We start from the raw sequence: 144,179 nt of genomic DNA, 5'->3' as shown, positions 1-144,179 counted from the left end.
AAATTTGGAATTTTCAAGGATGACTTCATTTTAAATTGAATTCAAATTCACAACATTAATATTCACAACACGAGATGCATCCAAATGCATCTATTGCTTAAATTACACTGACAGAAAAAATTATTTTTATTGAGATGTTTCTTTCTTGGAACAAGTATTATATACTTGAATCAATTTCAAATAAATAAGAGCTTACGGTGAATATCAATTATTTCTTCTTGAGATACATTTACTTGAATCAAGTATATAAAACAGTCCTAGATGTCAAGTCACATGGATTCACCACAAAAATGGAAAAGTTCTATTTTTTTTAACCTAATATAATCTCCAGTCGAGAAATTTTCTACTTTCATAAATTGATTCAAAGTCATACCTAGGGAATTATTGCATTGAGGAATGAATTGAATGTTGTTTTCTCGAATGAAGCCGATGTTTAAATTGACCTTTTCGTACATCACATTGAACGAAATTTGTGATATCCAAGTTTGTGTAGAATTGCCGTAATCTGTGATTCTGTTATTGTAAACTAATGCGTTTTTTTTAATTCAAGAAATATAAACTTTTTTCAACTCAACGACGTCTTACTACAATCTCAAAGCTTTTTCCGCGTAACAATATTCATCCCGATTCGACACACGAAATGCGCACTTCAATTATAATTTACTTGGAGCAACGTAGGATCGTGTTGATTGAGATAACGACGTATTTAGTCATGAGAATAATTTTGATTTTTGAGTAAACCAACGAATTTCTGGAGTTGACAAACTTTTGGCTAGAAAGAAATCAAATACTCTCATTATCGCGACGAATAAAAGGAACTTCAGTTCTAGAGAAGTTCGATTTCTCCCAATCAAATGTACCTCAACAAGAGATAACTGGTATTCCCTATAAAATAATGTGTATTTGAAAATTACCAACCAAATGATAGTTGGTTCAAATAAAATTCTCTTGATAAAATTAATTTTTTCTGTCAGTGTACAAACAATTTCCAATATTGTAGAAATTTTCTTCAACCGCATGAATTCAAGTCAAAGCGTCATTAAGACTTTTTTCTCGTGACGAAATTCCCAACAAAGAAGTTCCCTCGGAATTTTCTCCTGAAATCACTCATCATCGAGACAATTCCATAACTAGAGAATCACAATGGGGTATTAGTTACACCACATGCGGATGGGAGACCCGCAGGAGCCACGAAAAGTGGAATCATCCTCTACAATGAACCGAAGAAAGAGAGGGAAACGAATAATATACCTTCGTGCCAAGACCCCTCGCTCGTCTCCCTTTATTTCCTCTCCCCCTTCATATTTTCGTGTTTCGTCTTTTCCACGGAGTCACGCCTGGTACTTGACTTAATGCGGTGCGTCGTCACGCAGCAAAAATCTAGCGGTAAAAAGATTTAGTGGCCGAAATGTATACGTACGTGTAACGGTGGTAAGAGAATAAAGAAAAATACCCACGCGATTGGTCATCGAGATAACGGTAAAGCATTGCCGGACAAAAGGACTCGATATTTCTTTCGTTGATTATCAAATTGTCATTAATTACCCCTTTCGTTCATGCTGAGAGAAAAATTTTGTTCTGCCGAAAAATTATATTCCACTAAAGAGATGTTTTGCCGTGTTGAATCAATTTACTTGTGGATAAAACAGAAAGTTCCCACCAAAATGGTAATTTTCGGAGTTGTAATTGTTCTCGTGAAACATTTATACGTCTTTAGGGCAAATACATTCGTTCTACAGAGAATTATATGATGTCCCGGCTTTATCAAGTGGATGTTATTGATTAGTGAATATCTTTGTCGAATAAACATTTACAATTTCCGTGGAACAAGTGATAATTTCATGAGGAAATTACAATTTTCTTGCCGACAACTGTGTTGTTAGGAAAACTAAACTGGGACAGCCATATTCATAAATGCGGTCGTTTAGTTGACATCACTCTTAAATTTTTTATTTATTATTCTAGTAATCATCAATTTAAATATACAAATTCTGATCTATTTTATTAATCAATAATTTGGGTAGGAAGATTGGCGATTATTTGGTCAATTGGTAATCCCTTTTAAGAAATTAGAATTATTTACTTAATGAAAATTGACAGTCCCATATTACCAAATTTAATTCATCATCAATCGGAAATTTAAATTATTCATATCATACTATTTTTATATTTTAATGAGAATATTTGGACCTTCATCAGCGCAAGTTGCAAATTGCTTAAATAATTCCCTAAAAAATTGGAACTCAAGGGAAAAAAGTCAATGAAACTTCAAGATTCTCTGAAAATTGAAGTAAAATCCAGATTTTTTGCGGTAGGAAGACAGAAATTCCACAATTTACGCGAATTTTCAATTGAAAATGAATACTCAGTCCCAAATTCCCCTGAATTTTCGATGAATTCCTTTCAAATTAATGGATTTCCAGGAATTTTTGATGAAATTCCCCGAAAATTCAGAGGAATCTGAAATTCAAGGAGAGATTTTTCTGACTTTTCCTGATTTTTCGTCAATTATTCCGGAATAATTAAACTGAATTTTACAGTTCCCACGGATTTTTCGTTGAAATTATAAATTTTTAATGACAGAATTCCTTGAAATTTCAGATTTGACGAAACAATGCCTTCATTCCTAAGCAAAACGAGTTAAAAGCGCCTACTTTGCCCCACCCTCCCCTGCCATGCCACCTAGAACCCCGAGTTTATTAAATTCATTACCATAACTCATCCAGAAACAAGACCCTTTTTTCTCCCTGATTATATGGATGAATTAATCACTCAGATATACGGAAAACGATGACGACATGCGTGCCTTGTGGCTGGGAGTCGCGTGTCACCGGCATTAAATGTTCTACGGGACAGAGCGAAAAGGTGAAACGTTGACATTTGCGCGTGTTCCTCCAACGTCGGCTGGAGACAATGGGGGGTTTTGAATGTGTGAGCAGTTTGGCTCCATACGGGGGATGATCACTCGTTGTCGCACCCGCCACCCATCCCGAATGGCAGCTCAATGGGTGAGGCCGTGCCTGGAACCATATACCGAAGCTGCGCCCTAAATCCGTCGGGAGGATTGCAAACACGGGAGTTGGAAGTGGAGGAAGTATTTTTGTTAGACGAAGTGGAAAATGTAGTAAGAACTACCACGACGCGGATGGTAAACGCCTTCGCTGTTGGAAATTGAAGAAAATTGAAGACAGACATTGAAAAAAAAAATTCAGTATCGAAGTGGTAAAACGGTTTAAGTCGACTCATCTCCGAGTTGAGTTTCCGAGAAATATTTCCGAATCTAAGGGAGATAGCGAAATTTTCGTAATTATATTTATTGTGGGTCTCACTCGGCTCTACAAAAAAGGTTATAACAAAAATTTTGCTATCTCTCTTAGATTTTGAGATATTCATTGAAAACTGGCCAATAGTCAAAATTGACTTAAACCGCTTTGCCACTTTGCTAATGAATTGAAATTTCATAGAAAATTTAGTGGTGATTTTTGGAAAGTGACTTTTGGGCAAAACACGAGATGGGGCTAACGAATAAATGCAATGTTAAAATTTTTTAATGAAATTTCCGGTACATTTTCCTCCCGGCGACAACCGATATCATCCGAAAGTCACCTATCGCTCGCAGAGACACACGTTACAAGGAGCGGATCAAAATAACCCCCAAAAATCCCTCAACTTCTCTGAATCACAGCTTACGAAACTTCAAAAAAATAAACCCACAGCCCTCCCAACGCGCTTCGTCCCGCATAATCCTCCTCTCTCCTCCTAATCCACCACTTCATTCTATTTCCGTGAATAAGAGAATAAACAGAGACAACAAAAAAATAATTAGGACAAATCGGCGTCTGCTTATTTTATCTTTTCCTGAGGACAACCAGCCTTCCCCGAGTTCCAGAGGGAATGACTCTACTCTAGGGGTGTTTTTTTTTCAGTGTCAATCATTGTCAAACGGGAATACTTTAATCCTTTCCCTTAATTTCAAAAATATTTCCGTTGGCAAGCGATAAACACATTCATTCTAACAAAAATGGTGTGATAATACGAAACAACTAAATCATTTTGATAAATTCTACATTAGAATTACATAAATTATTCATTTGAACCAAATAAAGAGATGACTTCACTCAAAGAATCAGTCGAGATGAAATTCGAATGAAATTGGAGATGATTCTTCAAAAGATAAACTAAAGAAGTTTAAAGAAGTTTAAATATACAATCATTCCTTTAATTTAAATAAAATTTACATAATTCAAATAAACCCAGGGTTTTTTTTGTGGCAATTATTTTCAAACCGAAATATTTTACCCCTTTCTATTTATTTCAAAAATATTTCCCTTGAAAATTTATAAACTCATATATTTATGCCAACAACAGCGTTGTCACAATACGAAACAAGTGATTCATTCTAATAAATCCTATATTAGAAACACATAAATTATTCATTTGATCCAAACAACGGGATGACTTTACTCAGCGAATAAGTTGAGATGAGAAAGATTCGTTAAAAAATCAATTATTAAATGGCTCTGCAATTTTATTGGAATGACGATGTCCTTTTCAGATATTCGAATTAAAAATTCGATTCAAAAACTTCGTTTAAACGATAAACTTATTTCTTTCATTCAAATAAAGTTTATATGATTCATATAACCCAGGGGTGTTTTTTTCAGTGTTAATCATTTATAAACGAAATAAAATAAAATAAACAATAAAAAATAAAATACAAAAAATAGAAATATTTTGCCCCTTGCTGTTCATTTCAAAAATGTTTGCGTTGGAAATTGATAAACTCATATATTTATTGTAACAAAAACCGTGTGACAATACAAAACAAATAATTCATTCTAATAAATCCTATATTAGCATCACATAAATTATTCATTTGATCCAAACAAAGGGATGTCTTTACTCAGCGAATAAGTTCAGATGAGAAAGATTCGTTAAAAAATCAATTATTAAATAGCTCTTCAATTATATGGAAATAATAATTTTCAAATATTCGATAAATATTCGGACTCGGGAAATCATTCTATCGTTTAAAGGATAAACCCATTCCTTTAATTGAAATAAAATCTATATGATTCAAACAAACCCAGGGGCGTTTTTTTGTCTCAATTATTACCAAACGGAAATATTTTGCCTCTTTCTGTTCATTTCAAAAATATTTTGCCTCTTTCTGTTCATTTCAAAAATATTTGCGTTGGAAATAGATAAACTCGTATATATTTATTGTAACAAAAACCGTGTGACAATACAAAACAAATAATTCATTCTAATAAATCCTATATTAGCATCACATAAATTATTCATTTGATCCAAACAAAGGGATGTCTTTACTCAGCGAATAAGTTCAGATGAGAAAGATTCGTTAAAAAATCAATTATTAAATAGCTCTTCAATTATATTGACATAATTTTCAAATATTCGATAAACATTCGGACTCGGGAAATCATTCTATCGTTTAAAGGATAAACCCATTCCTTTAATTTAAATAAAATCTATATGATTCAAACAAACCCAGGGGCGTTTTTTTGTCTCAATTATTACCAAACGGAAATATTTTTCCACTTTCTGTTCATTTAAAAACCATTTCTGCTGGAAATTGATAAACTCATATATTTATTCCAACAAAAAAGTCATGATAATACGAACCAAATAATTCGTTCTAATAAATCCTACATTAGAATCCTATGAATTATTCATTTGATCCAAGCAAAGCGATGACTCAGGGAATAAGTTAAGATGAGAAAGATTCGTTCAAAAATCAATTATTACATAGATTGACAATTTTATTAGAATAATAATTTCCCTCCCAATTATCCGATTAAAAAAAAAAACTATTATTCCCGAAAATTCCTCGGAAAATCATTTTATCGTTTAAACGACAAACCACTCCTATCGCTCAAATAAGCCGTTCACATGCTCAAATAACCCATTTCTCCGAATACAATCGCCGGTCGATTGACCCTTATCACTTTTCGTTTAATTCTCAAAATATTCTTCGCCATCCCGAGTGCCCGGGTTAAGCCACATCTTCCTCTGCTCCATAAATGCCAGAGTTGAGAGTAACTCGTGTGAGTGAGCGAGTGATAAAGGGAGTGTTTGTATGGGAGGCCGCGCCTATATATAGACCGAGAAAATGCATCGCTAGGCCGTTCTGTTTCTTCCTGATTGCCTCTCTCTCTCCCATGATTCTCTCGCGCGCCCGTCTTGCCCCCCCCCTCCNCCCGTCTTTCCCCCCCCCTCCGTTATTCTGTTCTTCTGTTCAGTTGTGTCGCTCGCCGGCATCTCTCTCTCTTCCCCTTTCCCTCTTTCTCTCCGGTCGATCACCCTTCGTTTCTTCTGTCCTCTTGCGCCTCGTTCTATACTTGCCCCCTCCCTTTTCCAGTGTTTCTACTGCCTTCCTCTTCGCACTTTGGGGGCTTGAGACAGATCTCTCTGTTCTCGCGGCTTCAGCTGGCCTGACGTCACGTGGTCTCCCTTTACCATTGGATTCGGACGACGGACTGTAGCGGTGCCCGCAACTCCATGACGTAGTTGGACCCCTCCTCTAACGTTTCTTATTCCCGGTGACGTCATCGGGCCGTTGCTTCCGCGTTCCCGTGACGCGCATGCGCGAGGGGTATATGTGGATGCGAATGTTTTGGTTGCAGGGGAAATGAGGCTGATCGGGAATATTTTTTATCCACTAGTTGATGCCCTTTCATTGGGCCCTTTCTCCTGTCAGATTTAATAGCGCTTTTTTCAATCAATTGTTTATAGGGGCGGGTGGGGTAAAATGGTCACTTTTTACATTTTTAAAAATCCTATTTATTAAAGATGAACGAAACGAAGTTGTTTTATATCGAAATATCTCGAAACTGCCTGACCGCTAATCCTTAATTCTCATTGGTCAATATGTGACATGAAGTTATCCTATTTACTAAAGATGAACGAAACGTGAAGTTGTTTTATATCGAAATATCTCGAAACTGCCTGACCGCTAATCCTTAATTCTCATTGGTCAATATGTGACATGAAGTTATCCTATTTACTAAAGATGAATGAAACGTGAAGTTGTTTTATATCGAAATATCTCGAAACTGCCTGACCGCTAATCCTTAATTCTGATTGGTCAATATGTGACATGAAGTTATTCACAAAAAAAACACGCGGCATTTTCAAATTCTTCAGTGACATAATTTCAAATTCTTCAGAAGTCAATTTTTTTTTCACGTCATATATATATAATATATATATTTAACATGTGTATATATTATCGGTGAAATTAATAAATTCTGTCCTGTTATGGAGACCGATTATTTTAAAAAATTGAAGATAATTCATTGAAAATGAAAAATTCTTTATAGATTCTTTTACTCTACTTCGCTATTCACTTCAATCATTAGTCGAATTCTCTTTGATTCATTATCAATATTTATAAGGTATTCATGAGAAAATGAAATTCAATGAATTCCATTTCTTCATTTCAACAAATGAATAGATCAGCGCGCGCGAGAGCGCGCGCATAGATCTTGTATTCATAAGTCAGAAACAGATTTGTCAATTGAGCTCAGTCTGGGATTATCACAAGGGAAGAATTGTGCTTTCGACTGAAAAATAAAATTATTCCATTTCGTGAACAATTGAACACGTCATGAGCATTTCAGAAAAAGTCAAAAGTGTCCATTTTACCCCACCCTGTCCTAATCATTCCCATTGTAACAAATGATTTGCTTGTGTTGTGATCCCTATGCTCACTGAATAAGATTTCAATCGTTTTCAGGGATCCCCATCAATATTAAATTTCTGTAATATTACAAGGATTTGACCCTTACATTATTGAAGGTTTAAAATATGTTGCTTCAATTTTTCAAATAATATAATATTAATAATCTGATTTTTTACGAATCATGATATGTTTAAAATTTGTTAATATGGAATTGTAAATTTACTACTAAGTGAATAATTCAAATTTATTGAAAGGGGATTTTCGATTACACAAGTAATCGTCAATCTTCCTACCTCAAATTATTGATTGATAAAATAGTTGAAAATTTGAATATTTGAATTGGTGATTCTTAAAGTACCTCTACCCTTACGGTAAATTCAAAGAGTATTGAAAACTGCAAAACAATTGCAGAAAACTCGATTAGATTCGGAATTACAATTTTTTTCTCAATTTAATTATCGTTTTGATTTTTCAAAGAAGAAATGTTTAAAAATCAGGATTTAACCCAGTGTCTTATGTGAAAATCAACATTTCCATTGTAATCAAAGATTAAAATCTGAATGTTTTTTCGTTAGATGTGAAAAAATTGAGAATTTTTTTGACACCCCATAAAAAATAATCCACCGCTTTGCAAACAAGTTTTATTATTTATTTATAAGAGGGAAATGTTTGAAAAAATATCAATATTTTGTGAAATTTAATTTGGATAATACTGACGGGGTATGAATTTTATCAATTTTTTTCCATGCAATTTAGTCGAAAAATTAAAATATCCAAAAGTACAGCGTAGCCCGGCCGAAGGGTAGAGCTACTTTAAGTACTCAAAAAATTTCAAGAGTGATTTTATCTAGTTAAGGGCCACAATATTAACCACAATAAAATATTACGAATTTGGCTATCCCTGATCGTAATTACAAGTCAATTGTAGAAACCATTTTAGAGTGAATTTCCGGAATTAAATGATTGTTGATACTCAGGGAAAAATGCGCAACCGCACTGTTATCAATTATTTTAATCACTTTAATCTTTCATTTATTTTAATCGGATGCTGAATGGGGAGCATCAACGAAACCCATTGAGATGATCCAATTTTTTACTGCAATTTACCAACTTGAAAAATACACTTCTTGATTATATATTTATATATCTCAATGAATATATTTCAATGAATTATTTCTAATGCATTGAAAGTCATGAACGACGAAAAAAATTCTCAATCACTCAATGATTGCCAATAATGAAGGGATTGAAAGACAAATGGTTTTAATTCTCCAGAATCATTCAATTCATGCGCTGAAATTAACTTCAAAATTCAAAAATCCGCAGTACTTTCGACAATATCGTCCTGATTGTGGTCCCAGCGACTTCCAAAGGGTCGCTGATTGCGAGTGTTTGCAGACACTCGAATGTGCTTTTTAACCGCGAGTATCCACTTGAAGTTAATGTCTCGAGGGCACGCGACTTGTCAATTCCACTCTTCAACTTAATCTATGAATTAGCCGAAGTGAAGGGGAATCACCTGCAGAAGAATTCCACAATAAAATTCAAAAGTTATAGAAACTCTCATTTATTACGGATATCCAAGTACTTTGGCTATTTTTTCTTTAGTCAAATGCTTTTCAACTTTTGAACTCGAGTATCAGAGCTTTCATTTGACCTCCATTTGAGCCTGAATTTCCGGACATTTTACAATGATTTTATTATTTATACTTCGCAGGTCTGAATTTGAATCTCGATGTTGAACCGTTAGAAAACATTTTAACAATCTGAAATAAAAATTCGCAAGTTTATTTTTGAAGGAAGATCCATAAAATAGTTGAAAAATTGCAAGTTTTGAAAATTACGAGCATTTTCTGTAAATAATTTTTATGTCACACCGTACTATAAGTCAAGTATAAAACTCCACTATCGCACGATGTAACATAAAATAGTATAGACCACTCGGGCATAAATTTCGTTTTCAACGAATGTGAGTACAGACCTCGCCTTCGGATCGGCATGTAAACTTCACATTCGTCGAAACCGACATTCATGCCCTTGTGGTCTAATATACTAATAAACAATCAAGTCTCCACCATAAAAATCATTTGTTAGAAATCGTAACAAATGTATTAATATTCAGAATTTTACCAGAAATCGATTTCATGTCCAAAAAATGAGGTTTTCAAAAGTTTAAACAATTTCAATTATTGATTTATTTATAAACAATGAATGATTGAAAAAATAATAATTTTCTGGTAAATGTAGTTTGAATGGAGCCGATTTTTTCAAATTTTTCTCACGCAATTTAATTGACAAATTTGATGGTCGAAAATGGTTGAATCTATAGTGTGGTCTATCCCAAACTGTAAAAGATACTTGAATATTCTATTTCCCCTTCGAATTGTTCAGTTTGTCCGTACGGAACTGAGTACAACCGGAGTAACAATAATTCTCGCCCAAAGTAGCACATCAACTCCGCACGTTTATATGCACCATTGATTTTTCATGTCTCGCCTGCGGGCGCCTCTGTCACTCTAACAGTGACGTTGCACCCCAAAATCTTGTTTTCATTTCTGACGTTTTGTTTTCCAGCCGATCGATTCCACCCCACCACCGATAATTTTACTGTTTGTATTCCTCCGCCCACATTGAGCCTCGCTGGATAAAATCGAGTCCAGTAAATTGGGAAGTAATAGATTTTAAATGGTGAGGGGCATTATCGATGCTTGATTGTTTTCGTCTCATTAGAGGGCTTTGTTCGGAGTCTGTTCCTTCATCAATTTTCTTTACCGCTTTCAACCCCCCCACCGCCGGCACTCCAAGACTTTTGTTTCGACTAATTGCAGCTTCCTCATTCCTTAGTTATTGACCTTCCCTTAAGGATGAGTCTTTCTGAGTTTTTAGTGCCTTTGGGCTGTTACAACTGTGAAGTGGAGAGACTTTAATTGAGAGGAATCTGGTGTGAAGTGGCGGAACGAGATAAATCGACTCAGTTTTTTATGTATAACTTTGAATCTGAGGGAGATGGGAATTTTCATGGGGATTTTATTTTTTTATGAGAATCATTGATTCTTCTTATTGAAAGTGCGTAGACAAATAAAAAAAATCAGGCTTGGACAGCGTTTGAATTACATTTTTTAAGTATTTTAAGTAATTAATTTTTATGCATACTATTAAATCTGGGGGAGAGGGAAATTTTCATGGGGATTTTATTTTTTTTATGAGAATCGTCGATTCTTTTTATTAAAAGTGCGTGGGCAAATAAAAAAAATCAGGCCTGGACAGCGTTTGAATTACATTTTTTAAGTATTTTAAGTAAATAATTTTTATACATACTATTAAATCTGGGGGAGATGGGAATTTTCATGGGGACTTTATTTTTTTTATGAGAATCGTCGATTCTTTTTATTAAAAGTGCGTGGGCAAATAAAAAAAATCAGGCCTGGACAGTATTTGAATTACATTTTTTAAGTATTTTAAGTAAATAATTTTTATGCATACTATTAAATCTGGGGGAGATGGGAATTTTCATGGGGACTTTATTTTTTTTATGAGAATCGTCGATTCTTTTTATTAAAAGTGCGTGGGCAAATAAAAAAAAACAGGCCTGGACAGCGTTTGAATTGCATTTTTTAAGTATTTTAAGTAATTAATTTTTATGTATAATATTAAATCTGGCGGAGAGAGGAATTTTCATGGAGATTTTATTTTTTTTATGAGAATCATCGATTCTTCTTATTGAAAGTGCGTAGACAAATAAAAAAAATCAGGCTTGGACAGCGTTTGAATTAGATTTTTTAAGTATTTTAAATAATTAATTTTTATGCATACTATTAAATCTGGGGGAGAGGGGAATTTCCATGGGGATTTTATTTTTTTTATGAGAATCATCGATTCTTCTTATTGAAAGTGCGTGGGCAAATAAAAAAAATCAGGCATGGACAGCGTTTGAATTGCATTTTTTAAGTATTTTAAGTAATTAATTTTTATGTATAATATTAAATCTGGCGGAGAGGGGAATTTTCATGGAGATTTTATTTTTTTTATGAGAATCATCGATTCTTCTTATTGAAAGTGCGTGGGCAAATAAAAAAAATCAGGCATGGACAGCGTTTGAATTACATTTTTTAAGTATTTTAAGTAAATAATTTTTATGCATACTATTAAATCTGGGGGAGATGGGAATTTTCATGGGGATTTTATTTTTTTTATGAGAATCATCGATTCTTTTTATTGAAAGTACGTGGGAGAAATTAAAAAAAAATTAGACAGAGACATCATCTGAGTTACATTTTTAACGTATTAGTTGTTTCCACACATTTCTTATTTATTAACAAATAATGAAAATTGCTTGAACTTCCGAAAACTTGATTGCTTTGCCAGCAAACCGATTCCTGGGAGCAATTTGAATATGAATAAATCACTAACGAGCTTGGAAAAATGATTTCTACAGTAGGAAATTTATTATTTAATAATTGCTATGGGAAGCTCCAAGTTTCCAACAACAGCAGCTCTCAATTACTTTATGAATCTACCTGAAACAATGGATTTCTTAATTTTATCTCTCTAATAGTTTCAAAAAGGAAATCAAATATTCATTGCGACATTTTCCGTAAGTGCGAAGTTGGATTTGAGAGAAAAATTGGTGTTCGACTACAATTTTTAAAAAGAGTTTTAGCAAGAGACAAAAATAGAGCTAGAAAATTTTTTTTGGGCCGTGTGACGAACGATATTTGTCCGAATTCGAAAGAGATAGACTGACATTCAGATTCATTTTTCATTACAGTTGAATATTTTTTAATTGACATATGAAGAAATTTCATACACTGTTGAAAAATTTTATCTGAAATTTCCGGCACACTTTTGGAAATTTCAAGGAATTTTGTCATTAAAAATTCAGAATTTCGTGAAAAAATTCAAGAGAACTATAAATTTCAGTTCCATTTTTCTCTGAAAATAAATAGAAAACTAGAAAATTCCGGTAAATATATTTTTAAATGTTCCGGACAGTGACACTGAATACGATTTGGGGGAAAAAAATCATGAAATGTCAGATTTCGCTGGAAATTCAATGAAATTTGGCACTGCATCCTCATATTAGATTACAAATTCAAATAAACTAAGGAATTCTCATCTTTATGCTGCTTAAAATGCTGGAATTTAACTGAATTTTCAGTGAAACCTGAAATTTCATGATTTTTCCCCCTAAAATGGATTCAGTGTCACTGTCCTGAAAATTAGTAGTCAACTGTCCATAAAATTTCATATTTTTTTCTAACACTGTAATTACCTGTTTTGTGGGGTAGAAGGAAATCCATAAAAAAGATTCTGATGAAAATTCTTATCCCCTTTAGATTTACGAGACGAGAAAATAAGGAGAAAGTCAGTTGTGAAGAAAATTGAGTTATCTTGTTTCACCACTTCACTGCGGAAATCATCTCAACTGATAAGAATTGTCAAGAGGAAAATTGTGTTTTTCTTCTCGCCGTTTTACGATTCAAGTCGTTGATTTATGATCACAAATTGGTGATAAATAACAGTAGTTCATTCGGATAATAAATAAAACATTCGTTTGTTTGCGAAAGAACCACTGCAATTGCGTGCGGTATATTCTCCAATGTCTTTGAAAGTTGTGAGTTTGGAGGAATTTATTAAGAGGATCATCAAATTATCTACAACAATAGACTTTTGGAATTTTTTCGATCTGGACCTTCGGCTTAAGCCTTTTATACAATAATTTATGAGAGAATGGGGGATTAATTACCCGAATTTTTTAATGTTTCAGCCGTTAAATTCGGTCGCATGTCGAAAAAGCAGCGTGAGAAAGTGGAGGACGAAGTGAGATTCCACAGGGCGCAAATGAGAGCGCAATCTGAGACAGCGCCAGACAGCAGTGTATTTGAGCATCAGACTCCGAGCAGTTCGGATCAGCATCACTCCTACAACGGCGGGTCAGTCTCCCCAAAAAAATCTATAATTAACAAATTCCTGACATCCATGAGAGCCGTCAGAAGCATGAAATTAAAAAAAAAACAAAAAAAATTTGCAAAGTGTATGCAAATAATTTAATTCGATAAAACTAGACGAGTCAACTCAACTTGGAGATCAGTTTTTGAATTTAATTTAATTCATTAATTCAGAATTTAATTCAATTAATTAATTCAGAATTTAATTAAATTAATGAGTTCAGAATTTAATTCAATTCATTAAATATTCAGTGAGGATTCCTGATTCAGTTGATTGACAAGACTTATTAATTTTTTTCAAAGACAGCTTTTGATGATTTTTCCAATCTATAAGAGATGAAATTTTTTTTTATAAAAATTTTCTTGTAGTAGTGTGATTTTGAAACAAGCCTTTTCTGAAGATTTCGTTAGTTCTTTTTAATTCGAAAATATTTACCAAAGGGAATTTCTTCAGTGATCCACTACTAAACTTTTTTTAATCTTAAGAATTTTCGAAATTTCCCTCAGAATCTTTTAGTAGGTCTAACTATACAACTAAAATTCTTATGGAAATTGTCCCGTGTCTTCCAGATTGGAACATATCCATTAGGACTTAATCCTGAAGTTTCGAATATTCTGTTTTACATTTCAATAGCGAAGTGGTCAAACGGTTTAAGTCGATTTTTGCTATTGGCCAGTTTTCAGTAAATATCTCGAAATCTAAGAGGGGTAGCAAAATTTTTCTCATAACCTTTTTAATAGCACTCAGTTCGCTCTACAAAAAAGTTATTATGAAAATTTCGCTATCTCCCTTAAATTTTGAAATATTTCTGGAAAACTCAACTAAAGACAAAATTGACTTAAACCGTTTGACCACTTCGCTACTGATTTGATACAATGTTTTTTTCATTGGCGAAATATTTTCCACTCTTGCGTGAATTTATTCGTCTTTGAGAAAGTTCAACTAGAACTCAAGTAGAAAACACAAGACTTCTAGTAAAAATTACTATTTTTTCGTGAAATCTTTATTAAAACCATTAGAATTCTAATCAACCTTAATGCATTTTTACTAGAATTCCGGTACAATGTCACCAGAGTTCAATACAATTATTAGAGAGTGCGGCAAAATGAATATTTTGGGCTTGATTTTTTCAGAGTTGATAACTTTGGAACAAACTTATCAATTCAGCTCAGTCTAGGCTCATTACAAAAGAAAGTAATTATCGTTTCCATTGAAAAAAAATTATTTCATTTCATTGACAGCTGAATCACTCCGTAAAATTTCAAAAAAAAATTCAAAAGAGTCTCTACTTGCCTCTAAGTAAATGGAATTCATGGGAAAATGGAATAAAGAACTGCATGACTTCATATCATCATCAAAATCTCGTATCCACCACACCACAAAAAATCATTCGAACGCGATTCTTTTAATTTTGTATGCCCCGTTTTCTCTCTACCCTCTCAAAATATTTAGCTACACGTACAGTGGAAGTGAGTACGCATCGCCGGGTCCAGGAACGGGCGGCTCTGGATACTACAATCATCAGGCAATGACTAGCTACGAGTTGAGTGCGGACTACGTCGACAGTACAACGACATACGATCCACGACCAACTCCAGCCCAGGTCGATCCACTCACCCCCGACACAGCGTCAATAGGAGCTGCCGGGGTTCTACCTAACATGGTCACCACAGGTAAACAAGAAATAATCCCCGGAATTCGATGGCGCGTTGTCTGACTCAAGCCGAAATAGTATATTTCGTAACGAGTGCAAAAAAGTGTTTTTGGCGAGTGGGAGGTTTATATCACGAGCCGAAGGCGAGTGATATAATCCCACGAGCTAAAAAACATTTTTTCACGAGTTACGAACAATATTTTTCATCACAATGTGGCGGAAATTGGACTTTTAGGCACGCGGAGCGTGCCGAAAAGTTCACTTTTCGTCACAGCGTGATGAAAATGATCTTTTACTACGCGAAGAGAAATTCTTTAAAAAAATTCTCGTGTCACGCAAATGATGATTGTTAACAAATTATGGATGAAATTTCCGGTACACTTCTTAGAAATTTTTATATTATATTATAATTTATTTATTATTATATATTATACTATTCATTATTCTTATTATATATAATAACATAATAATAAATAATATAATAATAAATAATATAGTGTATATTATTTATTATTATTTTATTAAAATTTATTATAATATAATATAAATATTTATTATTTGTTTTACAATAATGATAATAATAATAATAAATGTTACATGAAATTAACAGAAATCGAAGTCTGATAAATATAGAATATAAAACAATATAGTTCAACATATAAAGAGAAAAGTAAAATGCAAGTGATATTGACAAAAAGCTCATTACTTTTTCCATCTCACGTATTAGATTTTTACAATTGGGGAAGATTGAACAATGAAAACAATAAATAGTCGAAAGGGAATAACAATATGTAATACTTTAAACATGAAATTTCGGAATATGCAGTGTTTAGATTTATTCGATTATAGTTTCACTGAAATTTTTTAGAAATTTCGTCATTGATTAATTTAACATTGAAATTATATGAAAATTTCATTAGAAACTTAATTTTTATTCAATTATTGCATGAAAATGAATAGAAGTCGCTAGAATTCGGTTGAATGTATTCTTAAATTTTCTAATAATTTAAAATTCAGTAATTTCGTACGGAATGTTCATGTTTTCATAGAAACTTTGAGAATATTTAGGAATACTCGTTCCCACTGCTTAAAAATCGGAATTTCATTGAATTTTCAATTAAATCTGAAATTTCATGATTTTTTTTCCCCAGAAATTGAATTTAACTTCACTCTCCTGCAAATTATTTGTCAACTGTTCTTAAAATTGCAATTCTTTTCTAACAGTGTGAAAATTTCTAGCAATTTCTGTAAAAATTTCCCATGAATACGAGAAAAATTCACGTGCCGCCCAATCAAATTTCCAGTACCAGTACTAGAATTTTTCTAAAAAATTCCTCTCCATGTATTTAATATTGATAAGTCACTTAGTAGATGAACGTATTGTTAATTGAATAATAGAGTGGCCGAGGTGGATAGGAATTGACTTCGCCAGAGAAACAAGTAATTCAATTAATGAATAAATAGATGAAGTGGAATTGAATAAAAACTTGCGGAGTGAAGTGGTGAAAACCTAACGAATGAAGTTTAAAATTTTTGGTTTTGTCCATTTATTTCGGGAACCCCACACGGTCACCACAGCTGAATAAGAAATAATCCCCAGAATTCGGCGGAGAGTTGTCTGACCAAGCCGCAAATATTTTTTTTACTACTTCATATTGATAAGTCCGTTGGTTGATGAACATGAATGGTTGGAGTCATTAAATATTAGGTACTACGTGGCGGATGAGAATTGACTTCGCCAGAGAAACAAGTAATTTACTTAATGCATGAATAAGTCGAGTGATATTGAGAAAAAAATTCTGGGGTGAAGTGGCGAGACCTAATGAATTAATTATGCATTTATTCTGGAAACGAGTAGTTTCAGGGACAATTTCAAGAGATTTTCTTAGACCATTTTTTTCCAATTTTATTCCTAGCGAAATAGAAAATTTTAAAAAACGATGGGTCGAAGTAAAACGTTTGTTATTGACTTAAAATGAAAATATCTCTGTTTATAAACAAAGATATCAATAATTTAAGTGAATCACGAACGTTGCACTTTGCCTCATCTCTCCTAATAAACTGAATTTTACAAAATTATTAATTATGTTCGTATCTCAGAACCGAAGGATGTTTGGGGAAAATCTCTAAGAAGCTTCTCTTCAAGTGATTAAATTTTGTACAAAAAATATCTCGCGACATTTCCACCTAAACTTTTTCCTCCCGAAATAATTTTCTGTTTTTTTTTTTGGGGGGGGGGGGGGTCAAAAAATTGTCCAAAATTGTCTAGAATTGTCCAACAATTTGCTTGTAAGCGTAAACATGAAATTTGAACAACCCCTACCTTTACACTAAATAAAAAATCCAAAATTCGTTATGCTCCACCACCTCACTCCCGAACGACTCACAAAAAAAACCGAGAGAAACCCCAAAAATGATGAACACTCTGTGGACAAAAAACTCACCAAATGTCCCATTGATCGCAAATAGGAAAATCACTGACCGCATCGACAACCGGAAGCGGTACGGGTGGTAGTTCAGGTGGTGGTACTAATAATACTAGTAACAATAATGGGGGTAGCAATGGAAACGGGAGCAATGGTGGTGGTACAGCGAGCGGTGGTTCACTGAGTGGTGGTGGAATTGTCGCTGTCAAACAAGAGACCACGGTTGAGCTTGCCAGCCTTGGTCATGGCTCTTACACGATGGTTGACTCGACAACGTTCATCAGTGGCCAACAGCAAAGGCCCGACAATCCACCGGAGGACGACGAAGTCCCTAATCTGCCCAGTATGTCCCATACGAGATGTGAGACTTGTTTTTTTTTTGTGTCCCCCCATTTCTATTTTTTTTCACTCGTCTCATGGTAATTCGTTAATGCACGTTGCATGTCACCAAAAATCTGTCGTCCTCGATGAATTGTTTCACGTATTTTTCATCTTTTTGAAGTGGGAGAACTCGAATGAACGATTTTATTCATGATTTGAAACGAAAAAATATTCATCAATTGATTCAACCACATATTTTGCTTCAGATTTCATCCAATTGTTCTGATTAACATTTGAAATGAAAAAAAATTGATGAAACGATTTAATTATTTATTGAAATGAATTGATTTGTATTTTTGTGCAATTACCTACTTTGAAAAACAAATATCCTTTGCTTTAATTCATGATTCTTGAGAACGATTGATGTTAAGGGGAAATATTGTGAATGCTTTAAGGCAATTGAATATTCTACAACGTACGTTTCATGACTTTGCCTCTTAAATTCATCAATTCAAGATGATTCAATTATCAACTAGATGAATTAAATCGACTTCTGCACGAGTTTTTCCCACTCCAATCCACAATTACTTAATTATCTCGATGGAAGTGTCTAGTGCACTGACAGAAAAAATGAATTTTATCAAGAGAATTTTATTGGAAACAACTATCATTTGGTTGTTAATTTTCAGATAAACATAATTTCATAGCGAATACCAGTTATATCTTTTTGAGGTACCTTTGATTGGGAGAAATCGAACTTCTCTACAATTGAAGTTCCTTTTATTTGTCGCAATAATGAGAGTATTTGATTTCTTTCTAGCCAAAAGTTTGCCAACTCCAGAAATTCATTGATTTACTCAAAAATCAAAATTGTTCTCATGACTAAATACGTTGTTATCTTAATCAACACGATCATACGTTGATTCAAGTAAATTATAATTGATGTGAGCATTTCGTATGTCGAATCAGGATGAATATTGTTACGCGGAAAAAGCTTTGAGATTGTAGTAAGATGTCGTTGAGTTGAAAGAAGTTTATATTTCTTGACTAAAAAAAATCGCATTAGTTTACAATAACAGAATCACAGATTACTGCAATTCTACACAAACTTGGATATCACAAATTTCGTTCAATGTTATGTACGGAAAGCTCAATTCAGTAGCGAAGCGGTAAACCGGTTTAAATCGACTTAACTCTTCGGTAAGTTTTCCAGGAATATCTCCGAATCTAAGAAAAATGACGGAATTTTCATCATAACCTTTTTATTAGCTCTCAATTCGCTCTACAAAAAAGGTTATTACAAAAAAATGGCTATCTCCCTTAGGTTCCGACATATTCGTTAAAAACTGACCATTAGTCGAAATTAACTTAAACCGGTTTACCGCTTCGCTACTGAATTTAAACATCGGCTTCATTCGAGAAAACAACATTCAACTCANTCGCTCTACAAAAAAGGTTATTACAAAAAAATGGCTATCTCCCTTAGGTTCCGACATATTCGTTAAAAACTGAGCATTAGTCGAAATTAACTTAAACCGGTTTACCGCCTCGCTACTGAATTTAAACATCGGCTTCATTCGAGAAAACAACATTCAACTCATTCCTCAATGTAATCATCTCCTAGCTACGAATTTTTGATCAATTCATGAAAGTAGAAAATTTCTCGACTGGAGATTATATTAGGTTAAAAAAAATAGAACTTTTCCATTTTTGTGGTGAATACATGTGACTTGACGCCAAAGACTGTTTTATTTGATTCAAGTAAATGTATCTCAAGAAGAAATAATTGATATTCACCGTAAGCTCTTGCTTATTTGAAATTGATTCGAGTATATAATACTTGTTCCAAGGAAGAAACATCTCAATCAAAATAATTTATTCTATCAGTGTGAAATGTAAAGAGGTCGGTTTTGTAGCTGAAAAAATTCCCTACAGAAAAAGTCCTCTGACATTTTACCTAAAAATTCTTCATTATCAAGATAATTTAACAATCGTCGTGATGAGATGAGTCCACTGATTACGTTATAGCACTTAATCACCCAAAATCTCTCCTCCAAAATGGGTGTTCTCACATCCCATTTTAAATAGTCGTTCTTTATGTCTTTGTGTGGAATAAAAACGTCTCTGTCAAATATTGTACACGCATGACTCAATTTGCGGTAGATGCACGACGAATTCTTTTCTCCAAAGTATTTTGTATTCAACAGTTTACGATTTATTTTCCTCTTCCGGTTATCGTCCGCGGTTTAAGTTGTGTAGATCGATGTGGATAAATAGTGTCAGACTGTATTTTTTGCGGTATCTCTTCGCCAATGGGCAACCGCAATAGAGACATTCACACGATAGCCGGCATGACAATGGTAATTACTAACAGGAGGTCTTTTTTTTATTCTCAATTTTGGAAATAACAGATCCGGCAGATCTCACTGGGATGCTCGTCCAGACACTGGCGGCCGCTCACAAGAAGACATTGCTGGTCAGTACGGAGGAGATACAGGAGGCCTTTCGCACGCCTCATGACTTCACAAAGTTGATCTTTTATAAGAATATGGCGCATGAACAACTTTGGTACGACTGTGCACAGAAATTGACGAATGTCATTCAGGCGATCATTGAATTCGCCAAGATGGTCCCTGGGTTTATGAAACTCACGCAGGACGACCAGATTGTTCTACTCAAGGCCGGTAAGTATGAGTGAACATTTGGCTTTTTGTATGGAATCAATATAGGCTGCATGAGATCAATATGTGTCATCATTTTTAAAATTCCAATTCCCCTGATTTTCACGTTCTACAACAACAAATCTTTGAAGTCGGATGTGAATAGCTTCATTTACTTGAGCAATAGTTATAGCATCATGAAATTCAATTTTTGGCTAAAAATTCCCATCTGTATGAGAAAATTAGTCTTAATCAAATAATTCGCTGGCCAATTTGAAGGTAATTTAATATATTTTCACCTGGGCGTAAGAAATCTCCACAGATTTGAACAGAAACCGCACATATCTCGTCATTAGACGGAGAAACATGGAAATTTTCACAACTTGACATGCTAAAATCGCTATATTATCGGTTATAACAATTGATCTTCTGGATGGAGTAGGTAATATGGGGTCTTAATTTGAAGAACTCGATGAGACCTTGAAATTGACATATGATCTATCCCCGCTGGTCAAGTCTAAAGCCTCGATAAGCGATAAAAAATTTTTACACTTCATAGAGATGATAGGCCGATTTCTAAGCAAGTTTCATTATTTATTAATGAGAAGATAATGTTTAAGAAAATATAAATATTTTGCAAAATTTATTCATTTATTATTTTGTATATTTTGGGAGATACTAATTAGGCATGATTTTTTCCATTTTTACTCATGAAATTTATCTGAAAAAATCGAAAATTGAAAATATAAAAAAATATCGAAAGGGTAGAACTACTTCAGATATATAAATACTTAGATATTGAGGTCCTGAATAATTTGAGAAGACAAAAATATCAATTAAAAGCCCCAAGGTTCTCATTTTTAAAAACCAAGAGTTCTAAATTCCAAGAGTGCCTCAAAATAAAAGCCAATATACCTTAATTTAACTACATTTGATACCGGATTTCAGCCAAAACTACTGAAAACTAGCACTTTTTCTCTGATTTTTACAGAAAAGTTTTTTAGAATGAGTTCAAATTTTCCAAAAATCCAAAACCCCCTAAATTTCAATTTCAATTTTTACCCCCTAAATTTCAATAACACAAGATTCTGAAATCGAGAGATGAAAACTAGATTATTTTAAGTGTCAAATAATTCACAAATAATCAGTTTTCTGCCTTAAAAAATTGGTTTTCAATCCCAAAAAATGAGTGCTCATCGAGAATGTCATCAGAAATGGAAACATGCAAAAAATACAATTTTCCAAATTCGTTCCCATGAATTAAAAATATAGACTCCATGGAATTTGCACACATGTTTTCTCGTAACAACCCATTCAACACATCTATTCACTAAATGGCCTTTATGTTCCCTCTCTAGGTGCCTTTGAAATGGCTGTGCTACGTATGAGCAGGTACCTCGATCTCCAACAGAACTGTGTTCTGTACGGTGACACGATGCTGCCACAGGATGCCTTCTACACAACCGATACAGCTGAAATGAAACTGGTGTCGTGTGTCTTTGAATTAGCGAGAAGTATCGCTGAGTTGAAACTCACTGAGAGCGAGCTTGCCCTCTACAGTGCTGTTGTACTCCTTAATCCAGGTGAGATTTCATTTACAAGACTATTCTCCCCCTTTAATCAAACTTTGTGATTGAAATTTCTTAGTGCGTCAATCAGTCTGTTTGTTCACGCGAGAACCTTGTTGGCTCTGATTGTTGAATACTAATCGCTTTCTCTTTGGATTTCTTTGAGAACATCGTCTTAGAGAAGAGCAAGTACTGTCTGATGTACTGCTATTGAGAAATTTTAATTGGAGAGTTTGTACTGCTTTTCACGTGGTAATTCTTACTTAATTCACTTACACTAGTCATGATGATGGGAGAAAAATTATGACGTGTATTACAAGGTGTTATTAATGAATCTAAACCGTGACGATGATGTTTTGTGTGGTGGCGGGAGGAGATAGACTGAAAGGTTAATATAGACTATTCTGCGGATATATCGGAAGCTGTTGGGTTTTGGAGAAAAATTTATAAAACATTTGTAATGGGAATTTTCAAATACAATTTTTCCAAGGGAAAAATTGAGTTTCAGAGAAATCTTCTTTTAAAAATGAAAGAGAAAAATTTTTTGTGAAAATGTTTTTCAAATTTTTCTCTTTCATTTTTAAAAGAAGATTTCTCTGAAACTCAATTTTTCCCTTGGAAACATTTTCACAAAAAATTTTTCTCTACCCCTGACAGTTGAAAAACTTTAGATAGATTAATTGGCAAATATCTATAAAACTCCTGGGTTTAAAAGAAAAATGTTAAGACTTTCTACAACAAAACGTCTTGACGTAAGACTCTGATTTTGTTAAAATCGAATTTACATCGGATAAATTCAATTCCAATCAAATGAATAGTTTTTTGAATACAATAAAATATTTTCTTGATCGAAACAAAGACATTTTAATAGAAACAGCATTATTCTTCAGGGGACCAAGAGAACGAATCTATTAACATGTGAAAATCTTTTCTTGAGATTAAACAGATCATTTCTTTGATTCAAATACAGATTTTTATGCAATGAATGAATTATTTATTATTTAATTTCTAATTATTTAATCATTATTTATTCCCTAGAATCAAAAGATTTTCTTTATTAAAATAAATGAATTCCTAAACAAATTAAGAAATAAATAGGGAGAATTAGAATTGGTAGATGAGAATTAATAATTGAACTCATAATGTTTGATTTTCAGAACGCACTGGACTCAAAGACGTACAAGACATCACGAAGCTGTCACAAGCTGTGATCATGGCCCTCAGATACGAGCTCGATCGTAATCACGTGTTACCAATAAAGGGTGATGTGACTGTGTGCGATGCGCTTCTCGCTAAGATACCACAGTTGAAAGAAGTATCATTACTTCACATGGACGCCCTCATCAAGTTCAAACGTTCACAGCCACCGCATATTATTGACTTTCCGCCCCTTCATAAAGAGCTATTCAGTGTCGACAGCTGAACGGCCGTCGATGCACAGGGCGACCCATCACTGGCTGACGACGTGGAACGCGAGTGATACGTGGGCCTTGCTCTGTCAAGGTATTAAATTTTAAGAATTCCTTAACTCCATTCAAGGCATTCTTTCATTCACTCTCTTGTTATTCTCTGGGCAAGCCAAACATTCGTATTTTGTTCCCAAAAAATGTTCATTTTACGCGAAAAAAAGACTAGTTTTTCGTTTTGGTCATGCAATACGAATGAATCAAGTGTAAAGAATTAATTCTTAAATAGAAAAATAACAATTCAGTGGCGAAGTGGTAAAACGGTTCAAGTCGACTTATTTCCTAGTTGAGTTTTTGAGGTATATTTCCGAATCTAAGGGAGATAGCGAAATTTTTGTAATTACATTTGTTGTAGCTCTCAATCGACTCTACCAAAATAGTTATAACAAAAATTTTGCTATCTCCCTTAGATTCCGAGATATTCATTGAAAACTGGTCAATAGTCACAGTTCACTTGTACCGTTTTACCACTCCGCTACTGAATTGATTAACGTCACTTTATGGAGGATATTGTCATCCTAAAAAAGCGTCTCGAATGAATTATCCACTTCTTCAAACAAATATTTCGTTGTTGAAAGCAGAGCAATAATTGGATTTTTTAAACAAAACCGTTTCTATTTAATTGTTTAATTTTCAACTTGCAATTTTTTGTTGTTTGAGGACATCTTTTTTCCTCTCAGTATAACAGACAAAATAGAATCACCATTTTTCAATGAAAAATCCTCGCTTCTCTTTAAAAACCATCAATAAGACTCATTTCCCCCAAATAATCAATTTTTTTTCTCCATTTGTTTCAGATCATTTCCTTCGTATTGAACATATTGGGCCTTACATAAACATAACATTGTTATATATAAAGTATACATAAAGAAAAAACAACATAAAGTATATATGAAAGAAAAAAAATTATAGAATTATATATAAAATAAGATATATATATTATATATATAGATGAGATATCGGTTGTTATGATACATACACAAAGTATATTATTGACTAATAATAATTCGAATCGCTCGCCAGGGCTGTTCAGAGACTCTTTAAACCCCCCAAACACGATCTCGATTCGTAGGTTCAGCACGTGGCCCTACGCGCCTCTCACAGCCGATTGGAAAATCGTCATGAGTTGAATAGGAACTATCTTTTGTAGCTCACGACCCTATGATCAAGATCCTCCCCCCACCCAAGATGTAAAATCCCTCTTCAAAAAAACAATTTTAGTTTTGCCTTTGAAATAATTTCAAGCAATTCGACATTGTCTCTGACTAGCCCTGCCCGACACCAGGAACACACGTAGTTAGACTTAATTGAGATAAATTAAACAAATTAACGTTTTGGTTAACGCACTTTATTGACGCGCTTCTCAAATATGTAAATATTACTTCCCACTGTGGCCCACTGTGACACTGAAAGAAACTCGATTCTCAAAACTGCATAAAATCCTCAGTCACACCCTCAGATCGTCGAGGGGATGCTCATCCCGAATAAAAAAACTTTTTTGTTTCTTGCGAAAAATTTTTTAGAAGTACTATTTTACGCATGATTTTTTGTCAGGAATCGAATTTGAATTTTTTGTATATGATTACACTTTTCACTTTTTAATTATGAAAAATTGGGGAGATGCATTTTTATGTTCATTTGGGAATCAACAGAGTCGTTATTCTCAATTTTATCGATTTTATTCTCAAGAAGTTGCTACAAATATCAATGAGAATGAGGAAATTTCCACAAAAAGAATTGGAATTAACGGAAACAATACAGAAAATAATGCGTTAATTTAAATATGAGGAAAGAGCTGTGAATTCTTTCAACTATAAATGACTAGAGACTATAGGTAAATTTTTGAAATAGTTTTTTCAATATGATTATCATTTTTCGCTTTACTTTCGCTTAATTGTGAACAATGAGCGAGTAGATGCATTTTGAAGTTTATTTGTCATCAAACAAGGCGTTATTGTCAATTTTATTGATTTTATTATCAAGAAATTACTATGAGGAAACAATGAAGAAATTTGGAACTGTGAACTCTTTTAACTGTAAAGTAATAAACGACTATAGATACATTTTAAAAAAATTTTTTTTCTGCATATGATTACTATTTTTTGCTTATTAATTATGAAAAATTGGGCAGAGGGTGCATTTTTAGCTTTATTTTTAAGAAGCAGTCGTTATTCTCAATACTATCGATTTTATTTTCAAGAATTTGCTTTGAATATCAACGGGAATAAAATGCCTCAATTTGAATGTGAGGGGGGGACTGTGAACTCTTTCAACTATAAAGTAATAAACGACTATAGGTAAATTTTAAAAACTTAATTATGAAAAATGGGAGAAGATTTTAAGTTTATTTATTGACCAAAAAAGTTGTAGATTATTGTTATTATTATTTTTAGATTTTATTTTCAAAGATTTCTTATAAATATCAATGACATTCAGTAAATTTCCATTGAAAAAAAGCGAAATATATGGAAGCAGTACATTAAAAATGCACTAGTTCGAATTTGAGGGACGAAGTACGCTAGCAAAATCTGGATTACCGAGCGAAATCCTCTCAACTATAAAGTACCAAGGGACTAGATAGAACATCACTAAAAATAGAGTTATGATTCATAACTGAAGTTTATCCATAATATTTGACGAAAAAATTTTACTCTGGGACATTAATAGAAATTTGGATAAACGAATCTCAAAATGCATCTGCTTCTGCATTTTAAATTAAAAAACAATTCCAAAAAATTCAAACATTGAAAATTTGTTCATTCTATTTTCTTTCAGGAAAAATTCAATTACAGAATCGACTTCCCGAGGAATAATCACGAAAGAAATAGCACTTTTAAAATTTTTTTCTCGAAAAATGAATGAGTTTTCTTCCCGGGGTGAGCCTCCCCTAAAATTAGCTAATTAAACAGTTACATCTATTGGTTACGACCCCCTACCCCGTCACGATAGATACCTTATTTATAAAATAGGGTGTGATGCTGTGCATAAAACAATTACCTGAATAACAATCACTTGTGAAATAACCCGAGACATCGAGTTGCGCGTCAGTTCACCGAAGAGCAAATAAATATAGAAAAAAATTACAACTAATTTACCCAACAATTAATGAAAAAACTGCATAATGTGAACACGCGCACGACGGTCGCACTGTGCCCAATTAAAGACTGGAAGTAATGTTTGCACGTACGTACAAAAAATGATAAATATGAAAAAAAAGTAATAATAAAAGCGGCTAAGGAAAACAAACGGTGAAGGAATAGCGATATGTAGATAGTTGGTTTAACGAGTTGATGACGAAGAGAGGAATAAATAAAGGATAATTTAAAGAAGTAACTGGGTGAATAAAATGGCCAACGCCACGGTGCGCCAACTGATACGTTAATGGTTGAAAATAGTGAGGAAAAAAAGCTGAGAGAAGTGAACATTATTCTACTGAATTAACGAATAAAGATTAAACTAGAATTCATTTAATTGTAGAGAACGAAAAAAAAGTGAAAATAATGTGGATAACGTAATTACACATGCCCCCACAATTACACGTGACATGTTACACGATTTAAAAATAAATAACAGACACGACAGATGGCCGTAGTAGAAATTTAATAAACAATGAGATAATTGTCGATAACGCTCAGAGAAGGAAAACTCTAACAAAAAAATCATACACTACAATTTAATTTAATTCATTGAAGAAACAAATTACAGACAACCACGTTGCAAACTAGGAGGTTATTATCGCAATTTGGAGTTAAATTTTATAATAATATATAATAAACAAAAGTTGACGGATAATATAAAGTTATATTTAAATGAAGAATAATTTTAAAAAATGAAATGAAAAATGGAAAAAAAATCTTAAAGTAAAACGTAAATAAGGGGGAGGGTTTCGTTGATTGGGGATCACGTGGGTTTTTTTTTTAATTATTGAAACGATTTTATCGTGTTTTTTATATCTAAGTGGTTGTTGCGTCATTTATTCTCTCACCCCTTCCTCTCACTCATTTTTTTAATCAGAATAAAAGGATTTGTTCATTGTTCACGTGAATCTGTGTAAAAACTCTTGTCTCGCACATAGAATTTACTATAAAATGCACAGGCAACTTAATCATTCTTTTTTATTACAAATTTTATCAACAAAATCACGATATTTCATCGCAGAATCATCTTTTCTACCTTCTCAGACTCTGTACATTAGCGTCTCGAATTTATCGTAAAATTGTTTTCACTCGACTGTTCGAATTCATTGATTAATCAATGAAATTAGTTAATTAATTCATTTGATAATTCACGTGATCCTCAATCATGGAGTGTTTCAACCACGCAGGATCTATGCGCGCGCGCATCGAAGTTGATTTTTAGATAATAAGACTTATGGTATTTCGTAGAATTTAAAGGAAGAAACAACAGCAACAACAAAATAAATAATAAATACACGTTATAAGACGGTCTGTCGTACGTCCACGCGCAGTGGCTCCCACGTTAATTATTTCATAATGTATAATTATAATTTTATTATTGATTTATTGAATTTCTAGAGTTATGTATTGGTTCTTGGGGAGGGAGCTGTTTAAGCTTGAAACTTATGAAAAATATTGAAACACCAGCAATAATGTGTTCTAATTTGCACTATAGTGCAGCTGTGATGTGGTTACGGTCCGTTGGGGATGATGAACACGAGTTGAATTTTTTCTTAGTAATTGAGGGGAGGTTCACACCGAAAAAAAAATTTCCATTTTTCGAGGACAAATGTTTTGAATTAAAATTTTTTTTTGAAAGTACTAGTTTTCGCATGATTTTTCTCTGACTGTTAAAAATTGGAGACTTTCATTTTTTAATAAAAATTCAACTTGGAAAAAATTCTCAATGTATACAATCAATTGAGAATTTTTGTAATCGATTTTTGAATAGGAATATTAAGTTTTGTTTGTCAATTAAAGAAAATGGGAGACAGGATGCATTTTAAAGCTCATTTGTAAATTTGATTCTCAAAAGTTCCTTAAAAATGAGTTAAAATGAGTGAATTTCTATAATGAGAATAAAAAATAGAGTTATAAAAAATAGTGGTCATTGATAAAAAAATTCGTTAATTAAATTACGTGAGAACAATTTGAAAATGATGACTGATATTCAAAATCATTCAAATTACGTTTTGCACAGAATAGTAATTTTTTAAACATTCGTTTTTTATAAATAAATAATAGAAATTGTTTAAACTTTCGGAAACCTAATTTTTTTAGACATGGAGTCGATTTCTGGTAAAATTCGGAGTATGAATAAATTTATTAAGATTCCGAAGAAATTATTTTTAGAGTGGAAAATTAAATGTTTACTAATCATTTATAAAAAAATGCTCGTAATTCTCCAAAATTGCAATTTTTCAATGATTTTATCGGCTTCCCTTCAAAATAAACTCTATTTTTTCAGATTTTTAAAATGTTTTCTAACGATTCAATATTGAGATTTAAATTCAGACCTGCAAACTTTAAAGAGTGAAATCATTGCAAAATGTCCCGGAGCTTCGGCTCAAATGGTACTCAAATAAAAGCTCTGATGTTCGGCTACTAAAGTTCAAAAGCATTTCACCGACGAAAAAATAGCCAAAATACTTGGATATTTTTAATAGAGACTTACATAAACAAATAAATTTCAAAATGCATCTGCTCCCCCATTTTTTATTATTAACGATCGAAAATTGGTGATCGCATTCAAAAAACAATTCCGAAAATTTGCACATTTGATTTCAAATAGTGTTCAAGCTGAATTTCCATTAAAAAAATTCAAATCCCTAATTTTGAGTGACCGGAGACAATTTAAACCCGCAGAGTCAACTTTCCTGAGAAAAAATCACGCGAAAAATAGCACTTGAAAAATTTTCAATTTTTTTTGGGCGAACCTTCCCTTAAGAAAACAAACGTTGACAAAACGTATTTATGTATAGATGAATTATTGAAACGAGTACCTGTTGCGATTGTTGTAGAGTCGGTGAAAAAAAAGAGGTAATGTGAGACGATGGGAACGCGTAATAATATGCATAATGATAGGACGATGGGTAAAAGGGAAATGAAAAAATTGAATTATGTAAATATGTTATTGATTTGTTGGATCGTGGTGAGCCTCCGTGGGTGCGACGTACGACACTTCCGGTATTATTTCGAGGATGAGGAAACAAACATCACCCTAGAATTTATTCCCCCCTGACTCCCTCCTGTCCCTGCATTATACATTAGGGAAGAGTTTGAGAGTTTTAAGAAATTGGAGTTACAATAATGAGAATGGATATGTTGAAATAGATGAATCACAAATAATTATTTCAGCGTAGCAACTATTAATTTAATTCATTTCGAGCATTATATTAAGGTGATATATTATGTACACATAGTTTTTATCGTTAGGGAACAGTCTGAGTGTGCTTAGGGTGATTGTAACAGTGTGATGAGATTTTTAAAAAATCGAGAGAATGATGAAATATTAAAACATGTGTGATTTTTCCTCCCTACCTTGGTCGAGTGGGTGTGAGAGAGTCGGGAGAAGTAGAGTAGTGAGATGTCTCCAACGGGATTTTTCTCTGGTGGATGGGTATAAGCGGAAGACGTGGGTGAGCATAGAGATGGGGATAATCATGACAGTAATCTGGATTGAAGTGGAATTTAGTGGGTTGTTTGTTAATTATGGGATTATCCCAGACATTCGTGGTTTCAAGGAAAAATGTTGAGTTTTTTTATTGGTGATGAAATGCTCTGCCAAAACGGTTTACGACATTTTGTCTTGAAGGATTGGTTGAGGAGATAATTAAGTAAGTGGTCAGACTAGTTATATTTTGAGTTGGATACGATTTCAGGGGAAAATGTCAGTGAAACTTTTCAAACTGAGGAAATTTTCCCCAGAAAAAGTGATGATCGCAGAAGTAAGAAGATGAGATGAGTATTTTTTTAGGAAATGAGGGTTTTGAGAAGAAAATGTTTGGAGAATTTTTAGGAGCTGAGGAAATTCCTGTGAAAATAATGATATCAGAGGAAAATGTCAGACATTTTTTTAAGATGAATTTTGAGTTCGTAGAATTACTGATTAAGAAGATAATTGCATAATTAATGGGACTGATTAAGTTTTGATTTGGATGAGTTTTTTTTTCATGCAATTATATCTGTAATGAGTGATTTCAGGCAAAACTGTCAAAAAAACTTTCTGTAGTTGAGAAAATTCTATGGAAAAAAGACTCAATTACATTTATTCTTAGAAGTACTCATTTCAAGTTAAAAAAACTTGTGTTTTCGTTATTCAATCAGTTTGGACAGTTTTTATTTGAATATTATTTCTATTTTTATGCAATTAGACTAGTAATGAGAGTTTTTACTGGAAAATGGAAAGGAGAGTTTTGAAGCTGAGAAAATGTTCTATAAAACAGAATTTCTCAACATTTTTCCTTGAAATTTCTTATTCTCTAGATAATTTACATAATTACTCAAATTATCTGAGTCAAATAAAAAAAGTAAAATCTCTTTTAAACCTCTTTTTTCATTAATTGTAAATTAATTTGAGTAATTATGTGAATCATCTGGATTCGAAGTAAGCATGACTTCGTCGCTAATCATTAATTCTCCTGAAGACGATGAATGATTTTCGAAGAACATGTCAAGAGACCATTTGTGTAGCCGAGAAAATTTACAAATGAAAAGTCCTTTTGACATTTCATCTTGAAACAAGCGATTATGGAGATGAGTCAAATTATCACGTTCCACCACTTCAATACAGAAATCTGCCATGAAGTTTTCCCGAGGAAGATGCTCTTTACGATCGAGAACAAGCATGAGATGAACTCCAAAAAGAACCATTAAAACAAACGGAGACATTGTTAATATAATTTCGCGATGAATGAAGAGTGTTACCGCGTGCGAGAGCAAGGCCTTTTGTACTAAATTCTAAATTTCGATTTATATTTTTCTCAAAAAATTATGGAAAAAATCACTAAAAATGACGCGACGAGGTACATCTACACTTACAAAACATGAACGGGGAAGTAGTCGTCAAGATCTCTACGATAATTCAGGAGAAGTGAGAGAGGCATTCAATCATTCATAAAATAGAGCAAAGGGGGACGGAATTCTCAAACTTACTTGAATTTTCGATCAAAAGATGAATATTCAGTACCAAATTATCTTGAAGTTCTGATTAATCGAGAATTCAAGAATTGTGTAATTGAACTTAAATTCACAATTTCCATGCATTTTTTTGATTGAAAAATTCCTTCAAATTTAAGTGGAATTATCATGGGATCAAAATTTCCAAGAAATGTATCAGAAATTTTAGCAAAAAATTGTTAAACGCACACGAGACAGGTAAAAATTACGTTTCTGCCGATATTTGAGATCTAAATTCATGCCCATACTTCCTAAAAATTGTCGCGGAAAACAATAAATCCTATAACATCAACATTACGCCCCACGATTATTACGACATAATTTTCACTTTTCATACCACTTTTTATCAAAAAAAATTCTCCATGCATACAGGGAGAAACTTATTTGGTAAATTTCACCAACTAGTTAATGAAATTTAACAATTAATTGAGTAATTTCGAATTGTTAATAACGAAATTACGTGGAATTTCAATGAGAAAAAAATTCCAAGGACACTTAGAAAATTACTCTTGAAATTTGAAGTAAAAAATCTTGAAATTTTTAACAACGAATAATTTACATGGTATTTTCATTGATCTTCTTGTTGATAAAACAGTCAATTTTCTTGAATATTCAATGGAATTTGAGTTCTGAGGTTCATACAACAATGAAAATTACTGAAAATCATGAAAATTCAGGCAACTTGTCGTCTGAATTATCAATCCTGTGAAAATTCAATTGAATGTATTGCTTAATTTTCGCGACAGGTGTGAAAATCCCAATTGTCATTGAACATTAAATGATCATTCAATTTCCAAGATGAAAGAGGAATTCCACGAGCAATTTAGTCTGAAATTGAATATTGAAAATTCAAATGCATCTGTTACTTAAATTTCAAAAAATTTCCAACAGTGGAGTTCACAGGAAGTTTTAGCGAAAAATGTTTAACATTATCTACAAAAGGCAACCAGCTGGAACCTCTAATCCATTAAATTCAATCAATTTTGACTACCAAACTAGATGGTGAGGGCATATATACATTTGGAAACAATTCCGCGATCATTTGTATCTTGATAATCGCAGTAATCTACAATTTGTTGTTAATCCATCAAAAAAATTGACAAACATTTATCGAAAATTTAACAAATGGTTGTCGAATGAAATTGAAAAAATCTTTTCTGCATTTTCATTAATTAGTAGTTGAAATTCACCAAATAATTTTCTCCGCGTATTCAATCCAATTCACTACCCCTGAACCAGGGAAGCTGGCCTGTCTCACTGACTCCTGAGTCCCTAGCCACAACAAATAAACTAAAACAACTACACAAAGCCTTTCCACCTCCTTTTGACTGTCCCCTCATTACCGCCCTGCGTAATGAGAAACAAATTAATGATAACGCGTCCGGCTTTCATCGTATTTCCCCTCTACTATTGTGAAGTCGCTGGACGTTTCATTCGCTCGAACGCGTCACCTGAGGCCGAAAAAGCCTCATCATGAGAGGAAAAAGGGAAAAATAAAATATCCGAACGAGTGAGGAAGTGGTGAAGCGCAGAAACTCAATTGGAAATGAAGCCTTTCGTTAAAAGTTCGATTAAAAAAGGTTTTGTGCAATGTATTATACGAAATTCCGAACCAAAAAAATCACTTGCCATTTCCCTCAACAGAAATTTGACCTCACAATTTGCTCCTTCGCCACACGTTCTGATTCATAAATAAAATTACGAACAAGTGAAACGTTCCATTGACTCAGGAAATTTTTCACGGCCTTCGCAGCCACTTCTCGGACTGATAACATAAATTTAGAAGTAAATAAAAAAATGAGAAAAGTAATAAAGTTACAATTAACTCAAAGCTGAAGAGTGGATGAAGCGCAAAAGTGACGATAATCCGTTGCAACTCTTCTTAGAATGCGCGGAGTTTCTACTGTACTCTCGCAAAACGAGAAAAATATTTTTACGTTGTTTGTTAATACACATAATATACGAATATACTCATCTGTCGTCAATCTTTCATTGGAAGCAGAAGAGAGAATGAAAGAAAAGGGAATGATTTCGCTGTTCTGTGCACGTGCGATTCATTAGTGAATAAATGAAGACGAAACTAGAAGAAATAACGATTGAGGTAATAAAGATAATCTAACGATGTAATACAGGATGAACTTACAGCTAAGAGCATGAAAAATATCTCTCCTTCGCCCGCGAGAACGAGAACTCATTCATTCGCTTGTGACGAGCTTTTGGATACTGAAATCATTTTTTCATGAATAAACAACAATTGACTCTCGTTCGATTTAATTTTTTGTTGCGTCACGCGCGCGCTTGTTCTCCCGCCCGCGCGATTAAGCAATGAAATAAAATACGTATGATGAAAAAAAAATGATGAATAGTTGTTTCATGTAACATTTAATGTGAAGCCCAATCCTATTCTTACAGGGCGTTAACAAGAGCTTTATGGCACAATCCAGACGTCTCGCTGAGTGACGCGTTAAGAACTTCGATTCATTGATGTAATCCTTAGTGATTGGCTTGTATATTATTAAAGTAGTTGCGTAGATGATTATTAAAATTCAGAATGTGGTCGGAAGGATTATTGCGAAGTGAAGACATAGAAACTCAGCTCAATAGGATGTTTTAGATTATTTTGGGAATGCGAGAGCATGCGAGGACATTTCATGCTTCATGAGTTGGTTTTTACACTGATTGAACGGATTAGTTATTGTTAACGAATGGATTTTGGTTGGAGGTTAGGGTCTATTCGGTCCCACCAAATGTTCATTCGTTAATAGTTAACGAATGTATATTTGAGGAGCCTTGTTTGATTTGACTTTCGCCATTCACGTGAACCATTCGTTAACTATTAACGAATATTCACTTGGTCATATTCAACTCGACCATTCGTTAATAGTTAACGAATCTCGTTTGGAATAAATGAATCATTCTATCAGTGTATGGCGGTTTTTTAGGGGACAGTATTTTTGGATTGTTAGATAATAATTCAAAATGTTAGTTTGAAATCAAGTTTTCGGAATTTATGAAATTCATTTATGAAATTAGTATATGTCGATATGAGTGAGTGAATGACGGGAATTTTCAGTTCGTGTAAGTCGCGAGTGTCGAATCCTGTTTTTTATCACGATGTGTGCAAAGTAGAATTTTGTAAAATTTTACTTGACGCACAAGTGATGAAAAAGTTTCTGATGTCCAGCATCATAAGACCTGTTGGGGCATTTGAACATTACGTAGCGGGGAGGGTATTGTCTAAATTGTGCGACTACGCTATAATTAATAAAGATAATTTGAGGAGACAACATGTCAAGTCAAGAATTAACCCTAGGGTTAAATAAAATAAAAAAACCCTAGGATTCTTGATTTCAGAACCAGTCAGGTATCTCGAAGTCTTGTGATCTCGATAAGAAGTGATTCTACGAAAGGAAAACCTCGTAGGACCTTTTGCATATGAAAATATTCAGCTGCAAAAAGGTCTTCTGACTTCCTTTCTCCTAGAATCATCAATTCCACAAATCACCTTTCCAAAATTGTTACTTTGAAACGGACAACTCTGACATTATGTAATCATTTCGATAATTTTCTTTGCAGGGAAAATCCATCAATTCCTAAAATATTTCCAAAATAGTCGAAACAAATCGCTAAAAGCTGAGAAGTTGATTCTCTTGTTCTTAATTTTCCTGAACGACCACATTCTCCCTTCATTGTTGATACAAGAACTGATGCTACTTCGTGAGACTGCCGTGGGAGCCTTATATTGAAACAAAAAAGAATAAATAAAAAATAAATTAAAAAAACATGCACACAGAGACACATAACAAGAAAACGTCGCATGGAGTGAACTATGAAAAAATTGCTGAGCGTCAGTGAATCACTGGAATCGGGTACATTGAACTTGTGATATTAAAAAGAGAGTGCTGGGATGATGGAGATGAGAGAATGCGAGAAGTAGATGAATGCGCGTGAGTTTATGACGAAAGAATGACACAAAAATGATATGTGAGTGGAAAAAGTGAAAAAAAATACGACTTCTGGTCTGCAAAGCCCTTCTGCAGCCTGAGCCGATAATTTCAGTTGGTAATTTCCCTGTCTGTGACTCATTAATTAATCAAATCGAATGATAATTCAATGACTAAACAATCATCGACTTCGAAGTCACGCGCGGCATTACTGATTCATTAATTTTTATTTACCTAAAATACACAAACACAGTCTATCAATTACGAGGCACGAGTAAAAGTTGTTTTTGTTATTAAAATTATTTGAAATAAATATACAGAATATGAATAACGATGAGGTGAGATAATAAAACGAGCGAATCGTTGATCGACGTTTTTACTATCTGTTGTACATACAATAGGCCCAAGGTGCAGCTAATTACGTAGCGATTTAATGAGAATGAAAAAAACATTAATGACATTTACACTGTAAGTACCTTAGGAACATGTGGAATAGAGAGATGTGGAGGAGTGCAATGGCGTGGGGAGAGTGCTGGGTAGATTTACGAACACGTGAAGGATAAATCCAATTGAGATATGAAATCATTACTACATATGTAAACGTCGACTACTTGAATGATTAAACAGAGTTTTTTGAAAAATGCATCATGACGTCGATTGTCTTATTCCTGTGCACTGTTGATAATTTATCGCTTTCGGGGAAAATTTTTATCAATTTTCACCGAAATTTCAATTAGCGGTCCATATGTAAGAAATTGACACTCAAGTCGTCATACAATAAGGGAAACCCCATAGTTTTTCAATTTTTTCTTTTCACGTAAAAACTTCGTGGCTGATAAATTCATAAAAATTTGTATTCTTAGGAGAGGGTAGGGCAAAACGGACCGGGAGGGCAAAACGGACCACTGACAAAAAATTGGTAATTTTTGTTTTTTGCTTCCGAATGGAAGCCTTGCAATCGTTAAATTTTTACTTTTTTAAATTTTGCTTGGAAATGATGTAGAGTTTTCTGAAACGAAAAAATACGAAGTTTGAACACCCCGTGTGTGTGTAAATGGTCATCGGGTGATTACTTTGTCGTAAATTAAATGAATAAACGGCTAAAACACTTCCAAAAAATTTGAAATTTTGTCAGATATTTGGTATTGAATTGGACTACCTCTCTGTAAAATGTCAGTCCGATCAGTTCATTAGTTTTTGAGAAAAAGCAATTTGTTTTTGTTTGGTTTATCGTGAATATCTCAAAAACTATGCGACCGATTTCAATATTTTTCTTTTCAAAATGTTCGTCTCGATGTCTGCTATCTCAATCAATCAGGATATGTATGCCCGTTTATACAAAGTTTTTGAGATATTTGCATTTTTCCATTTTTTGTTTAAAATCCTTGCACGCTCTCTCACTTTCGTAAAAATCGAGATATCAAGTTGTTTTTCTTTCCTTCAAATTAAAAACACTGAATGTTGAATTAAAAGTGAGTTTCTTGGATCGTAACCGTCACAGAGGTTTCATAGACAAGTGTCGTTGAACCGCAATTTGATAAGATTTGATAATCACCTCAAACCACAAATGACTTTAAATTTTTAAAAACAAAAATTATCAATTTTCTGTCAGTAGTCCGTTTTGCCCTAGGGGTCCGTTTTGCCCCCCTCGTCCATTTTGCCGTACCCTCCCCTACTTTCAAATATGTCGAAAAAAAAAATTTTTTTGGCCCAGACTTACACCAATAAATTATTAAAATCTTTTGAAAACACGAAAATTCGCTGAAAATTCCTGTCTTTAACGTAAAATTTTCAAAATTTTGACCCTAATAATATCAAGTTCTTGGTTTATCTGACTTTGTTTCTCTTTTGTATTTCCATTTCCTATTCATTTATGGTCCAAATATTCTCCATGAAATCGACTAGTCTAACTTAAGTTCTAACGATTTATTCCAATACGAAGAGTAAGTTAACCGTTGAATAGAATGCCAATCGCAACGCCTACCGGCATTCAATAAGAGTTGCGAAAATCCGTATAAAATTGAACCCAATAATGAATATTATCAGTAATCACCTGAGGAGTCCGACGCGTTCTTGTTTTACGAAAAATCACGGCGCACTAGTCTCGTTTCGTATTAAACAATGTTTTCGTGTTGTAACACGAAGCGGATACCCAATTATTACACAATCATATTGTTGAATATTCTGGATCCCAACCATTCGTTTACATCTCCAAAAGATTGAGTCGGACGCAACAACTACCGCCATCACTCAGCAGGGACCGTCTCTCCTCCCAGAATTCCAACGTCAGATGGCGGAAGACTTCACTTTTACAAATTTCCAGTCTCAATTGCAGAAATTGAAGTTACGAGAAATGGTTTTTCGTTCTCTAGCTGAGAAAGGTTATCCCAATTGAGTCGATTAATTTATCAATTTCTGGAGGAGAAACAGCATCAAGATGCCACCGAAGAAGGCACCCGCGCCGAGCAAGAAGACGGAGATCAAGAAGAAGGAGAAGGTTATCGAGGTATGACGATCGCTGTGGAATTATTCCGTGCACATGTGCCTAACGAACATTCCAATATTGATGACATATATGACGTTGCACTGACGTTAATTCATCAATTTTCAGGATAAAACCTTCGGTCTGAAGAATAAAAAAGGAGCGAAACAGCAGAAGTTCATTCAGCAAGTGGAAAAACAGGTGAAGCCTGGGGCTCCACGGAAGGGAGATGATCCTCTTAATAAGAAACTTGAGAAGGAGAAGAAGCTGCAGGAGGCGAAGGAACTGGCACTGCTTTTCAAACCAGTTCAAAGCCAGAAAGTTGAAAAAGGTGATTATTCGAAGATAATTCATGATTTGAAAAATGAGTGGTGACATATATTATAATTGCAGATTTGTTCTAGAAATGCTTTAGAAAAAATAGAATATTTTTAATTTTATTAAAATTTAATTAATCAACTGAATTTGATTATAACTCTATTTTTTAAAATTTAATTTTCATTCGATTTAGAAAGAAAAAAAATCATGAAATTTCTGATTTTACTGATTATTTCCTCATCTGAATGTCAACCAATAAGTTCAACAGTGAAATAGGTAATGAGACATTTTTGTAGAAAATTCCTTGTTCACAGAAAATTTCTCTTCACATGTTATCCTAAAATATTTCACAAAGATCAGATAATTAAATGTGTAAATGAAGCATTTTTTGGATTGTAATTTATTTAAAAAACAAATCATTGTTTTTGAGAAAATGTCAGAAGAATTTTATGCAGTGAAATTGTGCTCTAAAATGTCTTATTACTGAGATATTTTAATCTAAATCAGTCCTAGTAATGATCGACTTTAGGTTAAAAACTCTTAACATTCATTTTTTTAAAAATCATTCACTCCTGAAATAACTGCCTCATTACAAAAGATAACTTTGATAATTTCAAATGGTTTCTGTTTGTTGTACTATAGGTACTGATCCAAAGTCAGTGGTATGCGCCTTCTTCAAACAGGGCCAGTGTTCCAAAGGCGACAAGTGCAAATTCTCCCACGATCTAACGATCGAACGAAAAGCTGAGAAACGTTCTCTCTATTGTGATATGCGAGATGACGACAAGGAAGCTGACACTATGGATAAGTGGGATGAGGAGAAGTTGGCTGAGGTCGTGGAGAAGAAGCATGGAAGCGGTGGAAATCGACCCACAACTGATATCGTAAGTTTCATCATCAATTCATTAAAAAAAAATCCAATCATTTCCAAGATCTGTTGAAACATTTCTCACATTTTCCTACAATTTATCAACACATTAAAAAATTTCCTACAATAAATTATCAGAGTTTCACGTTTAAAATCACAGAACTAATTTCAAGAATGATTTACTACTTTAGTAATTAGCAATCACTTTAAGGAGAAACTAATATGAGATTTCTCATGCATTGAAGATCGATTACATATGTCTAAATACGAAAAATTAGTGCAAAAAAATTGATTGTTTATTGTTCGTTTACCCCCTCAAAATATGATAATTTATTGTAGGAATTTTTCTTCATGTTTTGATAAATTATAGAAAAATATTTGAATATTTCCCCTTAAGAGAATTAAGTTGAGGAATTAAATTGACCTTCTCGCTGATATTCCATGAGGCAAGTGGACATGATATGGAACAATTAATTTGCCATCATTACTCCTTTTCAGATCTGTAAGCACTTCCTAGCAGCTGTAGAACAATCCAAATACGGTTGGTTCTGGGAATGTCCCTCAGGTCAAAAATGCATATACCGTCATGCCCTTCCCCCGGGTTTCGTCCTCAAGAAAGACAAGAAACAAGCCGACAAGAAGGACGAGATTTCCCTGGAGGATTTGATCGAGAAAGAAAGAACCAATCTCGGCCCCAACCAGACGAGAATAACCCTGGAGACGTTCTTAGCCTGGAAAAAACGTAAACTAACCGAGAAAAAGGAGAAGGCGATCAAGGACGAGGAGAAAAAGAGGAGTGATTACAAAGCTGGACGGCAGGTGGGTATATCCGGACGTGAGATGTTCTCGTTCAACCCTGAACTGGCGGCTGGGGATGGAATCGACGATGGGGATGAGGCCATTGACAGTTATCAGTTCCATGAGGACGATGAGGAGGGAGAGAAGATTGAGTATCGCGAGCTGGATATGGAGAGACTGGCTATGGAGGCCAGTGAATTGGACACCACGGGGATCACTATTGCTCAGGAGGACAGACTCAAGGGGTCCAAGGGGCCTGAAGTTAATGGAGATGCTTCTGGTAATTTTTACTCATTTTCTTTTAAGTTGCAAAGATTTTATTTTATACCTAAGAAAAATAAATTTCAATTTGAGACTTACGATATCAAATTGAGATTGATGGAAGTCTTAAATTGAGACTTTCGGAAATCTTTCAGAAGCCTAAACTTTCATTTATTTATTTATTTATTTATTTATTTATTGCTGTATACAGACCCAATAGCCCAGAGGCCAATTATGGGATCAGAAGAATGGATTAAATATTTACAGTATACCAGTTGCAAGAATAAATCTAAAATATGTAAATCAAAGTGTGAATGATAAGATGAGTTATGGAGACGTTGAGATGAAAAATTTAGAAAAGTCGGCTGTAACATATGACATTTGTGGACAGAGAGACTCATATATAAAATTTAGATTCTCAAGTCTTGAATTGAGACTTGAAAATCTCTAGTTGATCCTTTCGAAAGTCTCAAGTTAAGATCTTTGAAATCTCAAAATAATGCAAAATATAAAAATAATGCATGTATGAATGCCTTGTCTACTTATGGATTTGGCAAAAAATGTTACACTTTTGCTAATTAATTATTCATTAACGACCTGTGGTTCAAACTTCTGTTGCAAAAAAAATAAAATCATTTATGTAGCTCCACAACTTGAGGTTGAATTTTTTTAAAATCATGCAAGTGCCCCATTCGTTTCAGAGTCAAGAGAAAATATCAAGAAACTTTAATTTATACAAAGGCTAGTAGACCAAAATGCCTGAATGACTCATTGAATTGTCAATCTCCATTTTGCCTCATCCCTGATGAATAATTGATAATAATTCAATGAGTGATAATTGAAAAATTTTATTTGCAGTGACTGTAGTAGGAGAGGGTGCAGCAGCCCTGGCAATAAACGAGAACCTCTTCACCGAGGACGACCTTGAGGGCTTGGAGGAAGAACTGGGGGACCTGGACATGGAGGAGTGATCCAGACCTCCCGTCAGCCAATCTCCTCCCAACTGAGTCCTATTACGTGCATCCAGATAATCTACTGCCCGAATACTCCCAATTGTGGTTTAACATCACGATAACCTCCATTCCCGTGGATCAATGAATTAAACCCGTTAATGAAATTTTATCTTCTCTCATTCTGTTAAAAAGATTGTGAATCAACGATTAATTTTCGTGTACGAGAACTTCAAATCTGCTATTTAAAGTGACGTGAAAAAATTGTGAATTAATTGATGTTCCATTATCTTCGTTCAATCACATTTGATGGGGTAAAATAAACGAGAAATATTAATTTTCAACATGTTTCATGTTCTTTAATGTAATAAAACTATTAGTTTCAGAGATATTTGACGACGAATCTACTCATTTGCAGAATTTGAAGAGAATGAACTCTTGCTCATTTATTTTTTCATTGAAATCCTTTCCAACGCTTGTAGTTGAACATCAAAGGTTTTATTCTATTGCATTTTGCGATGATTTTATTCTTCAAACTTTGGAAATTTTAGTTTTATTCAATATTTCGAGCTGTCAGGAAACATTTTTGTTTATATGTCGAATGATGAATGTTGAATTACCTACCTTCCTTCAATATTGCACTCAGAGTTAAATTTAATTCGTCATTTAAAACTGTTAAAAACTATTTCTTGAATCTCAAGTGATTCAACGATAAATGTTCAATTGCCTTCTTTCAATCTTGAGAAATCGACGATGAAATTGTCACTTCAACAAAGCAAAAATAAATAACAAACATGAATTTTCATCACTGCATTCAAACTCTATTTTAACATAGTCAATATGTTTTATGTTATTCGCCTTTCTTTAGTTTCAGAGACATTTTTTTATGTTAAAGGATTCATTTTCATGAAATTACAAATTTTGAACTCTTAATTTCGTAGATATCTCCAGAACTAATAGATTTAAATGAAAATATCATAGCACCTTTTATTGTAGCCCATGAAATTCTCTACAAAAATTGTCTTTTGACATTTTTCTGTGAATCCACTATTGTAGAAGATTATGAAGTACACTCCAGATTAATTTTCATCACATAAAAAAGAGGAGAATGTACAAGTCCTTTGCCTATTTATATTTTCGTTGAAATCCTTTTCAAAATTTGCAGTTAATCATCAGAGATCAATCAATAGGGACTTCAATCACATTTTGCACTAATTTTATTGTTTCAACTTTTAAAGTTGTTACAATGATATTAATATTGCACTCGGAGTTAAATTTTATTCCTCGTTTCAAGCTGTCTAAATCTAAAGTGATCCAACGATAAATAAAAGAATTAAAAATTCTTTCAATCTTGAGAAATCGACGATGAAATTGTCACTTCAACAAAGCAAAAATAAATAACAAACATGAATTTTCATCACTGCATTCAAACTCTATTTTAACATAGTCAATATGTTTTATGTTATTCGCCTTTCTTTAGTTTCAGAGACATTTTTTTATGTTAAAGGATTCATTTTCATGAAATTACAAATTTTGAACTCTTAATTTCGTAGATATCTCCAGAACTAATAGATTTAAATGAAAATATCATAGCACCTTTTATTGTAGCCCATGAAATTCTCTACAAAAATTGTCTTTTGACATTTTTCTGTGAATCCACTATTGTAGGAGATTATGAAGTACACTCCAGATTAATTTTCATCACATAAAAAAGAGGAGAATGTACAAGTCCTTTGCCTATTTATATTTTCGTTGAAATCCTTTTCAAAATTTGCAGTTAATCATCAGAGATCAATCAATAGGGACTTCAATCACATTTTGCACTAATTTTATTGTTTCAACTTTTAAAGTTGTTACAATGATATTAATATTGCACTCGGAGTTAAATTTTATTCCTCGTTTCAAGCTGTCTAAATCTAAAGTGATCCAACGATAAATAAAAGAATTAAAAATTCTTTCAATCTTGAGAAATCGACGATGAAATTGTCACTTCAACAAAGCAAAAATAAATAACAAACATGAATTTTCATCACTGCATTCAAACTCTATTTTAACATAGTCAATATGTTTTATGTTATTCGCCTTTCTTTAGTTTCAGAGACATTTTTTTATGTTAAAGGATTCATTTTCATGAAATTACAAATTTTGAACTCTTAATTTCGTAGATATCTCCAGAACTAATAGATTTAAATGAAAATATCATAGCACCTTTTATTGTAGCCCATGAAATTCTCTACAAAAATTGTCTTTTGACATTTTTCTGTGAATCCATTATTGTAGGAGATTATGAAGTATACTCCAGATTAATTTTCATCACATAAAAAAGAAGAGAATGTATAAGTCTTTGCCTATTTATATTTTCGTTGAAATCCTTTTCAAAATTTGCAGTTAATCATCAGAGCTCAATCAATAGGGACTTCAATCACATTTTGCACTAATTTTATTGTTTCAACTTTTAAAGTTGTTACAATGATATTAATATTGCACTCGGAGTTAAATTTTATTCCTCGTTTCAAGCTGTCTAAATCTAAAGTGATCCAACAATAAATGTTCAATTACCTTAAGTTAATAAAAGAATTAAAAATTCTTTCAATCTTGAGAAATCGACTATGAAATTGTCACTTGAACAATACAAAAATAAACAACAAGCATCACTGCATTCAAAATCTCTATTTACATACCCACAACCTGCTGCATGTCATTGGCTCCAAAAATCAGCTGTTCAGTTACGGTACTCAACATAGCAGGTACGCAATTCTGGCACAGTGTGTGTCGTGAGCACTCCCTAACCTATTCACCAAAAAGAAATTACCTAACACTCTCCAACTAAACTCTCTTAAATTTACCCCCATAATGACAGTCGTCAATAAAAAAATATCATAATCCAAAAATCATCGACGACTTCGCCCAAAACCACGTGAGCCCACTCCAAATGAAAATAAAAACAAAAAAAAATGGAGGTAATGCTGATACATTTTTAATTGTTCTCTGATTCCTTCGTGACACGAGGGTTTTCGCTACATGACGAGTGGAAAATCGATGAGAATTCTATGAAGAAATTGCGAAGAAGGAGGAGAACATGACGATGCTGGTGAAATTGATGACATCTGGGGGCATTTTTAACCCCACGAGATTAACAATAACTCGAAAATGTGTCTTTCACTCTTGGAGATGTGGGAATCGGTCGAGCCCTGGGGTTCTGAGGGCCAAGAGCTTCCTGACGGGGCTGAGGTTCAGGACGATTGAGGCGGTGAAAGGGGGTAATGTTGTGGACAAGGCCCAGAAGAAGTCCGAGCTGAAGAGACTATTCTCCCTGGCGAAACCAGAGAAGTGGAAGCTGACTGGGGCAATTTGCCTCTTATTCGTCTCCTCGACTGTTACTATGGCCATGCCATTCTGCCTGGGGAAGGTCATTGATGTCATTTATACTGAGGACAAGGAGGAGACCAGGGAGAACCTGAACAAGTTGAGTCTGGGGCTGTTGACTGTCTTCATTGTTGGGGGCATCTGCAATTTTGGGAGGATTTATTTCATGAGCACTTCGGGGCACAGGATCACTCAGGCCCTGAGGAAGAAGGCCTATTCGGCGATTTTAAGCCAGGAAACTGCCATGTTCGATAAGGTCAGCACTGGAGAACTTGTGGGACGGTTGACAGGTATTTCTCATTATTTTTTAAAGCCGAAGAGTTGTTGTGGAGTGAATTTATTGTTTTGGGATAATTTTGCAATTAAATTAATATTATTATTTATTGTTTTGGGGTTTTGGAGTTACCAGAACTGTCAAGAGCCCTTTTTTAGCCCCAAAAAGTCTCTTAAACCCCTTCCCCCCGATTCTCAGGTGTCGAAGAGCTAATATTATGTTAAATTTATTAATCATTTCAAATAAATTAGGCTTCTGGGGGTCGAAACAATTTCCATTATATTGATTTATAAGAAAACAATATTCAAAAAAGGACTGATTTGTTGAAAAAATGAATTCAATGAATTTGCATATCTTCAAAGTCCAATTCATCAATTTTTATATTAATAAAATATAATAAAAATTTTACTTTTACATTGATATATAATAATAATACTTTTATATATAATAAAAAATTAATCTTCATATCATCCTGCACATATTTTTCGAACGTTAAGTTCTATAAATTTCCCATGCAGATACACTTGTCTGTTATTAAAGTGTCGACATCATCCCGTGCACATGTTTCAAACCTGTAGCTTCACCAAAACCATCATAAGCCCTCTTTTACCCTCACAAAAATTCATTAGTTATTTAAACAAAGGCTTCTGAGACCCCAAACAATTACCATTATTGATTTATGAGAAAACAATATTCAAACAGTATTCAAAATAATATTCAAAAAATGAATTCCAACGAATTTACATACCTTCAAAGTCCAATTCATCTGATAAAAAACTCATCTTCATATCATGGTGTCGTCACCGAACCCATCAAGAGCCTTTTTCACTCCCTAAAAGTCCTCTCAACCTCTTCCCCCCGAATATTCACCACTCACCCTTGATTCCCAGGTGACGCACAATTAGTCTCCTCAGCAGTGACCAGCAACATCTCAGACGGTCTCCGCTCCTCAATAATGACAGCAGCGGGAGTCTCCATGATGTTCTACGTCTCCCCCCAGCTTGCCTTCGTGGGTCTGGCAATGGTCCCCCCGATCGTGGGCCTGGCGATAGTCTACGGTCGCTTCATCAAAAAAATCTCAAAAGAAGTCCAGAACAGCCTGGCTGTCCTCAACACCACAGCCGAGGAGCGCATCAGCAACATCAGAACGGTGAAGGCCTTCGCCCAAGAGTCCACAGAAATCACAAGATACAGTAAGAAACTCGAGGACTTGCTGTCCCTCTGTTACTCCGAGAGCTGGTACAGAGGAGTCTTCTTCGGACTCACTGGCTTTTCAGGTATTATAATTTATATTTTATTTGTAATTCCTAACAGCGTTGCTCCAAGAATTCCTTTTCCTTACATTCAATTCTTCCTTGGAATTCTCTAAAAAATACCGACCAATTTCCTCAATAATTCGAAATTTTTGAGAAATTTTCGAGAAGACTTCAAAATTTTTCCAAATTTATTGATGACGACGGTGAGGATAATGGAAATGGTTTTTTATTTTTCCAATTTCTTTAAAGTATTCAAAAAAACCCAGAATAATCGAGAATTTTCTAGACACCCCAGAATATTCTTAAAATTTATTAAAAATTTGAGAATTTTTAATAATTTTTTTTGAGAAGTTCTAGATTTTTCCAAAAAATATTTCTCATAAAATAGAATTCATCCACAAATATCTTGTTGCTCAGGTACAGGATTGCTACCATGTCATCATTATTATTCTTTTCAAAGTTTTTTATTTCTCTAATTTTTTACGATTTGGTTTTTAAGATTTATTCCCTTTCGTTCCCTTTCGTCACAAGACAGTCAATATATTTTTGCTAGTAAATTAGCAATTTTCTTCCGAATGAAATTTCTATGACGATGTATTTTAAATTGAATCAAATGATTCAGTGAATTTAACATTGCCCCAACGTTAATATTTTTTACCTTTCCCTGATGATCAAACTCAGTTAAGATGGCATTGGGAAGAATATTTTAAATCACAAAATTGTTTCAAAATTGTTCAATCCAATTTTGGATTGATTTAAACAATTATTTTTTTCCTTATCGTCGGAAAATAGTCGGTCAAACGATGGTCTAAAAATTGCATATTCGACCTCCTGAAGCCAAAATTGTTTATCTTGATCCAAAAAACTGAAAATCTTGAATTTGACGAATAGAATGCTTCGATTCGGAAGCAAAAATAGCTAAAAATTCAGTTTAGAGTTTTTCTATCGACGAAATCTTCAAAAGTGTCCTCACTACGCAATTCTCAATCGATTGACTCCAATTTTGGTTCACAGATACATAATATGCCCACAACTCCACAAGCATAAATAAATGAGCTTATTTGGGGATTCTATTTTGTCAATTTGTTGAATTTTTCTCTCAAAACGACTTTTTCAATTTATTATTACCTTAAAATTCTTAGGTGAAAAAAATTAAAAAATAGAAATATTCAACTATATCTTGAATCATATAAAAAAAGTATCAACTACATCACAAATCATTGAAATAGAAAAGTATTCAATTACGCCCATCAACATTCCCAGGCTACGTGATAATCCTCTCAGTCCTCTACTACGGAGGAGTCATGCTGGCAGACTCAGCAATAACCGTGGGAAACCTATCAGCGTTTTTGCTGTACGCCGGATACACAGGGATTTCCATCAACGGAATTTCCAATTTCTACACTGAATTGAATAGAGCTCTGGGGGCCAGCTCCAGACTCTTCGAGTTCATCGATCGTCAGCCCAGAATTCCCATCTCCGGTGGAGTAATCCTGGATCATCCTCTCTCGGGGGAGATCTCCTTCAGTCACATTGACTTCACGTACCCCACGAGGGAGGGCTGTTGGATCCTGAAGGATTTTTCTCTTCATTTGAAGAGTTCGTCGATCAATGCAATCGTGGGGCCTTCGGGCTCTGGGAAATCCACGATTGCTCTTCTACTCCTGAGGCTGTATGACCCGAACTCGGGGCGGGTGATGCTGGATGGACATGACCTGAGGGAGTTGGACCCCGTCTGGGTGAAGAGGCAGATTGGCTTCGTTTCCCAGGAGCCTGTGCTGTTCTCGGGGAGTATTAGGGAGAATATCAGCTACGGCAGGGAAGAAGCCAGTGAGGAGGAGATTTTGGAGGCTGCCAGGCTGGCTAATGTCCTGGAGTTCACTCAGAGGATGACGAAGGGATTGGATACTGTGGTGGGGGAGAGGGGAATCACACTGAGTGGGGGACAGAGACAACGAGTTGCTATTGCACGAGCTCTTATCAAGGTGGGTATATAGGCACTCAGAAATTGTAAGGTAGAAAAATTTAAAGTACTAAATTAAATTGGTAGTTGATGCCATTTCATTGTGCCCTTTTTCCTGTCAGAATTCGATATCCCTTTTTTCAATTTATTGTTTGTGATCTTTGTCATTGGAAAAAGCAATACGACCGATGAGAATCATGTCCCAATTTATGAGCTGTTTAATTTTCATATTACAATAAATGACGTGCTCATGTTCTAATTTCTATGTGAACTGAATGGGATTTTAAGTTGAATTACAATTCAATTCCTTCTAGAACACACTTTAAAGTGTGAATTTCTGAAAGTCAGTGTTTGTCGATACTCTGGGAAATTGTTGATACTCTGATTTTGATATTAGACTTTTCTAATTAGAATTTTCGACGTTTTTTTCTTCGATTTTGTAGTGAAGAAAAAAAAATACAACGAACAAAGCCTCCAGAATAAATCGGATAGAAAAATGGAAATCTACTGACTTTTGCCAAGAGATTATTATCGTAGGAAATGTCTCTCTCCATAAAAAAATCTTTAAACATTTTCCTGCAATTTTACATGTTTCTTCGATATTTGAAAAATAATCTGCATGAATTTCCTGCCCTTATACGTCTTTAATAATAACTTTAATTGATAAGCATTCAGTTGTATTAGATTATGTTCAATTCCATGTTGTTTAATTTATTGAAACATTCATTGAAATTATCCATGCTTGAATAAATTCAATTGTATTTCCTGATTTCTCCTCTTCAGAATCTAAAAATCTGGATATTACTCTTCCAATTACAATTTTCCAAGTTTTTTTTTCTTCAATTTTGCAGTGAAGAAAAAATAATACAACGAATAAAACCTCCAAAAGATTGTTTTCGTAAGAAATGCTTGTCGATAAAAAAATCTCTAGATATTTTTCGGGAAATCTACATGTTCTTTCGATATTAAAAAAATAATCTGCATAAATAGAAAAAACAAACATTGAATGTTTCCTGTTCTGATACGTCTTTAATAATAACTTTAATTGATGATCATTCAGTTGTATTATGAATGTTCAATTCCATATTGTTTAATTTATTGAAATTATCCATGCTTGAATAAAATCAATTGTATTCCCTCCGTTCTCCTCTCCAGAATCCGAAAATCTTGATATTAGACGAAGCAACAAGTGCCCTAGATGCAGAGAGTGAGAGCTACGTCCAAGAGGCCCTGGAGCGTGCGACACAAGGGCGAACAGTTCTAACCATAGCCCACAGACTGAGCACAATAAAAAATGCTGATAACATTGCAGTTCTCGATCAGGGAAAAGTCGCAGAGACTGGAACCTACAACGAGCTGATGCAGATTGAAGATGGCATATTCAAACGATTAGTGAAACACCAGACATTCAGTTGAGTGTTCAAGTACCTTCATGACATGTTGAATATTTAAGGTTGTTGGAGAATTGTAAATTTTGTTTATAAATGAGGTATGAGGTATAACAGTTTATTATTAAAAATGAAATTTCATTGAAATGAGAGATACGTGTTTTTTTTATCATAATTAGTTGCATATATTTTGCTATAAAATAATATACACAGCTATCTTAAATTATTCATACCTTTAGTCCTACAATCTTTTCATTTTCGTGTATTTTTCTTCAATTCCAACTTAACTCTAGGGTGAATGTGTACCACGTCACAAATGGCTGTTGGCGATTTTATTCTCATGTCCATTTTCCTCATTCTTTCGATACACCCTTTCATACGTATGACGATTCTCTATTCCATGCACAACGATGTCAATTGATGAACGAAATATTAAATTAAAAGTTGATTATTTCCTAAAGAAACGAGAATCACTATTGAGTCTTGTTAATTATGGAATTATCTCGGTGATGAGTGGTTCTAGGGGAAAATGTCTCGAGATACTTTTTGTAGAGAATTTCCTCAGCTACAAAAAAGGTATTCTGACATTTTTCTCTAAAACCACTCGTTTTCGAGAAAATTGCAAAAATCAACAATGCTGTCACATTTGGCTGATTATCTTTACAATGAAACCATCAATCATTACCAATTGATTATCCCTGATAAATCCAGAATAATCCCATGACATGAATCGAAAAATTTCATTGAATTCACTCATTTGTCCATTCACATCAGTTAAATATTCTCATTTTAATGACGAGTAGGCAGTGTTGTTCATATTTACGTTTCGCCAGAATACAAATTTACATTATCATTATAATTAAGGGAGAGGGGGTCTATTGATATCTCGATTACTCGTATGAAAAATTGTACCAAAATAATTCAAAGATATATCCATATATTATCATAAGTATCAACGTTTGAACATTTACGAAGTTCATGAAGAAAATTGGCATGGTACATTGGGATACTGTTTCCTCCTCACAAGTCTTCATCTGCCTTCAATTTGTAATTTACATTTCATCGTGGTTCATTATCTCAGTTATTGGAGCGCTTGTCAAATTAATCATTGTTCAGAGAAATAATTCCCAATACATCTAATCGAAAAGAAAAACGACTAATTAAATAATTGATTCAATGGAGAAGTGGTGAAATGTAGAGTTGATTTTTTGTGGAGAATTTCAGTAGCTACTGGGAGTTCTGATGACATTTTTTATAATCAATCCTTTTCCGAGGTCAATTTACAATTAGACATTTTTCAGAAAAATTGATTTTTTACTGACAATTTCTCGTGGTGATGGGAAATTTTATCGGAGGAACTGTCAGTTTTCTTTCATTTATTACGTACAAAATTATCTCAATAATTAGCGGTTTAGGAGAGCACACGAAGAGATATTGTTTGTTTGAAGTAATTCATCTACGAAATAGGTCTCTTGCCATTTTTACAAAATGAATCATTAGTTTTCGAGATGAATCCACAGTTGACGACATTTATTATAGAACTCTTGATTTTTCTAATTGGATATTCAATCATCTGAATGAGTGATTTCAGGGAAAATATCGAAATCTTATTGAGAATTTATTTTTTATTCAAAAGTAACATGTCTTGATATTTTTTCTCAAAATCGCTCCTGGTGAAGCAAATAACATAATTGCCAAGATTAATAGACTTTTCCTTGAATTCCTGCCACAGTTGACGAAATTCATTATAGAACACTTGATTTTGTGATTTTTCTGATTCGATATTTAATTATTTCAATGAGTGTTAAATAAAAAAAAAATCTCAAAAAATGGAATTTATTTTTCCTTCGAAAGCAATATCTCTCAAAGACATATTGTTTGCTTGAAATTAATTTATCCATAAGATTCTTTGATATTTCAATGAGTGATTTTGGGGAAAAATGTAGAAATCTCCATATTAGAAATTTACTTTTCATTCAAAAGCAGCATGTCTTGACATTTTTTCTCAAAATTGCTCCTTATGAAGGAAATAACATAGATACCAAGATTAATGGACTTTTCCATTTAATGGAATTCCGCCTACAGTTGACGAAATTTATTACAGACCCCCTGATTATGTGATTTTTCGAAGTGGATATTCAATCATCTCAACGAGTGATTTCAACAAGAAATGTCACAATCTCCTTCTTCTTGGAAATTTGTTTTTCTCTCAAAAGCATCTTCACTTTTCCCAAAATCCCTTCTTATGAAGGAAATAACTACCAACATTAGTGGACTCTCCTTCTCTTCACTTCCTCATCAAACAGCGAATCAAAAAATCTCAATAATCAATGACCCCAAAAAACCGCAAGAAACACTTCTCGTAGAAAATTTTCTCACCTCGAAAAGAAGTCCCTCAGCATTTCCCCCTAAAACCCTCATATTCAAGATGATCAAACAATCCAGTACGACCTGACGTAACTCGACAAAATCCCCATCAAACAACCCAATTACCCCCCCCCCCCTAAAATTCTACCACTTCCCCCCAAAAACACACAAATCATGACAATGACCTCACCCACATACAAGACAATAAATTCCTTCAACGAAAGATCCTCCAAGTCACTAATTCCCCCAGAAAACGAGAATTTAAGTCATCGAAAAAGCGAGAATGACATTTCCACGAATAATATCAGTTTGGTACATTAACTCTTCAGTTGTTCCCCGCACTCCTCCTCCATGGGTTCGTCCTGCTGTACAACAGGTGTGGCATCCTCACTGTCGACCTCCATGGACTCAGCAGGCTCCTTCTCCATGCTCTCCTCCTGAGGCCCCTCAGCAATGGAGACCTCGTCCACAGGTGTCTGCTGCTCACACAGCTCCTCCACATCGAGAGGGCTCTCCTTACTCGTGGGGACGACACTCGAGGGGATGACAGTCTCACTAGCCCCAGCAATGCCCTCCTCGACAGGGCTTTTGGCTTCGATAATCTCAGCTATCGAGGTCTCCTCAGCCCTGTCAACAGGAATCTCCTCCTTCGGTTCCTCCACAATGGGAATGGGGTCTGGCACCAAAGTGCTTCCACCCTTGGCATCATCGTCCATGGCTTCCTGGATGACAACGCCCCCAGTCTCCTCAGCCCTCTCCTCAGGCTCCTCCTGGGGAGGCTCCTCTATAATAGGTTTCGCCTCCTGCTCAGCCTCACTGGGACTCTCCTCCTTTTTACTAGGATCAACAGCTGCCTCTGTGGAGTCTGTGGTTTTGTCCTGGTACTCTGGAAGCTCCTGGAAGTCCGTCTCAATGACCTCGTCCTCTCGTTCTGCCTCAGGCTCAGCTTGAGGCTCAGGTTCAGGAGTGGGCTCCCCTGGAGCCTCTGGTTCTGCAACAGCTGCAGTTGTCTCCTTGATCTCCTCACTTTTCTCTCCCTCCCCAGCCCCCTCAGACGCCCCCGGGGGCTCGGAAGCTTCCTTCGTCTCTGGAGACGCTGACCTCGTCTCCGAGGACTCTGAAACAGCCACAGAGTCTATCACTGGGCTCTCATCGTCCAGCCTGGCTCGCTTCTCAACAATTGGATCGTCAATGGACAAGTCTGGCTGACGATGAGCACTGAAATTTACCTTACTCTCCTCCCCAGCTTTACGTGCATCCCCAGGCTTCTCAGCCCCCTCACAAATCTTGTCATCCCCCTTCTCCTCGACCTTCTCACTCTTCCCAAAATCCCTAGACTGAAACGTCAGTTTTCTCGAGTTACTCAACTCACTGTCATCACTCTCCGAGTCCAAACTGGGCTGAGAGCTAGTATCCTCATTCATAATAGCTTCTGGAACGTCTCCAACAATACCAGATACATCAGGCACATTTTGGGGATTACTACACATCGTTGGCTCGTGGTGAGTCGAGTTTAATGTACCTGTTGATGTCTCACTAGTGATGAAGTTATTTACGTCTGTACGAGTCTCCTGCTTCTCCTGTATCACAGCCTCCTCACTGGTCTTGGGGGATTTTGTTTCGTCCTCGGGGACGTCTGCTGTGCAGTCCTTCACCCAGGACTCCATCTCCACCTCGTGGTGGGTTGCTGGACTCTCGTCGTCCATTGAACCGTTTATCATGCTGTCGCCATTCTCACTTCGACGTGCTGCTGGCCCTGGCTCGCGTGTCGACACCACCAGGATGTTCTTCTCAATTGCTCGCATGAATTTGTCCACTCGGTTGTACTCCTTCCTCGGGGATGTCAGGAGCTCGCAGATTCGCTGGACTGTGAAGGGGGCATTGGCAAAGGACTCCAGGAGCTCCAGGAGATTGCCCTTCATGCTGTCGTAGTTGAACTGCTCGATGTTGGGGCTTGCTGCCAGGTCCAATGTGGGACAGCTCTCGTAGAAGTCAGTCATCACGCGGACGAGCTTCTCGCGGAACAGGGGCTTTATCAGGGACCACTGGTACACTGGGTCACCTGTTTTGGCCACGAAACACAGGTAGTCCTCCAGCTCACGCGGGATCTCGGATGGACGAAGCTTCTGGAACTCGTCCAGGGCTTGGAGCACCTCCTCGGGGTTTTCCATTTTTTGTGTGCACTGGGGGAAGGGGCTTGGGGTTCGCGATTTTCACGGGGGAAATCACCTGCCACCGATTCGAGGGGTGGAGGGCTAGTGCGAGAGTCGACCTGAGGCGAGGTGTTTGGTGGGGTTATTTTTAGGGTGGCTGATTGATGGTTATGATGGTGACGAGTTTACGGGGTGGTTTGTGATCACTGAGGAACGCAAACATACACCGGGGGCCAGCCGCCAATGCGTGGGGAGGGGGCACTGCGAAGTGGGTCATCTGACGCAGGGGCGCCAACTGAGCGGCAGTGGCGGGACGTTTGAAAGGCGAGTGATGACGGCGGGGTTTGGAGGGGAGCGGATTTTTGGGGAAGGATTCACCGGCGGGGGNGAGGGGAAAGGGGCGAAAGGACACTGAGGTTGAGGTTTTGCTTCCGAATGGAAGATTTGTAGTCGTTCACATTTAAGTTTTGGATTTTGACGTGGATACGTCTATGGTTTCAATATGGGGGGTCAGTTTGGAAAACGGTCCTTATGTGCAGCGCCATCTATCGGAGTTCTAGAAAATTCTAGACATTTCGAGGCAAGTTGAGAAGTTTCTTGGAACTGCGAATAAATTTAAGGAGTTTCTGGAAATTTCTGGGAAATTCAGGACGTTCCTGGAAAATTCGAGAGAATTCAAAGAGTTTCCAGAAAATTCGAGGGAATGCAAGGAGTTTCTAGGAAATTCGAGAAAGAAGGAAAGACCATGGACGTATCAACGTTCAATTACAGCTGTATCGAAGATACAGCGTTCATCGAACGCTTTTCGTTCATCGAACTGAAAAATCTCCAGACAAATAATAAAAAATTCTGGTAAATATTGATATTTAAGAATATATTTATGAAAAAGGATATATTTGTATTTGATTGAAAATTTCGAATTTTTCATGAATTCCCCTGAAAGTGAGCTTTCTGACGGTTTCTTCCAATGTGATGTTCCAAAATTAATTGCTTCAACAGTTTTCTACATGATTTCAATTTCACTCTTTAATAATTGTGTTTCAATCTTCCCCATTCTATAAAATATAAAAATGAATAACAAAAATTTTATGCATAAATATTTTTTATTTATTTCACAATAAAAAAGGCAAGAATATTGAATTAACACAACGAAAAAAACAAAATTCGTGTATACATAATTTTTTTTTTCAGCAAGCATGGCTTGGTAATTACAATATTCCTCTTCACTTGCATCAATTCGATAAGAAAAATCAGAGGAAGACGAACAATAATTCGTTGTTAAAGTGAGGACGTATCCCCGGGTACTTTACTAATCCTAATAAAATAGCAGGTGATGATTTTGTATCCTTCTCCTTCATTATGTTAAATGATTAAAATCTGCGGTATTAGTAAGTACGCTGAACACTCTTGTGTCCCAATAGTTCGATTCTTCTCTACTTATGACCACGTTTGTTCTGGTAGAATGGAAAAGCCGCAGGAATGCGTTGGAACACATGCACTTGATTCAGGAGTGAAGTGGTAATACGTAACAGATCTCTCGATTCTTCACAATTTATCAAATATTTTTTTATTGAGTATTAAGTTATCTCAGTGATGAGTTTTTTCAGGAGGAATTTTTCCCCGAAAATCACTCGGTCCTAAGATAAATTAATAATTGGAGAAATTCATCATAAAATTATTCTCTTTTTTTTACAGTTTTTGTTGTTGAATAGGAAATGTCACTTTTCTTTCTAGAGAATTAGATTTGCTACAAAAAAAAATCTTTTCACATTTTCTCGTAAAATCACCTGTTCTTGAGATAAATGTACAATTAAGAGTTCTTTTCAAACTATTCATGTTAAATATTAAATTAGCTCGTTAAAGAGAAGTCTCAGAAAGGAATGACAGAAGGCTTTCTGATATATTTTCATAACAGCTTTCGTTCTTGAGATATCTTCATATTTAACATTTTTATTTTTTGATATCGCATCAAAGAATTACACAACTGTCTCGATAGTCGGTCATTTAAATTGGCAACATCGCATTTTTCTAAATAATTAGATTTCCTACAAAAAAGATCTCACATTTCACAATTGGAGGATTTCTTTTTCATGTTAAATATTAAAATATCTCGATGACGAGTGGTTCTAAAAGAAACTATGAAGATATTTTTGTTAATTAATTGAATTTCCTACAAAAAAAATTCTTCCACATTCCTCCCTAGGGCCTCTACAACATAAATCCATGTATATGATTAAAATGCTGAATTTTCCTCACAACGTTTGACAACTTCACTTCAAAATCCCAAAATTTGGAGAACAAAATTTGAAAAAATCACATTCAGAGATTTTGACTACTCGAAATAAGACGAGCTCGACGTTTTGATTATCATACAAATATTATGCAACAATAGGCTTTTTAAAAAATGTACAAACATCATATACAGTCTAATAGTGCCGATTGATTAATAATTAATAAGTCACATAGTTTTCCTCATCTACCAATCGCCTTCACTCACTTCTCGATAAAAAAAGGGAGGAAAAAATCTGCAATCCTGGTGAACTCCTTTTTTACTGAAAACTCTTGACAACCAGACGAGAATTAACGCTCAAAGTCCCATCGAAACGATGATCTATCTCGTCCACTTACGTTAGTATTCAACACTTAATCGTAGAAATCGTTATTCTTGTAAATGAACATGACTAGATTTTGCGATGATGATTTTCACTCTGCCTTTGGCTTGAGTTTCGGTGTTGTCGTGTCACTTTCACCCTGTCGATTTTTCGCCTGTTGACGCAATTGTGCCCTCTTCAAACTAGTCATTAATTGACTGGATTGGTATAGCCAACTTGCCTGCAAGTATCGCAGAATTTTAATAATATTTTCATTGACACTTCGTCGTGAGATGCCACAAATGACGTAAAATGTTTCTTTTAGTTCATGTTTATTGATGAGAGGAAGTTTTTAGGTACTCGGTGAATGGGTAAGAGGGGTGAAAAAACTGAAATCGTCGGTGATTTCCTGTTTGTTACTGTTGCCATTTTAATTGTTACTCTGTTAATAATTAGAAATGGAAGTTTTTTCATGTTTAGGGAGAAATAGAGGATTAAATGGAAAATCTAAACGTCTGATCTTGTGAATGGCTTCAAAATTAATGAGTTTAGAGTCAAATGTCAAATGATTTTTGTTAATAAATCATGAAATTCTTCATGTGTTTTGATATTCTTGCAGATGGATTCGGAAATAATTCTGAAATTAATAAGATTATGAAAGACATGGCAAAAGAACTTTTGAAATAAAACCTGTAATCGTCGGTTATTTCCTGCTAATTATTGTTGCCATTTCAATGTTTATTCTGGTGATAATTAGAACGGGAAGTTTTTTCATGTTTAGGGAGAAAGAGAGGATTAAACGTAAAATCTAAACGTCTGATCTTGTGAATGGCTTAAAAATTAATGAGTTTAGAGTCAAATGTCAGGTGATTTTTGTCAACAAATAATGAAATTCTCTCCAAAAAATTTTTTTTATAATCTGTCTGGTGTAATTCATCATCAACTGGTTTTGAAAATGACTCTAGAAGTAGCGAATTTATAAAAAAAATGTCAAACCAATTTTATTATATACAGATTATGAAATTCTGTCAAAAAAGTCTTTCGACATTTTGTAGATGTATAGAAGATTCGAGTGCAGCTGCATTCGGAAATACCTCTCCAATGAGTAACATTGTAAAAGAAATGGCGAAAAAACGTTTTTCTAAATTATGAAATTCTCTAAAAAGAAAATCTGTTGCCATTTTTTATGCATAAAAAACTCAGGTGCAGCTTCTCTCTGAAATAGCTTCAAAAGCAGTGACTTTATAGAAAAAACTGTCAGATTTCTCCTTCCATTACGAAATATTCCGTCTGTTCATCACAGAAATTGAAGTAATTTGAAAACTTGAATAATTTTTAAGTATTTTAATAAATAAATAGAATAAATAATTCATAACATTTTTTATAAAAAAATATCTTCTATATATAGAATTAGCAGATTGATATATTTTACTCTGAGACTTCCTCCTCGACTCCCTCCCCCACGAACAAATTATCATGATTACTCAATCAAGTTTCACTTACCACCATTATCATACAATTCATCAATATCGGCACGGAAAATACGATGGATATAAATAGACCCTTAGAATCGAAATACTGTTGCCTCGAGAAGACCCTGCAATGGAAAAAACCAAAAATAAAATCCTCCAACTTTGAAAAATTCCCAAACATTGTTTATCAGTACCTCCAATTACTCGCGGCCACTTCATTGATACTCTCCGAGAAGTAGACGAGCAAAACTGAAACCACCAGAACATAACGATAACGTGAAATCTTATCTCATAGTATCTCGCAACATAGAAAATCATCAACTCACGTAGTACGAGGAATAACAATATTTGGAAGTTGGCGTGATTTCGTGTCATTAAGGCAGTCATGGTAACCGCAACGTGAAAGACGAGGAGGAGCGCTAGCCATGGGTCCCTCCATTCAATCTGAAAAATAAAACACATTTTTATTCCAGAAAACAATTTTTGTCAATGCCATATAAAATTTAACAGGACATCGGCAATTAGTCGGCAAATTGTCGACACACTGTTTGCTGGGATAGTTCGAGAGATCCCCCAAAAATTCAAAACAAGATAAAACTAATTCGAAAATTACAATCAATTTTTTGTTTTTTTAACATTAAGACACAAGAAAATAATTTCCTTATAAAAAACCATCGCCCGAGGGGCTTCACCACCGCCGAGGGGCCCTCCGAATTCTATTTTTGTTCTTGTTTTCTGATGATATCGATTTTTGGTAAAATTCTAAATATGGAAGGATTTGTTAGAATTTCGAACTAAAACAAGTGGAAAAATGCTTTCGTCACTACATAGTCCATACATTTTTGCTAATAAATCAGCAATTTGCTTCCGAATGGAATTTCTATGACGACGTATTTAAAATTGAATTCAATGATTCACTGAATTCAACATTGCCCCAACGTTGGCAGCAGGGATGGTCATCAATCATTGGATTCTTCAATATTAAGAGAAATTGAAAAATCTCTCTATATTATAAAAATCCAAATCAAGTTTTGGTAATAAAAATTTGGTACTCAAAATTAAGTCATAAGAGTTGAAATAAAGGTCACGAGGGTCAAAATAAGGGTCGCGAGGGTTAGATTAAGGGTTACAAGGGTCGGATTAAGGGTCACGAGAGCCAAAATATGTTCAGATTAGGGCGAGGATCAGATTAGGGGTTATAAGGATAGAATAAGGGCCCAAATAGGGCCCACTAGGGACATATAATCATCGAAATTGAAAAATCTCTCTATATTATAAAAATCCAAATCAAGTTTTGGTAATAAAAATTAGGTACTCAAAATTAAGTCATAAGAGCTGAAATAAAAGTCACGAGGGTCAAAATAAGGGTCATGAGGTTCAGAATAGGGGTCATGAGGGTCAGATTAAGGGTCGCGAGGGTTAGATTAAGGGTCACAAGGGTCGGATTAAGGGTCACGAGAGTCAAAATAGGTTCAGATTAGGGCGAGGATCAGATTAGGGGTCATAAGGATAGAATAAGGGCCCAAATAGGGCCCACTAGGGACATATAATCATCGAAATTGAAAAATCTCTCTATATTATAAAAATCCAAATCAAGTTTTGGTAATAAAAATTAGGTACTCAAAATTAAGTCATAAGAGCTGAAATAAAAGTCACGAGGGTCAAAATAAGGGTCATGAGGTTCAGAATAGGGGTCATGAGGGTCAGATTAAGGGTCGCGAGGGTTAGATTAAGGGTCACAAGGGTCGGATTAAGGGTCACGAGAGCCAAAATATGTTCAGATTAGGGCGAGGATCAGATTAGGGGTCATAAGGATAGAATAAGGGCCCAAATAGGGCCCACTAGGGACATATAATCATCGAAATTGAAAAATCTCTCTATATTATAAAAATCCAAATCAAGTTTTGGTAATAAAAATTAGGTACTCAAAATTAAGTCATAAGAGCTGAAATAAAAGTCACGAGGGTCAAAATAAGGGTCATGAGGTTCAGAATAGGGGTCATGAGGGTCAGATTAAGGGTCGCGAGGGTTAGATTAAGGGTCACAAGGGTCGGATTAAGGGTCACGAGAGTCAAAATAGGTTCAGATTAGGGCGAGGATCAGATTAGGGGTTATAAGGATAGAATAAGGGCCCAAATAGGGCCCACTAGGGACATATAATCATCGAAATTGAAAAATCTCTCTATATTATAAAAATCCAAATCAAGTTTTGGTAATAAAAATTAGGTACTCAAAATTAAGTCATAAGAGCTGAAATAAAAGTCACGAGGGTCAAAATAAGGGTCATGAGGTTCAGAATAGGGGTCATGAGGGTCAGATTAAGGGTCGCGAGGGTTAGATTAAGGGTCACAAGGGTCGGATTAAGGGTCACGAGAGCCAAAATATGTTCAGATTAGGGGTTATAAGGATAGAATAAGGGCCCAAATAGGGCTCACAGGGGTCAGATTAAGGGTCGCGAGGGTTAGATTAAGGGTCACAAGAGTCGGATTAAGGGTCACGAGAGCCAAAATAGATTCAGATTAGGGCGAGAATCAGATTAGGGGTCATAAGGATAGAATAATGGCCCAAATATGGCTCACAGGGGTCAGATTAAGGGTCACAAGATTAAGGATCCGATCGAGGGTCCAAATAAGGGTAACAAGGGTCAGAATAAGGATCATGGGGATCATACGTAGGTCATATATGATAGTTGGCGAGCGGAGCGAGCACGGAGTGTAGCAATAAAATAATTGATAATGTAAATTTCCGGTTAAAGATGAATTAAATAACTGCCACTATGGGGCTGTCAATTGTCCCTTGATTCGATACCGACTTTTTCCTATGAACAAATATCCATACAAAAACAGTAGCACGATATTTCATAGAATTAGCGCAAAAAGAAATTAAACTTTTCAATAGAATTCTCATAGAAATTCAATAGAATTTTTTGGAGCCTTCGTTCATACGTAAAATTAAATAAACAAAGACGTGTAATCCACCTGATCGCACTCCCCATCTCTCTCCGCAAACATCGAATCCTCCAATAATCTCGCGCATTGTATCATCACAATTGCGCCTATTTGATTAAAAATCCTCTACAGTCATGCTGACGTCAACAAACCAGTGGCTCAATCCACAATGAATCAAGACTAAGAATAAAAAAAATCCAATTGCCTCCCCCGCTATGAAGAGTTAATTGCGAAGGAAACGTGACAATAGGCCGCCCCGCTGGGGTTCCACCACGTACACAAAACCACTTGAACACCTGAGGAAGACCCGAGTGTGCGTCGTGTCATCGCACAAACACATGTCATCAGCCACTCGATCAAAAGATCCAGAATCTAATTAATCCGCACTTAATGATCACCCCGCTAATTCAATTCGCAGTCATTGCGGAGGGATTTGAACCGACTAATCCCCGGTTCTCCTCACAAAAACAAACGTTTTTCATCCACAACATAACCTACAATCGCTCCCAATGCAATATTCATCGGGTGATTGCGTCGCGAAAATTGTTTATGAGGTCTTAGAACTTACGCTCTGAAGAAAGGGCCAGATTCCGTCTATCGTATCTGTCGCGGGGCTCTCGGATTTCGACATATTTGTGGCCGGAGTTGTGACAGAGTTTTGCGGGTATGCACAGCGAACACATCAGAACGCGCCGTCGCTCATTGCTTCACACGGTCACACGGATTCTTTCCAATAAATGGGGGGATTTTTTTCCTACTGCAATCGCACGGCGGAGGTGTTTCACGCGCTACAATTGTTACTGATGTTGCAGAATAATGCGCACGTGCGTTTTTTTGCACTGGAGGGAGATTTTGAGTTGAAGTTTTACCTATTGTTGATAATCAAAGGGGGAGGGGGCATAGGAAAGCCGCTATATTTATGAATTTTTCGTTTGACATTTTAAAAATATCACATCCAATTGGGAAACCATGTTTTAGGAATTCATAGAATTGCTACTGCAATTTTACAGAATAAAGTATTTTTATAAAATAGAATTTTCATACAGGGAAAAGTCGCTACATTTATGAATTTTTTGTAACATTTTTGAAAAACACATTCAATTGGAAAACCATGTTTTGGGGCTTTATAAAATTTCTAGTGACATTTAACACAAAATAGTATTTTCATAAAATAGAATTTTCATACGCGGAAAAGTCGTTATACTTATGATTTTTTAAAAGCATCACATTCAATGAAGAGATTACGTTTTCGGAATTCTTCTTTTCTTTGGAAAAAATTTTACAGAAATTTACAGAAAATAGTTTTTTTTTCGCGTCGATGGCCAGTTGGAATTATGCAAATTTGCCGCGCGTTTTGCGACAGATATTTAATGGTAGAAAGTCAAGAATGTTGTTATATGATTATGACTACACATATTTGCCTATGATGTGTACTATGATTTATTCTGTGAGATTTTGTAATGAGAAATAAAAAAAGGAAAGAAGAAAGTTTTCTGTCAATCTCGAGAGGATAATTGATTCAAAACTATCGAAATGTATTTTTTTTTATCCAATGTATACTAAAAATCATGCGACGAAGTACATAGTAGAATTTTGAATAGAAAATCGGCGGTACAAAATGATAGAATTAAATGGAATTATAATAGAACTTTGATACAATTGATAGAAATTCAGTAGTTCTCAATTTTTTATGTGGTATATGAAAAAATTCAATAGGAAATACATTCTCTTTAATACAAAATTTATTTGCTATCTATAACAACATTATTAAAAGACTATTAGAATGGTCTTAGGCATTCTATTTGTTTTTTACTGGCTTCTGCTAAATTAAATAATTTTTCGTAATGTTTTTTTATCGATGTTTAATAGAAACAAGTCAATAGATTTTTATTTCTCTATACAAATTATTCTGTTAGCATTTTTTCTACCCGAATTCTGCCGCATCAAATTCCCATTTTTTTACTCATATTTGTAACGAGAAACAAATGAAAATTGACTGAACAACACGAATAGAAATCTCTTGGAGTTTTTATCCAAAAATACAAGATTTTTTAATTAGATTTTCAAGAAAGCAACTTGAAGAATTTTTGTATTCCTCTTCGTTTTTCAGATCTTCGCAAAAAAAACTCAAGAGTATTTTCAAGATTTTTTCGTTGCAGAAAATTTACAGACTAGATGAAGAAAAAGCTGATTTCACTTCTTCAATTCTTTAAAATTTAATAATCATTTAATACAACAACATGTCGAGGAAAATACAAAAGTCAGGTACTGAGTATCTCTAGTAAAAAAGAGTTTAGAACTCCTCAACAGATGTTGATTTTCAAATTCCGGAAAATCTCTAGCTCCGTGAAAATCCAACATTTCATGTTTCTTCTAATGATCGAGGCATCCAGAACTAGCCTCGGACGCCTTGGAATCCCCATCCCCCAGCTCTCTTTCAGGATCCACTCCAACTATCAAACTTTTAGCGCAGCTTCGGTATTTTCCAAGCCTGTTCCGGCTCTTTTTCATTGTGCCATCTCTCGCCGCAGCCTCGAGAATCATCACACGATCTCTCTTCCACCTGTACAGTGACTTTTCACTGATGCAGAACCTCTCTGCTACAGCTTTGTGAGATTCAGTCTCCAAAGCTTTCAAAACCTTGGCTTTTTCCGCAAAAGAGTAACTTTTCCGGTTCAGAACGACCCTCTGATTGTTCCCATCAGAGTCTGGACTGCCTGGGGGAGGCACCTCTTCAGACATCGGAAGCCATTCAGTTACGAACCCTCTGTGTTCGTCTGCATCAATGTTGGAACTGCTTGGGAGAGACCCATCTTCCGAAACATCTTCAGTCTTTATGGAATCCTCTGTTCTTATCACCTCTGGAGATTCACCTTCCAAAGAACCCTCAGCAGGTGCATCAGACGATGACTTCCCCGGCAGTCGAGGAAGTACAACTTTTTTCAGTTTCTTCCACTTATCGAGCCACCCACAGCTAGCTTTGAACGTCTCCTTGCCACCCAACTGTCTATTTAAATCCAACGCCACTGCCTTTATAATCGGCCCAGTGACTTGAATTCCAGCTGACTGTGCTGCCTTGAACCACTTGTACACATGATCCTCGAGTTCCTCGTTCCTATGCCCCTTCTGCTTTCTCCCCGACATATCCTCCCTCCTCGCAGCTTCCAAAATCACCTCCTCATTCCTCATCCACTTGTACAGCAATCTGTAATGAACGCCAGACTCTCGTGACACGTCTGAGACAGGCGTCGTTTTCAGAAGTCTGATGATGTCTGCTTTCTCCTGGAAGGAGTAGCTCTTCCTTGATTTCTTTGAGAATTCCTCGAGGTCGTCGGGGTCAGAGTTGGAAGAACCTGGAGACCTTTCCTCATGAATCGGCAGCCACGCTGTTGCGAAGTCTCTGTCATCACCTGCGTCAGAGCAGGGACTTCCTGGTGGAGACACCTTTTCATTTTTTACTAGATTGTCGTCAAAATTACTGACAGCTTCCTCATTCATACGAGATTCCGTTCCCGAATTTTCAGCAGCTGCTGCTGTCTCAGGAGGATTAGGTGCCCAATTCGTCACGAAGTTCGTCACGAAGTCTTTGTGATCATCTGCGTCTGATTTTGGACTGTCTGGTGGAGACATCTCCTCAGTCTTTATGAAATTCTCTTCTTCCATCATCGCTGGGGATTCGTATTCGGAAGGTTCTGCAGCACAAGTTCCTGGTGATGATCTTTCTCGGGGGAATCGAATATTCTTGTGCTTCTTCCACCTGTCGAGCCATCCGTGACTAGCTTTGAACGTCTCCTTGCCACCTAGTTGTTTGTTGAGATCCAGTGCCACTGCTCGCACGATCGGTCCACTCACAGGAATCCCAGCTGATTGGGCCTTCAAGAACCAGTTGTACAGGTGCTCCTCGAGTTCTTCGTTTACTGGCTTGTTCTTCTTCTTTTGCGAGAGAACTTCACTCGCCGCAGCTTCCAAAATCAAATTGTGGTTTCTTCTCCATTTGTAGAGCAACTTTTCGTTGATACCGTTCTTTCGGGCTACTGCTGTGAGAGGTTTAGTCGCTAAGGCGGCGATCATCGCTGCTTTCTCTCGGAAAGAGTAGCTTTTTCTGGTTTTCTTGCGAGGAGACTTCGATGATGCTGCACGCTTTTGCTTTGGCAATGGGTCCGACTCGTTGGGCATGATGATCACTGAAATGCAAGAGGAGGATGACAATTTTTGGTTTGAAATTGGGGGAAAATTTAGCGGTGAAAGTGCAAATTGTGAGGTAAGGGAGTTATTGTCGGTGGGGGGTTTTTAACTGGTTCTTCACGTAATTGGGGATTTTTTTGGACGGAAAAACTTTAGGCTCTGTACAATCTAGTAATGAAGAGACTGAAGTTTTTTGACGTGGATACGGCTAGGGTTTCGTTATGGAGGGCAATGCCATCTTCGGAATTCTAGAAAATTCTAGATTTTCCGAGAAAATTTGAAAAAATAAGCCGATTTTCTAAAAAAAAATTAAAAATTCATTCATTTCCGAAAAAAAAACTTAAGAAAACTACGGTTTTCTAGAAAACTTGAGGAAATTCTTGGCAGTTTTGTAAATTAATTTTGAATTCTCTTGAAAATTCAAAAAAAAATGGGGATGAAAACAGGAAAAAAATTTAAGAGTACGTCTTTTTACGAAATTCTATCGACATGGAATAGAGTAGATGTTTTTTTTCCATTAATGCTATTTTTATCCCAATAATTCGAATAGATCAAATTGGATTAAACATTTAATTATGTTATTCTACTGATAATAATATTACAGGCTATAAAATTATGTTGGAATTTCCATGAGATTCTATGAGTTTTATTATCAGCTTTTTATAATTTTGTACTGAAACTCAATAAGTTTTCAGTGGATTTTTATAAGTTGATTTATTCAAGAATCTTGGAAAAAGATTTATTTGGCCCCCCAACTAGAAACTCTCCGGAAAAATACCGTCCTAATAAATATTATATGTAATCAATCAAATTGAAAAATTATTATTTATAATTATTCAAGCTATCAAAAATGATGAATTATACCAAAATGTAATTAACATCTGAAAAAAAATGCCAAAAAATCTAGTGACTCTAATAAAACGAAACGGCCTAGAAAATATATCCATTGCAAATATATGATTAAAAAAATCACAGGGTTTTAATATCTCTCGGCAATCTTTTCCGTTAATATTTCCTCATGATAATCCTCGAGAATTAAATTTTTATCTCTCCTCTTCCTTTAATTTTTTCAATAAGAGACAAAAAAACTGAAAAGAAACTTATAGAATTTATTTTCAGAGATCTACAGATAAAATAACGATTAAAGAGATTAGAGTAACTAGAGGTATTTCAATAAAGTTTTATAGCGAATGCGTCAGATTTTTTATCTGATTTTTTCTTTATAAGTGAATCTCCCTCCGGATTTAGTTTTAATAAATACACATCTCGGAATTTGAGGGGACACATTTGAGAAGGAGTTTTTTCAAACAATTTAAGGGCTACAATAAATGTTTATGAATTTTTACGTTATTCTCCTAGGATTTTAGGTCATTTTCTCAAAACTAACTGTGAGCTGACTTCACTTGCCCCATTTATCCATCCATTGCTGAATTGAGGTTAGAGGGAACGTCAAGCGACTATCTTGTACGAAATTTGATCTCAATTCACGTAGAAATGATATACCATTGGGTTATAAGGCTTCAACTTAATTAGTTAATCGATTATATTCTGAAAATCATTACTTACGTTGTCAAAATAGACTGGAGGTAGTTTGTGCTGCGCTGTTCGTTCGATAGACGCGTCTCTTATGAAAAAGTCGTCCCCACTTTGACGTGTGGTCGATGGTAGGGGCTTCGGAATTCCACTGAATATGTTCCAGTTGACTATCGGAAGGTGTCTTATACAACGATTGCGCTGCGAAGGGTTTTTTAAGTAGTTTTTCATGTCAGGGGATTTCTTTATGATGGGATTCAATTGAGATAGAGCAATTGTTGCAAAATTATCGTCAGGTGGAAAATTTTCGTTTGAATTTTTTTTCCGCTGCTGTTTAATATGATGCACATACGAAGAAATTCACAGAATAACTTGTCGGTTTTCTATTCAATTTTTTTCTTAGCTTTTGGCTTATTCTATTTGAAAATTCCGCAGCTTATCTTCGCGTTTTTTGCAATGGAAATGTTAAATAGAAAATATTCTATCGGACAAATCAGTAGAATATTTTTTTTACGCAATTTATTGTATTGAGATTTTTTATATGGAATTTATTTCTATTGACATAAACAGCGGTTTTTTATAACGTTCTTTTGCAATAAAAATTTAATTTTTTTATACAATTTATTCTACTGAGATATTTTCTACGGAAATTCATCGGCTCAAATTTTCTTTTGTTCAGAACTTTTTTCAAAAGTTCTTTTGTTTGATTCTTGAACTGAAAAGGAAAGAAAAATGACGTGGAAAAAACTTGGCAGTGTCTATTCACACGCTCCACGGTAACTTCGACCGTAGACATGCGGGAAGTTTTCCCGTGGATTCAAGGTAATTTCTACCGTGGATATATGGGAGATCATGGACCGTCAACTTTTACTTCTCAAATTAAATCTAGACAATAAACTAGACACATCGAATCAATTGATAAGTGATATGCAGATAGTAGACTTGTAAATAATTTTCTCAAAATATTAATTCGTTGAATACGAATACCAGTCTAGATTAACGCAAATAAAATATGAAATAAATGGTTGACAAATCGCTGAGTAAACGCCAATAAATGATGAAATAAATAGTTTTTTTTACATTTTGTGTGAACGTTTTCTCAATTATATTCATATTTGTTTAATGGAGTCCGAGTGCAGGAGTGGGTGCCGAAATACGGTTTTGAACTCACCTGTCAGAGTTAAAAACCAGAGTTCATAGCAGAGATGTCAGACAAGATGTGAGTGAGAATCTACCCTGAATCCACGGTAAAATTTACCGTGGAGCGCGCGAATAGACACTGTCGAAAAACTTGGCTAATTCATGTCGAAGAATTACTACAGAATGTCTCAATATAAAAAGTTATATTGAAAGATGAAATTCCCCTGATTTCTTCTGTAAAATATTTCTGACTGGACATTTTATGTAAAAACGAGCTGTAGAATTGTAGAATTGTTCAATAGAAGTCCAATAAAAATCGACTAGAATTTCCTATCGATTTTGCTAGGTTCGTTGATGAAATTCTTTCTAACGGGTAATTTTGTACATTCGCGTAAGCAAAGTTTTTTACCAAATTTTTAAAGTAAACGAAAATCCAATGGTTCCTACAGAAATTTTCATAGAATTCTGTAGCGAAGCGGTAAACCGGTTTAAGCCGATTTAGACTATTGGTCAGTTTTTAACGAATATCTCGGAATCTAAGAAAGGTAGTTATGTTTGTGTAATAACTTTTTTTGTAGGTTTTAATTCGCTCTACAAAAAAGGTTATAATGACAATTTCGCTATTTCTCTTAGATTCGGAGATATTCCTCGAAAACTCAGCGAAGAGCTAAGTCGACTTGACCCGGTTTACCGCTTCGCTACTGAATTCAAATCAGAATTTTTCAGCGCATAAGCCAGCATTGTCTTTCGAGAATTTCTATTGTAGTGAATTTTGGGATCAACAACGGAGACATTTACGCAACTGCCATAGACCTCTTCCTTATTTCCAATATGCCAACAGAAAAACTAATACAATTCTTCAATCAATCCACTTAAAAATGGAATTCTAAACGTTAAAATTAATTAAACTGATTAAAACAATCATTGCCTTATCCTTTAAGTTTTAACACCCAAATCTTTGATTTAATTATTTTGAATTTGGGAAGCGTTCCGTAGACGCAAAAAAAATTATCAAAATTATGTGATACTCTTATTTATTACTCATAATTCTTTAGATACCGGGATCAGCGCTTATGTTCTGATATTGAAATGAAAAAAATTTAATGAGTGATGATAATTTTGAGTAACACGAGATCAATTACATTCAATTGCGGTTGTCACACAGTGGCTCAACTGAGAAAATTTCAGAGAGCTCCGATAATCGGGGGATTGGGAGTTCAAACCCCGCCGTATCCGCGAATAACTCTGTGTTGTGTGACTACTACTCTTACGATGGGTGTGTATGAATTTTTTAATTTTTAATTTTTAACTTCCTGACTCGATTCATTACGAGCATTCAGTGCGGGTTCATAATTCAACATTTCCCGGTCTCGAAAGATTTTAATTAGAGTTATATGAGTAATAGCAGCGATCGAATCATCAAATTGTATTTATTTCCATTTGTAATGACGCCCCGTGGCTCAATTGGTAAAAGCATTCACCCGATAATCTGACGATTGTGAGTTAGAATCCCAATGTGTGAATGTAGACAATCGCGTGGTTGTCGCAAATATGATAAATCCAATATTTGTCTTGAATCTCTTGAACGCTGTTCATCTCAAGTTGAATTCCAATTTTTTGACGTGGACACGTCTACGGTTTCCATATGGGGGGTCATTTTGGGAAACGGTTCTTACGTGTAGCGCCATTTATCGGAATTCTAGAAAATTCTAAACATTTCGAGGTAATTCGACAAGTTTCTTGAATTTTCAAAAAATTCAAGGAGTTTCTAGAAAGTTCGCGGGAATGCAAGGAGTCACGTACAATTACTGCTGTATCAAAAATACAGATGCCTGCAATTTTTTTTATTAAGTCTGCTGACGCAAACAAAGTTATCAAAAATTGCAATTTTTCCATTCATTCCTTTCGGTCAGAATCATTTGAAAAATGAATTTGATAATACACGGAGAGAAATATTCAAGAAAAATTACGGAAGATTTCACGTAATCCGCAAGCGAGAATCGTTTCCAGTGAATTTCTATAGGAATATAAGAGAATCAATCTGAAACGTTCAGTAAATTTTCGGGTCTGTCACCGAAAAAATACGAAAAAGTCACGTAATTTTTCTGGAAGTTGTAAAATCTAACAGAAACTTCAATACTTATTATACCTCAGAACATGAAAATTCTTGGATGTTTAAGAATTTTTACGAAAAGTTCCGGAAAAATTACGGAACGTGTTGTTAAAATCTCCCCCTCACGGTGACTCATGGCTAGCCGTGAGGCCTCGGACGGATGAGTAATTTTTACGGAACAGATCGTAGAATTTACGTGACGATTGACACTTTTTATTGAATTTTACTTCGCTCCCAGATTACGTTTCGAAACGTAATTTTTACGTCTTTTTTCTGGTAATTTTTATTGAATATTTCTCTCCGTGTAGATTCCATTTCTTATTCCATAATCCTACGAAATGAATACCTACATAGCATCGTTTAAATTAAAAACTCGGAATTTTTCTCTCAAGAATGTTTAATTAACAGAGTTACATGAGGGGCAAAAATGCTTGAGTTATCAAATTTCAGGTATTTTTAATTGCCGTCACCCTTTGTGGCTCTACTGCTAAGAGCATTACCCTGGTAATCACAAGTTTGGGAGTTCGAATCCCGACAAAGTCACGAGTTTGTTAGAAAATGGAATGGCTTTTACCAATATAATCAACACAACATTTGTTATTCCTTTGTTGGTCGGGAATTGGATCTCAAATTCCTATTCTACTTTTAATTAATTCTGCAGGCTCACAGCGACATTGTAATGACTCATGACAATTTTTCATCTGTTGCTCACAATCAGAATTATTTCGATTTACGTAATTATACGTGATGACAGTACTCGAGTTATCAAACTTTAATTACTTCTGCTTGGCATTCCCCTTGATGGCTCAACTGCCAAGAGCATTATTCTGGTCGTCACAAAATCGCGCGTTCAAATCCAAATCATACGAATATCAGGTTCCTCTCCATTTGTCCAGAATTGAATATTAAAATATTCTATATATACATATGGAGAAGCATTATGACTTACATTTTTCTTCAGCCGTCGCTGATGAAGTTGAGGATTTCTACGGTCCACTTCATCTCCAAAAAACTCTTCGCAAAGTTTGTGCGGGTAGATAAGTCGACCTGAAATTTTAAATGAATTCGATTGAAATATCTAGTCGTAATAATAATAATAATACTAATACTAATAATAATAATAATAATAATAATAATAATAATAATAATAATAATAATAATAATACAAAAATTATTATTACTATTTATTATTATTTTTTTAAAATTATTATTCAATAAGATTGTTGATGCAGCTCATCCTTACAAAATGGGAGAAACTATTGGGAAAACGTAGGTAAGATCTGTCTCAAGAATAGCTCGAGAATCTTTCGAGAGCCCATTTTGCCCGGTTTTCCGTCAATGTTAAATAGTCATCACATTTATTTTTTAAATTACCTATAAATTTTCTACACCCACATTATGCTCCGGAATTACAGAGAAAATACGTAATTTTTATTGAGTATTTTTCTCAATCGGATTTCGGCCAATCAGAACGCAGTATTTGAGGCTACCCGACAGTTTTATTTCGGATATTTCCTCCTAGCATTTGAATATTTCGCAGTAGTTCTTCATTTTTTTTACCTGAATATTTCTCTCCGTGTGACGAAAAACTACCCATAATTAATAATTAAGACCTCGAGAAAAATCACGGACGAAAAAATTAAATTGAAAAACCTATCGAATTCGTTAGAAAATTTTATTGAATTTCTATTGAACTGTTCTATTAGTTTTTGGCTGATTCTATTGAAATGTTCAATAGAAAATATTCAGTAGAAAAAGTCAATAGAATTCAATTTTTCTACATAACTTATTCTATTGAAATATTTTCCATAGAATTTCCTCGGCTCAAGTTTTTTCGTTTGATTTTCTTGATGAGAAGAAAAGAAAAAAAATAAAAAAAACCTAGAAAATTTGAGTCGAGCAAATTCTATAGAAAATATATGAAAAGAATGAGTTATATAGAAAACTCGAATTCTGTTGACTTCTTCTATTGAATGTTTTCTATTGAACATGTCAATAGAATCAGCCAAAAACTAATAGAAAGTTTACTAGAAATTCAATAGAATTTTCTAACGAATTCGATATATTTTTCTATTAAATTTTTTCGTGCGTCCCGTCATTTTCACTTCTCATTGATCGCTATTATGCACAATTTTTGCATGTTCATAGCAGAACAATAAAAAAAACCAATCGCTTCGTAAATCATTATTAATCTTTCAGAGGTCTAAAGTGTCGCCATGGACAGAACGCCGAGGACTCCGATCATTGAGTTATTCGCCAATCGAGTGTTCATAAATCAGGAGTCCAACGATGAAAAACACCCAACAGTGTTGATCGATGATCATCATTGCGATTGGATATCTCATTCGAATTTTCAATGCAGAGCAATTTGTAGCGTAATATCATCGTCGCAAAGCCAAAAGGGCGCGAAGGCTGTGTGCAAGTGTAGCTTTTACGTCTCTTTGGCTCTTTGGCGAGGATATAATCAACATAATCCGAAGACTCTATCCACTATTCAGATTTTATAATAGGTAAGACTTTTTGCAGAGTGTAATTCCACTTCAGTTTTATGACAGCGGGTCTAGGGTGCAGATGTGAGAGACAAGTTTTCCGACGCGAAGAAACAATTTCCCAGGTTTTTTTTCCGTGAAGTGGGAAAAACTAGAGAACCATCAGTGAAGATTATAGAACCAATTAATGCAGATAATTTTGTGATAATCTCGGAAAGTAGTGGCTTCAGAGAAACATCTCGGAGGCATTTTTTTTAGGAAATAAAATTCTGTGCGATAAACGCTTGTGACATTTTGTGCACGGAGAGAAATATTCAATAAAAATTACGTATCTTTTCCGTAATTCCGGAGCGGAATGTGGTTGTAGGAAATTTTCCGCAACTGTCACGGAATTTTTCGGAGCGTTCCGTAATTTTTCTCTGAATCTCTCGTGAAAAATTACGATACCGTCACTTCAATTTGAGTGAGTGAATTGTGAGTTCCGTAATTTTTACTGAACATTTCTCTCCCTGTGATATTTGTTGGATGCGAAAATCAAGTGAAATGTCTGCATTATTCATTCTTCATTATTTATCGGAATAAAGAAATACTGTTTAATCTGTTTCGGGTCGTTTTCATCTCCAATAATGACAGAATGGTATGCGCAACTGCAGTTGTTGACTCTTCTCTCGTTCTTCATTAATTCGAAAGAAATTAATGCGAATAATTTTATGAACATCTCGGAAACTGGTGGCTTTAATGAAAATATCGGAGAAATTTTTTTAGGGTCTAAAATTCTCTATGGAAATCTTGTAAAATTTTTCTGCAAACCCATTAGTCTTAACGATATTTGCAGAATAATAATGTTTGGCATTGGGCTTTTGTATGAATTTTTTTCGTCAAATGAAATTATGGAATACGAATATGAATTGAAAAGTCTGCATTATTAATTTTCCATTTTGCATTAAAAAAATACGTGTAAAATTTTTTTTCCTGCAATTTTTCTGGCGATTTTCCTTCATTTGCTTCATCTCTCGTTTTTTACGAATTCGTTACAATATTTTAAAATTAAAACAGGAAATCAGAATTGTCGATTCAAAAATGTACCTCCAATTCAATTACTCCCTGCTTAATCACAGAATAATCTGTACGAGATTGGAATCTTTCAATTAGTCAATTCATTAATGAAGTGATAATAAGAGATAAATCGGATTCAGATTTTCCAAGGATAAGACCCCTATCAGCATATCTGAAAAGACGTCTTTTGGTGGATAATTTTATTTCTCTTCATGAGAAAGTTCTTTTTGATATTTTTCTGTGAATTAATTTTCTACATCTACTTTTTTTTTCTTCATAATTTATTAGAATGTGACTATATTACTGAAAAATTGAAACACAAATTATTTCAAGGGACTGATTTTCAGTATGATTTTCAGATTTTCTTGCAAATATACTCTTTTGAAAATGAATACTTCACGTATTGAAAACTTTAATGGAAAAAGCAACGCATTCGTCAGAAAAATCCAAATGTATTGAATTACTTCTATCAAATATCCCTTTTAAAATCGCACGACGAAGCTGCATCATTTTAAATTCAAAATTAAAGAAATATTTTGAGTTTTGAGGCTTTCCAAATATTTTTTAAAACAATTCTGGCAGAATTATTTAAAAAATGAGAGGATTTCATCGATTGTCAACAGAGCCTATCAATTGCTAACAGCCGAGTAATCTGAAACGGAAAATTTTCAGTCAACACGGAATCAATTAACTGATTTTCATTCATTAATTTTGGAAGGGACAATGTTTAAATCGAATACGAAAGGAATAATTTGAAAGTAATAATTCTACTAGAAGAATCTTATTAATTATCAACAGTGTGTCAACTAGTAACGAATAGGTAACTTGAAAAGGAAAATTTTTCGTTAACAGAGAAAAGCCCGCACGACTATTCATTGGTCAATAGTTAAAAATCATCAGTTGACGCAAGAAAAAAACGGCCTGTTCTACCTCTTATCACTCCCCTTCAGACCGGTCTCCGCGACACCTTCAAATACTTTCAAAAAATCAAACTGATTTACTTTCTCGTGCCCTCGCCCTTCATCTCCAATCACGAAACCCGAAAGACGAACAACAATAAGACCGCACTCTCTTATTTTCATTCTCGTCGTGCATTTGCATCGACTGTTGCATCAGGTGCAACAATCCCGCGCGTAATATAAAAAAAGTAACGGAGACTGAATAAAAAAGTGCATCAGTCCTTGTTAATGACACAATCGTACGCGAGATAAACGTGAAATCGAGCGAGTGTCGATGGAAGAGGGCAACGGATGATAATACCCGACTGATTCCTCAGCTCCGCTGTTATCAATCCGTAGCAAGTTCGTGAGAGGCGGTCCGAAGTGCCTTCGCGGGGTGACGCGGGTGACTCAAGCTCATACACTTTGTTTTCTCATTCGTGAACAGCTGAGTCCAAGAGCCCCAATCCATGAAATCCGATTGGACTTTGTAATGGTCAAAGATTGGAGACACTGATGATGATGTAGAGCCTCCCCCGAGTATCAAATCAGAGCACATTCGTCGTGGACGTCCTGCTGGGAGGAGCTCCACACGATTCTAACTGGGTTTTTTTATTTTAATTATTTTTCCTGAGTGAATCCAAGTTCGGAGATGGCCTTTCAACTCGAATCTGGACCTCTTAATGAGGAGACCAACGCTTTGGCTGTGAAGGAACTCAGGGAGACTGAGGAGAACGTGAAAAAAGGAATTGAAGCTCTGCGAAAACTTCTTGAAGGTAAAATAATTGATTTTTTTTCTGGGTGAAAAATTGATTCTTTTATTTTTCGGCTAAACGAATGCTGGTTTATTCGTGTTGAGGGATTTCATCTTCATGAACATTTTTAAGAGTATTTGGGCATTATTCTGCAATTGGATGCGAAAGGAAGGGGCTTAGAGGAATTTGTCAAAGAAAATTTTTGCCAAATATTTAATAATCTCTGAAAACTTTTTTTTACATTTCAGTCTGAACTTAATAGGTTCTAAGATAATTGTAATTTTATATAGAAGTGTGTCAATATTTTATAAATAACACGGGAACTAGGCGGTTTATGAAAAAAAAATTTTTTAGAGGGTTTCGTGTCCTATCAAAAATATTTTGATACTATTTTTTAAATCCATTTTTTTCAGAGATACTTGCAATTTCATATGGGAATGTGGCTAAAATTTTTCTACAGAATATTTTGGAAATATTTTAATAAAATACAATAAAATCTTCTGACCCCGTTATTTTCGGAGATATTCTCAAATGTGAGGCAGCAATTAGAATTTCAATCATTAAGTGACACTTCCAAATGTATTTGAAGATTATTTCGTAATTATCTTCGATGGAAAAGTTGGAGAGAAAGCCATTACAAAAATCGTTGGGAATTCAATTATGTAGAAAAAACTATTTTGACATTTGCCTCTGAATTTGACAGATTCTGATATATTTGCAATTTTATATAGAAAAGTGGGAGAAAATCAGATTCACTCCTTGATGTAAAATAATATAAAGCTCTGCCTTACGGCCAGAATGACAAAAAATCTATTCTGACATTTCAGTAGCGAAGCGGTGAAACGGTTCAAGTTCACTTAGCTCTTAATGACCTTTTTTGCAGAGTGAATTAAGAGCTACAAAAAAGGTAATAGCAAAAAGTTTGCTATTTACCTTAGATGCCGAGATATTTATTGAAAACAGACTAATAGTCACAGTCGACTTGAACTGTTTTCCGGCTTCACTACTGATTTGACTCTGAATTTGATAGATTCAGAGATATTTCATATGGAAATGTCTTAAAATGTGTTAAAAATTGATGTCCACAATAGTTTGTGAATATCACTGGACCTAGTGGATTTGTAAAAAAAAGTGCATGCACTTTTTTGTAGAGAAATTCATACTCTCTAAAAAATGCATTTGAATTTTTTTTTAAAACAGATGATGACAAACACATGCGTTAGATATAAAAAAGATAAAAAACGTCTTTTGGCATTTTTTTGTAAACCTAACTATAACGAACCTTCCCAAGCGTCAGATATTCCTCAATATTCCGTGCGAATTTTCATCTCATTTCTGTTCTTGGCATTTCGCTACAGATGATTCTTAACAAAAAATGTCAAACCTTTTTTTGTTCAGACTTTCAAATCCCACGAAAAAAATCCCTCAACATTGTCCTCCAATTCTCTATTCTCAATTCTGGACATATGAACACAGATGTGCACACACATACCTACACACATACAGACATTTTTTAGAAACACAATTTCTTCACGTTTCATGACATTTTTAGGCATTTCCACCCGAAATTAAGAAATCGAAAAAAATTACCATTACAGAGCTTCCATGCGGAAGCAAAAAAAGTGCCAACAGTTTTTTGTAGAGAAGTTCATGCTGTCTAAAAAATGTATTCTAAAAGTTTTTTTAAAACTGATAATGACAAACCTAGACATGCGTCAGATATAAAAAAGATAAAAAAACGTCTTTTGGCATTTTCCTGTAAACCTAACTATAATGAACCTTTACAAGCGTCAGATATTCTTAAATATTCCGTGCGAATTTTATTTCATTTCGTGCGAAGTCATTTCTGTCCTTTACATTTCGCTACAGATTGTTCTTAACTAAAAATGTCAAACCCTTTTTTTCGTCAGATTTTCAAATCCCACGAAAAAATACTCTCAACATTGTCCTCCAATTCTCTATTCTCAATTCTGGACATATGAACACAGATGTGCACACACATACCTACACATATACAGACATTTTTTAGAAACACAATTTCTTCACGTTTCATGACATTTTTAGGCATTTCCACCCGAAATTAAGAAATCGAAAAAAATTACCATTACAGAGCTTCCATGCGGAAGCAAAAAAAGTGCCAACAGTTTTTTGTAGAGAAGTTCATGCTGTCTAAAAAATGTATTCTAAAAGTTTTTTTAAAACTGATAATGACAAACCTAGACATGCGTCAGATATAAAAAAGATAAAAAAACGTCTTTTGGCATTTTCCTGTAAACCTAACTATAATGAACCTTTACAAGCGTCAGATATTCTTAAATATTCCGTGCGAATTTTATTTCATTTCGTGCGAAGTCATTTCTGTCCTTTACATTTCGCTACAGATTGTTCTTAACTAAAAATGTCAAACCCTTTTTTTCGTCAGATTTTCAAATCCCACGAAAAAATACTCTCAACATTGTCCTCCAATTCTCTATTCTCAATTCTGGACATATGAACACAGATGTGCACACACATACCTACACATATACAGACATTTTTTAGAAACACAATTTCTTCACGTTTCATGACATTTTTAGGCATTTCCACCCGAAATTAAGAAATCGAAAAAAATTACCATTACAGAGCTTCCATGCGGAAGCAAAAAAAGTGCCAACAGTTTTTTGTAGAGAAGTTCATGCTGTCTAAAAAATGTATTTTGAAAGTTTTTTTAAAACTGATAATGACAAACGTAGACATGCGTCAGATATAAAAAAAAAACGTCTTTTGGCATTTTCCTGTCAACCTAACTATAATGAACCTTTACAAGCGTCAGATATTCTTAAATATTCCGTGCGAATTTTATTTCATTTCGTGCGAAGTCATTTCTGTCCTTTACATTTCGCTACAGATTATTCTTAACTAAAAATGTCAAACCCTTTTTTTCGTCAGATTTTCAAATCCCACGAAAAAAATCAATCAACATTCTCCTCCAATTCTCTACAAAATAACTGGGCTGTTAACTCATCTCAAAAAGATAAAATTCTGCGCATAGAATTCATTTTTCCTTATAAAACGTAATTCGATACATAACGGAAGAATATAATCTGTCGTCAGCGATCAAGAGCAGATGAACTTATCGACTCATTCCTTAATGTAAAATAATCCTAGATACTCGGCATGAAACCTGTTCCCTGATTACAGTACATTGTTTGTTTCAATAAACATTCACTAATGAGAGACACTACCGCGAATGCTTAGAATAGCTCAGGTCATCTCTGCATAGGTCATACGGATCGGGTTATCTGCGTTTGGCATCCCCTCATCCTCTCTCACCAGAAGTAATTCCGATAACATAACGGAATTTTTCATTCATCTCGGCATTCCCTCTAAAAAAATCGTTATGAAAGCGTTATCGAATAATTTTGAGACCTCATTACCCCGGCATTTGCCAGTTTAAGCTTCACAAATCCTCCCAATGAATTGAAAGATTTTGCATTTCAATAAAGCAAGAATTTAAATTATGATTGAAGATGCGATTTCCATTGTAACGAGATTACCTGCTCTCAGCAATTTCCATTTGGTCTCTAACCATAATTCGGTTTGTGCCTGTGTCCATGGTCACGCAATCCCCGGTTATCTTTTCATTTTTTTTAATGCACAAAGACAGGCGATGTGGAGACATTTGTTGCTGATGAAAACATGGGGATCAGTTGTATCAATTTGCCATTGAGTTTTATGCAAACGTTTTGGTTTTGTTGTTAATGTAAATTGCAGATTGCTGTTATCAAACAGTGGAACAATGGCAGGATGAAATCATCATGGGGACAATGAGAACTGAGAAGTCTGTGTCCTTGAAGTTTATCATTGTTAGATGGGTTTTTTATTGTTTTATTCAATTAGTTTTATTTGAAGATTTGGAGATTTTTAATCATTTGAGCACTATATTTTTTCTTAATATCTTCTTCAGTAAATAGTTGAGATTGTTTGAACTTTAAGCTATTTTTTTTTACAACTTCGATTTTAATTGAAAATTTAATAGAAAATATGTAATGGATTGACTGAAGTGCATGAATTTGAAATGAATTTCGTTGAAAACATTTGATTGAGTTATTTTCTACAGAATGTTTAATTATTTTCCACTAAATATTTTTTCCACATTAAAACATGTGAACAAAACTCAGAAAATTAGTCTAAACAATTTCTATCAAAATAATTTCAACACAAAAAATTGTGTCGACGTTACGAAAATTGTTTTTTTTAATCTTTATTTTACATCCCTTTGACCCGGTTACGGTATACTGCGATGATGATCAAGACTTTAAATGGTTAGATCGCACCATTTTACCCGGCCGGGATTTGAACTCGGAACCTTTCGCATGTGAGGCAACAAACTTACCCACTGCGTCAAGCCACCGCGATAAAAAAAAAGGATTTATCTATAAAAATTTTCGTATTTGATTTTGCATTTGTTTGAGAAATTACTTCTCAATATTTTTTATTAAAGTCATTGTCATAATTGTTCATTTTATCAATGACTTGCGTAATTTCGGTTAATTCATAATTTTCTCATTTATTCTGATACCAAATTCTGATACCAAATTCATTTTAATTGTGTTTTTATTTTTATTTGCTTAGAGGACAAAACCATGTACTTCAGAACAGACGATGAGTTCCTAACAATATTTCTCCGTCCGTGCAAATACTATCCAGAGAGTGCTTTTGCTCTTATGCAGCGTACATCTGACTTCAAGGTCAAGAATGCCGCACTATTGGACAACCTGTTACCGATGGACGAGAAGAGTGCGATATTTGATAATAATGTCGTAAATGTGCTGAAGGGCAGAGATCACAAAGGTCGACGTGTGCTCATAGTGAATGCTGGAAAGACATGGGATCCGTCCAAGGTCAATGCCGACTCCATGTTCCGAATTTTTTATCTCATTCATGAGGCGGCTATTCTGGAGCCCGAGACACAGGTGAACGGCTAATGTTATTTGCATAAACAAGTCGATGAGTTTGTGAGATGGATTTGCATATTTTGGCGAATTTGCAGACACTATGGTGCACAAAAAATTTCGAGTTAAATAAACAATGGTTTCAGTCATTGTTTGCTATTTTAATTCAATGATTATGAGGAATGAGAGGACTTGCAAATTATTTTGGAAGTATTTCCGGGAATAAGAGATCTAGGAGAATTCGACTGAAGACATTCTCATGAAGAGAATTTTGTAAACTATAGGTAAAGGATTTCTCAATATTTCACTTAAACTCTATTAGTATCGAGGATATATGTGTAATGGTGTAACGATTTGTTGAGAAATCTTGTGCAGATTAGTGTGGACATATCCTGTTTAGGAACAAGAGAGTTGAAAAAGTGTCAAAAGACCTACAAGTAAGAAAGGTCAATTAGTTTTTTATCTAGACTGTCGAAATAATTAAGATTTCACGAATAATCTAGTATTGTTTCTCAGAAAGCCCTGAGTTGGATTTTGAGGGAAAATTTTGTGAAATTTCAAATTTCAGGTCAAATTTAAGTGAATTCAACAGGTTTCGAGAAGAAATGGAATGAAAATTTCACAATGAATTTGAATTATTTATTAAACATGAATGTTCAGGGCCAAACGAAGCTTTTTTTCCGTTTCATTAAGAATTGCAGAATATTCTCTATTTGATGGTTTTGGCGAGTGTTATGGTACACAACAAATTTAAAGTGACGTGGAAAATATTTTTTTTCCGTGTTTGTTATGGTAATTCACGGATTATGGGGAATGAGAGTACTTGTGTGCAGACTATTTCGGAAGTATTTTCGGTAGGAAGAGGTCTAGGAGAATTCGTTGGAAGATATTCTTTTGAAAAGAATTTTGTAAACTATAGGTAAAGGGTTTCTCAACGTTTCACTTAAAATCTACTAGTGTCGAGGATATCTGCGTAATGGTGTAACGATTTGTTGAGAAATCTTGTTCAAATTAGTGTGGACATATCCTGTTTAGGAACAAGAGAGTTGAAAAAGTGTCAAAAGACCTACAAGTAAGAAAGGTCAATTAGTTTTTTATCTAGACTGTCGAAATAATTAAGATTTCATGAATAATCTAGTATTGTTTCTCAGAAAGCCCTGAGTTGGATTTTGAGGGAAAATTTGGTGAAATTTCAAATTTCTGGTCAAATTTAAGTGAATTCAACAGGTTTCAAGAAGAAATGGAATGAATATTTCGCAATGAATTTGAATTATTTATTAAACATGAATGTTCAGGGCCAAACGAAGCTTTTTTTCCGTTTCATTAAGAATTGCAGAATATTCTCTATTTGATGGTTTTGGCGAGTGTTATGGTACACAACAAATTTAAAGTGACGTGGAAAATATTTTTTTTCCGTGTTTGTTATGGTAATTCACGGATTATGGGGAATGAGAGTACTTGTGTGCAGACTATTTCGGAAGTATTTTCGGTAGGAAGAGGTCTAGGAGAATTCGTTGGAAGATATTCTTTTGAAAAGAATTTTGTAAACTATAGGTAAAGGGTTTCTCAACATTTCACTTAAAATCTACTAATGATGTAACGAATTGTTGAGAAATCTTGTTCAAATTAATTTGGAAATATCGTGTTTAGGAACAAGTGAGTTGAAACAGTGTCAAAAGACCTACAAGAAAGAAAGGTAATGACCATTTAGTGTTTTTCGAAAATGTCGAAATAATTGAAATTTCATGTATAGTCTAGTCTTATTTATCGGAAGAGTGGCCCTGGATTTGATTTACAGGGGAAAGTTTATGGAGTTTCAAATTTCAGGTAAAATTTGAGTAAATTCAAAAGGTTTCGAGAAGAAATGGGATGAAAATATCGCAACGGGTTGAATGTTTTATTGAACATGAATATTCTGTGGCAAAATAGACGCGATTTGCAAATGATTAAGAATTAAAGAATATTTCGAACTGAATGGTTTTAATTTTTGCCGTACAATTGAACGAAAATCTACAGTTTCCCGGTTTTTTTAAATGAAATTATGGAAAAATCAATGGAACGTGGGATTTCCCGATGACGAGATTTCTTGAAATTTCTGTGGAAATGTCACTTGTTACGAATTCCCGGGCTGACTAGGCTCGAAGATTTATTATTGTCGGTGCAATTTTTTTTATTACTTATCTCAGGATTTGGGGATTTTAAAAGGTTTCAAGGAGAAATAAGATGAAAATTTCACGACATCCTTGAATTTTTGATCAACCATGAATATTCAGTGCTGAAATGAGCTCGATTTTCAATTAATTGAAAGTTCAAGGATATTTCCAACTGAATTTTTCCAATTTTTCCTGCTTTCTGCTGCCTAACTATACTCGAATTGATAGTTGTCATTAATTTTGTCCATGAAATGGTCACAAAATCAATACGCGATTTTTCTATGACGAGATTTGTTGAAATTTCAGTAGGAATAGCACTTGTTAATACTTTCCTGAATTTGAACACGCCGGAAAATATTTTGCACTATTGTTTTGCAATTCCTCCAAAAAAAATTCAATCATCATATTGCAAACCTTTTAGGAAGTAGTAAGTTTTGAAAAACATCAGATATTTTTCTTAATTGTATAATTTATAAAAAAAAAATCTGATATTCCATTAAAAACCTACTAGTTCCACAAAAATCATTGGAATATCCGCATGGATTTCCAGAAATTTGTTTATCTCCAGTTATTAACCACATAGTAACATCATAATATTTTATTCAAATTGTTTTCCCTCTCGTGTTTTTTCAAGGACGAGATTTCCTGAAATTTCAGTAGAAATGGCACTTTTTGAAAGTTTGTACCTCCAAAAAAAATTCGCTAATTGATTTGGAAACATTTTTTGCAACTAGTGAATTTATAAAAACGTTGAAACTTTTTTTAAATTTATAATTTATAAAGGAAAATTTTTTGATATTCCATTCAAAATATATTTAGTGTCAGAAAAATCATGGAAAAATCGGCATGCCTTCACAAATTGATGCCATCTTCAGTTGCTGACATTATTACAAAATAATCGTTTATGGAAATGGTTTTGCTGCAATAATTAAAAAAATAGAAATCTCGAAACGGTTTCGAAAATACTTCAACTGACTAACCGATAATCTGCGTGTGACATTCGACAACACTCGAATCGTACTTTGTACCGCATTTGTGATAAGACACGATACCAGATACAGTGGGTGGATGTGAGATATAGATCGGTTCAAAGTTCGCCTGTCAGAATTACCTTGTATCAGATAACATCCGCTACAAGTTCCCAAATGTATTTTTAATATTGATTCTTGAATGTCAATGTTTTCTCTGATTCGTTCACCCACGGGGACCTGAGAAAGCACTTGAAGTGCAAAGGCACTCGAACCGACTCGGGATAGTCGCCGGAGTTGATAGTACAGATTACTGTTGACCACGAGGACGTTTATTTTACTCCGTGAAGATGTTTTGATAAGATGAGAGAGATAAACCCCATTGTGCGATTAATTATGCTAAGTATTACGGAATACTTGAATGTCGCTGTTGCTTTCAGGTGAGAGGTGTAGTAGTCATCATGGACTTTGATGGACTTTCCATGAAACAGGTGATGGGTCTTACGCCATCATTTAGCATGAGGCTATTATCATTTATTCAGGATGCTATGCCACTTAGATTGAAAGAGGTAAATGTTTGGATAACTTTTTTTTCTGTACAATTTTGACTTTTTTTTTACAAGTAAACGAAAAAGGCTTTTCGTTTTCGCTTTTTCGTTTACTTGTCGAAAAGCCCTTTCCGTTTACAAGTAAACGGAAAGATTTTTCGGTTACTTTTCGTTTACGAATAAATGCAAAGGCACTTTTCGGCACGAGGTGAACGTAGCAGCAGTGTTAAAATAGTATATTATGTTACTAGTACGTAAAGTTCCACTTTTTCACACTCACGTGTAACATCCTATTTTTGATGGTACCTGCCGAGGTAACTTTTTTTTCTGCACAATTTTGACTTTTTTTTACAAGTAATAAACGAAAAAGGCTCTTTGTTTTCGCTTTTTCGTTTAATTGTCGAAAAGCCTTTTTCGGTTACAAGTAAACGAAAAGATTTTTCGTTTACTTTTCGTTGACAAATAAATGAAAAGGCACTTCCTCGTTCGGCACGAAGTAAACGTAGCAGTAGTGTTAAAATAGTATATTATATTACTAGTACGTAAAGTTCCACTTTTTCACACTCACGTGTAAAATCATATTTTGATGGTACCTGCTGAGGTCACTGTTCAGAACGGTAGTGGGGATAATGTGACTGTTTTTGGGCACGAGTGCGTAAAGTTCACTTTACGCACGCCGTGCGGAAAACAAACCCTTTGCGCACACTAAACCGTTTTGAAAAGTGCACTTTTGAGTCGGGTATCACAAAAAATCAATTCATTTTTTTCTCCAAACCTAATAGTTCCCGAGATATTAAATAAAATAATTAGTAAAAGTAACAATCAGAAAACGTAATTATTTCACTGAATGTTCTCAATAATTCCTTCTTAAAACTCTCATTATCCTAACAGGTCCACATAGTGAAGCAGCCGCTCCTCTTCGACCTCGTCTGGAGAATATTCAAGCCCTTCGTAAGAGAAAAGTTGCGAAAAAGAATGTACTTCCACGGTACAAAAATGAAGTCCCTGCACACCCACATGGCCCCAAGCCATCTCCCCAAGAACTACGGTGGCGAGCTTGCCGAGATCGATTACACCGCCGCCGATTGGTTCCCAGCCTTCCAAGGCTGTGAGGACAGTATCAAAGGTACCACCCCCACCTCAATTTGCCACAACAACAACTTTCCTAATTACTTAGCTCTGTAAAGGAAAATTCCTAATTAATGGAAATTTCGCCGACCCCGCAACTCATTTTCACGAAATTTTAAGACAATGACTTGGCTTCTCATGAGATTGTAATGAATTGAATACAATGAACTAATGGAGAAGTCCGATAATGGGAAATTATGATAATACGGGATATTGGGAGTTATTGCGCGAGTTATCCGCGCAATATTGTATTGTAGGCGAACAGCTATTTAATGTTTCAAATTGATTCATTGGGAAGACTCATACTTTAGCACTTTGCGTCAGTCACGCGCACTTTGTGACAATAAAATGTTAATCATCACGTTAATGAGGAAAGCACAACGGTCAGGTATTTTTAAGGTATTGATTCATTGAAGTAAAAGGAACGACTGACTTTGCTTTTAAGATTTTTTTTATTACGAGGGTTTGGAATACGATATATAATGCACACGTTTTCAATTGTTCATAACTTATTAATTTTTTATTTCTTAAAATAAAAATTGAGTTCAATATTTTTCATCTAGTTTTAATAACAAAGCATAAAACAATGGCAACAAAACCTCAATGCTTTTGGAATTCTATTAGAAATCTTTTTTTTTCTTGTCGATTTCTATTGAAAATACTTGATGAGAGAATGACAATAGATGTTTAGTTTTTTTATGCAATTTATTTTGTTGCAATTTTTAATCACAAACTTTTCTGTTTTTTTCGTGCACTTTGTGATGAGAAACTAAAAGTTTAGTAAAGAAAGTATAGGAAAACTAAGGGACTACGCCGGCTGCTTGCACCGCTCATCATCCTCATGATTCCCATGATCCTTATTTTAACCCTTGTTACCCTTATTTGGACCCTCGATCGGACCCTCAATCTTGTGACCCTTAATCTGACCCATATGCGCCTTAATCTGACGTTTGAACTCTTAATCTGACCCATGTGACCCCCATTTGGACCCTTATTCTAACCTTATGACCCTTAATCGGACCCTCATGACTCATATTCTGACCCTCATGACTCTTAATCTAACCTTCGTGACCCCTATTGCGACCGTTTTGACCCTTGTTCTGACCCTCATGTAAGTTGTGACCCTTTGACTGACCCCCATGATCTTTATTCTAACCCTTGCTGCCCTTATTTGGACCCTCGATCGGACCCTCAATCTTGTGACCCTTAATATGACCCATATGAACCTTAATCTGACGCTTGAACCCTTAGTCTACCCTTTTGACCTTTAATCTGACCCTCGTGACTCATATTCTCACCCTCATGACCCTTAATATAACCCTCGTGACCCTCATTCTGACCCTCAAGACCCTTAGACTGACTCTCATGACCCTTATTTTAACCCTCATGACCCTTATTTTGACTCTTGAGACTCTTAATTTTGAAGTCTTAATTTCGAGTACCAAATTGTTATCACCAGAAGTTAATTGGATTTTTATAATATAAACAGATACACTGAGGAAATTTACGCTTAAGAAATCTTGTAAAAAATATTTCAAGAGAACTAAATAGACAGGAAAATTAAAGTACTTTGATATTTTCATATTCAACTCTAAGTAAAATATCTCGAAATAATGAACATCAATAATTATTCATCAGCCTTACATTTCGAGATATTTTACTGTTGAACAATTTCACGAACTGTTGAATTCAATTCAAGCTACTAACGTTGAGAATTAATCTCTCACGGTGAATTAATTTCGGATATATGTGAAATAGACTGACTTGAATGATAAGCCAACTTGTTTCATGGCCTTTTGCGCAAAAACCTCCCGTTGTTTTTTTCTCTGAACGTATGGTTGACGTGCAACGAGAGTTTTGATACGATGGGAAATTCGGGGTATTCGGATGAATAACGGGGATATCACGACGATTTCACTAGTATAGTGGCCGGAGACAAGTACAAAACCGGTTTGCAGATGATTTTGCGGATATATCCGGAAGAAAGAGGCTTACGTAAGGTCATCAAAACACCTTTTTTGCATAGAAATTTATGAATTATGAAAACGATGTACTTACATTTTATTATGAACCACTCTCTCCGGAAGTGCCACTAGAACAGTTTGCGAATGTTTCCGAAAATGTTACACAGAAAAACATGAGTGCTTTTTCTAGAAAATTTCATGATTTATAAAAATATAACTTAATATTTTTCTCCAAGCTCACGAGTTTTCCGAATATCTGGAGAATAATCCGTATGATTTTTGTTTTGCTTCTGAAGCAAAAAATTGTACTCGTCAAATCTGAAATTTCCAATTTGTTGTGCCAGGATAACTAATTTTGTGACCGATCGTTTTTCGACGATAACAGAACAAATAATTGTTTAAATGAATTCCATTGCGAATTAAAATATTCTTCCCAATGCCATCCTGACCGAGTTCGATCGTGAGATTGATTGCATCATCTGTTGTTGAAAAAAAATGTTTTGAAATTAATATTCAGGGAAAGGTGAATAATTTTAATTTTGGGGCAATGTTGGCTGCCAGCGTTGATGCAATATTGGCTGCCAACATTGACCCAACGTTGAATTCAATGAATCATTGATTTCAGTTATAAATACATCGTCATAGAAATTCCATTCAGAAGCAAATTGCTATTTTATTACCAAAAATATATCGACGATGTTGTGACGAAACCAATTTTCCACTTGTTTACTCCCCTTTCTGCTTTTTACCACTTATAATCATCAAAAAATATATCGCTGTAACGACTCTATTGTGGTCGACAATCTAAGAGAATCTGAGAGTAAAAATAATTTCTGAAATCCAGACAAAAACTTATTTTTCCGGTAGAAAAATCCAGAACACTTGTAACGTTGTACCCATAAAAACATTGAAAAATTATTTTCTTTTGCAGCCTGGAATACTTACGGCTACCGCAAGGACTAAGACCACCTCTCAAGCCATGAAAAAACATCCTCGTCACTGGAACAGAACTAGAGTAACGCGGTGACAGTGAAAATCTCGAAGAACATGAGACCAAAGTTCACACCTGCAGGACACAAAAACTCACGAGAAGCCGTAAAAACGACTAGAAAGAATTATTAGTTAATAAGTATGCGAAATTTTTATTGAATCCTCTATTTCTTGTTGAATTATCGTTGTTGCATTAAACATATGAGAAGAGGCGAAGGAAATAAAGTAAAAGAGCAAAAATGGAACATTATTTCAATATCCTTCAATGACAGTGGCAAAAAGAACTTTCCCTTCTATTGGAATTCATTGAATTATTCTTATTATTCACATTATTCAGATTTTTTGATAGAAACTTTTATGAGTTTTTTCTGTTGCATGATTTTCGTTTCTCATTGTAAAATTGAAAAGAAAAAAAATGAAAAATTAATTCTCAAGAATTCTTGTAGAAAAAAATGCAGACGAAATAAGTTGTATAGAAAAATAAATATCTGTTGATTTTTTTCTGTAAAATATCTATCGAAAAAAGCACGATAAAGTTTCATAATATCCAGTAGAAATCGGCACAAAAAATATCGAATTTTTAAAACGATTAAAATTTTGTTAGAGATATTCTTCCTCCATGAAATGTTGTCAAACAATTTCACTATAAATTCAACCCGATGCTGCATTAAATTCAATCCTCCTCACAGCCTTGAAAAAATCATTAACACGGTAATTAGATGGAATCGTTTGACACTGGTGATGGTACCTTGACACTTAGACCCCGTTTAATATTCCCTTCATTCGATTGAATTCAGTATCGAATCTATACAAACGGTGTTTTTATACCGGCTGAAAGCATCGAGTGCACCTGATGAGAACGGTTTGAAGGAGTGTAAACCTAACTTGAACTTTGAAGATTAAAATCTGGAATTCTAAAGAGCATTCTTCTAGAGTTAATATGAATAGAAACACTCGTTGAGATTGTTCTCGATCGACAGTGTAGTATTATTCATAATAATTAATATAGAAGTGCCAAAATATCACAGTCTCATGAGAACATGAACTTCTCAATATGAAAATTACCGTCAGAGTCAAACTTTTGTTATAAATAATTTATATATCGTTGTGTCGAGACACCCTACTCAAAGGAGCGATTATTATTTTAGCCTCGATCATTCCCCCCATCAAAAAATATATAAAAAAAAAATATAACAGTGGCCAATTCCATATATTTTTCAAATTTATAAAGAATATATAAAAAAATCATATAAATCATATATTTTATATATTTTTTTATGTAAATTGCGCCAATTTGAGATATTTTTTATATATTTTTCAAAATATAAAATTTTCCGTGTGAGTCGCGCTCGACCGCCAGCCTTCATCCGTCACGCTAATCCGAACACGCTGTTGCCATGTTGGCGCTTACCGCCATGCGCGCATTTCAAGTGCGGCAGTAAATGTAGCAACGTTGGCGCACGAGCGATCGACAGAGATGCACTCGCACCGAGTGGCGTGGCGTCACTTTTCTGTCCATTCGACGTTTCTTTCTCTTTTCAACTAAACAAATTTCCCGAGAAAAAAAACGGATTACGCCAACGCTTAATAAAAGAATTGAACTACGAGCTCTAATTTTGTCAGAATTTTTAAGTGTCGAGAAACACGTTAAAATATTTTTAAAAAAATGAAACTGGGCGGCGCCGCGCTCATTCAGCGAGTGATCGAGGGTTAAAAAACTCATTGAAGGAAGAATTTGATGGATAAATTGTTCTCTCAGTCATCAAAGTGAGAATTCATGTACAAAATTATCAATGCTACATACCTTTTTTTTGCTTTTTGAATTTAATTTCCATCAACTGGAGTTGTTGTTGTTGTTGGTATTCCTTACTGGCTATATACCTTTTGTAAAAAGGAAAGTACCAATTCTTCTCCGATTTTTGTATAAGTAGGTTATATTTTGGTTGTACTCTTGAGAGGGAAGAACCATATAATTTCCGGTTTCTGACGATAAGTTGGTTTGCTGTTAGAAAATTACTCTTGAAATTTCAAGTGAAAAGGCTTAAAGTTTTTTTACAACGACGAAGTTACATGAAATTTTTGTATATTCCTTCATTGACAAATCAATTAATTTCTTGAATATTCAAGAAATTCTCGATTTTCAGGTCCATGCAGCACTGAAAAACCTTGAAAATTTTGAAAATTCTGGCAACAACTTCTCTGAATTCTCAATTTATTGAAAATTGAATTGCATGTGATGTTCAATTTTCCCGATGAGTTTAAAAATTCGAGCTTTCATTAAAAAATCAATGATTGTTCAACAGGAAACACCCGATTTTCTTGAATTTTCAAGAAGAACGAGAAATTTAGTGATCGTTTTCATTAGAAATTGAATTCAACCTCTCAACATTAAAAATTCAGATGACGCTGTGACTAAAATTTCAAAAAATTCCAACAGTGTTTACTCATATCCAGTGAATCCAAAGATTTAAATATATTTTTTAATGCGTTTTTATATGGATAGGCTTAAATGTTGGAGTTTATTCCGACTACTTTAAACCGTAGCCGTTACGGACACTTGAAGACTCCCACGGAAGTGGGGAAGGAGACTTTCCCGCGACCGGTTATTCGCTCTTGCAGTTCTCGGGCAGTACCCGCTGCCATCGCGTTCCCACTCGTCAGTCGGCTCCGCGGTGGTTCCCTCGCGCGAGGATTGCTACACCGATCTCTTCCGATTATTAACAGACGATCATGTTTATTTGATTCTCAGTTAATTGCTCGTGATTTTTGGAGGCAATCGATTGTCTGGTTGCCACTGAGGTTTTTGTTATTGTGCGGAGGCGCCTGAGGTTTCGAGAGTTCGCGACGCGACCGAGCGGTCGTCGACATCGGCAAATCCACCCGGATGTACTCGCGATAAAGCATTTATTGTTGTTCTTTTCATTCAATGTTGTTGTTCGAATCAAATAGTTTGTCAATCATTATTTATTCGCGGAGAGTTTGAGTTTGCGATCGATCTTCCTCCGATTGATCAACCGATTTTTCTGACTCTTCATCGATCGAATTCGATACCGATTTTCAATTGTTAGGTGAAGTATTGACAGGGAAGATGTATGCGAAGAAGAATATCGTGTCCTCGGGGTTCCGCGAGAGGATCCTCGAGAAATCGAAGAAAGTTCAGCCGCTGAAGATCGGCGCGGCGACTTTTCACATCGAGGCTCAGGAATTGACACCGGAGTTGTCCGCAAAAGCCAGGGACGAGTTGAGGGAAACCCCGGAGGTTGTCGAACAGGCACTTGCGGAGATGAGGGAGCTGCTCAAAGGTAATCATTTCGTGGTCATTTTACTGTTGTTTATTTGAATTGGAGGGTAATTCTAGGAAATGAGTCGGTGGATAGTGAAACCGTGAAACGTAACGTTCAGAGCAGAGCACGATGAGTCGATTATTCGTACACTTTTAGAAATTTTTCCCTGAAATCTTCGGTAAAAGTTTTGGAAATTTTGAATGAGTAACATTTCCACTGAAATTTCAAGGAATTTTTTCGTTGAAAATTCATAATTTCCGGGAGAAATTCGTTGAAAGGGTGAATTTCATTTCAAGTATTCCCGGGAAATTAATGAAGAGTTTGGAAAATTCAGAGAAATCTCACCTTCAATTCTAGATTTCACTGAATGCTCTGGGAATTTCTTTAAAAATTTCAGGAATTCCAAGAGAGTTAAAGGAATTTCAAGAAAATTCAAGGGAATTATTATTTTCTGGCAGTACATATTTATTTTTACTAGAAAATTCATGTGAATTGTGGAATTTGCGTCTTCCTAAAAATAAAAAAGGAACTTTACTTGGATTTTCAGAGAAACTTGAAATTCCTTAGACTTTTCCCCTTAAATTGAATCCAGGATTTTTTTCTGGAAAATTCAGTGAAGTTTTTTTAACAGTATATCTTGTGGAATATCTAATTGTCGAGACTTTTTTGTTGAGAATTACTCATTTACTGAAATTTTCTATGACAATTCCGCCTAAAGTGAGTTATTTTTCAGATGAATGCAAGAATATAAAATTGTGACATTGAGCATTGGGAAATAATAATTTTTATAATCTCCTCGAACGTTAAATTATTTCGGGAATAGGATGTTTTTAAAACAGTGACACGTTTTCAAAATTTTATTTGTTTTCGTCGTTATTAATTTAATTCTGACTGAGTTTGGACGCGTGCACACACCTGCCAATACAATGCGTTACTCCTGTGATGTAACCAGCCATGCTGTTCTTTCTCAATGAAGATATTTATAATAAAATTGAGATGAGACGGGTTTTTAAAACGGTTAGGAACCAGTTTTGTGGAGTGATCGCTGCCTTCACTAGTGCACGACCTTGTAGTCACATTTTGCGATAGATTACTTTTACTTTCATTCAGACCTTATAAAAAGTGTTGAATACCTTTGTTGACTTTTGTAATACTATTCTGTACGTTAGAAAACCATGAGAATTAATTGCCACACGTTTTAATTAGTAATGTACACAATCTCGTGTTTCGTTTTGGAGAAATTTTTGACTGCTTTTTAGAAGGCCTTGGTGGACTCTATTGTGAAGGTTTTAGAAATGTTATGATGCTGGTAGCAATGACGACATGTAACCGATGAATTGAGGATATCCAAGTATCGTTTACAGTTTGGTACAGACCACACTATAGATTTAACCATTTTCAATCATTAAATTTGTCAATTAAATTGGGTGAGAAAAATTTGAAACAAAATCATGAACATTCAGCGTCATTGAAATTACATTTTGCACAGAATTATTATTTTTTTCAACATTCCTTGTTTGTAAATAAATAATTGAAATTTTTTAAACTTTCGGAAACCTTATTTTTTTATGAATTAAATCAATTTCTGGTAAAATTCTGAATATGAATAAATTTGTTATCATTCCGAACATGATTTTTATGATGGAAAATTGGTTGTTTATAAATTATTTCATCAATCTTCCTCAAAAAAAGAAAATCTAATTTTTTTCGCATTTTTAAAATGTTTTTTAACGGTTCAATATCGAGATTTAAAGTCAGAACTGCAAAGTTTAAATAATAAATTAATTGCAAAGTGTCCGGAAAAGCATTTCACTGGAAGAAAAATAGCTAAAGTACTTGGATATCCTTAAGTTGGATAGTATGACACTGTGATGAAGAAAATCATTTTTTACGATCGTAAAAGTGAAGAAAGTGAAAAAATGAAATAGTTAATGACATACTCTGTTACGTATTGAGTAACTTTCCTTAGTGAACTTGGATAATTTATTATGTCGGAAGAATATATAAAGCATTGCATTTGCAGTCGAACCGACGGGGGAATTAAGTTTTTTTCTGTTCCAATTTTTCCGTTTCTGTCATGCAATTCAATGAATGCAAATTTTGTCAAGTCACTTTTTGCGCAGTTTTTTGCTATTTAATCATCGGTTTCCATTTGTTTTTCATGTTAAATAAGAAAATGAGAGGAGAATTCACCTTGAGGATACTCTATTATTTTTATTCAACAATTTTGTATATCAAACATAAATTCTCGTAAAAAAATTCAGGGAAAAACCTAAAGTCTATAATAGGAAATTGTTCAAAATAGAAATATTCAAAAGAAAATATTTATAGTAAAAAAACGACATATCTTGATCTTTCTATACAACTGATTCTGTTGAGATTCTTTCTATAGAAATTCTTGGGCGTGAATTCTCGTGTTTTTCTACTTGAAATTTTTAATATGGGAAAAAAGAAAAAACTTGTGACGAGAAGATTTCTCATACAAAAGAAATTAAATTGTCACTGAATTTAACACCTGCCGACAAATTTGAAAAAACAGTTCAGTTAATGCAAATTTTGCTAAGTTCCTTTTTGCGCCGGTTTTTGCTATTTAATCATCAGTTTCCATTTGTTATTCATGTCAAATGCGAAAATGAAAGAAGTCACCTTGAGAATACCCTGTTATTTTTATTGAACAATTTTGCATAACAATCATGAATTCTCGAAAAAAATTTCACGGAGAAACCTAATGCATTCGGTAAAAAATAGAAATGTTCAAAAGCAAATATTTATAGTAAAAACCAATAGATCTTGATCTTTCGAGGCAAATTATTCTGTTGAGATTGTTTCTATAGAAATTCCTGGACTTGAATTTTCTTGTTTTTCTGCTTGAAATTTTTAATGAAAAGAAAAAAGCAAAAAACTTGTGATTGAGAAGAATTCTCATGCAAGAGAAACTAAATTGTCATTGAATTTAACACCTGCCGACAAATTTGAAAACACAGTTCAGTGAATGCAAATTTTGCTAAGTCACTTCTTGCGCAGGTTTTTACTATTTAATTATCAGTTTCCATTTGTTATTCATGTCAAATACGAAAATGAGAGGAGAATTCACCTTGGGAATACTCTACGATTTTTATTCATCAAATTTGCATAACAAACATAAATTCTCATAAAAAAATTTCATGTAAAAACCTAATGTATTCAGTAAGAAATTCTCTTCGAGTTCTATATTAGAAAAAAATTCAAAATAAAAATGTTCAAAAGAAATTATTTATAGTAAAGACCACATATATACAATATGCAATATATTTATATTTTTTTGAGATTTTTTCTATAAAAATTCAGCGGCTTAAATTTCCATATTTATCTGCTTGAAATTTTTAATGAAAGAAAACAGAAAATTCGAGTCAAAAAATTTGTGATTGAGAGGAATTCCCACACAATAGAAATTCAATTGTCTCTGGATCTAGAACTTGATCATAAATTCGATGAGGTAGTGTTACGATCTCACAATTGAGAAAAACATTATTGTTCATTTACTTCGAAAAATGATTGAAATTGTTCCGAATAATTTGACGAAGACGGGAAAATTGAGAAAATAGAGTTTTTCTGGATTGTGATATTTGCAGTTTTTGTGTTGTTAATAGAATTTAATTATTGTTGATATTATTCAAGAGTATGGAGAAAGTTTTCAACAAACTCAAAACAAATAGAATGAGCCCCTAGGGAGAAAATTTGGTTATTCATTACAAAAGTTATGAATTAAAGAATTGCGTGGAAAGTTTCTCCCGAGCGATAAACGAGAGGTTTTCGCGTAAATACTGGTTTGATTTTGTGGCAAAAATGCGTATTTATTATTGAATAATTAATTATTTATTCATTAGGATCCTCAAGGAAACACTGCAGCTTCCGCTTGAGCCGCTAAATAAAATTTATGGAAAACATTTAAAATTACTGTAGAGCAATTAAAAAATTTCGTTACAGCAGTCAAGTGATTTCCTAGAAATACTGTCACTCACGTGCGTCGGCATGCCTACAAAAATGTTAATTCCCTCAATGCTGACTACCAATGTGAGCTACTCAATGTGGAGACAATCACGTCCGCAGACGGAGTGAATTAACACGTTGAACGTGACGAAAACCGAAAAAAATCCATTAAGCGTAAAAAGAAGACTCAGAGTAATGAGCGGAGTAATATTCTTTTGAATGAATGAAGCGAAGAAGATCCCATTTCCCCTCAGGAGTATTTTTCCCTCATCAGTGAAGCCTGAATATTCCTATATCTATGAATGAATTGACCATCATTAATAGTGAATGTTGTTTTACTGGAATACATTGACCATATGACGTTATTCCCGATGAATAAAGATAATGGCACTTGTGATTTCAGGTGAGCCCGACCTCAACGTACCTGATGACGATTATTTTTTCTGCAAGTTCTTGAGACCCGTCAAGTGGCATGTTAAACCAGCTTTTGAACTTGTAAGATATATCTCAGTAGTTGTTCGAGAGTATTGAAATGACAAATTTGATAAATTTCATACACGGAGACAAACGTTAGAGAAATTTCTTTCTCTCAGTGTTAGCACAAAATTCAGTAGCGATGCGGTAAAACGGTTAAAGTCGACTTCACTTTCAGCTGAGTTTTCGGAGAATATCTCAGAATCTAAGGGAGATAGCGAAATTCTCATAACAACCTTTTTTGTAGAGAAAATTAAGAACTATAAAAAAGGTTTTACCACAAATTTTGCTATTTGCCTTAGATACCGAGAAATTTATTGAAAACTGACCAATAGTCAAAATCGACTTGACCCGTTTTACCGCTTCGCTATTGAATTATTCACCAGGAGATTTCACGATTCTAGAAATTGACAAGAGAATATTAGTAGTCTCCCCTTACGCGAAATAAAGTTGGGCGAAAATATTTATGCACTGATAGAAAGGCTTAGTTATTATATTATTGTTCGAATGGATTTGGTTGGGGACGAGGGTCTATTCGGTCTCACCAAATGTTCATTCGTTAATAGTTAATAAATGCACATTCGAGCCTTTTTGGACTCGATTTTCACTCTTCAAGTGAACCATTCGTTAACTATTAACGAATATTCATTTGGTCATAGTCAACTCTACCATTCCTTAATAGTTAACGAATCGCGTTTGGAATAAATGAATCGGTCTATCAGTGTGGAACATGCAAATCCGTTGCGCAGATATTCGCAAAATAAACAAATCCATTCGTCCTAAATTGATCTTCCCTCTTGAGCTCCCACCACTCCACCACTATTAAATCAACTAAAATTTTCCTCAAACATGAAACAGATGAAACGATTCTATCGTTACAAAGTCACTCATCCCCGCATCTGCAACAACTTGATTCCAAGTAGCGATCGAGCTATATTCGAATCTGGTGTAGTGACTCCATTGCCAGTGCGTGCAGACGGCTGCAGAGTTATCCTAATCGAGAGTGGGAAGCGATGGAAGCCGAAAGAAATAGCCCTCGAGCAAATTTTCAGGGGTGTCATGATGTTCCTGGCTGCAGCATTAAACGAGCCAATGACACAGGTAAAGAAATGAATTTAAAAAGAGGAAAAACAGAAAATGAAAAAGTTGGCTGCGTTGTTGGTCGCTCGCTCCTATTGCGGATGGGTTGAAGTAGATGTGGCCCATTATGGATCAGACCAGTAACTTCCCGAAAAATTACCTTGTCTTCATGCATTAGAATTAGATTTTTCTGTGCAACTTATTCTATTGAGATATTTTCCATTCAATTTCCTCTTCTCAAATTTTCCAAATTTTTTTATTTGATTTTCTTAATGAAAAAAAACAGAAAAATAGAATGAAAAAACTAATAATAATGAAAAAAATTGAACTATATTGAAAAATCTTTGGAAAGTTTCAAATTTCAAAAATTCTTGTTCGAATTACTCCGAGGTCGCTGAGAAGATTTTGCTGGAATTTCACTCCAGTCTTAAACATATGTGGGCGTCCACATGAAAAGGGAACACTTTGACGGTATTGGAGTTATGTATATTCCGATAATCTTGATCAGATTTCTCACATTTTGAGCCCAACATCAACCCGATAGAATGAAAACTGACGTCAGTATAGACGATCAAAAAAACAATTTAACATTGGTTTAAATGGGAGATGTGGAGAGAAAAACGTGAATATCTCGGAAACTAGATGCGACAAAGTGGGCCCTTTTCACGTGGACGTACACATATAGTTGCATCAATTATAATGACAAGAAATTACTATCCTCGTTTCGCTGGGAGGAATCATCAAATATGTAAAAAAATGTCATCTTTTGACGCTTTTTTACAAGTTTTATTGCAAAATCTAAAGAATCGCTGAGGCCATGTTGTTCAGATTCTGATCAGTTCTAAGTTAACATGAAAATACATCGATTGTGTGACAAAAACATTCGACTGGGGTGTTGGTTGCTCGCTCCCATTGCGGGTGAGTTGAAGTAGATGTGGTCCATTATGGATCAGACCAGTAACTTCCCGAAAAATTACCTTGTCTTCATGCATTAGAATTAGATTTTTCTGTGCAACTTATTCTATTGAGATATTTTCCATTCAATTTCCTCTTCTCAAATTTTCCAAATTTTTTTATTTGATTTTCTTAATGAAAAAAAACAGAAAAATAGAATGAAAAAACTAATAATAATGAAAAAAATTGAACTATATTGAAAAATCTTTGGAAAGTTTCAAATTTCAAAAATTCTTGTTCGAATTACTCCGAGGTCGCTGAGAAGATTTTGCTGGAATTTCACTCCAGTCTTAAACATATGTGGGCGTCCACATGAAAAGGGAACACTTTGACGGTATTGGAGTTATGTATATTCCGATAATCTTGATCAGATTTCTCACATTTTGAGCCCAAAATCAACCCGATAGAATGAAAACTGACGTCAGTATAGACGATCAAAAAAACAATTTAACATTGGTTTAAATGGGAGATGTGGAGAGAAAAACGTGAATATCTCGGAAACTAGATGCGACAAAGTGGGCCCTTTTCACGTGGACGTACACATATAGTTGCATCAATTATAATGACAAGAAATTACTATCCTCGTTTCGCTGGGAGGAATCATCAAATATGTAAAAAAATGTCATCTTTCGACGCTTTTTTACAAGTTTTATTGCAAAATCTAAAGAATCGCTGAGGCCATGTTGTTCAGATTCTGATCAGTTCTAAGTTAACATGAAAATACATCGATTGTGTGACAAAAACATTCGACTGGGGTGTTGGTCGCTCGCTCCCATTGCAGGTGAGTTGAAGTAGATGTGGCCCATTATTGATCAGACCAGCAACTTCCCGAAAAATTACCTTGTCTTCATGCATTAGAATTAGATTTTTCTGTGCAACTTATTCTATTGAGATATTTTCCATTCAATCCCCTCTTCTCAAATTTTCCAAATTTTTTAATTTGATTTTCTTAATGAAAAAAAAAACAGAAAAATAGAATGAAAAAACTAATAATAATGAAAAAAATTGAACTATATTGAAAAATCTTTGGAAAGTCTCAAATTTCAAAAATTCTTGTTCGAATGACTCCGAAACCGCTAAGACGATTTTGCTGGATTTTCACTTCAATCTTAATCATATAAAGTTGCACCAATTATGACGACGAGAAATCAATCTCATCGTTTCTCTGAGAGGAATCATCAAATTTGTGAAAAAATGTCATTTTTCAACGTTTTTTCACAAGTTTTATTGCAAAATCTAAAGGACCGCTGAGGCGATGTTGTTCAGAATCTGATCAGTTCATGAACTTACATGAAAACTCATCGATTGCGGGAAAAGAAATTAAATAGCATCTTTTGATCGAGAGAAATCGTGGCACAAAATTTTAGTCACTTACACACACACACACACATACACACACACACATTCACACCTACAAATCGGTCTCTAAAAAGTGTCGAGAGTTTCTAGAGATCATGAAACGTGCAGAAATCATGAAATTTCCACAATCGAATTTCGGGGTCATTCCAATAACTTCCCCCTTTGGGATCGAGAAGTTAATAATTCATAATAAAAATAGCAACATTGTTTTTCTCGACTCTTATGGAACTCGTCAAGCAAAAACACGGAGCAAGATATTTATCTGGAAAATCTTCTCATTATAAATTATAATTCCTCGTCATTGATTTTTTATCGTGAAAAAGTGCGAGAAAAACGATTGATCGGACAGCATTGCTACAGATGGAATAAGTTATTTTTTTTTAATTAGGTCTGCGGAGTTCAGGTAATTCTTGACATGGATGGACTGTCCCTGAGTCACGTGACGTACTTCACCCCGAGTTTTGCAAGTGCAGTGCTTGAGTGGGTCCAGAAATGTTTGCCTGTTCGTCTCAAGGGCGTTCATATTATAAATCAGCCTTATATTTTTAATATGGTGTTTGCGATATTCAAACCCTTTTTGCACGTAAGTCGGGATTATTCAAATTAAAATTAATGATGAGAGAGGGAGGGTAAATGAGTTGACAAATGGATTCGAAAAATTCACTGATTGAAGAAAAAATGCACTTAAATAAGTCTTGTTTACTGGAAAAAAATCGCATATTAAAGAATCTCAAACATTTCATGCTGAATATGAATGAAGATGGTTCCAAATGGAGAATTTTTGTTGCAAAAATCGTAAAGAAATTAATTTGAGAACCCAATGGTCCTTGATTTACGAATTCAACCCATTAATTTAACGACTCTGGATTTAAGGAATTTTTTCACTGAAAATCAGTTTTTGAGTCTGACTACTAAGGATTTTTCTACTGAAATTGAATAACCAGTTTCTTAAATTTAACAGTTTGGTGGTGGCAACGAGACACTTTTTTTCTCCATGAACAATTTAGTAATCATTTTCAGTTGAGTGATGTTAATGAAATGTGGAATTATTCTAAGAGAATTCCCTTGAAAAATCAGAAAACAAGTTTCAGTTCTCAGTCATTTTTTAAAATGAAATTGGCTCAAATTAAAATACATTTTCTGTCATTTTAAGGCAAGTTGAAAATTCAGAACCTTGGGATTCTTGAAATAACAACCTTGTGCTTCTTAAATTTACATAAATTCCAGAATTGAATGCCATCAACGATTTTTAATTTGACAACCCAATGATTCTTACTTTAAGAATTTAAAAATTCTTAATTCAAGAACCCAACGGTCCTAGACAACGGTTAAGGACTTTCCTCACTGAAAATCAGTATTTTTGTGTCTGACCGTTAATGATTTTTCTACTGAAATTAAATAACTGGCATCGTAAATTCAGGGCTATCGTGCTGGAAACTAGAAAGTTCTTTTCTCTGTGAAAAATTAGCTAATCATTTTTATTCAGTTGATGTGAATGAAATTTTCGCAGACTCTAAGAGAATTTCCTCTAAAAGTCAGACAAAATTTTAGTTCTCAGTGATTTTTAATGAAATGCAGTACCAAATTTACTCAAAGCCATATTTTCTCTTATTTTAAGGCAAGTTCAGTCCTGAAATTGAGATCCCAACAATTCTCATATTAAGAACTCGACGATTCTTAATTCAATAACCTAACGATTTCGGTTTCAAGGATTCACTGAAAATCAGCACGTTTTCTGGTCTGACTTTCAGTGCTTTTTCCACTGAAATTAAATAACCCGTTTTTTAAATTCAGTACCTTGGTGCTGGAAACTGCCAAATTTTTTCTCTGTGATTTAACAATCATCTGGGAACTCTCCTATTCTTCAGGAATTGTTCAATTCCTCTAGAATCTTCCACAGAATTTCAATCTTTTTAAAACAACTCATCTAAAATTCTGTCTCTGTTGGGTTCATTCTTCACCTGTTGACAATAAATAAATGAAATAAATGAAATAAATGAAATAAATGAAATAAATGAAATGAATGAAATAAATGAAATAAATGAAATAAATGAAATAAACAAAAACATGGAATAAAAATATTTAAACAGAAAAACAATATAATAATCAGTGAAGATCGTTTCTCTTTTCGCAGGAAAAATTACGTAAGAGGGTGCACTTCCACGGCACCAACAGACCCGCTCTATTATCACACATAGAGGCGAAGGCATTGCCTCGCAGATACGGCGGAGATCTTGACATACCAGCTGATCCTATCGGCGAACCACTGTTCAAATATCTCACTCTGTGGGAGGACGAGTTTGTAGGTAATTACAAAATCCACGAGACATTTTCAATACTCGTTGTCGAATTTCAAGTTCGAGTGAGAATGGCAAGTTGATTAATTTAATTAAAGCACTTCGATAATTATTCTATTATCCCCGACCTCAACGATTTTAAGAATAAATGTCGAACCATCGTTTTAGGAAGGAATTTTCTCACCTGCGAAAGGGGTCCCTGACAGTTTCCTCTTTTAGACTCAAGCGTTACTGAGATAATTAATTAATCATTTGCACACTCAATTAATCCCGTTAACGCGAACTCGTTTCCTTAATTAATTTAATTTCATTATTACAGACGAAGACCGCATTGGCTACACCACGAAAAAATAGGACAATTGATGACGGTCGAGGGATTGCGGCCCAAGTGGCTGCTCTCAATTGACAGTTACCAAAAAATTGTAACTGTCGATCTTCAAATTTCTATTTAATTTCTTATTTTTATACTGCGAAAGAAATCAATCTGGCTGGAGTCCAAATCAGGCCAAGGACGGTGATTTATAGCCATTCAAAGCTCTATTTTCGTTATTTCCTGTTCCGTATCCACTGTAAATTATGTATTAAAACCGAATGAACCGGAACAGCCAGTTTTACATGGAGATTTTTGAAGAACGTCTAAAAACTTTGGTAGAAAACCTGGTTGAATCAACTTTGGGAATCTGAAATTCTAGTGAATTCAACTTTTGTCAAAGTGAACTTCTGTCAAATAAAGCTCTCCGGTTATCTCGTTTATTGTAAGAATATGGGTAAAACGTTGTGTTTGCTATCAGAGTGTTATTATTTTTTTTGTTGTGGTTCCTTGCGACAGGAATGATCGATATTTTTTATTTTCGATATGGAGTCATGTGTACTCTGAGAATAAATCAGAATAAAAATTAATGAACGGATTATATTGATCACATTCCGCATTTTTTAAGGATACCCAAGTACTTCGTTCAAGTTAGCAACTTATTTTTAAGCGATTTCAGTTTTGCCGAAAATCTTGCCATATTTTTTCGGATTTTTCATTGTTGAATCCACTTTTTCGGACATTTCTTCAATGAATTGGGAAGAGTGGGGAAAAATAAAACAGCCAGAAAACAACTATCTGACGCAACTCAAGGAAAAAAAATTTTTTATCAACTTTTGTTTATTACCTTCTTTTATTATTGGGAGTACTGATGAGAATAATAATTTTTTATTAATCTCATAATTCAATGGATTATCATTCAATTGATTACATTAGGGCGATTACACTTTTCTTTTTTCATTCGATTGAAATTCAGCATCACATTTTCCTTTTTGCCGCTCTGGGTCTCCCCCTGGGACTTGCTTTGGATTTTAGATTTTACTATTTCACTTTCTTTTCAATTAGTCCATTGACAAAATCTTCTCCCGTCAAAACTTCTCAATATTTTTCCATTCTACTGAACGGAAAATTATTCTCATCACTCCTTCCAATTATAAAAAAAGTTGATAAACAAAAGTGGATAAAAAAATTTTTGATAAAACCAAATTTTTCGCTTGAATTCCAGTCAAACAGTCAAAACAGTCAAACAGTCATTTTTCGACCGTTTCATTTTGCCCCACTCTCCCTTCCTGTGAACAATATTTTATTCAATTTCTATTACTACTAGAAATATAAATAGCCGTTAACGATTGGATGCAGGGAATGATTGTATTAAGTTTATGTGAGAAAATTAAATTTATTTTTAAATAATTGTATTCGAATTATTTTATTTGAGAATTGTAAAACCATGAAAATTCAATTTTCACTTCGTAGATTAAAAACCGCTACATTTCCTTGAATTGATTAATAACGAGTGATTTGAAGAGGAAACGTCATGAAATGTTTTCTGAAATTTCCTCTAAAACACGTTATTGAGATTATTAAAGATTTTACCATTTCAGTACTAAATTCCTATTGAATTATCTCCCATCATTATTAATGATGAGGTGAGTATGTTCACCTTCACAAACGAATAAAACAATATATCATATTTCAGTAAAACACAATTCAATTTAATTGAAATAAGTGCACATGTGCCACAATCAACGATAAAATCATCATTGACATTGCAAATTGCATTTCAGAGCACAAAATCATTCTCACCCACTCGCACTCTTCACAATCCATCCTCCCTCATACAATTTATAACCACGGTCTCTTCTGAGACCCCACTCACACTGATTATCGATAATGAAATAACATAATTTGCCCCATAAATTGCACCGTGCATCCAAAACGGAGAGGCAATTAAATCCAATGAGCAAGACGACAAAGCGCTCGTTCGTTGAACCGAAACGAGAACATCTGATCCATAATCGAGCGCATTATTATTAAATACACAGGGGGACTAAAGCTTATCGATTCGTCCCGGAATGAATTCATTAGTTATTAACAATTGATTTTCGAAGTTATGCATAGAGAGGTGGGTTGTCCACACAGTGGCTGCAAAGTCCTCTCTGCAAATTTTATGGCAACGTTGATTTCTCCACGTTGAGGGGATTTTTCGAATTGTGGGGGACTCCCTATTTCTTACTGTATCCGTAGGAGTTGATTGCTGGAATCATAAAAAATGAAGGAAAGAAATTATTTTTCAGGTTCGTGTTAGGTTTTCAGGGGTGGGTGAGTAACATTTCTTGTTGAAGGAATTCTGTAATAGGGAACACGATTTTTTCCAATTCTTTAATCTCGTGTTTCAGCGCTGAATGATTAATTTTTCGACTAGTCGATTAAACATTAGAAATATTGCTCGTTAATTAATAATTGATTGCTGAAAGTTGACAATTTCAAACGCTTTGAGGTCGCTAATGGCGTCACACGGATAGACTGATTCATTTATTCCAAACGAGATTCGGTAATTATTAAAGAATGGTAGAGTTGAATATGACCAAATGAATATCGTTCACTTGAAAAGTGTAAATCGAGTTAAACAAGGCTCCTCAAATGTGCATTTGTTAACTATTAAAATTTCCTAGAAGATGAATATGCTACGATTACTAAAACTCAGGAGTGGCTTTTTAACAGATTGATCTGTCCATGTGGAACAGTTCAAGAATTTCAGAGAAAATCCATTTTATAGGACATAAGATTCCTTTCAAAATAGTTCTTCTCACAAATTATCCAATTTGTAATCAAATATTTGGGAAATGAAGATAGTTGAGGAGAAAAATGTATTGAAAATCACTTCTGAAATTGACTAATTCTATAGTGCATTGATCTTTCATAAATTTTCATCTGAACTCTAGTTAAAAATTCGATAACTCTAGTGAAAATTACAATATTTCTGTCAAATTTTCAGTCAAAAAATCGATTACTTTACTGAACTCATTGCTTTTTTCACTACAATTTTAATAAAAATTCCCAGAAGATGACTACACTACGATTATTAAAACTCAAGAGTACTTTTTAACCCAATTTTTTCTCCCTGTGGAACAATTCAACAAATTCAGAGAAAAATCCTGTTATAGGCCATGAAATTCTTTTCAAAATAGTTCTCTTCACAAATTATCCAATTTGTAATCAAATATTTGGGAATTGAAGATAGTTGAGGAGAAAAATGTATTGAAAATCACTTCTGAAATTGACTAATTCTATAGTGCATTGATCTTTCATAAATTTTCATCTGAACTCTAGTTAAAAATTCGATAACTCTAGTGAAAATTACAATATTTCTGTCAAATTTTCAGTCAAAAAATCGATTACTTTACTGAACTCATTGCTTTTTTCACTACAATTTTAATAAAAATTCCCAGAAGATGAATACACTACGATTACTAAAACTCAAGAGTACTTTTTAACCCAATTTTTTCTCCCTGTGGAACAATTCAACAAATTCAGAGAAAAATCCTGTTAAAGGCCATGAAATTCTTTTCAAAATAGTTCTCTTCACAAATTATCCAATTTGTAATCAAATATTTGGGAATTGAAGATAGTTGAGAAGAAAAATGTATTGAAAATCACTTCTGAAATTGACTAATTCTATAGTGCATTGATCTTTCATAAATTTTCATCTGAACTCTAGTTAAAAATTCGATAACTCTAGTGAAAATTACAATATTTCTGTCAAATTTTCAGTCAAAAAATCGATTACTTTACTGAACTCATTGCTTTTTTCACTACAATTTTAATAAAAATTCCCAGAAGATGAATACACTACGATTACTAAAACTCAAGAGTACTTTTTAACCCAATTTTTTCTCCCTGTGGAACAATTCAACAAATTCAGAGAAAAATCCTGTTATAGGCCATGAAATTCTTTTCAAAATAGTTCTCTTCACAAATTATCCAATTTGTAATCAAATATTTGGGAATTGAAGATAGTTGAGGAGAAAAATCTATTAAAAATCACTCCTGAAATTGACTAATTGTATAGTGCATTGATCTTTCATAAATTATCATCGAACTCTAGTTAAAAATTCAGTAACTCTAGTGAAAATTACAATATTTCTGTGAAATGTTCACTCAAAATATTGAATACTTCACTAGACTCATTATTTTTTTCACTACAATTGTGATAAAAGTTCCTAGAAGATGAATACACTACGATTACTAAAACTCAGGAGTATTTTTCAACCCATTTTTTTCTCTCTGCGGAACAATTCAACAAATTCAGAGAAAAATCCTGTTTATAAGCCATAAAATTCGTTCCAAAACAGTCCTCTCGACGGCTTCATGTGAATCCCTCTCTTTCAAATATGCTTCCAACTAAAGTCGAGGTCACCGCTTAGTGAATCGTGAAGCCCCATTGAATTCCCTGGTAATTTCATCTTTCCAGAAACCCTGACTCATTCAATTAATCCTCACCATCATATTCTTTATCACACATAATTAACAACTCCAGCCATTGAGGTCCACTGACTCTGGGAATTGAAACAGTACCACCGTAGCACTCTGGCAAGCATTTCGGTGATATGTACTGGTGCAGCGACTTACGATCAGTGCCGTGGAAAACAATCTGCACAGAAAGATAAATCAACTTAAATTATCAGTTTCATTTAAAATGGTTTTTATTGAAAATTCTATTTGTTTTCAGTTGATTTAATTGGAAAGTTTGTGAATAAAAATGATCAATAGAACATATGGTAAACAAAAAATCAATAGATTTTTATACTCAACTGATTTAATTTCTATGAAAATTTCTCGAATTAAATTTTTAAATTCTTTTAGCTTGATTTTTTAATGAAAAAAAATACAAATGAAATGAATTAAAATAGGAAATTTATTTAAAATATATCAACAGAATGAAATTTATAGAAAAATATAAAAATTATTCATTTTTTTCTGACGGACTTTTTGGGGAAAACCCAAATTAATTGTAATAGAATTTCCCAGTGGATGCTCTTCTATTTTTTATTCATTTTGAATGAGAAACGGAGAAAAATTGAATGCAAAAAAATCAAAAATTTAGGCTCGGAAATTTTCGCAGAAAATCTATCAATAGAATGAGTTTTACAGAAAAATAAAAACATTATTAACTTTTTCTGATGGATTTTACGGCGAAACCCCAATATAATTCTCATAGAATTTCCTAGAAAATGCAGTAGATTTTTCAATTAATTATTTTTTAAGTAAAAATAAATAAAAAAGTAATTTTCAACACACCCTTTCCTTCAATTTCGCCCTGAGGAAGGGCTTGAACAAAGCGAAGACCATATTAAAAATATAAGGCTGATTAACAATATGAATATTCTTTATCCTCAACGGAACAGCATCTTGGAGCCAATCGACAATTCTCTTAGCGAATGGTGGAGTAAACTGCCACGTCTGCTGTAAACTGAGGCCATCCATATCGAAGATGACAACAGCCCCGGCAATCTGGGATATTGGCTCGAGCATGGCCGCCTCAAGGTACAAAACCGCCCCCTTGAAGACCTCATCCAACGACACTTTATTATGCTTCCACTTCTTACCAAGCTCAATGATCAATATACGACGCCCGTGTTGATCACGATTCGGGAGAACAGTGAGGATGTTGTGCTCGAATATGTTCTTCTCCCTGGATGGCTTCAGGCCATCGTAAACATTCGAGTGCTTCACTTTGAATGCGTAGTACTCTTTTACTAGTTTGGCAGCTGACTCAGGATAGTACTTGCATGGCCTGAGGAAACGAATCAACCAGGATTCGTTGTCGAGGGGGCATTTGAGATCAGTTTCCTCTGGAATATATCGTAAAATCATGAATATGTGTGGGGAATTAATTGCAAGTAATATTTTTACTTCCGAATAGAAGCATTCATGCATGAAAAAATCGTACAGAAATTTTCTGTACAGAAAAACCTTGCGAATTCGCTGGATAATTCTATCGGACTTCTGTTGAACTTGCTAATAGTTTTGGCTTTTACTGAAATGTTGAATAAAAAATCGTTTATAAAAAGTCAATAGAATTCGATTTTTCTACACAACTTATTCTATTCAGATATTTTCTGTACAATTTCCCCGGCTTTTCTTGATAAATAAAAAGAAAAATGGAAAAAACTCAGAAAATTTGACAGAAAATATCTCAATAGAATAACTTGTACAGGAAAATCGTATTCTATTGACGTTTTCTATAGAACATTTTCCAAAAACTTCATATGTATCGTGACATTCGGCACAATTTCCAACGATTACAGAAGCTTCCCCCTGAAGACAAAATGTTGTACTAACTTTTGAGTAATTCTCGGAGTTCAGCGACAGCCTGTCTCTGCAAATCCGGAGACTCCCTGAGTTCCTTCCTCGCGACCTCCTGCATCTCAGTACTAGGTGGTCCGAGTTCAAACTGAAGGACAAAGTCCCCTAGCTGAATGGACGGCAGTTGATCCATGTCCGTCAGCATAGTTTCTGGAATAAACAACGAAACCTCGTTAAATCCCCCAAATCACACTTTTCCGAATAAAATCCTATCGCATTTGCCCTTGCCGAAGCTCTAGGTATCAGCGGAAGCCATTGGTATCGTGAATAATATAACGTTGACTCACTCCACGCTACTGACTTGCAACTGACGCGTCGGCTGGTGCGTTTACTGGGTTTGGCCTACGTAGTTGACAGCTGTTGTTTTTTAGTGACGCGTCGCAAATGCCTTTTAATTGAAATCGAGTGTGTCGATGCCCCGGCGATAGAAACCCGGGTGTATAAAATGAATTTGATTGCACCATTGAACGAGATTCCATTAAACTGCCTGAGAATCTTCGCCATTCACTCGCGAGTGAATTTTAAAGGCATGAGTAGTCACCGGGAAAATCCCGAGGTAACGTTTGCCTACCAAATTTGCAGGTGAACATAAAAGACCACAAAGTATCGAATAAAAAATGATTTATCCTCGCTGATGTGTATTTTATTTAAACAGCCTCGGTATTTCTCTCGTTTTTTTGACTCATTCGCGTCATTCTTTCCCCGCCCACTCGCGCGTTCAGGAGAAAAAATATGACATTTTCTTGTTTGAAAACCGGATGAGGTCGAAGGTTGCAAGTGGCATTATTGGAAAGATATCAAAACATGTTGGATGAATATGGAAATTAAAGAGTTTTTAATTTTTATGGAGTTGTTCTTAAGGAGTAGAGGATTCTGTGATGATTGCGAACAAAAGGAGAAAAAAGTTTTGATTTTTTAGGAATATGTCATCGATTTCCAGAGACTGTTAGTAATTTTTAGGAATTTATCCCCAATTAATAAAATATTAATAGGGATTTGCGATTGTGAAACTCGGTGAGTGCAACATTCTGAAATTCAGTGATTTTGTCGGCAGTTTCACGTGAAAGTAAATTTTAAGTTGAATTATCACTAATTTTGAGAATTTTGTCACTAATTTTCAGACAACCATCTCTAATTTTTAGGAATCGCTCACGAAATTTTAGTGATAAAAATCACTGATCGATTCAACCATTTTCAATCATCAAATTTGTCAATGAAATTGCGAGAGAAAAAGTTTTAAAAAACCATGAATATTCATCATAATTCAAATTACATTCTGCCGAAAAATATTATTTTTTTTAAACATTCATTGTTCACAAATAAATAATTAAAACTGTTTACACTTCAGAAACCTTATTTTTCTGGGCATGCAATCGACTCTTAATAAAGTTCTGAATATGAATAAATTTATTACAATTCTGAATAAATGATTTTTATGGCGGAAAATTGATTGTTTATAAATAATTTATAGAAAATGCTCATAACTTTCAAAAATTGCAATTTTTTAATTATTTCATCAATCTTCCTTCAAAGGCAAACTTTCTAATTTTTTTCTAGATTTTTAAAATGTTTTCAAACTGCTCAAATTCAAGATTCAAAGTTAGACCCACAAAGTTTAAATAATAAAATCATTGTGAAATGTCCGGAAATTTAGGATCAAAAGAGGCTCAAATGAAAGCTCTGATGTCCGACTACAAAATTAGAAAAGCATTTCGCTGGAGAAAAAATAGCCAGAGGACTTGGATATCCTCAAGTGATTGAAAAATACTACTTGTTTCAAGTGAATATGTTTCATATATTAAAATTTTTTTTCTCAGTATGAGAGTCATTTCGACTGGTTTTCCTGCACCACTTCCCCGCCTAAAGGATCCCGAATTTCCCCCCATTTTTCGTCCTCAATTCGCACATAAGCTTTGGCAGATATCCAAGAAGAAAGAAATCCGAAGGATCCCACTACTTTTGTATTCGAGCAAGAATAAACAATCCTCGAACGACAGTTGTTCCAATCATAGGAGTCAAGGTTAACGCTAAACCGCACATGCTTGGAAAAACTCGCGGTTACGTCACTGTTTCACGATTGATTATTCCACGGATGTTTAAATTCAATGCTGTTTCTCCATTATTTAAAACAATTACGAAATAGAGACACGAAGGAAAACAGTGGTACCATTCATTCGGTAACGAGAATGTATGCTCAACCTTTTATATAAAGTGCACTATCCATCTTGTCATGTAAAGTACGTCTGGCTGAAGACTGAATGTTTCCACTCCAGGCACGACGAGCATTTTAACTCTTGTTGGAGAGATAAAAACTTATCGAACTCATGTGTTTTTTTTTTTTTTTCAATTTAATCTCTGGGCTTGAATAGGCCATTCTTAATGCTAATGCGGGTAATTGATGAGGATGTAATTGGAGCAGAAGTCATTAGTTTTCTTCTCAGTATATTAACAAGGGGAATTTATCACCCATCGATGATTTACGGGGGAATCATTGGTAGAAACAATGTTCTCGGCTGCATGGAAGATAATGGTGGAAAAAATGGAGTACAAGGAGTTTTTTTTTAACGGAAATTTTTTAATCGATCAGACAACCTGGAGAATACGAGTGGAGGAATTTATGTAAAAGCTAGCGCAACAGAATAAAAATTGCAAAAAACGAATTGAATTGATTTTTGTTGCGTAAGAAAATGAAAATGTATTGAGGTCTTTTGTACTTTCTATTGAACATTTTTATTGAAGGAACCAGCTGAGGAATTCGTTAATACAATTGATGAAAAGCAGATAGAATTTGTATTAAATCCTACAGATGAGCGAATCTGCCAAAAAGAGAGAAAGTTTCAAATAATCGGTTGGAGCTTGCTTTTTGAGTTTTTCAAAAAATAATATTTCAAGAACATTTTTTTTCGAAAAAAAGAGAAAATTTCCGACCAAATCTTCAAATTTTGTTGTTGTTATCCTTAGCAGTTTGTAATTAGAATTGAAAAATTCGAAAAAATTTTAGGAGAAAAAATTTGCAATCTTCAATATTTCCGCCAATAATCGAGTTAAAGAGCTCCGTTTGCGCTCATTTTTCTGCTTTTGGACTATATTTTCCGATAAAAAATAGAAAAGACCTTTTCAAATTTTGAGGCAATTTTTCATAGACAGAATTGGCGAATTCGCTTGGAGAGAATTTAAGGATATCCAATTACTTCGGCTGTTTTTTCTCCAGTGAAATGCTTTTCTACTTTTGTAATCGAACATCAGAGCTTTCATTTGAGCCACATTTGATCCTAAGGTTCCGGATATTTTACAATGATTTTATTATTTAAACTTTGCCGGTCTGAAATTGAATCTCGACATTGAACCGTTTGAAAAAATTGTAAAAATCGGAAAAAAAAGAAAGTTTACTTTTGGAGGACGATTGATGAAATAGTGTAAAAAGTATAATTTTTTAAAATCACGAGCATTATCTGTAAATAATTTATAAACAATCAATTTTTCACCATAAAAATCATTTATTCGAAATCGTACCAAGTTTATTCATATTTAGAAATCGAAATTTTCCCAGAAATCGATTTCATGCCCAAAAAAATACGGTTCCCGTAAGTTTGAATAATTCCAATTAATTTATTTATGAACAACAAATGTTTTAAAAAGTAATCATTCTGTGCAAAATATAAATTGAATGATGCTTGCGTGTATCTGGGTCATGGTATCAAAATTTTTGGTCAACGATTTTTCACGCGCCAGTGATACGATCGAAACAGTTGAGAACACGATCGGATCATAATGTAATTGTGATCTGATTAGATTGTAACCCACTAGTATTTCTCGTATGAAATAGAAAGCTAGTAGAATTTGGAATACGAATTGATTTCTTAGGATTCCTTTTTTACAAAAGAAAAAAAAGGAAAGGTTTTATATGTCAAAAATGGACTTTTTTTTTTTCAAATTATTTAAATGTTTAATTCGTCCATGTTCCATCCATCCCGATGACCTTGCAATGGGTGCAAGAACAAAATACACGACCGGTGTGAAAAATTTTACTGTGCAGGAGGATAATTTTTGCATCCATACACTGACAGAAAAAATTATTTTTATCAAGAGAATTTTATTGGCACCAACTATCATTTGGTTATTGATTTTCAAATAAACATGATTTCATGGTGAATACCAGTTATCTGTTCTTGAGATATATTTGATTGGGAGAAATCGAACTTCTCTAGAGTTGAAGTTCCTTTTATTTATCGCAATAATCAAAGTATTTGATTTCTTAGGACTCCCTTTTTACAAAAGAAAAAAAGGAAAGGTTTTATATGTCAAAAATGGACTTTCTTTTTTTTCAAATTATTTAAATGTTTAATTCGTCCATGTTCCATCCATCCCGATGATCTTGCGATGGGTGCAAGAACAAAATACACGACCGGTGTGAAAAATTTTACTGTGCAGGAGGATAATTTTTGCATCCATACACTGACAGAAAAAATTATTTTTATCAAGAGAATTTTATTGGAACCAACTATCATTTGGTTATTGATTTTCAAATAAACATGATTTCATGGTGAATACCAGTTATCTGTTCTTGAGATATATTTGATTGGGAGAAATCGAACTTCTCTAGAGTTGAAGTTCCTTTTATTTATCGCAATAATCAAAGTATTTGATTTCTTAGGACTCCCTTTTTACAAAAGAAAAAAAGGAAAGGTTTTATATGTCAAAAATGGACTTTCTTTTTTTTCAAATTATTTAAATGTTTAATTCGTCCATGTTCCATCCATCCCGATGATCTTGCGATGGGTGCAAGAACAAAATACACGACCGGTGTGAAAAATTTTACTGTGCAGGAGGATAATTTTTGCATCCATACACTGACAGAAAAAATTATTTTTATCAAGAGAATTTTATTGGAACCAACTATCATTTGGGTATTGATTTTCAAATAAACATGATTTCATGGTGAATACCAGTTATCTGTTCTTGAGATACATTTGATTGGGAGAAATCGAACTTCTCTAGAGTTGAAGTTCCTTTTATTTATCGCAATAATCAAAGTATTTGATTTCTCAGGACTCCCTTTTTACAAAAGAAAAAAAAGGAAAGGTTTTATATGTAAAAAATGGACTTTCTTTTTTTTCAAATTGTTTAAATGTTTAATTCGTCCATGTTCCATCCATCCCGATGACCTTCCGATGGGTGCAAGAACAAAATACACGACCGGTGTGAAAAATTTTACTGTGCAGGAGGATAATTTTTGCATCCATACACTGACAGAAAAAATTATTTTTATCAAGAGAATTTTATTGGAACCAACTATCATTTGGGTATTGATTTTCAAATAAACATGATTTCATGGTGCATACCAGTTATCTGTTCTTGAGATACATTTGATTGGGAGAAATCGAACTTCTCTAGAGTTGAAGTTCCTTTTATTTATCGCAATAATCAGAGTATTTGATATCTTTCTAGCCAAAATTTTGCCAACTCCAGAAATTCGTTGATTTACTCAAAAATCAAAATTATTCTCATGATTAAATACGTTGTTATCTCAATCAACACGAACATACGTTGTTCCACGTAAATTATAATTGAAGTGAGCATTTCGTATGTCGAATCAGGATGAATATTGTTACGCGGAAAGAGCCTTGAGATTGTAGTAAGATGTCGTTGAGTTGAAAGAAGTTTATATTTCTTGACTAAAAAAATCACATTAGTTTACAATAACAGAATCACAGATTACGGCAATTCTACACAATCTTGGATGTCACAAATATCGTTCAATGCACGGAGAGAAATTTTCTAGAAAAATTCTAGTACGAGTTCTGGAAAAAATTACAATCCACCGGCTGTGAAAAATTCTAGTGCTGTTCAGGTAAAATTTCTTGGTATTTCTGGTAAAAATTCTGGGGATTTCTGTGAAATTTTCACGGAAATACGGGGAAAAATTCACGTTTTCCCCAATAAAATTTGTAGTGCCGGGACTGGAATTTTTTCCTGGCCGTCACTTTGCGCCTCTTTTCCTGTGGTAGCACTAGAATTTTTCTAAAAAATTTCTCTCCGTGTGTGATGTACGGAGAGCTTAATTTAAAGATCGGCTTCATTCGAGAAAACAACATTTAATTCGTTCCTCAAAGTAATCATCTCCTAGGTACGAAATTTTGATCAATTCATGAAAGTAGAAAATTTCTCAACTGGAGATTATATTAGGTTAAAAAAAATACAACTGTTCCATTTTTGTGGTGAATGCATGTGACTTCACGCCAAAGACTGTTTTATTTGATTCAGGTAAATGTACCTCAACAAGAAATAATTAATATTCACCATAATATCTTATTTATTTGGAACAAGTATTTAATACTTGTTCCAAGAAAGAAAAATTTCAACAAAAATAATATTTTCTATCAGTGTAGATGTGTTGTTTCACCGACCGAATCGTAAAATATCCTCCGCAAACAGGTATTTTTCCATTGAATTACATTACAATTACATTTCGTTGCACGATAACCTTTCGTACACTAAAATTTGCCACGATTTTCTAAGTAATTCTTATCCAACTTTTCTCTCCGTGTAATTTCCCTAGTTTCTCCTACAAACCTCGTTAGTACTTGCGCAAATGCAAAAATTGTCTCATCCCGTCAATGCTCCCGACATCATCACCTCCTCCATCTCCCCCGTTATAAAAAATTATTGGATTGACCTGATGTCACTCAAACCTAAAAACCGTCCATTACTGGGTCACAGAACGCCTATAAACAAGCCTTCCTCCCATGTGCAGACGAAGGGAATCCTTTTAGGATTTCATTCTCCGGCGTACGTGACTGAAATCGGCAAAATACAAAGTGGAAAATAACGAACACGGATCAAGGCTGAAGAATGAAACAGGTGTAATTACGTTTGTAATTCCGACTTACTTGTTTTTGAGACAGTTGAAAACAACTGAAGAGGCGCATTACAGAATAATAAACACAGGGGGGAAAAATCATCCACAACATGAGAGAAAAATCGTAGACGAGCAATCACGAATGTCAGGATGTACCGGACAATTTTGACTGTCCTTCGTGTTTACGTAATGAAGTGAATATGAGGGCAGATGAAGGGGATTTCTGGGGGATTGATAGCATCAGCGCGAGAGACTCTGTCAACGTATTTGTGTCATGGTATATCAAAGGATTGCATATGCATTACTGACGATCGTCAATGATAGACGGATTTGCACAAACATTTCGAGGATTCGTGGAATCTGTGGTATTGGCTCTGACTGTATTGGTCTGCTGCACTTGCGACAGAGGATGATCGATCAGAATACATCATGGGGTTTTGTAAAATCTGAATGTTGGGACATTCTCCGCACTGCGCTGCTGGAAAAAAATTGGAATTCTGCAGAGAACGAGAGCTTTAGTTTGTAGGGATCGGTACGATTCTTATATTTAATCATCGGCGCTCCTTCTACGGATACACTGGGGTGGTTTATCACCCACATACACACTGAGAAAAACGACAAAGTTCTCGAACAAGTTTTACTTGTGCCAAGAAAATAGTTTTTTGAAAATGATCAAAAAAGGATTTTTTGTGCTAAACATGCAGAGAGCGCGCCGGAATGAAAAATTTTTGTCGCCAAAATTCAGTAGCGAAGTGGTAGAACGATTTAAGTCGGCTGATCTCCCATTCGGTAGTATTCGGAAATATTCCTCTTGAGTTTTTGAGGAATATTTCCGAATCCAAAGGAGATAGCCAAATTTTCGTAATTACATTTGTTGTAGCTCTTAAAAGGCTCTACAAAAAAGGTTATAACAAATATTTTGCTGTCTCCCTTAGATTCCGAGATATTAATTGAAAACTGGTCAATAGTCAAAATTGACTTGTACCGTTGTACCACTTCGCTACTGAATTGATTGAGTAGTTAAAAAAATTTGCATTCTCTGTTCACGCAGAAATGTCATCTCTAGCACTACTCTTTCGTTATTCGATACTCCCATACGTATTTTTCTCCCGAAAAATCTTTGCTTTATGCGAAACAAGGGACTGTAATTTTTCGTTTCGACTGTCTAATATTCACAACCAAGAAATGAAGCTTTAAATTAAACAATAATAATGATATTATAGCAATCTTGTAACTTAGGGATACAATATTTGTTGATAAATTTTCCTCTAGATGAGATATTTTCATCCTGAAAAGGCACCGTCTGGTGTGAATTATCCGCCTCTTGAACCAAATATTTCGTTGCTGTCGAAAGCAGAACAATTATTCATGTTTGAGACTTTCAAATTCGAACTAAACAAATTCTTTTTTGGCAATTTTCAACAAGCGATTTTGTTGGCCCAAACAAGACTTGTTTGACAACGTGTTTGTTTTTCTCCCAGTGTAAGTTGTCCGAACATTTTACAATGATCTTATTATTTAAACTTTTCAGGTCTGAATTTGAATCTCGATATTGAACCTCAATTTGAAATTTTTCCTTGAGACGAGTTCTTGATTTGGGACTTTGGAGGGTCTCAACTTAACACTTAAAAGTCTCAACTGGAGGCTTTTGAAATTTTCAATTTGAATTATTTGAAAACCGCAATTTGAGATCATAAGTCCCAAAATAAAGCTTGTTTTTTTCGGCGAATTCAACAAAGAATTTAATGAACACTAACAGAAATATCGAAAATTTGAAAAAATTCCGTCTCTAAAAAGCTTTGCAGTTTTTTCTCTGCTGAACTTATTAGAAAAATCAAATGGTGTTTGTCAAAAAAGCTACACTGAAAAAAATTTCAATGGTAATTTCAACTCCAAGGGAATTGTCAAAGAAATTATATTTACAGTAACAATAAACTTTGTAGATTAAACTAGGATTCATCCTTCGATTTACTGTGTCAAATAGTGTCATCAACATTATGAAGTAATTTTCATGTTAATATAATAGTTGAATCTACAATGTTCATTGTTACCGTAACTATTATTTTTTTGACGATTCCCTTGTAGTTGAAATTACCATTGAAATTTCTCTCAGTGTAGGTTGAAAATATCCTATTATCGTGCAATGTGGTTTTGTCAGTGCAGGCACGTCTGGAAAAACTGCACTCATTAACTGCGGTTTTTCGGAAGATCTGGGGGTTTCGATCATGAATAAAAGATGAGATTAGACGGGTTTTGTGGCCTTGCGAGGTTTTGAAGGAGTTTTAGGGGATTTCAGGGGGGGGGGGGGGGGGAAGGAGAAGGATTCTGATACTAATGGTTGGGATTTTTAAGTGGTTCTTTGGAATGTTTTACACGGAGAGAAATGTACGAGAAAAATTACCGTGCCCGCACAGTAAAGTTGGTTCAGATGGTCTTTCCAGGCCAAATGTACCGCAAAGAGTAGGAAAAAGTACTGTTGCACGAGTCATTTTTCGGATAAATGTGGGGAAAAATTCTTGTGCAGCACGGTAAAATCGAAGCGACAGTGAATTTTTACGAGAAATACGAGAAAAATTATGACACTGACTGGCAAATTTTTCCGGTGCTCTACCAGAATCCTAGGACCCGATCGCGCATTCGTAAGATTTCGGTACTCTTCGTCCCCCCTCCGCAACCACGAACATCGACTCAACGTGACCAGATGATTTATTCCGTCGCCTCCTCTAGCCTCCTCTCTCACATATCTCCTTACTGAAACCCCAGGTTAATGTTTTTCATAATATCAATTCAGTGAAATATTAATTAGTGTTGTGATAAAACGGTTAAGAAATAAAATAAGTGCCCTTTATTTTCGCTTCATGAGGTGTATAACGCTGTAGATATACATTGGCCTGTCAAACGTTCCACATACGTTTGCCGCGCATTCCGCTTTTAATATGGGAGAGAGGATATGGAGGAGAGGTTAAAATAAAATTAATAGGATGATATGCTGAATGACAATGTTTACTCATTTTTAACTATTGAATGAAATTTATCATGTAATAGAAAACAGTCAGGGATCAAGCTTTTATTGTGCGTTACCGGAATTTTTACTATGCAGCACCGGAATTTTTCTGGTGCTAGACAATTGAACCCACTTTACCAGACGGCACGGTAATTTTTGCCTGAATTTCGCCTGAAAAATTCTGGAATTTTTTTCTCCGTGTAGACTCTGAATCATAAAATTCTGAAATTGGGATATTCAAAAAATTCATCCACCATGTTTCCTCATTTCTTCGCTTGTTGTTGCATGTTTGCAGAAGGAAATATAATAAGAAGAATGTAGTTGGCTAATAACCTAATGCAGCGACATTTGTTGAATGCGGAAACCCCTCTGTAATGCGAAACCCAAGAATACCGACTGTTTCGTATTTCAATATGCATTCGAATAATCTCCGACAATGTAGTATCATTTGCTACATAATTTGAATGACAAATAGTTCGCTCGTTTGATAAACGATGTATCAAAGTTCGAGGGATAGGAAGTCGTGGGAAGGAACATGTGAAACGCGTTCCGAGAAGAATAACAGGAGTAGTAATTACAATGTGCGTTGGGAGATCGTGATCATTTGACCGGGAGCTAATGTTCAATCGATACCAGAAACATTAATAATTGTTTAATCACCAAGGCAATTATTCCTCTGGAATATTATTCATTGCTAATTTCATGACATCATGGTGTTCGGTGGAAGGGCGGAATGAAAAAATTAATGGAGGCTAGGAGTGATTTTTGGGGGCAAGGTGCAAGGACTCCAGGAGATGAATAATCGCCGGTGGAAGCCTTGGCAGTTTTTTCTGCGATTCCTTCATCAATTGTTGCCATGTTTCCATTTTTTCTCACTTGATCAGAAAAAACTAATCGAGGATATTCTCCGGAGTTCGAGGACAATTATCCGTCACTGAGAAAAAAAAAGATTTTTTTAGAAGTACGTCTTCATTTGTGTAGACATTTTTCAAACACTAAAAAACGTCTGAATAAAATGAGAATTTGTCTAAATTTGAGACGAACAGGTGTCCAAACATCTTAATTCATGTTTGAAATTCAGGCAAATTTTCATTTTATTCAAATGTTTTTTATTGTCTGAAAAATATCTACAAAAAATGTGTGAAATTCAGATATTCGTTTTAGCTGTGTATGCACGGAAAGAATATAAAACTAAAAATTAAAGTGTGAACATAGTACACTGAGAGAAAAATTTGATAGTATGTAGACCATATTTACTTGAACGAAGTGAATTATTTTCAATGGCTTAAGTCTCAGAATGTTTGCGCTTCAAGGAACTCGAGTAAATTCTCATTTATCACTACCGTTTCGCACTACATCATGAATATATTACATACACTGTTGAAAAAATTTGGCTGAATTTTCCGGAATGAGACCCTGAATTTGATTTAAGGGGAGACCGCGGTGAAATTTAAGCCAGTACTCGACCTTAAGAGTCGTTGGACGACTTTCGGTACATGAAGCGATTTATTATGAAGTAAGAAAAAATTCGGACTTGACCCGTTTTGCCCCATACTTTTACCAAGAACGTCATTTTTCACGTTTTTTCACATAATACAGGAAATTTCAGCCAAAAGTTTTCCACAGTTTGTCGGACATTATGGATATAGAACCCATTGTCTTTTTTGGGCATCAGTTGCCTATTTTCTGAATGACAAAACTGATATAATTTTACATTTTCGAACTTTCCAATGAAAAAAACTATTATTCTCGTAATCACGGTAAAAAATACGAGAATTGAACACTATTTTGCTCAATTGAAGGATGGGGACTTCCATTCGAAGATGATTGTTTTGTATCTAGTCGGATTGTAGCAAGCCCTCTTAGGTGTAATATAAGGGTCAGGCACTAATTATCAGAATATAAGGGTCAAAAAGTGGAGGTTACAAAATGAGGGTCAGAATATTAGGGTCAAAACATTAGGGTCAGAATATAAAAGTAAAATATTGGGAGTCAGGCAATGAAAGCCTAAATATAAGTCATGTATTATGTTTGATCACTGTTTTTAGCCCTTATATGACCCTCATTGCCTGACACCCACTTTTTTTTACTTTTATATTCTGACCCTATGCGGAGAGAAATATTCAATAAAAATTACCAGAAAAAAGACGTAAAAATTACGTTTCGAAACGTAATCTGGGAGCGCAGTAAAATTCAATAAAAAGTGTCAATCGTCACGTAAATTTTACGATCTGTTCCGTAAAAATTACTCATCCGTCCGACGCCTCACGGCTAGCCATGAGTCACCGTGAGGGGGAGATTTTAACAACACATTCCGTAATTTTTCCGAAACTTTTCGTAAAAATTCTTAAACATCCAAGAATTTTCACGTTCTGAGGTAGAATAAGTCTCGAAGTTTCTGTCAGATTTTACAACTTCCAGAAAAATTACGTGACTTTTTCGTATTTTTTCGGTGACAGACCCGAAAATTTACTGAACGTTTCAGATTTACTCTTTTATATTCCTATAGAAATTCACTGGAAACGATTCTCGCTTACGGATTACGTGAAATGTTTCGTAATTTTTCTTGAATATTTCTCTCCGTGTAATTTTTTGATCCTAACATTCTGACCCTCATTCCTTCACCTTTACATCCAGGCCCTCAGTTTTTGACTCTAATATTCCGACGCTCATTTTTCAACCTCCACTTTTAGACCCTTATATTCTCACACTTAGTGTCTGACCCTTATATTACACTTGAGAGCGCTTGGTACAACCCGGGCTGATACGAAATAATCCTCCTCAAATTGAAACACCCACCCCCCATTTCCACGACTGAAAAGGCAGTAATTAGTGATTTTTATTTTTCAATTGAAGAAAATTTTTTCTCTCTGTATTCGGCTATCTCGAGGAGCTGAATAATTGCGCAGGAAATATTACCGGGAGTGAATCCTGTCGATTGCACGCTCTATAAACTCAGCAGGAGCTGTGAGGAACGCTCCTTCCGACCAGTGAATGAACACCGCTCAATGTCATTGCGCAACGAACCACAACCTATCAGCATAATAATTGGAAACTAACTTTTTCCATTCAGAAGAAAAAAAGTTGACAAATTTTTTTTCGAGACCGAATGAATTCAGCAGCGAAGTGGTAAAAGGAGATAAGTCAATTTTGACTATTGACCAGTTTTTAATCAATATCTCGGAATCTAAGGAAGATAGAAAAATTTTTGTTACAACCTTTTTTGTGGAGCCGATTGAGTGCTACAACAAATGTTATTACGAAAATTTCGCTATCTCCCTTAGATTCGGAAATATTCCTCAAAAACTCAACTGGGAGATAAGTGGACTCATCTCCGATTACCCCTTCACTACTGAATTTAAAAATTATTCCATTTCTGTGGAAAATGTCACGTTGCAGACCCAAAAATACAAAAATCTGAATTTCACATCAACGAGACGTTTAACTGTGCATAATTATGCGCGAAGGTCGATTTTTTGTATCGCCACTGGAGTGCAAGAAACACGCTAGAACGGAAAGTCTGGCCTGGGCCGAGGCAAACATCTCTCGCTCAATGATTTTCGGTCCTGAATGCCATTACCCAATACTTGGAAACTTTCTAAAGTATCCGGTAAACCGTGTAATAATAAGAGACTCAAACCTTGGAACTTATCCAAGGAAAACGAACTCTCATTGGGATTCAAATTCGAGTGTTTGGATTTCACAGGATTGAAGAGGATCAATAGAGGGAAAGAGGATGAAAGGTCATTGAACGAATACCGACAACTTGTAAACATGACACATCATTCCTATAAAATCGATTAAGACTCGAAATATCATCTGCTTCGTAAAGTCAAACTGAAGCATCAATTTTTCACGGTGAAAAGAAAAATTCATGTAAAATTCAAGAGAGTGAAGGAACTATTTTGTTTTTAATCGATTTAATAATTAGACCGCTGTAATTCTATTTCCAATTTTCATTTTCTGATTATAAGAACGAAATGTTAAGAGAAAAGGGTATTTTCTGCATAACATTATTCAACAGATTCTGATTCATTATTCAATTTTAAACCGTTCTGAATCCTCTACTGATACACTGGGGTAATTTATCACCCCACCCTACTACTGCTACATTCACTTTACATTAGAAGTACAACAGTGAAGTGTAACCTATTGATGATATCCTCTCCTGAACAGATTTAAACCTGTTGAACTGAAATTTGTAGGGTTCAACAAAAAATTTCAAAATACCCCTTTAAAATTCATTAGTGAAGTGGTAAAACGATTTAAGTGGATTTTGACTATTCGTCAGTTTTTACTAAATATCTCAGATTCTGAGGCAGATAGGAAAATTTTTATTACAATCTTTTCTGTAGACTGCATTAAAAGCTACAAAAAAGATATTTACAAAAATTTTGCTATCTCCCTTAGATTTGGAGATATTTCTTGAAAACTTAACTGAGAGCTAAGTCGATTTGAATCGTTTTACCACTTCGCTACTGAATGGATCAGAGATATTCAAAAAAACTAGAAACTCATCCATTATTTGACGAACATAAACAAAAAAAATTCAAATTTTCCCACTAGAAATGAAATTAAACCAACAGAAGACAAAAAGAAGTGAAAAAAAATGATTCAATTCAGATGACAAATCCATTAAGATCTACAAAAATATAATGCATGTAGATACTCATCGGTAACCTCTAAAAATAAACGTTCATAAATTATTTAATGACCTCATTAACCACGAATAAAAATGTGGCCATGAAAACGTAATAAATACTCCAGCAATTGCGCTTACCTTTCCGATTTAATGAAGCGTAATCAGCTCGAAAAGTGCCCATGATGGCACCGATACAGTCCCGCAATATAATTGAAACAAAAACTGATTGGAGCACAGCCAAGAATAAAGAGATCGAGAACTGAAGAGCGAGGAAGTGTAAAGTGTTTTATCTCTTTGATGCACTTTTTCAAACGCTTCAAACGTACGTCTCTACGTCTCTGCACAATATCGTTTTCCAGGGGCTCCAGTGAGGCGAGCAGTATAAGGCGTGCAGTATAAGGCACTCAGATTTCTCAAACTAGAATCGGATCAACAGCAACTGATGCGAACAACAGTAACTCTTTTCACTGGTACACTCAACTTGGCAGTGAAACGGAATGAAAGGAAGAACAGCAGTTGTATTGTATCACGTTAAAATTCGAAGTCAATTGAACCGTTCAGCCGAGGCGAAACGGTAACGAGGTATTGCGATGAGAATGGGCGGGCTTTTATAACCCCCTCTGATGGATAATATTGACAGTGTCTGGGGTATGTTATTTACTGGGCGAATGAACGATTCGCTCACGTTTTGTTTACCATGAAATATCGATTGACGGGTGATGGAATATAGAGGTGGATAAATACAGGGGGTACACAACTTTCTGATAATTGCAATTGATGTTCTCCCGGGGCGCAGGGGGTGGGCACTGATGGCTTTCGGCTGGGTGGTGGAGGGCCAATGGTGTGTGATTGTTAAAGTGGTATAAATAGAACTAGAATTTTGGAGACTAAAATCTGAAATATATTGCAAATGGATGTTGATATAAATGGAAATATTCTCGTTAAGGATATCCATACGGAGAGAAATGTTCAGTGAAAATTACGGAACTCACAGTTCGCTCACCGATTACGGAATCGACTCGCAAAATTTAAGGATGTTCGACACCCTTTTAGCCAAAATTGACGTTGTTTTCATTTTTCTGGCAAATTATCGATGGGAGTGACGTGAAAAAATATAACGATTTTGTGGTTTGTCATTCTTTAATGGCTCACGGAGTTGCGTAGTGGTGCAATAATTTTCATGCGTTTTTTCAACAGTTTTGTGATTCTTTTTAAAAGTTTAGAGAAAACGCAGGAAAATGTTCGCACCACCTTAAAATTTCGTCAGTCATTAAATAATGACAAAACGCAAAAACGTTATATTTTTTCACGTCAATTCCATCATAAGTTTGCCAGAAAAATTGAAAAAACGTGAATTTTGGCAGAAAGGGTGTAGAACATCCTTTTCACGGAGATTCAGGTAAAAATTACGGAACGCTCTGGAAAAATTTACGGAATGTCAGTTCCGTAAAATTTCCTACAACCACATGTCGCTCCGGAATTACGGGAAAGATACGTAATTTTTATTCATTATTTTTCCCAATCGAATTTCGACCAATCAGAGCGCAGTATTTGAGGCTACCCGATAGTTTTATTTTGGATATTTCCTGCTAGCTTTTGAAAATTTCGCAGTAGTTCTTCATTTTTTTTACCTGAATATTTCACAGTAGCTCTTCATTTTTTCGGCTCATTTCAGATAGAAACTTATATTTGACAGTCTATGGGAATAGGGGTATTCTATTAACATATTTTGTTCAAATCTTCCCCAATTCACCTCCTGATGTTGTCCACTGCACTCTGCTTGGCCAAAATCTGATTGGGAAAAATAATTCGACAAATACCCCTCGAAATTCAAAATTAATCGGGTAGTTCCCTCAAGCTCCCCTGTAAACAAACCATCGTGCCAAGTTTTGCAGAAAAATCCCTCGCGCAAACGCTCGGGATTTTTTAACCTGCAAAACTTAATATCCTCATTTGCTTGCAAGGAAGCTATGGGGAAATACCCGATAATTTTGAAGCTCTTGGGGTATTACTACTGATTATTTTTCTCACTCGGATTCCAGCCAATCAGAGCGCAGTATTTGAGGCTACCCGATAGTTTTATTTTGGATATTTCCTGCTAGCTTTTGAAAATTTCGCAGTAGTTCTTCATTTTTTTTACCTGAATATTTCACAGTAGCTCTTCATTTTTTCGGATTTTCGGATTTCGGATTTTCATTTCAGATAGAAACTTATATTTGACAGTCTATGGGAATAGGGTTATTCTATTAACATATTTTGTTCAAATCTTCCCCAATTCACCTCCTGATGTTGTCCACTGCACTCTGCTTGGCCAAAATCTGATTGGGAAAAATAATTCGACAAATACCCCTCGAAATTCCAAATTAATCGGGTAGTTCCCTCAAGCTCCCCTGTAAACAAACCATCGTGCCAAGTTTTGCAGAAAAATCCCTCGCGCAAACGCTCGGGATTTTTTAACCTGCAAAACTTAATATCCTCATTTGCTTGCAAGGAAGCTATGGGGAAATACCCGATAATTTTGAAGCTCTTGGGGTATTACTACTGATTATTTTTCTCACTCGGATTCCAGCCAATCAGAGCGCAGTATTTGAGGCTACCCGATAGTTTTATTTTGGATATTTCCTGCTAGCTTTTGAAAATTTCGCAGTAGTTCTTCATTTTTTTTACCTGAATATTTCACAGTAGCTCTTCATTTTTTCGGATTTTCGGATTTCGGATTTTCATTTCAGATAGAAACTTATATTTGACAGTCTATGGGAATAGGGTTATTCTATTAACATATTTTGTTCAAATCTTCCCCAATTCACCTCCTGATGTTGTCCACTGCACTCTGCTTGGCCAAAATCTGATTGGGAAAAATAATTCGACAAATACCCCTCGAAATTCCAAATTAATCGGGTAGTTCCCTCAAGCTCCCCTGTAAACAAACCATCGTGCCAAGTTTTGCAGAAAAATCCCTCGCGCAAACGCTCGGGATTTTTTAACCTGCAAAACTTAATATCCTCATTTGCTTGCAAGGAAGCTATGGGGAAATACCCGATAATTTTGAAGCTCTTGGGGTATTACTACTGATTATTTTTCTCACTCGGATTTCGGCCAATCAGAGTGCAGTATTTGAGGCTGTCAAACAGTTTTATTTCGGAAATTTCTAAAAAATTTCCGACGGAAATTCACTAGTAGTTTTTCAAATGTTTCTCATCTTTCGACGCATTTCACGTTTAATATTCTGTGTGACAGATAAACAAAAAAGTGGGTTGTAAATGTATGGCTGTGTAAATGTATGCCGATGCTGTTCGCTGCACTCTGCCTGGCCCAAATCCCAGTGGAAAAATAATCCGTCAAATACCACTGTGGTATAGCACTAGTGGTATAACTACTGAAAATTTCGCGGAAACGGTGGCCGTCTGTTACACATTAAGAGGTCTCCTCAGTAATTTTCACCGCGAAACGACAATGTGCTAGCAAACTGAATATGTCGTGTCATAATCAAGAATGATAAAAGGAAAATTGTAAAGAAACTGTAAGTAGTTTTATCGCTTCGTTGGTTTTTAATTAATCATTCAAATTTCGGCTTATACATGGGCTTTATGAACGCTATTTTGTATTAAATAGAATTGGAATTTTCAGGTGCACATGACAGAATATTATGAAATATTTTCAATATTCAAGCAACAATTTTCCTGAATTCTTAATTCACTGAAAATTCGGTTGGATGTGATGTTCAATTTCCGCAATGAGTTTGAGAATTCTAGATGTCATTGAAATATAAATGATAATCTAGCATGGAAAACTCAATTATTCTGAATTTTCAAGCTGAATGAGAGATCCCATGAACGATTTGATCTAAAATTCAATTTAAATTCTCAATATTGAGAATTAAAATGCAGTTAATGCGGAATTTTCACCAAACTCCGAACAGTGCAGTGTGAAATAGCTTTGAAAATCGAGTCGCTGCACGATTACTTGACTTCTTCTGTCATTTTTCCACAATTTTTTCACCGTCTAATGGCTTTCAAAATTGGAAAAAAATAATACCTTTCACTAAACATGTTTCTGCGGGTATAATTCATATTTCTCGTCCTGATTTTCCTATCGAGAAACATCTCTTCCATTTTCTTCGCGAGGAATCCATCTGATCACTTCCGAAATTGGTAAAAAATCGAAATGTTGTCAGGAATTCCGAACGCACTCCATTAATCTCAAGAATTTAATAAAAAATTACTCACTCTCCACGATATAATCCATGCTGAATATCAACCTCTCGACCGCGACTGTTCAACCGTCACCGACAAGCATGAACTAAACCTTGATAAAGACCGAAAATCGAATGTATGAAGAATGTCGTCGATGACTGAAAGACAACAAAAATGCTGATGGCAGTGATCGGTGCTTGTACTTATACGTGCATTCCCCGCTTCTTGGCCTCCGGTGGGGTCATAAAATCATAAGAGGAGCCAGTGCACGATGGATGGGATGTCTCTGTTGTCTTTTCCTCCCCACTTATTTTTTCATAGGCTCGGAGTGACGGTCTCGTTCAGTTCATGTGCAACACTGCTAATTTTATTGCCACTGGTAGGACTTCTCGACGTGTCACGGTTCGTCGGATGAACGTTATACATTTGTGAAAATGTGAGGTTTGTGAATGAGCGATGAGCGGCTTCTGTCGATGAGAATGAGTGAATCATTTTTGAATGGAGGGCAATGAATAATAATAGTTGGATTGAAGTGAAGCGAATGGAGTGACGAAATAATCGCGTCTAAAAGATTGGAAAAAGTTATGGATAATAAGTCATTGAAATTACATTTTGCAAATGATTATTTCTTTTCAATGGTTTTTTGTAAATAAATCATGAGAATTGACGAAAATTTGAGGAAGCGCAATTTTTTTTATAGAATCAATTCATATGAAATTTACTGGGGGCTACGCCCCCTGCTCGCTCCGCTCGCGAACCCTCATGTGACCCACGTATAGCCCCACATGACGCTTAATCTGACCCTTGTGACCTCTAATCTGACCCTCGCGAGCGTTATTCTGACTTTCATTATAACCCTTGTGACCCTAATCTGATCCTCATGAACGTTATTTTGACTCCCATTATAATCCTCGTGACCCTTATTTTGGCCTTTGTGGCCCTTATTCTGGCCCTCATCATAACACTCGTGACCCTGATTTTGACCCTGGTGACTGTTATTCTGACTCTCATTGAAACCGTTGTGGACCTCAATCTCATTACAACTCTTCAGATTCTTATTTTGACCCTTGTGACCCTTGGGACTCTCATTATAACCGTCGTGACCCGTATTCTGACCCTCACTATAGCCCCTTGTGACCCTTACTCTGACTCTCATTATAATTCTCGTGACTCTTACACTGACCCTCATTATAACCCTCCTGACCCTTATTCTGACCCTCGTGATCTTTATTTTGACCCTAGTGACACTTATTCTGACTCTCATTATAATTCTCGTGACTTTTACACTGACCTTCATTATAACCCTCTTGACCCTTATTCTGACCCTCGTGATCTTTATTTTGACCCTTGCGACCCTTATTTTGACTCATTATAACCCTCGTGACCCTTGTTATGACCATCGTGGCCCTTATTTTGACCCTTATTCTGACCCCTTATAACCCTCGTGACCTTTATTCTGACCCTCATTATAACTTTCGTGACCCTTATTTTGACCCTTGTAACCGTTATTGTGTTAGATTTTTGCTTCAAAAAAAAGAGAAAAATTCTACGAGAATTAGAATTTAGAGAGAAAACATCCCGCACCGCTCAGCCGGGATTCGAACTCGGGTCTCCCAGTTACGCGCCGGGCACTCTCCCAACTAAGCTACCAGGAACTTTTATTATTATTATAACCCTTGCGGCAATCAGTTTCTGATTCTTAATCCTTTTTGATCCTCATTTCTGACCCTTAATTTTGGAATCTTAATTTCGAACACCAAATTTTCATCACCAGAAGTCGATTTGGATGTCTCTCTATATAAATAAAAAAATAAGGCGAAAAATTCAGGGGACACTCAAGTTCAGGGGACGCTTAAATTCAGGGGACGCTCAAATTCAGGGGACGCTGGGTGCCTATACGAGGAGGTGCGTTTATTTATAAGAGATGTCTATATGAGGGGGTGGTCATAAAGGGGATATCGATATTTATGGAGGATTACTATATTAGGGGGTGCTTATATGGAAGATGTTTATGGGTACGGTCACACTGCTGTGGTCACACGGACGGGGGGGGGGAACGAGCGAAGCGAGTGGGGGGGGCAAACCCCCCCGGGTTGGCGAGCGGAGCGAGCAGGGGGCGAAGCCCCCTAGTTTATAATATAAGTTGATGAACGTGAGCAAATTAGTATTTTTAGGGTATAAAATGAATTGTTTACAAATTATTTATAAAGTTCGTGATTCCCAAACAATTGCAATCTTAGGATTGTAGGATTAAATAAAAAATTAAACGAGCTCTGATTTTCACCGAAAAATGGCGAAAAGTTGGAGAACTTGTTGATATTTGGAAAATGTCTACAAAAAGGACTCCAAAATGCTTGAAAAATGTCCGCCACAACGTCTGGAATTCAAAGTTTAGTTTTTGTAGGGAAATTTAATAAACCATTTGGTCTCAAATGACATTTAAATTTATAACATTGGCACTCTGCAGTGTAGCATGCACATGCATTCCAAAAATTTTAACGGAGTAGTTCGCTCGACCTTGCAACAGTAAACTTGTGCGATAACCAGACAAAACAATCCGACATAAATAACATGGATCTTAACGAACACAGTCTCAGCAATTCTCGCACAGCCCCAACTCTACCCTCTCATCTGTAAGACCGTATCTCAATGAACTTTTTACTATCGCTATGCAGATTAATCTATTCCAAGCGCGTCCATCTAGTCGCTGTACTTCCTACAAATGGAGTAATAACCTTTGCCCTGAAATTTTAATGCAAAGTTTTTGCTGCTGAACTATTCACAAGCTGCTGATAAATATTTCAACAAAATAAAACGAGGCTCGAAAACTCCCAGAGTCATAATTCATACAGCCGCTTCCCGATTTAAGAGACATGATTTTCCTCGTGAACATTCATCACAGTAATCAGTTTTACGCTCGGGTCCAGGATTTTTGCTTCAAAAACCATTCGTCCAATTCGGTCAATCTTGATTACTCCCAGAGAAATTTTCTATTCAAATTTATTTGAATCAAATGAATGATTTTATTTGAATAACTCATAATTACGTTTTTATCAAAAATTTCAACTTTATTTTTATTTCCGTTTTTATTCTTATTAAATTGGTATTTTTTGTTCAATATGAATAAAAGTCCCGTTGATTGAAATAAAGAGTTTATCAGTTAGAAATAAAATTATTCTTTGCACAGTGAAAAGAAAGGATTTTTAAGAATGTAATAGTCTTGAATTTCGGTCAAATAAATCGTTCATTTGATTCGAATAGAGGATTTACGTGTGATTAATGATCAATTTCACATAACTGAAGCATTTTTATTGAAAAATGTTGTTTAATAAAAAAAAATCTCATAAACTATCCGCAAACTGCTGATAAATGTTTTAACAAAATAAAACAACATTCGAAAACCCATCGAGTCGTGATTTATAAAACCGCTTCCCGATTTAGTAGATATGATTTTCTTCTTGAACATTCATCACAGTAATCACTTTTATACTCGGGTCCAGGATTTTTGCTTCAAAAACCATTCATTCAATGCGTTCAATCTTGATTACTCTCAGAGAAATGTTCTATTCAAATTTATTTGAATCAAATGAATGATTTTATTTGAATAACTCATAATTATATTTTTATCAAAAATTTAAACTTTATTTTTATTTCCGTTTTTATTCTCATCAAATTGGTATTGTTTGTTTAATATGAATAACAGTCCCGTTGATTGAAATAAAGAGTTTATAAGTTAGAAATAAAATTATTCTTTGTCCAGTGAAAAGAAAGGATTTTTAAAAATATAATAGTCTTGTATTTGGATCAAATAAATCGTGTATTCAATTCCAATAGAGAATTTATTTGGATTTAATGAATTATCAATTTCATATAATTGAAGCATTTTTATTGAAATGAACTACAATGAGTTTACTAATTCCCAACAAAAATTTGTTTAATAAAAAAAATCACATTAACTATCCGCAAACTGGTGATAAATGTTTTAACAAAATAAAACTTCATTTGAAATCCCATCGTCATGATTTATAAAACCACTTCCCGATTTAATAGATATGATTTTCTTCTTGAACATTCATCACAGTAATCACTTTTATACTCAGGTCCATGATTTTTGTTTCAAAAACCATTCGTTCAGTGCGTTCAATCTTGATTACATCCAGAGAAATGTTCTATTCAAACTAAATAAAATTTATTTGAATCAAATGAATGAATTTCTTTGAATAACTCATGATAATTTTTTTATCAAAACATGAACTTGATTGTTATTTTCAAGTGAATATTTTTTAATGAATATGGACAATAAAATTTCTTGGCACCAATCAATTGAATAGTTAAAAATGTAATTATTGTTTAGACGTTGAAGAAAAGGAATTGCGTAAAATGTAACAATCCTGTGCTTATTCCTCAGATGTAATTGTTCATTTCTCCATTTACCTCCAACTTGTTGGACAAAAAACCCCAATTCAAAAACATCAATTCAGTCACCATCATAATGATAACAAATTCTCCCACAAAGAATACAGACGACTACCATGTGGAAAGTAAAACGCGTTACCTTGACCGATACGGACGAGTGCGCGACGTGCTGGAATTACAAAGACGGCCTCGAGGCACCCACCGGTGAAACTCAAAGAGTTATTTTGTAAACTCAATTGCCTCAAATGCATCGAATATTACCAAACAACGCTCCTTGCCTCACGATTACTCAACAATGCCCAAGTCTTGGAAAAAATCAGTCGCTTCGATTGTGATGAGTTCGTCTACTTAAAATTGCTCCAGAGAACGTCTATTTCATGGGGAAAAAAATCAGCAAAAATTGCAAGAAAAAGTTAGTAAAAATTAAGGAATAAAAAAACTATCATTATATTTTTCTGAAGAGAATTATTATTATTTCAAATTATTGATTTTTCAGTGTAAAAATTGCTTAATATTCGTGGGTTTCTCTCGTACTTTTTCACCAAGAGATGATAAATTTTACTGTTTCTTTGTGAAAAATTACGTTACGAAGTGGAATTTCCTGTTACTTTGTGGTTGTTAAAAATTTTAAGGTTTTTCACTTGAAATTTCAAGAGTAATTTTCTAACCGTGGAAGGAATTACACAGAGTTCGTATTGAAATTAATAATCAGTAAAGGATTCAGAGACATTGATCAATAATATGGCCATGAGCAAAATCTTAGTTATATAATGCTGCGCAATGCTTAGGGTAGTTTCCTAATTCTACGAGGAAAATTGAACCTATAGTGTGGTCTATATCAAACTGTGAAAGCTACTTGCATATCCTTAGACACAAATTTTCCGTGTGATTTTTTTCTCCGCCAGGTTTTATCACTCACGTTTGTTTTATCCTTCTCTGGATGACGCAAATGTTGGAATTTCACGCGGTAACTTTCACTGCTGAACACTGGAATACCGATTTTTGACGATTTTAAACTGGAGAATAGATTCGCGGATCGCGTGCTCGAGATCGATAGGTCGATACGAGACGAAATGAGATAGCAGACGTAAAGTATAAGGCGATGTATCTCCTTATTTATAAATAAGAGGGGGTCTCTCCCGTCGGTTTCTGAGCTCTGACCCTCGGCTCTGTCGCTCGTGCCTTTTTACCACCTCCTCGGTTCTGGATTTTGTATCGCCGATTGAGAATTGTGACGTCCAAAGGACGCGAGGTGGGCTGAGGGTCCACGCGGCCGGCGGAATTTGGAGGAAAAAAAGACAGTGAATAATGATCGGGGATAGAGGAGAGAGATCAGGTGTTTTTCACTGATACTCGTGGCCTTGAACCGCTTTGTTTGTAGCCTGACATTGCTGATTTATTGTGCAACTGTTTTGCATTGTTTTCCTATTTGCATGGTTGTTTTGCATGACGACACGGACGAAAAAATTTAATAGAAAAACCTATCGAATTCGTTGGAAAATTCTATTGAATTTCTATTGAACTGTTCTATCAGTTTTTGGCCGATTCTATTGAAATGTTCAATAGAAAATATTCAGTAGAAAAAGTCAATATAATTCAATTTTTCTATATAACTTATTCTATTGAGATATTTTCCATAGAATTTCCTCGGCTCAAATTTTCCACGTTTTTTCGTTTGATTTTCTTGATGAGAAGAAAAGAAAAATAGAGTGAAAAAACTTGGAAAATTTGAGTCGAGCAAATTCTATAGAAAATATATGAAAAGAATAAGTTATATAGAAAAATCGAATTCTGTTGACTTTTTCTATTTAATGTTTTCTATTGAACATGTCAATAGAATCAGCCAAAAACTAATAGAAAGTTTAATAGAAATTCAATAGAATTTTCTAACGAATTCGATAGGTTTTTCTATTAAATTTTTTCGTGCGTGAATTGTAATAAAAAAGGGAAAAGGGGTGAATTGATGGAAAAAATTTTCATTGTAATATACAGTGATCGGTCGACAATCATTACATTTGTAATATTTTGTAACATTATTAGAATTTGCACCTTTCTATTACTATGGTTTTTTTATCTTAATTGAAGTTTGAAAATAATAATATAATTCAGTATCGAAGTGGTAAAACGGTTTAAGTCGATTTTGACTATTGACCAGGTCTTAGTGAATATCGCGGAATCTAAGGGAGATAGATAAATTGTTGTTAAAACATTTTTTGTAGCACTAAAGAAAATAAGGAAATAAGAAAAAAAATCATCCGATAACTTCGAATGTCTTGAAGTAAAACAGTCGTCAACTATTCATATTCATATTTGTTCAACCCTGCGTCACAAGACAACTCACTCTTTGTACATAAACAACCCAGAAGTTCACAAAGAGCAAAAATAAGAACAACATACGATCTCCCGCTGTTAGTGTCATGCACTCTATCGATTTCCAGGCAGTTAAATTATTCCATTCGATCGATCGATGAAGCAGAAAAAAAAAGTGTATGCATCACTGATGATTCTATTGAGCGCGTTTGATACTTTTTTGCATTCTCAATTTGTTCCACTTCACTCTTTGCACCGCTCTCGGAATATATACCGTCGGGAAATAGAAAATAGGAAATATATGGATGAAGAGAGGAGTTAAAAAACACAGTGGAGTGAGGAGAAAAAAATGCGTGACTCTCGATATCGCACAGCCAGTGAATATTAAAATTTTCTGATAGAGGCGACCGCCGGTGAATTGCGTTAATTACGGCGTAATTGGAAACATTGTTGTGCAGGGGGGGTGGGGTGGGGTGGGGTGGGGTGAAAAGTTGTTTACCTCGGACTGGGATTGTATTCTTGGATGGAATAATAGATGAACGAAAAATAGGGGATAAAAAATTGCGGTTTACGGAGGTGAGAGAATCGAAGCCTGAGGGACAGCGAGTTTTTTTTTGAGTTTTGTATGAGGAGATGTCTGACGGGTTCGACGAGATTGTCAGGGAGTTTGAACAATGTCGTGATGTAAGTATTGAAATGGAATTGTTTTGAAGTGAATTGTTATTTGGAGTCGAGTGAAAAAACGTAACAAGTGTTTTTTTGTTTTTTTTTTGCTCATCTCGTTCGTAAGACGAGGCTTCCCGGACACCGCGTCTCCGTGAAAATATTCGTCCGAAGTGGATTAATTTCTTGTGTGAGATAATCAATATTTTCTGTTGAGAATTGCACTTTTTTTATGGTAGAAGAACTGCGGAATTTTTCAATAGAATCGATGAACAATAAGTGGGTTTTTTAGTTGAATTTCTATGGAGACTGACGCATTCTTTCGAAATGTTGTTTACATTCTTGGCAACAATTCTTATTGTAAGGATAAGAATTGTGTTAAGTTAGAATTCATTAGTTATTGGGGAAAATTGATTGAATTGAAATTTGAAAATTTTGGTATTTGGAAATTACACTGTTGAAATTTTTTGGCTCAAATTTACGGTACACGGAAATTTAAATTGCATTTTAGTCCCAATAATAATAATGTTGAAATTTCCTTTAAAATTTCAGGGAATTCCATCACTGAGCATTCTGAATTTTATGGACAAATCAATAAGAACTGAAAATGTCAGCTTCATTATTCCCTGAAAATTAGTCGAAATGAGGAAAATAGAAATGAATATATTCTTGAATTTTCAATTAATTGAAAATTCATCGCCATTTAGTACTGAATATTCATGATTAGATTGAAAATTGCAATAGGTTGAGGTAATTTTTCACTAATGTTATTGAAAAATTTGGAATTTCATTGAATTTCCAGTGAAATCTAAAATTTCATGATTTTATCCTCTTTAAATCGCATTTAACGTCACTCTTCTGAAAATTGCTAATCGACTGTCCACGAAATTTCATTTTTTTCCAACACTATATCTTCGAAATGAATGAATTTTTTAATTTAACCAAAATATTTCCAGCTGATGAAAATCTCCATCTGCTCTTTATCCAATTCCTTCTTCCTCTGCTGCCTCCTCAAATCTCTCAATAATATTGATTAATATGGTCTTTCTTCTAACTATTAGAAATTGTTTGAAATTTAAGTAAAAACTGCATACAAATTTTTAACGTTCCAAATTTGATCCGATTTGGGATCAAGTTGTTTAGGGAATTCTTCGTCATCTTTGAAATGCAACAAAATTCAATTTTTTTTACAATTTTTCATAATTTTTAATGTTTTTCATTGGCATATGGCCCTAAATAAAAAATTGAATGCCATTGAATATTCCAGAAATTAACTTATTTATCAATGATAAGTTATTATTTATAAAATAACATTCATTAAATTTGTTTTTATGAACATAAATTTTATAAATTTTAACATAATTTCAACGTATATTTCAAGTGAAATAATTGTTGTTAGAATTTTCATGATTTCTCCACGTTTCATGATCTCTAAAATAACCGTGATACTCTTCCGAAGTCATGTCTACATGTATGTGTGTAATATGTATGTACGCATGTGACTAAAATTTGGTCCAACGATTTCTTCCCAACAAATGAAGCTATTCAACATTTTCATCTTGTAATCGATGCGTCTTTATGTAATTTAGAACTGCACGGAGGGAAATATTCAACAAAAATTACCAGAAAAAAGACGTAAAAATTACGTTTCGAAACGTAATCTGGGAGCAAAGTAAAATTCAATAAAAAGTGTCAATCGTCACATAAATTCTACGATCTGTTCCGTAAAAATTACTCATCCGTCCGACGCCTCACGGCTAGCCATGAGTCACCGTGAGGGGGACATTTTAACAACACGTTCCGTAATTTTTCCGGAACTTTTCGTAAAAATTCTTAAACATCCAAGAATTTTCATGTTCTGAGGCATAATAAGTCTTGAAGTTTCTGTTAGATTTTACAACTTCCAGAAAAATTACGTGACTTTTTCGTATTTTTTCGGTGACAGACCCGGAAATTTACTGAATGTTTCAGATTTATTCTCTTATATTCCTATAGACATTCACTGAAAACGATTCTCGCTTGCGGATTACGTGAAATGTTCCGTAATTTTTCTTGAATATTTCTCTCCGTGCGATTAATTTATGACAAAATACTTGAACGTGGAAAAAGAATGGAAAAATGAGGTTTCTTTTTCTATAAAAATGGTGAATCGATGCACCTTTAAAATTCTATTTTTTTTAAAATAAATGCATAAATAAATAAATAATGTACAAATTTTATTTACTAAAAATTCTGTGATTGTAAACAAGTGTCGGTTGAAAACATTACAATGGAGGCGCGACAGGTGTCCCTTTTCTCCAGCATTGTAATCCCAGTTGAAACCGAGTCACGAAAAATATGAAGTCGCGAATGAGAAAGGAGTTGAAAAAGAAGGTAAGAGCGAAAAGAAAAAAGAGAAGGCAACCGAGTGAAGATGTAAGAAATGTGAGTACGTGGACGAGGGTTTCAGGGATAAACGCGGAAGGAGTGCTTTTTCTTCCTTTTTTCCAGTCTCAAGAGCCTCGAGGACGACGGAAAAATGAAAAAAGTTTTTTAATCTATCCCCCGGGAGCTGTTCGCGGGCACCGGCCATCAATTCTCCCTTTTAATTCTTTCCGACACTGGGGATTAGGTAATTATTATTACGTAGTGATTCCACTTAACACGTCTTGACCAATTAATATACATTCAATGACGATTTTACATATTCATATGAATATATATTTCTTACATGTGAAAAAATCCTAGAGATTTGCTTTTTATCATATTTTGTCCATTTATCATTTGGCTATCATAATGAATATTATCTGCGTTCAGTGTCCCTCGGGAAATATTTTTCACCATTTTGTGTTTTTTATTTTCTATTAATAAATAAGGAAGACAGGCAGAAAAATTCACGTGGTGGGATGCAGTGATGTGCACAAAGTGAAATAAAAAATGAGGGAAAAAATTGCGCAATGAATAAACGATGTCCTCAGCACAGAAAAAACTAAACGTTATTTATGTTTTGCTAAACGTAATTTACGCTCAACGTCAATGTGCGATGTCTGGTGGATTTTTTCCGCCATGAAAATCGGAATTTAGGGTTTAGAAAAGCGTATTTTATGATCAAACGGAAGTATAAATAACATTTCTCAAAGTGTAGTGTGAATAAACGACAGTAGTAGTTCTCAAGGGTTAATAAAAAATACTGGTGGCTAAATGATTATAACAAACATGAGGAAATCGAAAATCCGCGAAGATTTATTCAAACAATTGTACAAAAATGAAAACAGACCTTAAACTTGATACAACAGAAATAATTTGCGTCTTCCCAAATCATCGAAACTTTTTATTTTCTATTGTAAATGAAAAATGTAAGATCCTCCACTAAGGATTAATTAGAAAAAATGAAGTGTTAATAATGAATACAAAGACGGTTCCTCCAATTAAGCTTTACTTTAATGACTTTGAAATTATAAAAACGATATGACGGATTATTTCGCTCGACATGAAAAAATAATAATGAAAGTGCAGCGTAAAATAGATGATTTTTTCTTGTTCGAAGATTTTTTTGTTAAATTTATCGCTTTTGCATTGATTTATGGATTTTTAATTTTCCATTTTTTTCCAATTTTCGCTGAAATCACTCAATGGATTGTAGACTGGATGCAGCCCTTTGTTATTTGGAGACTAACGATTACTAAAAAAAAAGTGTCAATCGTATAAAAACAGGCACTTGGAAATTTTACAGCTAAAAATGAAAAACGTCGTTTTGCGTTGATTCACGGGGCAAAATTAATTGGGCTCGTCATTTTTTCGACTTTTCAACATTCGATTATAAATCAAAAGTCACTTAAGGACGACGTCCTACTGAAGAGCGGAATCGTCGTGATTTCCTCGAGAATTCGTCGTAAATTGCGGATAAATAAACGTAAAACACATAAAAAGTCATCGTAATTGACGAATACAAAATCATAAATTACGTTTATGTAACTATTTTATGACGATTTTGAGGGTAATTTATACTCCAGGATATTCAAATACTTCGTTCAAGTTCAAAATTGATATTGCGACTATAAAAACTCTTAATCTATTCCATAAACTCCGAGAAGAATTTCCCCCAGAAAAAATTCTACCGGCTACTTAGATATTTTTAAGCATAACTACAGACAATGAAACACAATAAAGCACAAAAAAAAGGGAGGAAGACGGAAAAATTGGCTCAGTTCTTCAAAAAGATGCTCGAAAAAATTTCGGTATTTGTTATCAGTCCCGCGCCATTTCGCGGAAATTGATCTCGATGTGAGTCTCGCGAGGAAGTATGATTGATGATGATCGAGATAACAAGTAGAAAGTGACGGCCGGTGGCAGAGGCCGCCCGAGGACTTCCTCGGTTTCATTTATAATGTTTGTAAATTCCCTAATTTGCCATGCTCAACGTTCGCTGTCCAATCTGATATTGATGACTCCTTCCATCAATTTTTTAAACAAAAAACTGCATTTAGAGATTTAATAAGAATAAAATATGAGTTTTGCCTGGACATCCTGCGATTCAATTATTAATTATTCACACAGTTTAATTCATTTATTACAAACTTTATTTTTATGTAGGGGAGGTTGGGGCAAAATGGACACTTTTGACTTATTTAAAAATATTAGTGACGGGTTGCAATGTTGATGAAATTTAATGATTTTTTTTTCAATGCAAGGAACAATTCCTTCCCTTTGTGACGAGCCTAAACTGAGCTCTATTGATACATTTGTTTCTGAGTTATGAATAATTTTAAAAAAGTCTAGTGTCCATTTTATCCTACCCTCCCCTATTTTTTTTGTTCTGAGTGAATATTGATAAACATGAGATTTTTACAGGAATAAGAATTTTTTTTTCCATTTTTATCGAGCGTCAATTCGAGATGCGAAATATGAGGAATATTCATTTTATGTGAAAATGTCAAGAATTTCTGCGGATAAGAAACATTTTGACAGAAAATTTGATATAACAATTCGTGCACACATACGTACTGTTGAAAAAAATTTGTCTGAAATTTCCGGTACACTTTTCGAAAATTTTTATTGAATATAATCACCTCTGAAATTTCAAGGAATTTCGTCATTAAAAATTCAGAATTTCGTGGAAAAATCAAAGAGAACTGTCAATTTCAGTTCCACTTTCCCCTGAAAATGAATAGAAAACCAGAAAATTCCGGTAAATATATTCTTGAATTTTCAGGACAGTGACACTGAATGTGATTTAGGGGGAAAAAATCATGAAATTTCAGACTGCACTGAAAATTCAAAGTAATTGGGCATTGAATATTCATATTAAAGTGAAAATTCAAATAAATTAAGGAATCCTCGTCTTTATACTGCTCAAAATTCTTGAATTTTACAGAATTTTCAGAGAAACCTGAAATTTCATGATTTTTGTTCCCTTAAATCGCATTCAGTGTCATTCAGTGTTGATCGCATTCAGTGTTATTCATTGTTGATAAGTTTCATATGAAATATAATTGAGTCATATTGAAATATGGGTAGACTAAATTATAGAGATACATAACGAAAATTTAAAAAAATATATCATTCGAATTAAATTTATTGATTATTTCATCACACTTCCGACCTTTCGACCGTTCATTCCTACATCCGCTAATACCGTTTGTTGTCTGTATCCCAATTGTCCAACTTTTAAATTCCTTCATGCAATTAAATGATTTTTATGACCGAATTAATTTTCAAATAATTAAAAAAAAAATGAAATATTGTCCCTGTGCTGAAAATTAGTTATCAACTGTGCATGAAATGTCATTTCTTCTCTAACAGTGTACAGACGAGGTCTAAAAATTGCATTTTCGGACTTCTTGGATCATACCGGGTCGATAAACCCCAAAAAATGCAAAACCTAAATTAGCGCGATTAGAAAGCTTCCGTTCAAACGCAAAAATCGACTAAGAAACATCAAATACCATTACGATTCCTGTAATGGTCCTGACGCGTGCGGAACAGCTCGCGGCAGGTTTCCAGACAGCATAATAACCGGAAGCATCGACAAGTGAACTTTGATTTTCGCTCCAACCGGAAGACCTCACTTCACCCACAAATTCCATTTCACAATTCCAATCTAATATAAACCACGTACGTCTTTTTCTCCGAATAACTCCACTTGCGCTCATCTAATCACACACTGAACCACACCGCAATGATTATAATAATGATGGTGATAACGACGACGCTGTCCATTTCATCGGGTCTGACGTGCGATTTCACAATTGGAAATAAAAATTGTAGCCCAGCGCCTGCTGCATCAGTTAATAAATCCCGAGTTCACACGGCCAACGTTTTATGGGTTGAATAACACACACAGTGGTATTAAGCCACTGGATCTAGAAAGGAAGGATTGTCAGGGGGGGATTTGCTGTACCGACTTTCTCATAAGCCCCGACGAGACAGCAAACACGGAAGGGCTCAACTATTCAGTAAGAGACTGGCGCAGTTTTCAACTGCTAGTTCACGTCCCGATGCTGTAATTTCTTTCATTCGTTTTACGTGCTAATACGTTGAGTTGAGAACAGGCGTTCTTCACGTGTCAGTGGGTTCGTGAGAAATTGAGGGAAAAACTTTAATTGGTTGAATTATTTTGATGTGTGGCGATAAGCGTGCAGATGCGGTATTCAGGGGGGTTATTTATTTAGTTGATGATTGATGGGTGATAGATAATTGTTTCGGACGAGGAGGATGGAGCGCAGTATGAAAAATGTGAGGGGTGATGGAACTCGGAGAGAATAATAATAATAATTTTGTAATTGTGAAATTTACTGAGTGCGGAATTCTAAAATTCAGCGATTTTGACGGCAGTTTTTAGGAATCTGTCATCAAAGTTCAGTGATAGATTTAGAAAACAACATGTCCTGAAAAATTACAATGTTTTTTTCTGGGAGCACGCAGAGAGAAACATCTGAAGTTCGATTTACAATAAGAAAATAGTTGAGGCATTTTGGTGAACGATACGATTTTTTTTGTATACGGCACATAACATTATAGTAACTTCACAAGCGTAATTTTTGCAAATCAAAATGCAGTTAAACTAACCAAAGTTCAAAAATAACCACGACAAATCTATCGTGAGGAGAACTATAAAATAGTTGCAATGACTACATTCCATTGTAGTAATTACTTCTCCGGCCATAGTTACCGTAACCCATGAAAAATTGTTGAGGACTTTTTGACTATAATTCGATGGTGATTGATGGGAATATAGTCAGAAGAATTATATTTTTCTCTCAGTGCATGGATTTTTGAAGGGGAGGATGGTTTACATGAATTATAACCAAGAAACTATTTTGTAAATGTTTTATAAGTCTATCACCAATAATAGGTGATAGATGTATAAAACAACATCTCCTGAAAACTAAAGATTTTTTTTCTCTAAGGATGGTTTTCTGGTTGTGAACATGAATTAGTAAGGAGATTTAAGTCAAGAGTGTTGGATGAATACCGAAATTGAGAGGAAAAAACCAAATGGAAGGAAAGAAAATGCTATTAGTTTCAAATTGTGAGGGGAAGATCGAAATTCCATGGGCAGTTGACTAGGAATTTTCAGGAGAGTGACATTGAATTCGATTTAGGGGGAAAAAAATAATGAAATTTCAGAGTTCAGTGAGCATTTCATGAGTTTACAATTTTTGTGCAGCAGGCAGACGAGACATTCTCAATTTACATGAATTTTAGATCGAAACATGAGTATTCAATGCCAAACTACGCTAATATTTCACTTAAAGTAGTATAAACATAACTGGAATTTTGTAGATTCAAATTTGAAACAAATTTTAAACGAAAGATAATATGAATAGAACCATTCTGGTTGTACTATAGTACTGGATAATAATTAATCCAGAAGTGCAAACAAAATACAGACGAGTGGTTACTCACTGGCGGGCCGATTGAGTGTTACAACAAATGTAATTACGAAAATTTCGCTATTTCTCTTAGATTTGCAAATACTCTTCAAAAACACAACTGCGAGATAAGTCGACTTCAACCGTTTTACCACTTCGCCACTGAATTTTGTTCTTAGGCTTTTTGAATTAATTTTTCCTAGTTATACTCAACGACTCACCCACACCTTATTAATATTCCGCGCCTCATATTGACCATAATTATTTACGCCAAATTTCCAAAAGCAATTTTTAAAAAGAAATTCTCAGTCCGACGGATTTTGGAACGCAAATGTTCCACGAGGAATTTTCGCGGCAAAAAATTGAATTTCTCCCGAGAACTCGGATGCTAAAATTACCAGTATTATCTTCCCCGCCCAATGCTCCATCACTCCACTTCATTTAATTGGGACCCTAAAACCCAACAATCGTTCCACCACGAAGGCCTCCGGATAACAAGCACCACATTATCGTTGCTCCGCTATTTTCTCCATCTCCTTCGTAAACATTAGACACACGTGCAGCCCTCTTTACGGTGCTCCGTACCCACCACTCACTCCTCTTCTCTCTTCACCGCTGATCATCATCATCGCATTTCTCTATTCTGCGGGAGCGCGTACGTGTTTTCCAGTGAAAGCACCGGTACGAATGCAACAGGGTGACCCTGACCACATTTCGCAATGACCAAGCCCGCATCGCCTCCACAGTACCATGTACTCATCGATAAAATGAAAAAGGGAATTACCAAGGACACGACTTTTAGCCACGATGAGAACTACCAGGTTGTAAAATCATCCTTATCTCTCTGTCTCGCTCGTGTACGTGAATTTTTTCCCGGGGGACGGGAGTAAAAGGAGTTCAGTTCTCTCCAGTATCCTCCCGCTGCAGTATCTCGGGCTTTGCATTCAACCTGGGAAATTTTTTGATGCGCAAAAAACAGCGAATTCTGAGCACGCAACGCTCCGACGTTTTTTCCCATGTTCTATTTCATTTGTTTTTAGAATTTCTTTTTTATTGAGAACCAGTTTCTGGAGAAGGTCGGGCAGCTTTGCGGACGCTAGTCGTCGGTCCGGTTGACACTACAATGGAAAATTCGATGGTGAAGGAGAACGGCTGAGCGGTTAGGTCGCGAAGTGGTGGGATGTCGCGTTCTGACGAGACAAGTCCAAAACGGTTTGTTGTTTATTGGACAGAGCGTTTAAACCGAGAGGCTTGGAGAAATCTATTACAGGAGCTTCTCCGCGGAAATTTTATGGGGTATAAAGGCGGTTTGATAATTGTTTTGTCTGGAGCCATTTGTTGCGGGGATAGTCGGTACACTGAGAGAAAAAAGACAAAATTCTCAAATATGTCTTCCTTGTGCCAAGAACATAGTTTTTTGAAAATCATCAAAAAAGGATTTTTTTGTGCCAAACATGCAGAGAGTGCGCCAGAATGAAAATTTTTTGTCGCAAAAATTGATTTAGTAGTTCAAAAAAATGGCATCCTTTGAGCACGCAAGAAATGCCAGTTCTAGCACTACTCCTTCGTGATTCAATACGCCCATACGTATTTTACTCCCGAAAAATATTTGTTTTATGCGAAACAAGGGATAGTAGTCTTTCGTTTTGGCTGTCTGATAAGCACAGACAAGAAATGAACCCTTTAATGAAATAATAATAATCATATGATAGCAATCTTGTAACACGCACGAAAATGTTAATAGAAAAACCTATCGAATTCGTTAGAAAATTCTATTAAATTTCTATTAAACTTTCTATTAGTTTTTGGCTGATTCTGTTGACACGTTCAATAGAAAACATTCAATAGAAAAAGTCAACAGAATTCGATTTATCTATATAACTTATTCTTTTCATATATTTTCTATAGAATTTGCTCGATTCAAATTTTCTAAGTTTTTTACATTCTATTTTTATTTTCTTCCCATCAA

General features: G+C 34.7%; 9 protein-coding genes across 15 annotated transcripts in view; 5 read left to right on the top strand and 4 right to left on the bottom strand.

Annotated features, from left to right (window-relative positions):
- The window catches only part of LOC107048648 (probable nuclear hormone receptor HR3), a 107,901-nt gene extending 83,277 nt beyond the window's left edge, over window positions 1–24,624 (top strand). The window contains exons 3-9 of the mRNA XM_015271940.1: window positions 13,473–13,638; window positions 15,107–15,327; window positions 17,778–18,095; window positions 20,467–20,739; window positions 22,074–22,298; window positions 23,441–23,786; window positions 24,547–24,624. Coding sequence (XP_015127426.1) covers window positions 13,473–13,638; window positions 15,107–15,327; window positions 17,778–18,095; window positions 20,467–20,739; window positions 22,074–22,298; window positions 23,441–23,706 — 1,469 coding nt within the window. The 3' untranslated portion in view covers window positions 23,707–23,786; window positions 24,547–24,624. The remainder of the gene's footprint in view (window positions 1–13,472; window positions 13,639–15,106; window positions 15,328–17,777; window positions 18,096–20,466; window positions 20,740–22,073; window positions 22,299–23,440; window positions 23,787–24,546) is intronic.
- A 13,529-nt stretch (window positions 24,625–38,153) lies between these two features.
- On the top strand, window positions 38,154–41,849 carry LOC107048587 (zinc finger CCCH domain-containing protein 15 homolog). The gene is made up of 5 exons (XM_015271817.1): window positions 38,154–38,334; window positions 38,440–38,641; window positions 39,271–39,512; window positions 39,995–40,574; window positions 41,414–41,849. The coding sequence occupies exons 1-5, from the start codon at window positions 38,266–38,268 to the stop codon at window positions 41,524–41,526; spliced, it is 1,206 nt and encodes a 401-aa protein (XP_015127303.1). The 5' UTR covers window positions 38,154–38,265; the 3' UTR covers window positions 41,527–41,849.
- A 2,406-nt stretch (window positions 41,850–44,255) lies between these two features.
- Window positions 44,256–49,899, top strand: LOC107048653 (ATP-binding cassette sub-family B member 10, mitochondrial). The gene is made up of 4 exons (XM_015271947.1): window positions 44,256–45,161; window positions 46,036–46,422; window positions 47,665–48,386; window positions 49,520–49,899. The coding sequence occupies exons 1-4, from the start codon at window positions 44,585–44,587 to the stop codon at window positions 49,778–49,780; spliced, it is 1,947 nt and encodes a 648-aa protein (XP_015127433.1). The 5' UTR covers window positions 44,256–44,584; the 3' UTR covers window positions 49,781–49,899.
- A 2,330-nt stretch (window positions 49,900–52,229) lies between these two features.
- On the bottom strand, window positions 52,230–54,493 carry LOC107048654 (serine/threonine-protein phosphatase 4 regulatory subunit 2). Its single transcript, XM_015271948.2, has one exon. It carries the CDS (start codon window positions 54,288–54,290, stop codon window positions 52,437–52,439), a length of 1,854 nt encoding a protein of 617 aa, XP_015127434.1. The 5' UTR covers window positions 54,291–54,493; the 3' UTR covers window positions 52,230–52,436.
- A 1,541-nt stretch (window positions 54,494–56,034) lies between these two features.
- LOC107048646 (transmembrane protein 18) lies at window positions 56,035–62,095 on the bottom strand. Of its 2 annotated transcripts, none has more exons than XM_015271933.1 (5): window positions 61,852–62,095; window positions 58,662–58,779; window positions 58,530–58,584; window positions 58,367–58,460; window positions 56,035–57,104 (listed from the first exon to the last, which is right to left on the bottom strand). In XM_015271933.1, the coding sequence occupies exons 1-5, from the start codon at window positions 61,912–61,914 to the stop codon at window positions 56,976–56,978; spliced, it is 459 nt and encodes a 152-aa protein (XP_015127419.1). In that variant the 5' UTR covers window positions 61,915–62,095; the 3' UTR covers window positions 56,035–56,975. The 2 variants fall into 2 exon arrangements, with proteins under 2 accessions (XP_015127419.1, XP_015127418.1); XM_015271932.1 differs by lacking the exon at window positions 61,852–62,095 and adding an exon at window positions 61,314–61,798.
- A 915-nt stretch (window positions 62,096–63,010) lies between these two features.
- Window positions 63,011–67,181, bottom strand: LOC107048644. Its single transcript, XM_015271930.1, has 2 exons — window positions 67,035–67,181; window positions 63,011–65,467 (listed from the first exon to the last, which is right to left on the bottom strand). The coding sequence occupies exon 2, from the start codon at window positions 65,457–65,459 to the stop codon at window positions 63,657–63,659; it is 1,803 nt and encodes a 600-aa protein (XP_015127416.1). The 5' UTR covers window positions 65,460–65,467; window positions 67,035–67,181; the 3' UTR covers window positions 63,011–63,656.
- Window positions 67,182–75,186: 8,005 nt separating this feature from the next.
- Window positions 75,187–88,422, top strand: LOC107048645 (clavesin-1). The gene is made up of 5 exons (XM_015271931.2): window positions 75,187–75,513; window positions 80,107–80,447; window positions 83,988–84,116; window positions 84,987–85,221; window positions 88,119–88,422. The coding sequence occupies exons 1-5, from the start codon at window positions 75,390–75,392 to the stop codon at window positions 88,148–88,150; spliced, it is 861 nt and encodes a 286-aa protein (XP_015127417.1). The 5' UTR covers window positions 75,187–75,389; the 3' UTR covers window positions 88,151–88,422.
- Window positions 88,423–90,814: 2,392 nt separating this feature from the next.
- On the top strand, window positions 90,815–102,505 carry LOC107048643 (alpha-tocopherol transfer protein-like). Its single transcript, XM_015271929.1, has 6 exons — window positions 90,815–91,479; window positions 95,834–95,925; window positions 96,763–97,005; window positions 99,686–99,880; window positions 101,432–101,603; window positions 101,914–102,505. Exons 1-6 carry the CDS (start codon window positions 91,266–91,268, stop codon window positions 101,946–101,948), a joined length of 951 nt encoding a protein of 316 aa, XP_015127415.1. The 5' UTR covers window positions 90,815–91,265; the 3' UTR covers window positions 101,949–102,505.
- An 806-nt stretch (window positions 102,506–103,311) lies between these two features.
- On the bottom strand, window positions 103,312–132,537 carry LOC107048642 (alpha-tocopherol transfer protein-like). 6 transcript variants are annotated; one of them, XM_015271925.2, is made up of 5 exons: window positions 132,304–132,537; window positions 108,247–108,420; window positions 107,203–107,756; window positions 106,405–106,555; window positions 103,312–104,158 (listed from the first exon to the last, which is right to left on the bottom strand). In XM_015271925.2, the coding sequence occupies exons 2-5, from the start codon at window positions 108,413–108,415 to the stop codon at window positions 104,127–104,129; spliced, it is 906 nt and encodes a 301-aa protein (XP_015127411.1). In that variant the 5' UTR covers window positions 108,416–108,420; window positions 132,304–132,537; the 3' UTR covers window positions 103,312–104,126. The 6 variants fall into 6 exon arrangements, with proteins under 6 accessions (XP_015127411.1, XP_015127413.1, XP_015127410.1 ...); XM_015271927.1 differs by having other exon boundaries at window positions 132,245–132,315; XM_015271924.1 differs by lacking the exon at window positions 132,304–132,537 and adding an exon at window positions 127,002–127,164.
- Between the last annotated feature and the right edge of the window lie 11,642 nt (window positions 132,538–144,179).

The sequence above is a fragment of the Diachasma alloeum genome, unplaced genomic scaffold, assembly GCF_001412515.2.
Source record: "Diachasma alloeum isolate Michigan unplaced genomic scaffold, Dall2.0 Dall_scaffold_00195, whole genome shotgun sequence".
Lineage (NCBI taxonomy): Eukaryota > Metazoa > Arthropoda > Insecta > Hymenoptera > Braconidae > Diachasma > Diachasma alloeum.
The sequence above is the reverse complement of the archived record's forward strand: the minus strand, read 5'-3'. Positions and strand labels throughout refer to the sequence as shown.

Coding starts and splice junctions, on each gene's coding strand:
- LOC107048645 (XM_015271931.2), top strand. CDS start 75,390: ATGGCCTTTCAACTCGAATCTGGACCTCTTAATGAGGAGACCAACGCT. Junction 75,514..80,106: donor TCTGCGAAAACTTCTTGAAG/GTAAAATAATTG, acceptor TTATTTGCTTAG/AGGACAAAACCATGTACTTC. Junction 80,448..83,987: donor TTCTGGAGCCCGAGACACAG/GTGAACGGCTAA, acceptor TGTTGCTTTCAG/GTGAGAGGTGTAGTAGTCAT.
- LOC107048654 (XM_015271948.2), bottom strand. CDS start 54,290: ATGGAAAACCCCGAGGAGGTGCTCCAAGCCCTGGACGAGTTCCAGAAG.
- LOC107048643 (XM_015271929.1), top strand. CDS start 91,266: ATGTATGCGAAGAAGAATATCGTGTCCTCGGGGTTCCGCGAGAGGATC. Junction 95,926..96,762: donor TTAAACCAGCTTTTGAACTT/GTAAGATATATC, acceptor AACATGAAACAG/ATGAAACGATTCTATCGTTA. Junction 101,604..101,913: donor GTGGGAGGACGAGTTTGTAG/GTAATTACAAAA, acceptor TCATTATTACAG/ACGAAGACCGCATTGGCTAC.
- LOC107048646 (XM_015271932.1), bottom strand. CDS start 61,379: ATGATACAATGCGCGAGATTATTGGAGGATTCGATGTTTGCGGAGAGA. Junction 58,585..58,661: donor ATTGTTATTCCTCGTACTAC/GTGAGTTGATGA, acceptor TGGTGGTTTCAG/TTTTGCTCGTCTACTTCTCG. Junction 58,461..58,529: donor GTGGCCGCGAGTAATTGGAG/GTACTGATAAAC, acceptor TTTCCATTGCAG/GGTCTTCTCGAGGCAACAGT.
- LOC107048644 (XM_015271930.1), bottom strand. CDS start 65,459: ATGCCCAACGAGTCGGACCCATTGCCAAAGCAAAAGCGTGCAGCATCA.
- LOC107048653 (XM_015271947.1), top strand. CDS start 44,585: ATGACGATGCTGGTGAAATTGATGACATCTGGGGGCATTTTTAACCCC. Junction 45,162..46,035: donor ACTTGTGGGACGGTTGACAG/GTATTTCTCATT, acceptor CTTGATTCCCAG/GTGACGCACAATTAGTCTCC. Junction 46,423..47,664: donor CGGACTCACTGGCTTTTCAG/GTATTATAATTT, acceptor CAACATTCCCAG/GCTACGTGATAATCCTCTCA.
- LOC107048587 (XM_015271817.1), top strand. CDS start 38,266: ATGCCACCGAAGAAGGCACCCGCGCCGAGCAAGAAGACGGAGATCAAG. Junction 39,513..39,994: donor ATCGACCCACAACTGATATC/GTAAGTTTCATC, acceptor ACTCCTTTTCAG/ATCTGTAAGCACTTCCTAGC. Junction 40,575..41,413: donor AGTTAATGGAGATGCTTCTG/GTAATTTTTACT, acceptor TTTTATTTGCAG/TGACTGTAGTAGGAGAGGGT.
- LOC107048642 (XM_015271922.2), bottom strand. CDS start 122,956: ATGGGCACTTTTCGAGCTGATTACGCTTCATTAAATCGGAAAG. Junction 108,421..122,913: donor CGCTTCATTAAATCGGAAAG/GTAAGCGCAATT, acceptor TGTTTATTCCAG/AAACTATGCTGACGGACATG. Junction 104,159..106,404: donor GTGTGATAAAGAATATGATG/GTGAGGATTAAT, acceptor TTATGATTCCAG/CAATCAACTCCTACGGATAC.